At 38.4% G+C, this 121896-nt stretch overlaps 2 protein-coding genes across 7 annotated transcripts; one reads left to right on the forward strand and one right to left on the reverse strand.

The window, feature by feature from the left end:
- Positions 1–6003: 6003 nt before the first annotated feature.
- On the forward strand, positions 6004–60794 carry THOC1 (THO complex 1). 4 transcript variants are annotated; one of them, XM_030925780.1, is made up of 22 exons: positions 6011–6092; positions 8540–8613; positions 8707–8767; positions 9963–10029; positions 13326–13367; positions 13782–13900; positions 14352–14400; positions 14811–14906; positions 20008–20090; positions 21725–21798; positions 27019–27127; positions 28481–28612; positions 47674–47774; positions 49170–49236; positions 49434–49484; positions 49579–49649; positions 50344–50460; positions 51031–51096; positions 56060–56143; positions 58688–58835; positions 59808–59883; positions 60393–60793. In XM_030925780.1, the coding sequence occupies exons 7-22, from the start codon at positions 14391–14393 to the stop codon at positions 60686–60688; spliced, it is 1581 nt and encodes a 526-aa protein (XP_030781640.1). In that variant the 5' UTR covers positions 6011–6092; positions 8540–8613; positions 8707–8767; positions 9963–10029; positions 13326–13367; positions 13782–13900; positions 14352–14390; the 3' UTR covers positions 60689–60793. The 4 variants fall into 4 exon arrangements, with proteins under 4 accessions (XP_010353193.1, XP_030781639.1, XP_030781640.1 ...); XM_010354891.2 differs by lacking the exon at positions 13326–13367 and having other exon boundaries at positions 6004–6092; positions 50365–50460; positions 60393–60794; XM_030925779.1 differs by lacking the exon at positions 13326–13367 and having other exon boundaries at positions 6004–6092.
- Positions 59922–117358, reverse strand: USP14 (ubiquitin specific peptidase 14). 3 transcript variants are annotated; one of them, XM_010354892.2, is made up of 17 exons: positions 117024–117358; positions 112299–112444; positions 108773–108805; positions 96347–96451; positions 95063–95166; positions 81916–81974; positions 77917–78047; positions 77044–77124; positions 76605–76690; positions 75384–75498; positions 71791–71856; positions 71546–71638; positions 70307–70435; positions 65464–65524; positions 64691–64798; positions 63884–64061; positions 59922–60416 (listed from the first exon to the last, which is right to left on the reverse strand). In XM_010354892.2, the coding sequence occupies exons 1-16, from the start codon at positions 117037–117039 to the stop codon at positions 63913–63915; spliced, it is 1482 nt and encodes a 493-aa protein (XP_010353194.1). In that variant the 5' UTR covers positions 117040–117358; the 3' UTR covers positions 59922–60416; positions 63884–63912. The 3 variants fall into 3 exon arrangements, with proteins under 3 accessions (XP_010353194.1, XP_030781641.1, XP_030781642.1); XM_030925781.1 differs by lacking the exon at positions 59922–60416 and having other exon boundaries at positions 60685–64061; XM_030925782.1 differs by lacking the exons at positions 59922–60416; positions 96347–96451 and having other exon boundaries at positions 60685–64061; positions 117024–117278.
- Between the last annotated feature and the right edge of the window lie 4538 nt (positions 117359–121896).

Genomic DNA, 121896 nt, shown 5'->3' on the forward strand with positions numbered 1-121896 from the left:
GTATAAGCCACCATTCTGGGCTAACATGAATATAAGACTGAACCGTTAGGCACGGGTGATTTATAAACAGATTTGAACACAGAGTTAATTAGGTCTTGAAAGCCATTTGGAACCACTGAAGGATTTTCAGTTGGGGAATGGATTGATCAGGTTTATTTTCATTAGGGAAGACATTAAACTACAATGCAGTGAGCTAAACACTGTGGGAAAGATATTTGAATCAAAATGCTATTTTTTTTTTTTTTTTTTTTTTTTTTTTTTGAGACAGAGTCTCGCTCTGTTACCCAGGTGGAGTGCAGTGGCACGATCTCGGCTCACTGGAACCTCCGCCTCCCAGGTTCAAGAGACTTTCCTGCCTCAGCCTCCCGAGTAGCTGGGACTACAGGTGCGTGCCACTAAGCCCGGCTAGTTTCTGTGTTTTTAGTAGAGTTGGGGTTTTGCCACGTTGGCCAGGCTGGTCTCGAACTCCCGACCTAGGGTTTTCCATCCACCTTGGCCTCCCAAAGTGCTGGGTTTATAGGCATGAGCCACCGCACCTGGCCTCAAAATGCTATCTTAAACTCCCAGTGTATAATTTGTTGCCATCAATGCTGAAAATCTAGTGTAGGTCTGGTGCTAACTTCAAAACAGGAAACTATTCATTTCTTTCCACTTTTTCACCAAGTGGGTGGAATCTGGTGTTGGGTCAAAAAAAGTGTAGTGGAAAGTCTAACCAGAACCAAGTGGCAGATCTCTCTTCCAGCCCTGAGGGCAAAGTGCTTCATTTTCCTCTTGGAGGTATTAATAAAATAATACATGCTAAAGGTCACAAAACCTTGTGAAATGATCACAGTTTAGTAATTCCCCCTGATGCAGATCTGTACCACTTATTTTCTAAACAGCTGTTAGAAAAGAAACAAAGTCCAGATGAGCCTTCCTGACATCTGCAGTAGAGAGATGCTGAGTGACTCGAAACTAATGAAAATGAAGTATGGTATTCTAACACAACAGTGGCTGTGACAGCAACTTCCTTAAAATTTCCATTGACTAAGATAGTTGAAGGTCAGTGTCAGAATCCACTCCAGCAACTAATACATCTAAATACAAAAAGTTTGTGTGTGTCTCTGTTTTCCCACCATACTACTTTGAAGGAGATATTTCCATGCAAATACTGTCCTCGTGTGGTTGGAACCAGTTACTTCAAAGAAGATATTCCAGTGGAATTGAAAATAATTTGTGTTACTATGGAAAGAGACAAAGTAAGTTAAATTATCATATTGTAATGGGTAAAAAAAGGGGGTTCATCTCCACAATGATTTTTCCTTGGTAATCCCCAAAACTTTCTCTCTTTCTTTTGTGGCTTTCTCATTAAAATCAATTTTGCTGATTTCATTCCTGTTGAAAATTATGAAAGCATAAAACACAATCACTGCAACCAGTGAAAGAGACTTGTTTGTTCTTTCATTTTCACTGCCGGACACACTTATCAAATGAGTATTTTAAAATTTATTCATCGATTCATTGATTGACACTTGGCATTTCCAATTCTGTGGCATTGTCAATGATACTGCAATAAACATTTTTCTGTGTCTCTGTGTATACACAGTTGTACATGTGTAAGAAATCCTCTTGTGTTCAGACCTAGAAAATTCAGGGTGGAAGGGTATTACATCTTCAGCCTTACTAGAATGTGAGATTCTTCCCCAAAATGGTTGTACCAAATTACATTTCCATCAGCTGGGTACACTCGCCCAACTTCCTCACTCACATTCATCATGTTTTTTAACTTGTGTCAATCTGCGAGATGAGAAAACGATGTCTTAGTGTTGTTTTATGCATTTCCCTGATTACTTGTGAGGGGTTAAGCAGTTTTTCATGTTTTCTCTTTTCTATCAATTTCCTGTTTGTGTCTTTTGCCATTTTAACTGGGTTATTTGCCATTTTCTTACCGATTTGTAAAAGTTTTTAATATATTGTAGACACTAATTACTAGTTATATAAGCTGCAAATATCTTCTACCACTCTAAGTCTCATCTTTCACTTTTATTATGTGTTTTGATAGGTTAATGTTAATTTCAATGTAGCCAAAATTATCAGTCTTTTCCTTTTTGGTTGATTTTTTTTGTATCTTGTGAAATCTCTCCCTACTCCAAGATAATTAAGATATATTCTAAACAATTTAGTTTTGCATTTCATACTTCGTCTTTAATCCACTTGGAATTTTTTTGTATGATACAAGGGATCAAATTTTATTTTATTTTATTTTATTTGTTTCGAGATGGAGTTTCACTCTTGTCAGCTGGGCTCGAGTGCAGTGCCGCCATCTTGGCTCTCTGCAACCTCTGCCTCCCGGGTTCAAGCGATTCTCCTGTCTCCGCCTCTGGAGTAGCTGGGATTACAGGTGCCCGCCACCACGCCCAGCTAATTTTTGTATTTCTAGTAGAGATGGGGTTTCACCATGTTAGCCAGGCTGGTCTCGAACTCCTGGCCTCAACGATATCCCGTTTCCCTATTTTTTTTTTTTTTTTTTTTTTTTGAGGCGGAGTCTCGCTCTGTCGCCCAGGCTGGAGTGCAGTGGCCGGATCTCAGCTCACTGCAAGCTCCGCCTCCCGGATTTAAGCCATTCTCCTGCCTCAGCCTCCCGAGTAGCTGGGACTACAGGCGCCCGCCACCTCGCCCGGCTAGTTTTTGTATTTTTTAGTAGAGACGAGGTTTCACCGTGTTAGCCAGGATGGTCTCGATCTCCTGACCTCGTGATCCGCCTGTCTCGGCCTCCCAAAGTGCTGGGATTACAGGCTTGAGCCACCGCGCCCGGCCCGGTTTCCCTACTGACTGCTTTACAATGGGATACAATGAAACATAGGTAAAGTTTCTATATATGTGTGGGTCCGTTTAGGGGTTCCCTGTTCTCTTCCTTTAGTTTGTCTATCCCTAAACCATTACTATGGCATCTAAATTGCTATAGCTAAGAAATTTACATTAAGTAGGGCAAGTTTTAATTTTGATGAAGTCCAATATACCAACTGTTTTTCTTTTACAGTAAATGAACTCTGTGTTATATCTAAGAAATCTTTGCCTAACAGGTGTTCACGAAGGCATGCTATTTTCTCTCCTGAAGCATCAGTTTTAGCTTTCATATGAATGTGTATAATTGAATAAAAAAACAAAGTAATTTTTGGATATGACAAAAGTTAGGGTCGAGGTTCATTTTTTTCCCCCATGTGAATATTCAGTTCCTCCAGCACCATTTACAGGCATACCTCAGAGACATTGAGGGTTCAGATCCAGACCACCACAATAAAGTGAATGTTGCAATAAAGCAAGCCATACCAATGTTTTGGTTTCCCAGTGCACATCTAAAATTTATGTTTATACTATACTGCAGTCTATTTAGTATGCAATAGCATTAAGTCTTAAAAATCAATGTACATACCTTAATTTAAAAATGCTTTATGCCAGGCACAGTGGCTCACACCTATAATCCCAGCACTTTGGGAGTCCGAGGCCAGTAGATCGCTTAAGTCCAGGAGTTTAAGACCAGCCTGGGCGACATGGTGAGACCCTGTCTCTTCAAAAAACAAAAAAATTAGCTGGGTGTGGTGGCTCACACCTGTGGTCCAAGCTACTCAGGAGGCTGAGGTGGGAGGATCACTTGAGCCTAGGAGGCAGAGGTTGCAGCGAGCCGAAATCACACTACTGTACTCCAGCCTGGGTGACACAGCAAGGCCCTGCCTCAAAAATAAAAACCAAAAACCAAAAAAACTTTATTGCTAAAAAAATACAGTCATCATCTTTTGCTGGTGGACAGTCTTGTCTTTTTTTTTTTTTTTTTTTTTTTTTTGCAGATGGAGTCTCACTTCTTCACTCAGACTGGAGTGCAATGGCGCAATCTTGGCTCACTGCAATCTCCACCTCCCGGGTTCAAGCAGTTCTCCTGCCTCAGCCTCCCCAGTAACTGGGATTACAGGCATATGCCACCACGCGCGGCTAATTTTGGTGTTTTTAGTAGAGAAGGGGTTTCACCCTGTTGGCCAGGCTGGTCTCGAACTCCTGACCTCAAGTGATCCACTCGCCTTGGCCTCCCAAATTGCTGGGATTACAGGGATGCGCCACTGTGCCCAGCTGAGAGTTGTCTTAATGTTGATGGTGCTGATTGACCAGGGTAGTGGTTGCTGAAGGCTGGGGGAGCTGTGGCAATTTCTTAAGACAGCAATGAAGTTTACATCAATTGACTCTTCTTGTCACAAATGGTTTCACTGTAGCAGGTGATGCTATTTGATAGTATTTTACTCACAGTAGAACTTTCAAAGTTAGAGTCAGTCCTCTCATAAACCCTGCTGTCCACTGCTTTACCAACTAAGTGTATGTAGTATTCTAAATTCTTCATTGCGATTCAATGTTTTCAACAATGTTCACAGCAACTTCACCAGGAAGAGTCCATCTCAAGAAATCACTTTCTTTGCTGATCCATGAGAAGCAACGCCTCATCCACTCAAGTTTGATTATGAGATTGCAGCAATTCAGTCATATCTTCAGGATCCTCTTCTAATTCTAGTTCTCTCGCTATTTCCACTACATTTGCAATGACTGCCTCCACTGAAGTCTTAACCCCTCAAAGTCATCCATGAGAGGTGGGATGTAATTCTTCCAAATTCCTATTAATGTTGATATTTTGACCTCCTGCAATGAATCACAAATATTCTTTTAAAAATTTTTTTATTTTTGTATTTGTAGTGATGGAGTCCCGCTATATTGCCCAGGTTGGTCTCGAACTCCTGGGCTCAAGTGGTCCTTCTGCCTCAGCCTCCCAAGTAGCTGGGATTACAGGTGCGCGCCACCACGCCCGGCTAATTTTTGTAATTTTTTAGTAGAGACAGGGTTTCACCATGTTTGCCAGACCTCAGGTGATCCACCTGCTTCGGCCTCCCAAAGTGCTGGGATTACTTACAGCTGTGAGCCACTGCGCCCGGCCTCTATTTTGTGTGGCCAGTCAGCTATTTCCTCTAAATCACGAAAGGGGGAGGGTATAACCAGGTCCGTCTGACCTCCCATCCCGTTATGTCTGGGCACTCGGTTGCTAAGATTTTTCTAGTGTCTCCTTGGCCAAAAGGGGGTCTTTCAGTTGTTGGAGGGCTTAGGATTTTAAATTTACAGACTTCGAAGAAGGGAACAAGATACACGTGTAAGGGAATAAGAGGAAGTTACCCCGAGTCTGAGTCAGTGCTTCCTTTTCCACCGTGTAACTCCAACTTAAGAGTTACTGCCACTCGGCTTTTATTGGCTACGTCTCTCCTGGGAAGGGAGGCAAGGGACGAAATGGCGAGGGAGACATGGTTTTTGCTAGGGAAGCCTCGGCCCAGGACGCAGCGCCACCCGTTTTCCAATTAGCGCCGGGAACTGCATTCCTCCTAGGTCTCTTTCAGTAGAGACCTTTTAATAATAAATACTACTTGCATTTCTTTACAATTCACACTTGCGGTCATTATTTCAGTCGAGCTTTTCAACAACTCTGTGAGATAGGTATTATTTCTATTTCTGAGAAGAGACAGCAGTGCCCTTGAGCCACAGGGCTCATACATCGGAACCTATCACCACTCCGAATCTTAATCTCTCGGGATGACCGCAGACCGGCGGCCCAGGACCACTGCTCCAGCCGTTTCCCCAGATAATCCACCTGCCTTGGGTTATCTTTTCGCGCGGCCCAGTTAGCCGCAACCAGCCGCCATTTACCCGCTTCCCCCAAACCAGGAAAACCACAGAAACTGCAGGTGCGCGGCCAGTCTCTTCCACGCCCGGGAGCGCAGAGCTCACAGACCTAGGCCGCCCAAGTCCCCTCACCCCAAGGGCTACCCAAGAACCCTGACTAGGCTGTTTGGCTGACTCAGGCGCCCAACGCCCACCCGAACTCAGTCGCCAGGGAAATTCCCCACTACAAGCTAGCCCGCCCGCTCTTCACAGGCCGCTCTAGCCGGGCTCAGAGAGACGGCAGTCTCGTTGCTCCCGGCTTGACGTCATCGGCAAGCGCCGCAGCGCAGTGGCGGACACGCGCAGCCGAGAAGATGTCTCCGACGCCGCCGCTCTTCAGTTTGCCCGAAGCGCGGACGCGGTTTACGGTGAGCTGTAGGCGGGAGGGTGCAGGCCTGACCCGGCGCTATGCTTTGCCCTCTTCTCCCTGAAATTACTCGAATTTTGCCCTGGGGCAAAGCGAGACAGAGGTGTGTCCGCCTCAGCGTCCGCTCCGGGCCCCGTCGGGGACCGAGGGGTAGGGAAAGACGCACTACCCGCCTCTTCTTTGCGGGCTGGGCTGTCAGCCTCCGCCCTCCCGCCAGCGGGTCCCCGAACTCCGCGTGCTGGGCGCGTCGGCTCCGCGCTTGGAGTGCCCACATGCAGACTACTTCTGGTCGGGTCTATCCCCTCAGCTCGTTTAGTGGGGCAGGTGTCTCGAGAAGGGGAAGGGGAGCTGCTGAAGGGGGAGGGTGGGAGTGGTTTCAGTCCAAAGACCTGGCTCCCGCCCCAGGCTTCTGAGCTGCCAAGTGCTTGTTCCCGCCGTCTCTTCACCACCCCTTAACCCACCGTGTCTCCTCCTAAGAGATCGATGAGGAGGTCCTAAGCGGGAAAACGCAGATCACCTTGGGAAGGGTAACCAGATGCTATTTTATTCTTGCTCAATGTGGAAGGGTGGTTTTGAGCATTTGGTAAACCCTTGACAGAGCACTTTCTCGTTTAACTATTAGAGTAACACTGTGAATTAGGCTAAGTTGGTTATTCCTGGTACAGGTGATAGAAGCTGACATCCCCAAAAAACTTGTGACTTCACTCGTTTTTCTGACTTTAGACACTCTATTGCTTTTATGCTCGTCACTCTATTATTTTTATGACGATGCTCGTCACGGCATCGTAAGTATGAAGAACACTTTTAAGTTGCCTGACTCTGTTAGTCTCTAGCGTTTGCACCAACATTTCAAGGCATTCAACTACTTGGGTATTCAGCTGTGGTTAGGTAGTTATAGGGATGCCAGGATGAAAATTCTGTGAAAGAAAAATTCATCCTTTGTAGTAAGTAGTTTTCTTGTTTGTGTTTGTGTATATATATATATATGTATATACACACACACTTTTTTTAATGGGTTATATTTTGTGTATGTCATCATAATCGTTTTCCTTGTGTGCATTTTGCTGCAATCTCTGGTGCTTTGAAAGCCTGCTAAGAGTAACTGTTAGGACTATCCAAGACCATATTAGCTGCCGGGCGCGGTGGCTCACGCCTGTAAATCCAGTACTTTGGGAGGCAGAGGCGGGCAGATCACCTGAGGTCAGGAGTTCAAGGCCAGCCTGGCCAACATGGCGAAACCTTGTCTCTACTAAAAATACAAAAATTAGCCAGGCGTGGTGGTAGGCGCCTGTAATCCCATCTACTTGGGAGTCTGAGGCAGGAGAATCGCTTGAACCCAGACAGCGGAGGTTGCAGTGAGCCAAGATCATGCCAGTGAACAATACCTGGACAACAGAGGGAGACTCCATCTCAAAAAAACAAACAAAAAAATTCGTATTAGCCCTGAAAAGGACCATTAAATTGGAGATCATCTAGTTCAGTGTTTCTCAAGCTTCTTGTGAAATGCAGATTCTGGCTCAGTAGGTCTGGAAGGGGGCCTGAGATTCTGCATTTCTACCAGCTTCCTAGATGATGCCACTACAGCTGCTGCTAGTAGTAAAAATCTACAACAACCCTCTTATTTAACTGGTGATGAAAATGAAGCACAAAGAGATAAAGGGACAGGCCCCAAATTACTCAGCCTGTTAGTGGCAGAGCAAGGAATGGACACATTTTGGATAAATGTAATTCCTGTGAGGTAATAAGATGCCTTTCTAAGTGTATGTGAGTGTTCATAGAATGAATGCCTTTTGCAGTATTTTTGTCTTTAAGTTATGATTGCTTTAAGACAATCTGCAGATTGTCAGCATGGTTTTATTGAGTGCTGCATATCGGGGACTGAACAAGATACCTAGAGGAGGCAAGACCTGACCTGGGTGTGGAAGAATGGGTAGAATTTGGATGAGCAGGTAGGAAGAGCAACATGAATGTGTGAAGACACTAGAATGAGTTTGATAGAAAATGATGAAAAATGACTAGACTTGAGTGCAAAGTATATATTGGGGAGTACTGGGAATTAAGGTTGGGTAAATTGAGTGGGGTAACATTACCAAGGCCCTTGAGGAAGCTATGAAGCTTCAAAACTAAAACGTGCAAATAAGGAGCCATTTAGAGATTTTTTTTTTTAAAGCACAATACTGTCATGAATGTGATATTTAAAGAGACAGTAGGAGGGAAAACCTAGAATGAAAAAGTCCAGCAAGGAAGCTCTTGCCAAATTTAAAGTGTTGAGTATCCATATCATTAAGTAGCATTGGAATAAGGATTACTGAGAGAATGACTGATAGGTAATTTTTCCCAGGTATAAGCATTTTTTAGTTAGAAAGATACACTATCAATGAATGATATATGTTTCAGCAAATAATAAGCAGAATCTTTACAAGTATTTGCCACTTTAATTTTTTTCAGAAGTCTACCAGAGAGGCCTTGAACAACAAAAACATCAAGCCATTATTAAGTACCTTCAGCCAGGTACCTGGCAGGTAAGGCATTGATATCTATGAAAAATACTTGCCTGAATCTTTATACATACCCTGAGCTGTTTGAAAAATGAGGATGTCTTTTGTTTTTAATAGTGAAAATGAAAAAAAATGTACCCTTGACCAAGCTTTCAGAGGTGTTCTAGAAGAAGAAATTGTAAGTATGTTTTTCCATTGTTAAAATTTTGCTGACAAATTAATAAACAATGTTATTTAAAAATTACTTTTTTTCTTAGAATGGATATTTAAACATCTTTTTTTAGAGTAAGATTTCTGCTTTGTGAAAGTTGACTTGACAGTATACAAGTTCTGTAAGGATTTTGATAGCACTAGGTACATTTTCAGGGTTTGGTTTAATAAATGACAAGAGCCCTGTCCAAGTGAGATAAGAAAAATTGACATGAGGTCTTAGGAAGAACTAGAGGTGAAGGTGGGCTCTCTCACTTTCCCATGTAAACAGTGACATATCCTGTAGTGGCATGAAAGGTCTAGTCCAAGAATATTTAGCTTAGGAGCTGGGATTCCATTCCCTCATTTTCCTCTGGCATCCTCCTCATCAGTAAACTTACATAAATAACTAAGGGCTCTCCAACTTCACTAGAGAAGTTTCAGACCATGAAAAATCTGAATTTATTTACCAATAATGGGGCACCTGAATGAAAGGAAAAGTTTCAACAGTTTATTCTTGGTCAAGCAAAGGTTGAGTCCCCAAAAGCTATATTCCCTTCTCTTGGCCATAATACAGTATCCCTTTCTCTCAGACAATTCTGATTCAAAAATGATTCTTTCCTTTTCTTCCATTGGAAGGCATTGGGCAAGTTATTTTCCTTTTCTGTGCTTCAGTTTCTTTTGAAAGAGGGGAAATACCGTTCTTTCAGTGTTGTTGTATGTGAAACAGCACTTAATGAACGCTCAGTTAATGCTGGTTATTTTAATTTTATAGAACCTAAGCACTGCCTTCCTTCTGTTAAGACCACCCCTCAGACACATGGGTGTATTAGTAGTTAATTCCCCTAGCCCTGCCTTTGCCCTGTGCCACTGGCTGAGTTTTGGCTTCAGCACTTCTGTCCTTGATTAGCTTATAGCCTTCATCTTACTAATATAACCATTTTCCTGAGACCATTGGATTTTGAGTGAGTCACCTACCTGTTACTTGACATACTTCTACAACTACTGATTCTATATGTTACTGTTAAATTTTTGTAACTTCATATTAGAAAATATTTTCTATAAGAAATATTGTATTCCGTATTTGTGATAGTCAATATAATATCAGAGCACATGTGTTTACTATTACCAAGTTTCGTCTGAACTCTTGCCCCTAAATTAAATTGTTTCTCCTCTGTTGGTAGATAAATCATTCATCATGTGAAAACGTTTTAGCTATTATTTCTCTTGCTATTGGGGGAGTAACTGAAGGTAAGTATGGTTCTGTTTTGTTTTGTTTTGTTTAAAGTGGTCTTGGACGTGACATGCTTTATTTAAAACGTCTTCTCCCCATACTTCTCCACATCTGATTTGGTTTATTCTTCAAGTTCTACCTGACTCCCAGCTTTGCCAAGAAGTCCCAATTGAATTAGTTCACTCTTATTTCTCATCTCTATTATGCAGTGCACATTTTGGCACTTTCTTTGTTCTCCAGTTGTTTTGTTCATTCAGTAAATTTTTATTGAGCATCTACTATGTGCCTGGTACTGAGCTAGGACCTGGAGATTCAATGGTGAATAAAACATTCCCCTGCTTATGTGGAGCTAATGGAAGAAACAGATGTATGCATGCCTTACTTTGGTGTAAGTACTATGGTCGAAGTGGGAATGAAGTATAGTTAGAGGGAATAGAGCCAACATGTCTCTCTAAACTTCAGTCTAAAGGAATCAGGAGAGATTTTAGAAAAGAACATGAGAACTAGAATATGAGGTATGAAGAATTTGTTAGACATACTAAGAAGGGAGTAGCTAGAGAATTGTGTAGAGCAGGAGGAGGAGAGGACAGTGAGAATGATGAGGAAAGAAGCTGGTTAGGTCCATTTATAAAGGGCATTGGGTGCCGTACTAAAGAGCAGCTGCAGATGAATGATTCCATTTGAAGTGACTGCTGGCAGGAAAACTGGGCAGGGGCCTGTTAAAATGGCTGTATGCGATAGCTTTAGAAGACTAGGTAAACAATGCACATAGTACACAGTGCCTAACACGTAATGGGAGCTCATTAAATACTTGCAGAAAGAAGAAATAAAAAATTAATTTATCAGCATTCTTCTTTAACGATTTGGTTAAAATACTTATTTGATTAATTCAAATAATGTATGTGAAAACTCCTTTTTAATCTATAAAGCATTATTCACATTATGTATTATTCTGATGCTTCTATAAAAACTGCCACACACCTCCCAGTATAGGGGCAAACTATTTTGTGAACTTAAGTTCATAAATTCACATTGTTAAACTTTTTTTTTTTTTTTTTTTTTTGAGACGGAGTCTCGCTCTGTCGCCCGGGCTGGAGTGCAGTGGCCGGATCTCAGCTCACTACAAGCTCCACCTCCCGGGTTCACGCCATTCTCCTGCCTCAGCTTCCCGAGTAGCTGGGACTACAAGCGCCCGCCACGTCGCCCGGCTAGTTTTTTGTATTTTTTAGTAGAGACGGGGTTTCACAGTGTTAGCCAGGATGGTCTCGATCTCCTGACCTCATGATCCGCCCGTCTCGGCCTCCCAAAGTGCTGGGATTACAGGCTTGAGCCACCGCGCCCGGCCCTAAACTTTTAAGTTTAATGATTAAGCTTTAATGATTAAGCTGCCTAATCATTCATTCATTCATTAGGCATAGTTAGGTAAGTTCCACAATGTAATGTTCCTTGTCTGGTTTCCGTCAATTTTCAATGTGACCTTAGTTCATTGATTAACTTTATACATTACTCTTGTACAGCTGGTGATGTTTTTAATGAAGAAGCTGTACAAAGTCTAGTCTATACTTGGAACTTTTGAGAAGGATAAGGACTTAAGAGCTTAAACTGTAAAGGCATAAATGCATTTTTATTTTAGGGAGAAGTTTTCTTTTTGAGACAGATTATAATTGTTTGCTTATGTGACATGTTTTTAAATTATCCATAAATATATTTTGTTAAATTCAATTTGGCCGATATTTATTGAGCTTCTATTCGGTGTGAGACACTGCTGGTTAAAGCGTACGAAAATGCCTAACCTTAAAAAGCTCATAGTCTACATTCAAAGGTGACTGGTTAGGATGTGCCAAATGCTACAGTATATTTATGTAGAGTGTGCTTCAAAAGCATAGATGAAGTAGCCTCCTTCAAGATATCAGAGTTAGTTAGATGAGCAGATATTCACTGTATGCTTAGAAAGATGGAGTTGAAATTTACTGTGTGGTAAAGAGGAGGAAGATTATTTACACAGAAAACAACATTGTAAACAAAACCATGGACGGATGAACATGTCATGGTGTTTGGGAGCTGCGGAGTGGGAACTAGGGAGGGATGTCTGTGGCCCACGTAAGGTAAGGAGAGAGATTTGTGTGGAAGCTGGGACAGGTTGTGAAAGCTCTTGGGGGAATCACACTGTAACCCAATGGTTCCCAGACTTGCTGGCTCATCAGAACCACCAGTGAATCTATTTTTAGATGAGATTCCCAAACCTTGCTTAGTTCTACTGACTCAGAATTTTGGTAGTAGAATCTAGAAAAAGTTCTCTAATTACTAAATGTGAGTTAACTTATTCCAGGCTATACTGCAGCTAAGGGCAGAGAGTATGCTTCTCAAATCTCCTGGATGTGCAGAGTATATAATAACATTGAATCTAAGTTTTGTTCGGGACTTTCGAGGTCACCTAGTCCCGTCTCGTCTCTGGCCTAGACCGCTTCCCTGCTGTAACATCCCTGATGGGTGGTCATTCAGCCTCTGCTGAATCATGCTCATTAGTGGAGCTCACTGTTTGAGTCCTGTTAGACAAGTGTGGTTATTGGTGTGTTCCCTTGTATTGAGTTGAAATCTGCTGTTTTATTCCACCACTGCTTTTCGGCAATATCCCTCACATCACATTCCAGATATGATCTTACTAGTGCAGAGTACAGCTGGAAAGATTTCTTCCTTTTTCTGGACATAGTGTATTAATGCACTGTTTTGGACTTAGATCACCCTAGATATTTTTCCCCATATACCATGCCTAGGTGACTACTTTTCTTAAACACTTATGAGTGTTAGTAAGTACCCATTGCCTTAAAATGGAAGGATGAGTAGGGATATAAAAGTATTTCTAGGTAGTCTGAATAGACTAAGTAGACCTTTTCTTAAGAAAATCTTAATTTTGTTGTTCTTTAAACAGTAACTTTCTACTTTTCCATTCTTTCCCCTGAAACAATACTGTTATTTTAAATGTTAAATCATGGTTAATATCAAACCTTGTTATTTTTTGAAGAGATAATCTTTTCAAATCACAAAGACAATTTAGCAACACTACAAAACATTTGGAAATGAGAAAAAGGGAAAACCGTACTCATAATTCCTCTACTTTTAAAAACCATTCATCTGGTATAATGGTTTTAGTTTCTATAGTCTTTTAAGAATTTTTTTATTGTCATAATCATATGTACATACAATTTTGAATCCTGCCTTTTTCACTTAGCATTATATCATAAGCATTTTTCCAAGTTATTATGGTCGTTATAACCATCGTTTTTAATTGGCTGCATTATATTCTTTTGAATAGCTTAGTGGTGAAGAAAACAGACTGTGGAGCCAGACTGCCTGGGTTCGTATCCCAGCTCTACCACTTACTGGCTCTGTGATCTTGGGCAAGTTATTTAACCTCTCTGTGTCTCAGTTTTCCCATTCTATACAATGCAAATAATGATATGCTCTACTTCATAGGGTTATAAGGATTAAATGTGTTAGTATATGTAAAGTACTTAGTGTGCCTGACATATAGTAAATGCTCTAGATCTTGTCAAGAATTATTGTCATCATTACTGAGTGCACATATCAAAAATTACTTAAATATGTCCTGTTTGGGGACTTGTAGGTTGCTTCCACTTGTTGTCCTTTTTAAACCTTGTTATGAGTAACAAAGGGTACCTTATAAGATACTCTTCAGTATTATTTTTCATAGGCTGTTTTACTCTACAGTTTTTTTAAACTTTTAAATTGGCTTGTGCTCCACTTGAAGGTATTTGTACCGCATCTACACCTTTTGTATTGTTGGGAGATGTTTTGGATTGTCTTCCTTTGGATCAGTGTGACACAATATTCACTTTTGTGGAAAAAAATGTTGCTACTTGGAAATCAGTAAGTGCCTTAGTTTCTTTTCCTGCTAACTTTGTATTTCTGTAGATTCAGAGTTCTGAGGGTAGATTTAAAAAAAGAAATTATATGTAGTTTTGCTGATCGCCAACAAGTTTGTGCCTATGACAGAATTACATACTGTTCTCTTGGGAGAGCCAAGTAAAAACCATGTGTGGAGAAAAACTTGAAATACAAAGTTTGATTTGAGTAATAAAAACTAACTTGAAAATTCACACTTTCACATATTAAAAACAGTTAGTATCATGTTTTCTTATCTTATATCTGAAAATATTTTCATTTCATTGAAAATGTTATTTGCTTAAAAAAAGTGAAAGTGGCATAGTAGATTCTCAGTGCATGTTAGTGTTCTTTAATATTTTACTTCCTGCAACTTATTATTGAAGAATGTGTAACAAGTTCAGAAGAAGAGTGATAATTTCCATCTTAATTTCAGAATACATTCTATTCTGCTGGGAAAAATTACTTACTACGTATGTGCAATGGTAAGTAATTGAGTGATTAAATGATTGCTTTTTAAAATGTAAATATGCCCAGAAAAACACGTGGTTGAATTAAATACCAGTGATAACATTTTAAAAATAGATTAGGTATCTGTATTTTTAACTAACAATCTGATGTATTAGAACTCATTCACTTTAAGCTGTTTCTGTTCTGGCCATAAACTTAATGAAAGTCAGAAACACATAGTAAAGTTTGTCTTTTTCATGTCATGTTGAACTTGTTTTGTTCCTAATTTCTAGTACTTTTTTGTGGCAGTGGTTTCTGCCCCCATTTTAAGAACTACTGCTTTAGGAAAATACTCTTGACAAACTGGTTTAGAAACTTTTAGGTATGGTTGTAATAAACATAGAATTATCTTTTTTGTGTAACGTTCATTTTCATGTATCGTTAGATCTCCTAAGAAGATTGTCTAAATCCCAGAATACAGTCTTCTGTGGACGGATTCAGCTCTTTTTGGCCAGGCTTTTCCCACTGTCTGAGAAATCAGGTAAGCTTTTATGCATTAAATGAGTTTTCTGCAGGAAAATCTTTTCCAGTTTTTAATAGATTAAAATCTGTCATGATACTGAGAAAAATGGTTCTAAAAAGTTGAAAAACATCATAGAAATTGTCACTTTATTTTCTTTTACTTATAAATAGTTATAGCAGTCCTAGTATATAATGCAGGTAATCTTGAAACAAAGTCATGGATTCTTTTAAGTTCAAAGCTTATTAATGTACAGTTGAATCACACTGAAACATGTAGATATAAACCGTCAAATCTGTATTTCATAATGTATGCCTATTTTTGTGTTTCCATTTTCTCTCTCAGTCACGACTATTTAGCTATATAGACCTCCTTTCATTTATCTTTTTTAACAGATTTTTATTGTGAAATGACGCTTATATAGAAAAGTACATAAAGCAAATAATAATGAAACAAATACTGTATAACCACTATCTAGCTCGTGAAATGGGACATTGCTTATTCTCCAGAGCCTTCCCCCTCCCCAGTCGGTTCAGATAGGCGAGATTTTAGTATCTCATTGCTTCAGTTCTGTTTTTCTTAATATTGGGCTAATATACCACCTATTTTACATGTTGTTAGGATTAAATGAATTAAAACACGTGAAGAGCTTACAGTAATGCCTGCATGTAGAAAGACCTGTAATATATGTTAGCAATGGTTTATGTGCTTCGTCATTCTATGTCTGTGTTGTTTTCTTTCATACTTATGTGGTCAAGGTTAATATAGATTTACCACTTCTTGTATTTCTGGCTTTCCATCTGTGATCATTTTCCCTTTTAGACTTTTCTTCAGTTCAGGTCTGTGTTTTACCTAAAAATCGTTACTTCTCCTTTATTTTTTTTCCCCTTCTTTCTTACAAACTCCTGTTAATATTGATATTTTGACCTCCTCCCAATAGATATAAGATTCTAGATTGGTACTAGATATAGGATTTCATCTGATGAGAAATAATCTTTACTTTGTCTTCTGTTGCCCATTGTTCTATTGACAAGTCAGATGTCAGTCTCACTTCTTGAAGATAATCGAGATTTTTTTCTCTGCACTTAAGATTTTTTCCCCCTTTGGTTTTCTCTGGTTTTACTATGATGTATCTATGTGTAAATTTCTTTTTATCTGTCCTGCTTAGGATTGTGGACATCTCGAATGTATGGATTGGGTTCTTTCATCTAATTTGTAAAAATTTAGCCATTATCTCTTCAAGTATTGTGTATGCCTCTTTATCTTTTTCTTTTTCTGGAACTTCAATCAAACATCCATTATACCTTCTCACTGTATCCTCTGTTTTTTACTCCTTATATTTTTTTCATCTGTTTGTCTCTCTCTACCTGATTCTGAATAATTTCTTAAGAATTGTTTTTTTAGTTTTCTAAACTTGGTAAGCATTGTTACTTTATTGTCTGTATCTGATAATGCCAGTACCTTGAGTAAGTCTTGGTGAGTCTGTTTCTCCTGTCTGTTTTAACTGTTTCTCACTCATGGTATCTTGCCTCTTTGTGTGTCTGGTTATCATTGGCCGTTACATTTGAGATGTGCTCATTGCTACTGGAGTATCACTACTTCTGGGCGCTCTCAGAGACCAGAGGTAGGAAAGACATATGTGTATACTAAACATACTCATCTGTATTTGTTTCTGTATCTGTCAGTATATATTTTACATGAACAACAGCAAAAAATATGAGATTCTACTGATACCTCTGAGTTGAATCCACCACCAATAGATCTGTTTATTAACCTCTTTCTCTAACAGTAAGAAACTTGGCTCTCATTAACTATAATGTATTTACTTATTTGTTATACACTATCACTTTTTCATTGATTTACATTTGTGCTTCAACAGAATGATAAATTATTCTACATTGCGTTCTGTGGAATTGTTCTGGAATAGTCATGAATAATAGGGATCAACTCTATTATAATGTATATAGAATTCTGTGTACAGACATACCTTGGGTTTTGTTCCAGACCACCACAATAAAGTGAATATTACAATAAAGCAAAACACATTTTTTGATTTCCCAGTGCATATAAAAGTTATGTTTACACTATGCTGTAATCGATTAAGTATGCAAGAGCATCTAAAAAAAATGTATATACTGTACTTTTAAAATACTGCTAAAGTCGGGCGCGGTGGCTCAAGCCTGTAATCCCAGCACTTTGGGAGGCTGAGACGGGCGGATCACGAGGTCAGGAGATCGAGACCATCCTGGCTAACCTGGTGAAACCCCGTCTTTACTAAAAAATACAAAAAACTAGCCGGGCCTGGTGGCGGGCGCCTGTAGTCCCAGCTACTCGGGAGGCTGAGGCAGGAGAATGGCGTAAATCTGGGAGGCGGAGTTTGCAGTGAGCTGAGATCTGGCCACTGCACTCCAGCCTGGGTGACAGAGCGAGACTCCGTCTCAAAAATAAATAAATAAATAAAATAAAATAAAATGCTGCTAAAAACTGCTAATGACCACCAAAGCCTTTTGCAAGTTGTCATCTTTTTGCTGGTGGAGGTTCTTACCTTGATGTTGATGGCTGCTGACTTACCCAGGGTGGTGGTTGCTAAAGGTTGGGGTGGCTATGACAATGTCTTAAAATAACACAGTGAAGTTTGCCACATCAATTTACTCTTCCTTTCATGAAAGATTTCTCTGTAGCTCATGACGCTGTTTGGTAGCGTCTTATCCACAGTAGAACTTTGAAAGTTGGGGTCAGTCCTCTCAAACCCTGCCGCTGCTTTATCAACTAAGTGTATGTAATATTCTAAACTCTGTCTCAGAAAAAAATAAAAAATAAGCCGAGAATGCACCATTGCACTCCAGCCTGGGCAACAGTAGTGAAACTCCGTCTCAGAAATAAAATAAATCCTTTGTTGTCATTCAGCAGTGTTCACAGCATCTTCACCAGGAGTAGAATTCATCTTGAGAAACCACTTTCTTTGCTCATTCATAAGAAGCAGCTCCTTATCTGTTTCAAGTCTGATCATGAGATTGCAGCAACTCTGTCATATCTTCAGGCTCCACTTCTAATTATAGTTCTCTTGCTGTTGCCACCACATCTGCAGTTACTTCCTCCACTGAAGTCTTGAACCCCTCAAAGTCATCTATGAGGGTTGGAATCAGCCTCTTCCAAACTCCTGTTAATGTGAATATTTTTACCTCCTTTCATGAATCACAAGTGTTCTTTATGGCATCTAGATTTGTAGGTCCTTTCCGGAAGGGTTCCATTTACTTTGCTCAGATTCATAAAAAAATCACTATGGTAGCTATAGCCTCATGAAATGTATTTCTTAGATAACAGGACTTAAAAGTTGAAATAACCCTTTGATTCATTGGCTGCAAAATGGATAATGTATTAGCAGGCATGAAAACAACATTAATTTCCTTGTGCATCTCCATCAAAGCTCTTGGGTGACCAGGTGCATTGTGAATAAGCAATAATATTGTGAAAGGAAATCTTTTTTTCTGAGCAGTAAGTCTCAACAGTGGCCTTAAAATGTTCAGTAAACCATGCTATAAACAGATGTGCTGTCATCAGGGTTTGTCTTTTTATGGATGGAGACTAAGGCAGAGTAGATTTAGCATAATTCTCAGGAGCCCCAGGATTTTCAGAATGGTAAATGAACATTGGCTTCAACTTAAAGTCACCAGCTGCGTTAGCCCCTAACAAGAGAGTCAGCCTGTTCCTTGAAGGCAAGCAGTGACTTCTCTCTAGCTATGAAAGTCCTAGACGGCATCTTCCAATATCATAATGTTACATCTGCATTGAAAAATCTGTTAAGTGTAGACACCTTCATCAATGTTCTTAGCTAGATCTTCTGATAACTTACTGCAGCTTCTCCATTCGTAGTTGCTGCTTCACCTTGTACTGTTACGTTACAGAGAGGGCTTTTTTCTTTAAACCTCTTAAACCAACCTCTGCTGGCTTCATACTTTTCTTCTGTGGTGTCCTCACCTCTCAGCCTTCATAGAATTGAAGAGAGTTAAAGCTTTTCTCTGGCTGGTTTGCTTGTGTATCCAGACCAGGCAGCCTTTCTCTGTATCAGCAGTAAGGCTGTTTTGCTTTCTTATCATTCATGTGTTCACTGGAGTAGCACTTTTAACTTCCCTCAAGAACTTTATCTTTGCATTCACAACTTGGCTGTTGTGTGGCACAAGAGAAATTTCAGCCTATCTTGGCTTTTGACATGCTTTAATTACTAAGCTTAATCATTTCTAGGTTTTTATTTAAAGTGAGAGATGTGAGACTCTTCCCTTTACTTGACACTTAGAGTCCATTGTAGGGTTATTAGTTGGCCTAAATTCAATACTGTCTTGTCTCAGGGAATAAGGAGACCCAAGGAGAGAGAGTCATGGGAACGGGTGGTCAGTGAAGCAGTCAGAACACACACAGCATTTATTGATTAAATTTGCTATCTTACCAGCTTGGGCAACATGGCGAAAACCCGTCTCTACTAAAAATACAAAAAAATTTACCCAAGCATGGTGGTGCTTGCCTGTAGTCCCAGCTACTCTGGAGGCTGAAGTGGGAGAATCATCTGAGCTTGGGAAGCTGAGCCTGCAGTGAGCCATGATCATGCCACTGCACTGCAGCCTGGGTGACAGGAGTGAGTTGCTGTCTAAAAAAGAAAAAAAAAAAGTTTACTGTCTTAGATGGGTGCAGTTTGTGGCAAAAAACAAATCTGTGGCGAAAAACAATGACAGTGCTAACCTCAAAGATCACTGATCACAGATCATCGTAACAGATATGATAATAAAAAGTTTGAAATATTGTGAGAATTACCAAAATGTGACAGAGGAAGTGAGCATATGCTGTTGGAAAAATGGTGCCGATAGACTTGCACGATGCAGGGTTGCCATTCAATTTATTTAAAAAACAAGAAACTGTGAAGAGCAGCAAAACAAGGTATGCCCATACTCCAAAGGTACTTTTAAGAAATGAAGTTTTGAAAGGATTTGAAAATCAAATGTGTTCATTTTGACTGCTCTTTAATTATGGATTTAGCATTTTGTAGTTTTGATTATGACACAAGTTACATTCATACGTAAGTTTAGGTGTCACTGGACTTGCTTTGAATCTTCTTTGTTTTTTTTACTAGGTCTTAACTTACAGAGTCAGTTTAATCTGGAAAATGTCACTGTTTTCAATACCAATGAGCAGGAAAGCACCCTGGGTCAGAAGGTGAGGCTGATTTGAAACTTTCTCAGATAACTGCAGGTTTGTTATTAAGATAACTTATGTGGGGCCAGGCACAGTGGCTCACACTTGTAATCCCAGCACTTTGGGAGGCTGAGATGGGCAGATCACTTGAGCATAGGATTCAAGACCAGCTTGGGCAACATGGCAAATCCCCATTCCTACAAAAAAAAGTACAATTAGCAGAGCATACCTGAGAGGCTGAGGTGGGAGAATCACCTGAGCCCAGGGAGGTCAAGCTGCAGTGAGCCTTGATCATTCCACTATACTCCAGCCTGGGTGACAGAGGGAGGCCCTGCCTCAAAAAAAAAAAAAAAAAAAAAAAAATCATGTAAACGAGCCTATAAGTCAGCAAAAATTTAAAAACTTTTGACTTTATTTCCAACTTACAGAAATAATGTTTTGTATGTAAAAAATTCAAGCAGTGTTTAAAATAGAAAGTACAGTTATTCTGTAATCCAAGGTAGACCATGGTAGATTATGGCATAGCTTTCTATTAAAGTGCATTAACAAAGTAGCTGTACTTTCTGTTTTGATAGTGTTAATCATAAGGTAGATTATAGAATAGATGTACTTTCTGTTTTAAACATTGGGTTATTTTTTGCAGAATATGTATTTTTTCTATAAATTTTTATTATTTCTATAACCACTCATAGCATTCTGTGTCTCACCATACCAGGACTTTTTGGGTATATGTACAAACATATTGTTTTTCTCCAAAATGAGGTCATTCATACTATTCTGAAATTCACTTTCTTCCTTTAAGATTTAGATTTATCTTAGTTTTTAAATGGCCCTTGGTAAATGGATATATCAGAGTGGATATATCACATTTCTCTGCCTGTGGGCATTTAGATTATGTCTGATAGTGGAAAAAAAAGTTACAGTGTCCAGGTAGTGTATAATATTGCATCAGTCTGCATCATCTACATCAATTATGCAGATGTCTTTTTAGGATAAATTCCAGTAAATAAAATTACTGGGTTAAAATATATGCATATTTCATATTTCAATAGCTATTTCCTGATTACTTCTCAAAGAGGTTATACCAGTTTATACAGCCACCAGTGGCACATGGAGAATGCCTGCCCTTTTTCCCCACAGCCTCACCCCAACAGTGTGAATTATCAATTTTTAAAAAATAATGGCTTAATTGATGTATATATTTGAAAAATACGTCTTCTTAGTTTTAATTACATTTTCTTGATCATTATTGGTGTTAAGGAACTTATTATATGTTGATTGGAATTTATTTTTCTTCTGTGAATTACCTATTCATGCTATTTGCTCATTTTATTGTTGAACTGTCTTTGTGCATTTCCAAAACATTTAGGCCTTTATTCCAGAGGGAATCTATTGATTATGTTTAGAAATGCAAATTTGAAACTTTCTACTGTCTTCATGATTGTGTTATATCATTGTCATACTGTTCTTGAGTTCTTCTGTCCGTCAGGTAAAATTATGATTGCCTTACAGATTAACTATAGGTCTAGATAGTTAGTGACTAGACTTCTCTAACTGGGGGTTGCCTAGGAATATGTAGCTGACCTATTATTCTAGTATTTTTCTCCTGTCTGATGACTGCTTCATGACAGGCTATACATTTTTTTTCAATGTAGCACACTGAAGATAGAGAAGAAGGAATGGATGTAGAAGAAGGTGAAATGGGAGATGAGGAAGCTCCAACAACGTGGTGAGTTTTCAGAGCTTAAGCTTTTTGACTTACAGAGATAATCTCTTAATTTATTGAGTATCCTCTCTGGAGTGAGGATATAGGCAAGGAGGAAAGAAATTATAAGAAATTTCTTTCATTTGTAATTTTCATGTATATTACTTAAAATAATAAATCCTAAATCACTAATGGGCTTTATCCGCTGGTTTCTATATTAAGTACAGACAGTTCATTGTTTGTATAGCCTACCCTATGCATAATCCCAGCATTTGAAAAGCCAACCACAGGCAACCGTGGGAGCTCCTCCCCTTAGTCCCTTCTATTAAACTTGTGGACCCAGTGCCTGTGTGTACTGGGCCAACTTTTAATGAAATAAGCAGGTTAAGAAGCCTTTCCTCCTTCTCTCCCCTTGCTCTTAAAACTGTTTCTTATCTCCTCCTCTATAGCCCTGTGCTTTCTTTCCAGAAGCAATCCTCAGTGGCATAGATGGGTTCTAGAAACTGCAACATTAAGTGAAACGATGTATGATGAAACCAATTTTCCCATAGGCTAATAAACAAAAGTTAGGTTCCTATGGCCTATTTCTAATCACAAAAACAATCACCAATCTCCTAGATAAAGATGAAAATGCTTCTGTTATTAAACATTGAATAAATGTGAACTATGCATGCATTTGAGAAAGATTAATAAAAACAAGTAAGATAATTATTTGCCTAGTTATTCCAGTTTAAGGTTGCGGGTGACCAGAGCCTGTGACAGCAACTCAGAGCTCAGGGCGGAACCAACCCTGTATAGGATGCCATCCGCTCACGGTGTGTATACCCACACACCCACACTCACTCATCCTGGAACCATTTAGACATGCCAGTTATTTTCATGTACACCTCTTTGGAATGGAGGAGGGAGTCTGACTACCTAGAGAAAACCCACACAGACATAGGGAGAATATACAAACTTCACATAGACCGTGGCCCCAGCCAGGAATCCATTTTTTTTTCCCCTCATAAACGTTACAATAAAACAATATTGAAGGAAACATCATTATTTGAAGACCTGCCATAATTTCTTCCTAGCGCTGGCTTAGAAGCAATAAGCAAGAGAAAAGAGAAGGTATTAAGGAAAATTTTCCTTCACTGGCACTCTTCCAGGTGTCTGAGGTGATGAGAGTCACTAGTTATAATTGAAAGAATTTCCATTACTGTCTAGAAGATCAAGATGGGATTCCTGTATCTGCCCTATATTTCTGGCATCCCAGATTTCAAATTCAAACACATCTCCAGAAGAAATATTAGAAGTGGTGTGGCTCCAAGCTTAACTCCAATACTTCCTAGTCATGTTTCAACATCTTTAAAATGTAGTAATGCCACCTACACTCTACAGGTAAGAGGATTAAATAAGACGATGATCAGAAATAGTCTATTAAGGCACTAATTGTTTATATGTAGTGGTAAGTGTAGAGCACTTAGAATATTGTCTATTCAGTGTCTAGTAGCTATTATTTGTTATCGTTATTTTTTTTTTAGAGACATATTTATTCATTATGCATGGATGGAATAGGCTTTAGGGTCTGGCCTGAGCAACATCAGGGCTCTGGGGCAAGTTAGTAGGCTACAAGATAATGAGTCACCTGAAGTGTAAACGGCCCCAAAGACACTGACCAATGCAGTTTTGTCTACTTAGATTTTGCCTAAGACTGTATAGACAGTTCATCCCTATTGGTTATGTTTGTAAATCACTTAAATAAGACTTAACACTCAGCTGCCTCTCTCTGTCACAGTCACTAATGTTGAATAGAAGGAGAAAATATATGAGGAATTACTTTGTAAACAGCAGATGGCCTTAGGCACTGTAATTTACAAAGCGGAACACATTACCCATGTACCTACAATATGAAGTCCATTCAGATTTGGCTGAAATACACCAGTAAACATTTTGTTAAGAAATTTCAGGCCGGGCGCGGTGGCTCAAGCCTGTAATCCCAGCACTTTGGGAGGCCGAGACGGGTGGATCACGAGGTCAGGAGATCAAGACCATCCTGGCTAACACGGTGAAACCCCGTCTTTACTAAAAATACAAAAACTAGCCGGGCGAGGTGGTGGGCGCCTGTAGTCCCAGCTACTCGGGAGGCTGAGGCAGGAGAATGGCTTAAACCCGGGAGGCGGAGCTTGCAGTGAGCTGAGATCTGGCCACTGCACTCCAGTCCGGGCGACAGAGCGAGACTCCGCCTCAAAAAAAAAAAAAAAAAAAAAAGAAATTTCAATGTGTAACATCCTATAAAATAGCTCAACATTTTAAAAACTGTATCGGCCGGGCGCGGTGGCTCAAGCCTGTAATCCCAGCACTTTGGGAGGCCGAGACGGGCGGATCACGAGGTCAGGAGATCGAGACCATCCTGGCTAACATGGTGAAACCCCGTCTCTACTAAAAATACAAAAAACTAGCCGGGCGACCTGGGGGGGCGCCTGTAGTCCCAGCTACTCGGGAGGCTGAGGCAGGAGAATGGGCGTGAACCCGGGAGGCGGAGCTTGCAGTGAGCTGAGATCTGGCCACTGCACTCCAGTCCGGGCGACAGAGCGAGACTCCGCCTCAAAAAAAAAAAAAAAAAAAAGAAATTTCAATGTGTAACATCCTATAAAATAGCTCAACATTTTAAAAACTGTATCAAGTTTTCCAGAGTATTTTGGTTAAAATAGTTACAGGACATTCTATTTTACATAGTAATTGGGTCTCTGATTTGTTATTATTTGCAAATACAATAAATGGTTACATTTGCTTTGTGTGGATAAACAGAAAATTCAAAAGTTTCTGTGGAGTGGTGAAGGTGGAAGGCAAATTGCAAGTGGGTTGAAGAGTAAATGGGAAGGTAATGAAGTGGTGACATGGAGTATAGACAACTCTGAAGAATTTTATTCAGCTGTGAAGGAAAAGAGCAAGGGATAGCATCTAAGGAGAGGAGAGTTTAAATTTTTAAAAATATATTAATGCCTCAACTATAAAAACTGCCTAACAGTAATATTTAACACAACTTCAAAATTTATTCTGTAAGACACCTCAGATACCCACCAAGCCAATTAAAGATAAAAGGGAAGAGATCAAAAGCCTTTACAGGTAGGAGATGGTAATTAGCAACTTGGAATAACATTGTTGTTGGTATCAAGCATTAAATTAGATGTGAAGTTCTTATCAATTGAGACAAAAGGGACATATAATGGTTGCGTGATTCTCATTCTCTGTTAGAGCTAGCCCCATTTTTAAGAGACAAACTTTCCTGGTACTACATTTCAAGAGGTATTTATTATATTCAATCTTACATGTTGTAACTGAGTAACATTTTGTTAGTGTGTGTGTGTGCACATGCACTTCAAAAACATTCTTTATCAAATATGGAACTATACAAATATTGGTTCTTGTTCTTTCATGGATGTAAATAATTTATATAGTGCTGTTTCTTTTCTCTATTTAACGTTTTAGGTAATGTTCTTTTTGTGGCTTTTTGTTCTGTTTTGTTTTGTTTTGTCTTTGGTTTGTTTTTTGAGACGGAGTCTTGCTCTGTCACCCAGGCTGGAGTGCAGTGCCGCAGTCTCAGCTCACTGCAAGCTCTACCTCCTGGGTTCAAGTGATTCTTCTGCCTCAGCCTCCTGAGAAGCTGGGATTACAGGCATGCACCACCACGCCTGGGTAGTTTTTGTATTTTCAGTAAAGGTGGGGTTTCATCATATTGATCAGACTGGTCTCAAACTCCTGACCTTGTGATCTGCCTGCCTCAGCCTCCCAAAGCACTGGGATTATAGGCATGAACCACCACACCCAGGCTGTGGCTTTTTTGTAAAAACCCAATTCATAGAAAACCCAGAGGTATAATCTTATTGTTGTAAATCAGTTAAGCTGCTTTAATTATAGAGAGAGGTTAATGTGCAGATCATTGTGTTCCTACTTTCAGAGTTGTTACTAGGGAAAAGTTTAGGAAGAGTGAAAGTAAACCTACCCATTAGATTCTTTCAGATACTACTAATTCTTGGTGAAAGCTTTGGCAAGAACTGGATTTAGATTTTGGTTAGTTAAAAGTTGTCAGTGTTCTTCACTGTTGATTTTCACGTGCCTCACATACTAGCCATTTATCAGATATTAGCTGTTTTAAAAATTAAAAGAATAGGCTGCGCAGTGGCTCACGCCTGTAATCCCAGCACTTTGGGAGGCTGAGGTGGGCGGGTCACGAAGTCAGGAGCTTGAGACCATCCTGGCTAACACGATGAAACCCTGTCTCTACTAAAAATACAAAAAATCAGCTGGGCGTGGTGGCGGGCACCTGTAGTCCCAGCTACTCAGGAGGCTGAGGCAGGAGAATCATTTTGAACCTGGGAGGCAGAGCTTGCAGTGAGCCGAGATCACAAACCTGCCCTCTACTCCAGCCTGGGTGACAGAGCGAGACTCCTTTAAAAAAATAAATAAATAAAATAAAATAAAAGAGTATGTATTGACACTGTAGATGTGTGACATATCATGATTAGAAGTTGAATTAGTAGTGCCATAATAAAGTCACTAGAGAAAGGGCTTATTTTTGTGATGCTAACTTGATATGTACCATATATGTTTATCTCATACTAATGCTTCTTAGGATATAATATTATTAGTTAGTGACTTTTAACATAGATTCAGATTAACATCGGTTTAAACAACATAAAAGTTGATTTTTTCCCCCTCATATCGAAGTCTAGAAGCAGGCAGTCCAAGGCTGGTAAGGGAGCGCTGCTCAGTGAGATTGCCTAGACCCAGGTTTCTTCTACCTTCTTCTTCCATCATCTCTTGGTGTTTGCTCTTTTTCCTGTAGTGCAAGGTGGCTCACTCTCACATCTGCATTCTAGCCAGCAGGAAGAGGAAAAGGCCAGTGATAAAATATGGCCCAAAAGTTGCACATATGAATTCTACTCCCAACTGATTGGCCAGAATTTAATCACATGATCATACTAGCAGCAAGATTGGTTGGGAAACATAATCTTTAATTCTGAATAACCATGTGTCCTACCAGAATTCAGGGCTCCACCAGTGTAGATAAAGAGAGTCTATTGGGGTCTGTGAGTTCCCTAAAATGATTTGTAAAAGTTTATATAAGTATTTGTGAATGTGTACTTTTCTGATAACTTTCATTAGCTTCTGAAAATGGTTTGTGACCAAAGCTAAGAATATTTAGATATTTGTAAAAGAATTTAAATGATTTATTTAATGTAACATTTATTTTATTAGCTCTATTCCAATTGATTACAACCTGTATCGAAAATTCTGGTCACTTCAGGATTACTTCAGGAATCCTGTGCAATGCTATGAGAAGATTTCATGGAAAACTTTTCTCAAGGTGAGTTGCCAGTGATAGACTCTCAGAAGCCTAGTATTTTATAGCCAGTGATAGAGCTAAAACTTACTCTTGTCTAACATACTTTTCACTATTTTATTCTACCTCTTACATTTTTATACCAATTTCATAACAAGCTAAATTATAAATTAATATTTAAACCGCTATTATTTTCAAGTAGTGTATAAGAATCGGATATTTAAAAGTCATTACAGCCTTGCTTTTTTGGAATATAATGAGTGTTATCAACATCAATTGATGATATTTTGCAGAATATATTCTATCTTTGTACAAAATTATTTTAGCTGTCTTGTTGAAACAGAAGTCCTCAAGTCATGGCCCTGGGCCAGATCTGACCTACTGCTTGAAACAAAGGTTTATTGGAATACTACCATGACCATCCACTTACCTGTGGCTGTTTTTGCGATATTATGGCACAGCTGAGTAGTTGCAACTGAGACTATAAAGGCCACAAAGCCTGAAATACTTACCCTCTGGTCCTTTATGGAAGAAGTTTGCCAATCCTGTTTTAGAATAATTTTTATATTTTTCTTGGCTACTTAAAAATCAGTTGTCCTTTTTTGCTGTAATCAAAATATAAGTAGGTAGTTCTCAAAGTAGCGTGGTGTGTGTTATGTTATTTTTAATAGTTTTTGTTTTATATGCAAAGTTTTGTGGGGGCAGCACCATCCAAATTCAGATTAAGTGGTTAGTGAGAAATAATCTGGAATTGTCTTCTAACTGGACAGAATTTGATGGAATTTATTTGCTCAATCTTTAGCACAAGAAATACGTAAGAGTTTCTACAGGTAGTTAAACAATTTCACTGGTAAATTCCTATACACTCTTAAAAGTGTTCCCTTTTCTGTTTGTCCCTTACACAAACTTCTTAAATCATATTTCTTTTTTTTTTGGAGACGGAGCCTCTCAGGTTCAAGGGATCCTTTAGCCTCAGTCTCCCGAGTAGCTGGGACTACAGGTGCCCGCCACCATCCCGGCTAATTTTTGTATTTTTAGTTGAGACAGGGTTTCACCATGTTGGCCAGGCTGGTCTCAAACTCCTGATCTCAAGTTACCCACCCACCTCAGCCTCCCAAAGTGCTGGGATTACAGGCATGAGCCACTGAGACTGGCCAAGAAATCACATTTCTTTAGGAGTAGGGAACTTGTTCCTACTTTTACAACAAGTGAAATATCCACAATAGTTTTTATTCCCATAATTTTTATTGTTAGTGTGCCTTACAATATACAATATACATACATGATTGAGAGTAAATTCTAGACATTTTGATGCAGGAAAGCACTAAACAAATTTGGGTAACAATGTCGAATACAACTAATATTTTTATTTTGCAGTATTCTGAAGAAGTTTTAGCTGTTTTTAAGAGTTACAAATTAGATGATACTCAGGCCTCAAGAAAAAAGATGGAAGAATTGAAAACAGGAGGAGAGCATGTATATTTTGCAAAATTTTTAACAAGTGAAAAGGTATAAGTTTTTCTTTCTCACTAAGCATAATGAGAAATGGTCTTGTTTTATTTCTGTTTAGCTGACAGCCTTTCTAACTTAAATTGAATAGAAATGTTTCCTATTTTTACTTTGGGTTAAAGCTGATTAATGTTACTTTGAAAGTCCCATTTCTTCCTTTCACAAGTAGGACTAATTTGATTTCAAAGGTGAAAGTAGTTCTACATTAAGTCTGTTTTGTAGACTAATTTTGGAATAAATGCAGTTTAATTACTTTTATGTCTATATATTTTAAACTTCAGGATTTAATTTGTATATGAAAATAATATTTCATAATTATTAGGTACAAGTAAGGGGTTTAAAAGTTCCTTGTTAATCTTATTTATACATTTTAAAAAGTAAATTTTGTTCAAATATAATGCTACAAGATTATGTAAAGTTTCTAGTCAAGATGGCACATTGAGTTTATGTTTCGACTCACTCCCTTTGCTCCAAACACATAGCAATGACGGGTAAAATATAAACGAGAAAACAAAAGAGACAAGGCTGGGCTTCCACAAACAAGATAAATATCTTCATGGACCAGAAATGCCAAGTAGTGAGCAAAACTGCAGCCTGGGCCTGCTGGACTCTCTACCAAGGCAGGTGGTGGTATCCAGGAATTTGGCTACAAGTAACAGAGACTAAATGTGCACCATGTGAGACAAGGGGCCAGAGCCAGTTTCGCTTCTTGAAGCCAAGGACTAGGGTGGAACTTTTATCCACTTTTGGAAAGAAACTAAGAAAAAATATTGCCAGTCTTCTGCCAAGGGCTATGGTTTTATAGGAAGTTGTGAGCCTAGGGATAACAAAGACAGCTTTGTGTCCATCTGCTTGCTCAGTGACCAGATATGTGATATGCTAAGTATACTTACGAAACAGCTGCTCTAAGAAGTCATCATAAGACTTCTAGACTTTTGGACTCAGGGGCCCTGGTAGAAGCAGATGCAAAACTGCTAGAAAGGGAAGGATGTACACAGAGAGGGAGGGGAAAGGAAGTAAACAAACATCCCAAAAGAAAAGGCTCCGGTTCAAAACTCTGATAAATTAAAATTCCAAAATCTATAAATCTAATGCTAAGAAGGATCACCAGCAAAATCAACTATTGGGATAGACATATATTTATTCCAGATGAAATATATAGCCTGACCAAGATTTCATATATGTTTTGGATACTCAAAAAGATAATTGATGAGATAACTAATCCATTGAAAAGGAACAAGAAATCATGAAACAGAAGCAGGCTGAAATGAAGTAGGACAGTCAATACAACTATTCGGGAGTCTTGGAAATGAAAAATATAATCATTGAAACCAAAACTCAGCACACAGAATTAAACTATACAGTGGACATAGATGAACAAAGACCTAGTGAACTGAAGAAGGTGATGAGAACTTCATCCAGCAAGCAGCACGGTTTTTTTTTTTTTTTCTTTTTTAAGTGAAGGAGCAGTTAAAAGCCATGATGAATAGATTGGGAATTTCCAACATCTGTCTAGTAGGATTTCCAAAGAAGAAAATGGAGGGAATGGTAGAGAAACTGGATTGCAAAGAATTGAAGGAAATCTCAAATCCTCAGCTGAAAAGTATGCCACAACTGCCAAGCAGGATAAAGAAAGATAAATCTACACTTCAGTACCTCATGCCATAACTGTGGGCATTCAGAGAAAACCTAAAAGCCACTAAGGGATAAGAAAGACAGATATACCGGGAAGGCACAGCGGTTTGACTGTTAGCAGATTTCTAACAGATATCAACCATTAATACCAGAAGACAGTAGAGAAAAATTAAAGTGCTGAAAGAAAAATGACATTGAATCTAGAATTTTATACCAAGTTAAATACACCCAAGACTGTCGATGAAAGAAAGACATTTTTGTTTAGAGACCAGGATAACTTACCACTCAGTGACCTTCATTTTGAAAAAAGCTACTCAAGGATGTTCTTCAGGAGGAAGGAAATTGAACCCATAAGAATGGAGTGGGATACAGAAGGCAACGGTGAGCACAAAAATTGAAAAATATGACAGTAAATTTACTATTGACTATAAACACAAAAAAGTCATGAATGATTTAAAATTTTTTTAATTAAAAAGTTTTATTAACGTGGAACTTAACTAGATGACAGTAATAATATGGAAGGGGAAAGCAGAGATGTTTAGTGAGTAATTTAAAATTATGGCAGTCCTTGTAATCTTCAGGCATAGGAAAGGAATACTGAATATTCCTTTTCATGTATATTAAAAAGGTAACCACCAAAAGAAAACCAACTTGTTGCTCTCAAAGAGCAGAGATCAAAGGGAGGCAGGGAGGAACCTAGACTACTTTATAAATCTGACAAATGGCAGAAAGGGAAGGAAAAAGGAAGAGAAAGGAGGGGAGAAATATGTCAGTAATAACAAGTATAAACTGATTTAATTTACCTAATATACCTAATAAGACTTTATCAGATTGGATTTTTAAAACTCCAGCTATATTTGTTAATTTAAATGAAACAAATATAGAAACCTTTTGGTTGACTAAAGAATTCAAAAGTTTTATTCTACCTTATGTGGAAGAGGAGAGGAAAATCCCAAAGCTCTTCTTGCTTAACAGAGAAACTTCCCAAGGTTATCTACTTTTTAGAATGCAGAGGTGTCAGTTTAATATTATCAGGGCAAAAAAGTTACAAAATAAAACAACCAGTAAGACTTATATACTTTTAAGACTTACAGGTCCACATTTCTCAGGACATGACAGCTATTTCAAAAATCTGGATGTCTTAATAGAATTTTTTTTTTTTTTGAGACGGAGTTTCGCTCTGTCGCCCAGGCTGGAGTGCAATGGCACGGTCTTGGCTCACTGCAACCTCTGCCACCTGGGTTCAAGTAATTCTCCTGCCTCCGCCTCCCGAACAAATAGCATTTCTAAAGACATTGTAATAATGAAAACAGCAGGATTAAACATTTTCAGTGAAATCTCCACACGGGAATATGGGATTGATGCTTTTATATCATTCTCCATTCACTTTATCACACTTGGCTTTCTAATAGTATCTCTCCTTTTATGAATCTTTGTAAACTTGCTTTCACCAGCAGTTAGAACATGAACTTTCAGGATTAAGCTCTGAAATTTCATTAATTAATACCACGAGGAAGGTAAAAGCAGCTTTGAGAAGCTTAAAACTTACCATAGGAATAAGAAAAAGGCACAAAATAGTACCAGAGAGAATGTGAGACATGTAATGTTTTGCATTTTCATTTCCCTTTGTTGCCCCTTGAGCAACAACTTTATCTTAAATTTACAGTCCTCCTTGTACATTCTTCATATTTTTTGGTGTATTTTTAGTGTTTACTACTTAATATACAAGTGAAAATATTTGTAATACATTACCTATATCATGAAAAATATGCAACATTTTGTAAGCTTTACTGCTGCACTGAAAGAAGCCTTCCAGCATCTCTATACCTTACGTGGTATACTAGGATTCCTAAAAAGGCCTTCACACCTAAATATACACCAGTTTTGGGCCTGATGTTACTTTCAACTTCTGATATAGATTTGGTAAGTCATGGGAAAGGTCTGGATTTTTCAGGGATACAGGTGCTGTATTCCTTGCCAGTAAGAGCTAGCTAAAGTGAAATCTAAAGCTATGATTATTTGGAGCATAATTCTATAGCCTATCATTTCATTGGTGAACAGGTTTAGAAAAGTGCTTATTATTACAAGGTTAGATCTTTCATCTCTGTAATAGAGCCTGTGACCCATCCAATGGGAATATTATTATCCAGAACCATTGTGTTTTGTTACATGAATCTGGTCAGACTTTTCCTTAGGGATAGTCCGGAAATAATACTTGGCAAGTTTGATATAAAGTTTTTTTTTGTTTTTTAGACACTTTTTTTTTTGGCCCACTGCAACTTCTACATCCTGGGTTCAAGCAATTATTGTGCCTCAGCCTCCCGAGTAGCTGGGATTACAGGCGCCCAACACCACGCCTGGCCAATTTTTGTATTTTTTAATAGAGACAGGTTTTTTTGCCATGTTGGCCAGGCTGGTCTCGAACTCCCAACCTCAGGTGATCTGCCTGCCTCAGCCTTCCAAAGTGCAGGGATTACAGGCGTGAGCCACTACGCCCAGCCAGATGATATAAACTTTATAGTTGGAGATAGGCCAGTCATGTGGCAACTACAGGTAGGCAGAGGTTCTATAAATAAAATGAGTGTCTTTGTAAATTATCGTATCTTCCTTCTTAAAGACAGAAGTTTCCCCTAGAAACAAAGTGCCACATTTTTGTGCTACCTGGAGTGTGATTGTAAATACTAATGCCCAACAGTATAGTTCCCTTGTTAGCAGAGCGAAATAATCCAGGGATACTACTTGCTAAATGTAGTGCTGAGATACCTGGGTTGTTTAATTTTTAATGGAGTGGAAAAGTATCTGTTCTTTAAGGTTAGTTCAAGGTCATACTCAGAAATTTTAAGGGAGAATTTTACTTCTAATTGTTCAACTTATACCAAATAAAAGGCACTGGTATTATAGGGATTCCTCCCTCCGTACTATGTAGCATGTAAAAGCGGAACAACATTTCAAAACATTTAAGTACCATGAGTATTACCATGATGGTTAAAAGAATATATTTTTGGATCTCTTAAGTTCTCACAGAAAAGTGTATAACAACACTAACTAGATACAGGCTTTAGGGTTACCCAGTCCTTTAGAATAATATGCTTCTCGCTTTCCATCTGAGACTCAATGACCAGAATGATCAGATGGAATACTCAGTGGCTAGCAGTTACCAGGGTGAGGTTACCCACAGTCATGTACTGTTGACCCTAGGGTGGTCATTAGGCCATTCTTTTTCATGGAGAAAAGAAAATTCACAATTTTGCTTGGTCTCTGCATTGCGTGAAGAGGCCTCTAGTTAGGACTTTTGGTCATTTTTTTAAAAAAAGTTCCTGGCAGTAAGAAACTATCCATACCGTCATTCTGCCTTAAATGTTTTGTAGTTTTTATGTCCATTTGAGAGGTTGAATCTTTATGTAGTAGAGGCTAAGATAGGTCTCTTATAAGATATACTATAGCTTAGTTAGGAGCAAATGAAGGCAGAAGCAAGGCCCTCCTGTTAACAAGTGGGCAGGCTAACCACTATCCTACAATTTTTTTTTAATCTCATTAGTTGTTTTTGGTACGGGAGGCTTTTAGATAGCTCTGGAACAGGGCTGCACAGCAGGCGGTGAGTGGTGGGCAAGCAAGCGAAGCTTCATCTGTATGTACAACTGCTCTCCATCACTTATATTACCACCTGAGCTCCGCTTCCTATCAGATGAGCAGCAGCATTAGATTCTCATAGTAACATGAACCCTATTGTAAACTGATCATGAGGGATCTAGGTTGTGTGCTCCTTAGGAGAATCTAATGCCCAATGATCTGTCACTGTCTTTCATCACCCCCAGATGGGACCTTCTAGTTGCAGGAAAGCAAGCTCAGGGCTCCCACTGATTCTACATTATGGTGAGCTGTATATGTATTTCATTATGTATTACAATATAATAATAATAGAAATGAAGTGCACAATAAATGTAATGCACTTGAATCATCCCGAAACCATTCCCTCTACCCCATAACCCCTGATCTGTGGAAAAATTGTCTTCCATGGAATCAGTCCCTGGTGCCAAAAAGGTTGGGGATCACTGCTTTAGAAGTCTTTTGCTGACAGTCTTGTCAGTCTTAGCATATGCTTTCACTCATCCTGTAAAGATAAATACTATAGATAAAACCTTTTCATATGATTGACATTTTTTAGTATAAATAAAATTGACTTTTAATGGTCCTCAGGGCGGAAGGCAGGAACTACCCTCTGTTTTGACATTTTTGAACTCGGTGGTCCTGACAAATAGAACAGCTCTTTAAATATCATTGAGCATATTAGAAAACTTAGAGTATACTCGGCCATTGTTATTTTTAGAATAACCTCTGTGTGTGAGTCAAGCCATGGTTATACAAGCAAGATAAGAAAGTAAAGTGATTGATGCTACCAAGTAGCAGCCCTCTAGGAAAGACTAAAGGCAGTTAGGGTGCAGGTGGTGTACTGCAAAGTAGGCTCTGAATTTGGAGCCTAATCTTGAAGAGAGGCAAAGGCTGAAAGGCTTAGCAGAGGAGACTAGTTATTTGATAAGATAAAGAGCAGAGAGAAAATAAGAAGCCGCCCAACCTTCTTATTAGCCAAAGTAATAGAAATTAATACTGACTATAACAGAAAGACCATTACAAATTTTAGGTCCTCTAGAAATGAGAACTCTTATTATGTTTACCACAGTGTATAGTCATGATTACACAAAAGCATAATGAAGTTATATTTATAAATGTTAATAGACCTTTGAAAAGAAAATGTTCTCTGATGCGGACAATAATTTTGGACTCCTGGACATACTCTATAGAGGGCAAAAAAATATTACCTGGTTATAAATGGACTTCATACCCAGAGGAAAAAAAAAAATTTCTGTGAGTTAATCAGGCTCCCTCCTCTATTATATACAAGTGTTTATTAGTTTTCAATATACTTTTATATGCATGTTGTAATAGATCAGTGTTTAATAACAGTATTATTTAAAACTTTAAAATTAGTTTTTAAAACAGTTCTATCAAGCATGTTTAATATGTAAACATTAACTGATTTATTTCATCCTGAGTGTTACGAAGAGCAAACATGTTAAGGTACGGTCAGAGATACATAGGTTTAAAAACATATGAATCAGGCCAGGCACAATGGCTCATGCCTGTGTCCCAGCACTTTGGGAGGCCGAGGCAGGCAGATCACTTAAGGTCAGGCGTTTGAGACCCGCCTGGCCAACATAGCGATACTCTGTCTCTACTAAAAATACAAAAAATTAGCCGGGTGTGGTGGCAGGTGCCTATAATCCCAGCTACTTGGGAGGCTGAGGTAGGAGAATCGCTTAAACCCAGGAGGCAGAGGTTGCAGTGAGCTGAGATCACACCATTGCACTCCAGCCTGGGCAACAGAGCGAGACTCTGTCTCAAAAAAATAAAATAAATAAAAGAATCATATGTTAGGGACTTTTATGTTTTCTGTGTCTGAATTTTAATTTTTTGTAGAAATGTTTTCAATACTCTGTAATCCTATAGAGTATTAAAACTTTACCAGATAGCGTAAGAATATTCTGTAAATTCATATAATTTTCAGTATTGTCTGAGATTTATGAAAACCAACACCAGTATAGACACTGGCTGTTTAATCATAGCTTGATTTAGTTGTTCACCCATGTTTATGTGTAAATAATCCTAAGTATTAATAATACAGGTAACAAGAAAATAACCTATATTAGAAAGTTTAATTTTAGCCTTTTAAAGGCAGAAAAATCTTATGTTTATTAAAATTCTGTATTTGTATCTTTTTTCTACCTTGTGGTTTAATCAAAGAAAAGTCATAAAGTCATCTTTTAGACTGAAAACTTTCAAACAGTACTAATGTAAAACATTACAGAGTTTGTTTTACATTAACTATGAGTATTAAGGAAAATGAAATTTAAATCTTTGGTATTTATTTTATTGAGGAATACCATAGCCTTCTAAGTCTACCTCACAGTACAGTCATGCACCCCATAATGGCACCACATAATGACCATATAATTGGTCAGCAGTGGACCCCATGTACAACAGTGGTTCTGTAAGATTATAGATTATAATACTGTATTTTTACTTTGCCTTTTCTATGTTTAGATACACAAATCCTTAACCATTGTGTTATAGTTGCCTACAGTATTCAGTGCAGTAACATGCTCTACAGGTTCGTAGCCGAGGAGCCATAGGCTGTACCATATAACCTAGGTGTATAGTAGGCAATACTATTGTTAAGTACACTCTATGATGTTCACACAGGGGGGAAATTGCCTAATGACACCTTTCTTAGACTGTATCCCTGTAGGTAAGTGACACATTGCTGTATTAGTACAGAAAGTTGCTTAAAACTTTTTGAGACTGTGTCGGGTTACTTTTTTACTAAATAAAAGGATTGAGAATTGATAGGTCCTGCCTTCAATGGGCATCTCCTTTTATCTTATAACTCAGCAGGGACGCTGAGAGGTCTTTAAACTAAAATTAGATTTTTCATTTTTTTAAGAACTTTTTTTTGAAAGACACTTTGAAAAGAATTATTACAAAGTAGAGCTGGGCGCAGTGGCTCACGCCTGCAATCCCAGCACTTTGGGAGGCCAAGGCAGGCAAATCACTTGAAGTCAGGAGTTTGAGACCAGCCTGGCCAACATGGTGAAACCCCAACTCCACAAAATACAAAAATTAGCCGGGTATGGTGGTGCATGCCTGTAATCCCAGCTACCCTAGAGGCTGAGGCAGGGGAATCCATTGAACCTGGGAGGCGGAGGTTGTGGTGAGCTGAGATCCCACCACTGCACTCCAGCCTGGGCAACAGAGTGAGACTCCATCTCAAAAAAAAAAAAAAAGAAGGAATGCTATTTAAATTTATAATGTAGTTGTTTTTATACAATTGTTTATCCATTCTTTTCTAAGAAACCAAATGTTTTCTATTTCAATTGAATAAGCTATATGGAAGGTACTATTCCAGGTAGAAAACTATTTTACAATTTAGTCCTCTAGACCCTAATTTAATATCTGACACATTTGTGAAAATTAAAAGTTTAAATTGTTTAAAAGTTTAAAAAGTTTAAATTTAAAGTTTAAAGTTAAATATTTGTAAACATACTAAGTGTGGAACCTGTATTTTTTTTTCCTAATCTGGGGAGAAAATGGGTATATTCAAAACATGTGGAGTTTAGGCTTGATTTCTTAATTGTCTGGGCAGATTTTAACACCTCGTCCAGGATTATGTAAGCACTTAGTGGTGCCTTTCAGCAATTTAAAAAGGAAATCCAGTATGTAAAGCTGGGTGTGGTGGCTCATGCCTATAATCCCAGCACTTTGAGAGGTCGAGGTGAGTGGATCACTTGAGGCCAGGAGTTTGAGATCAGCCTGGAGGACATAGTGAAACCCCATCTCTACTAAAAATACAAAATTTAGCTGGGCGTGGTGGTGCGCACCTATAGTCCCAGCTACTCAGAAGGCTGAGGCAGGAGAATTGCTTGAATCCTGGAGGCAGAGGTTGTAGTGAGCCACGATTGTGCCACTGCACGCCAGCCTGGGTGACAGAGCAAGACTCTGTCTCAAAAAAAAAAAAAAAAAATTCCAGTACCTGAGAGATTTAGTACTTTTCCAGAAATCTCTCAAGACACACAATCTGATCAGAAGTGTATACTGTAGAAACTGTATAGCTGTGTTCTTTTCATAGACTCAATACTTTTTCGAGAAATATGCAACTCCTGCAGTCATGCTACAGAAAGACTACCCTATTGCCCACTCTCTGACACACAATTCATATGGGTTTTCACGTAAAAGAAAAAAAAGAGCCTAACACTCAGTCAACAGGAAAAATTATTAAATTAGGCCAACTAGAGGTCATACAAAAGCACTTTTAAGGAGTGAAAACATTCTGAACTAACTCAAGGTTAGTAGTAGTGATCCTTTTGTGTACTCTTCCTCACTGGGGGCTCAAGAGCAAAACAAATTCACATTTACACAGATGCTCTGAGTTTCCCATGCACCAAATTGCCATTGGTATATTTGTCTTCTGGGGGCACCAGTTTCCTTTTAATGAGGTTTGCGTCTCAGAATCTTATCCTTTCCTAGTTACGCAAAGCCAAGTTCCGTAATTCCATGATTTTCACAAGGAAGAAAGCAGACCCAAGAGCTTAAAACTTATGTGGAAAAGAAAAGAAGACAAGAAAAATTTAATAAATGGAAGATGGAGCAGTTTGTATCCACAAGGGATATATACCTAAAACAAAACTCATGATTGAAATACTAGGATGGAAAGAAACATACCAGGCTAATACCAACAAAAAGAAAATTACATAAATAACAAATAAAATAGAATTTAAGGGGAAAAGTATAAATAGGACAAGGAACACTACATAATAAAGGAATGAACCACCAAGAAGGTGTCATGAACTTATGTATATTTCACAATATACCCTCAAAATATATTAAGCAAAAACTTACAAAGTTATGAGAAGTTGGCCCACAATTACAGTATATATTTTTAACTGCTTCTGATGGATCAGGTTGACTAAAGATTAGTTAAGTATATGGAAAATTTGAATAATGACAGTAATAAGCTTGATGTAGTACAGAATAAATAGAAGCAATATATTTATTTTTGTGTATACATGGAACATTCACAAAATTTGACCATGTACTAGGTCACAAATTCTCAGCAAATTTCAAAGATTATACATGAACACATTCTCTGGCCACATTTCTGTGTCATCAAATTAGAATTCTAAAATTAAAGCTGCAAAAAGGACAGCTTAAAAAGAGGCAAATATATGAAAACATAAAAATGCATTTCCCAGGAATTAAGGAAGAAATCATAATGGAAATTCCAAATTTGTAATAAATGTATATCAAATTTGTAATTATAGGAAGAATTATATGTCAGAAGTGTGGGTTACAAATAAAGGGAGATGTAAAGGCACCGTTAAAGCTTCATATGCATTAATGGAAAAAATGTCAAGAAGGAGTGACAAATTGAGCATTCAACTCAAGAAGTTAGAAAAAGTACAAAATAAACCTCAAGAAAATGGAAGTAATAATAATAGCACAACTTAATGAAATAAGAGAAACTATGAAATATATCAGCAAAACTGAAAGTTGTTTCTTTGAAAAGAAAATGTTAGAAATCCAGAGCCTGTGCAAGGAAAATGAAAAGATACCAGCAAACAATATTAACAGTAAAAATTGACATAATTAGAGATATTTGAAATGATTAAGAGGATATTATGAACAATTTCTACAAATAAATTTTGAAGCCTAATGGGAATTCTTTAGAAAAATTTAATGACCAAAATAGACTCTCAAAAAAAAAATAAATAGAAAACTAAATAGATGAACAACCATTAAAGAAATACCAGCCAGAATGACACTTTTTCAATGACATCAGGCCCAGAGGTTTTTCAGGCACATCTTATCAACACTTCAAAGAATAAATAATTTCTACCATAAATGAAAATTTTCAGAAGTTAGAAAAAGAGAAGCCCCCCAGTTCATTATGTAAGATTATAACTTAAAATCCCAATAAGGACAGAACAAGGAAAAACGTGTATATATATTCACCTCACATATAAATAGAATGTTTTCTATTTATAGAAATGTTTTATAAACTCACAAATGAAGTAGTTTTTTTAAAAAAAAAAATAGAGACATATGGTTTATCCTAGGAATGTAAGTATGGTTCATCAGAAAGATGAATATAATGCCAGATGAACAACAGATTGGCTGGGCATATTGGCTCACGCCTGTAATCCCAGCACTTTGGGAGGCCAAGGCCGGAGGATTGCTTGAGCCCAGGAGTTCAAGACCAGCCTGGGCAACACAGCAAGACCATGTCTGAAAAAAAAAAAAAAAAAAAGATTAAAGATTTTTAAGATCTGTGTGATCATCTCAGAAGTCAAGAAAATTCAATAAAATCTAATATTCAATACAAAAAGTAGAAAGGAATGTTCTCTGAGTTGATAAAAGGACTGATTTTAAAAACCCTATTGCAAATATCATACACAATTATGAAACTTTAAAAAGTATTCCCATTAAATCCAAAAAGAAGACATGGATGGACACTAACCATATTTCTGTTCAACACCGTACTGGAGGATCTAACCATTCCAATAAGAGAAAAAAACAAGGAATAAGAATTGTAAGTATTGGAAAGAAAAGAGTAAACTATCCCCGTTTGAAGACAATATAATTGTCTGCAGAGAAAGATCCAAGAGAACCAAGAAACTATTAGAACTAATGAAACTTCAGCAACATTGCAAGAGAAACATCAATAGTGTTCTTATAAACTAGTAATCAATTACATGTTATTCAGAATAGCAGTGAAAGCTCTTCAGTACCTAGGCGTAGTCTTCATAGAGAAACGTTACAAAAATGGAGCAGCATTACTACATTTATAGATACAGACCCAGTGCCCCTTCTCCCCAGATTTATTGATTCAGCGTATTTTGAATCAGTATCCAAATGGATTTTTAAGTTATACGCAAAGGAATATGAATTGTTTTATTATAAAGACCAAATGGGTTTTTTCATGGGAACTCAAAAAGTTAGTATTAATGTTTCTATGGAAAAGCAGAGAGCCAAGAGTAAGAAAAATATGAAGAAAGCAGGAACACTTGCCCTGTCAGATATTGAGACCTATACAGCAATAGTAGTTAGGACAGGTAATTATTAGTACCAGTATACAGAAGAAGAAAACTAAAACAATAGAAAGTCCGAATTGTAGAAAAGGTTAATATACAAAAAAGATTCCATTATAAACTAGCGAGGAAAGGATGAATTATTTGTGTTTTTTTTTTTTTTTTTTTTGAGAGTTTAGCTCTTGTTGCCCAAGTGAGTGCAATGGCGCGATCTCAGCTCATTGCAACCGCCACCTCCTGGGTTTAAGCGATTCTCTTGCCTCAGCCTCCCGAGTAACTGGGATTACAGGCATGTGCCACCACGCCTGGGTAATTTTATATTTTTAGTAGAGATGAGGTTTCTCCATGTTGGCCAGGCTGGTCTCAAACTCCCAACCTCAGGTGATCTGCCCAGCTCAGCCTCCCAAAGTGCTGGGGTTACAGGCATGAGCCACCAGGCCCAGCCTATTCTTAATAAATGTTGCTTGGACAGTTCATTATCCATATGGAAAAATTAAAATCAGTCTGTACCTCAGTACAGTCAATTCCAGGTTAATTGACAGTATGAATGAGAAAAGCAAGACTTTTAAACATTTAGAAGAAAATGTGAAATATGTAAATTTGGAGTAGGGAGAAATTTCTTGAGCTACAAAAAGCACAAATTGTGAGGGAAAAATATCAATTTAATATTTAAGATTTAATATTAAGATGTAAAAGTCTTGAATAGTAAAAGATACCATAGGCAAAGTAAAAAGACAAGGCACAGACTAGGAGATTATTTGCCACCTACATAACCAGGAAAGATTAGTATTCAGAATATTCCATTGATAAAAGACAACCAGATGGAAAACTGAAAAGATGATAAGAACAAGTAATTTAAAGCTGTAGAAAACTGAATAGTGAATGAGCTTACAAAAGTTGCTAAGCCTCTCTAGTGCAAATAAAATGATGAGATAACCATTTCACACTTAGCAACCTGGCCAAAATTGAAAAGCCTAACAATCATAGTATTGGCAGAGATGTGGGAAAATGAGAACTTTTATACACTGTTGAAATATAAATTGAATCAACCACTTTGCAGAATACTTTTGTAAAAACTAGTGAAGTTAAAATTTGTTCCTAAATATGGCCCCCTACATAGGACTCACGTACACAAGGAAATCTCTAAGAAGATTCACTGTACCATTGTTTGTAAATGATGTATTTGTAAATGAAAGTTTAGAAACAGTGTCAGTGTTCACAAGCAGAAGACTGGGTGATAAGATAATTTTATGTGATAGTTCTATAAAGCACTGAAAATGGATTAATTATAGCAGGGGTTGGCAAATCTGGCCTATCATCTGTTTTTGTAGATAATTTTTATTGGGCCAGTTGCAGTGACTGTAATCCTAGCACTTTGGGAGGCCAAGGCAGGAGGATTGCTTGAAACCAGGAGTTTGAGACCAGCCTGAGCAACAAAGTGATACCCCCATCTCTACAAAAAAAATTACAATGAGCTGACCGTGGTGGCATATGCCTGTAGTCCTAGCTACAGGGGAGGCTGAGGCAGGAGAATCGCTTCAGCCCAGGAGGTCAAGGCTGCAGTGAGCCATATTCGTGCTCCTGCATTCCAACCTGGGTAACAGAGTCAGACCCTATCTCAGAAAACAATAAAAAAGAATAATAATTTTTATTGGAACACAGCCACCCTCATTCATTTAGATTGTCTCTGACTGCTTTTGCTCTGTAACAGCAGAGATAAATAGTTGTGACAGATATATATAGTCCATAAAGCCTAAAATAGTTTCTGGCTAGTCCTTAAAAGATTTGCCAATCCCTGAACTAGAGCAACATTTATAAAGATGGGTAAATTTCAAACATAGTGTTGTATGAAAATAGCAAATTGCACAATAGCACATATTGTATAGAGTTTGAAACAATGCAAAGTACATCTATATATTATTTATAGATGTTTACATATGTAGTAATATGAAATGTGTATAAAAATCCTAACCGTGAAATACATGGTAGTGGTTACCATCGTAGAGGGAGGGAGGGAAATAGGAGTAGGAAGGTTATAGAGGGAGCTTCAACAGTGTCTATGATACTCTGTTTCTTTAACAGATGTGTAACAAGTAAAAATGTTAGGATTTTATATGTGACTGGGTAGTGGGTACATGAACATTGTATTATTTAACTATACCTTTTTGAACATTTAAAATATTTCATAATTTAAAAATTGGATAATTTGATCTCACCTGATGTGTTATGAGAATTGGTAAGATTTTAATGAGAATGTTCTGAATATTTTGTTTTCTAGCACACATTTTTTAAGTATTTTGTGTTAAATTGATAGAAATGGAAGATTTCATACACTTTAATTTTACCCAGGAATATTATTTATATGTAAAACTGGTTGACAGAAAGGCATGTAAGGATGACTAAAATGAAAAGCATGAGACTTTTTAGGTTTAGAATATCGGGAAAACTGAGGCCTGAGCTAAGATGTGCCATAAAAACTAAGGACAGTAGCCTTGTCCAGTGATGTATGCCTGTAGTTCCAGCTGTTTAGGAGACCAGGGTGGGAAGATCACTTGGGCCCAGGAGTTCAAGTTCAGCCTGGGCAACATAGCAAGACCCTTCTGTACTAAATACATCCATACATACATACAGCTAAGGATAATAAAAGCCCTTTGCTCAAGATACACAGACATTTACAAAGAAACATTTGGGCCAGGCATGATGGCCTACACCCGTGATCCCAGCACTTTGTAAAGCTGAGGCTGAAGGATTGCTTGAAGCCAGAAGTTCAAAACAGCCTGGGCAACAAAGTGTGACTCTGTCTCTACAAAAAATTTAAAAGAAAAAAATTAGCTGGGCATTGTGGCATACGCCTGTTGTCCTAGCTACTCAGGAGGCTGAGGCGAGAGAATTGCTTGAGCCCCCGAGTTCAAGGCTGCAGTGAGCTGTGATGGTGCCATTGCACTCCAGCCTGAGAAACAGAGTGAGACCCTATTTCTAAAAGTAATAATAATGAAATGTTTGACCCATGACATAGTGTAAATGGTATAATTTTTTAAATAACCAAAGAAAAATGGAACTAGATAGTATATATTATGAAAGAAAGGGTACAATTGAGTGCATTAGTTTCACTGTCAGTTCTGTCACTAGCTATGTGACCTTGCCTAGGTAGTTTTAACTTTTCTGGACCTAGTTTCCTTAAGTATAATGTGAAGCAGTTAGCTTGAATCTCATTAGACCTTTCCACCCCTGATTCAGTGGTTTGTTGACTCCTATTTTCAATCCATTGTTTCTATCAAGAAAAATCTTTCAACATAAAAAAATAAAATGAACAGCTAGTAAGCATCACCTAGCCACTTTGGTTCGTCTCTTTAAGCCAGGGGTTCATATCTCTACTCCAGATGTATTGAACTCTGAACTCTGTACTTTGGTCCTTCAAATAGACCAGTCTCTTATTTGGGTCCCCTCTTTTCTCCCCCGTCCCCCAACCCCCACTCTCCATCTTTAGGTTTGTTCCTTATTGAGAGTTTAGATGCTGCTTTCTCCAGGAAGCCTTCCTAGAGTTGCTTGGTCAAATGGGTGGATGTTGGAGCCTCTCATTGAATTAGTCAACACTGAAGAACAGCTTTTGTGGAGAAAATTGATGTTTTACTTTGTTTGTGAAATCCGATCAAGTGTCAGTTGAACATTCAAGTAGAGATGTGTAATAGGTTGTTGAGTATACAAATCTGGAGATTAGGAACAAGATCTAGGTTGAGAGTATAGTTGTAGGAGTTATCAGTTTATAAATGGTAATTCAAACTGTAGAGTATATGAAATGAGCTAGAGGGGAGAGTGTAGATTGAGAAGAGAAGAAAATATTGAATCAAATCCTGAAGAAAACCCATGTTTAAGGGAGAATGAAGGGATGAGAGGAGAAGACTGAAGAGTAACCCGTGAGTTTAGAGAAAAACTAGAAAAGCAGGGCACTCATGGAAGCCAAGCGTATCAAGTAGGATGAGGACAATAAAGAGTGTTCACAGGATTTAACAACAAATAAGTCACTGGTGATCTTGACAAAACACTTCTCCTGCCCCGAGACCAAGTTTTGCTCTGTTGCCCAGGCTGGAGTGCAGTGGCATGGTCTCGGCTCACTGCAACCTCCGCCTCTCAGGTTTAAGCTATTCTCCTGCCTCAGCCTCCAGAGTAGCTGGAATTACAGGGTGTGTACCACCACGCCCAACTTTTTTTTTTTTTTTTTTTTAAATAGAGACGGGTTTCACCATGTTGGCCAGGCTGGTCTCGAACTTCTGACCTCGTTATCCGCCCGCCTCAGCCTCCCAAAGTGCTGGGGTTACAGGCATGAGCCCCCACGCCCAACCGACAAAAACACTTTCAATGGATTAGTGGATGAGGCGGTCAGATGATAGCAGGTTGAGGGGCTGATTGGCAACAGTGCCTGTAGTCAGTTATTTTAAGAAGCTTTGCTATTAAAGGGTGAGGTGAGAATGTGGGAGATCTTTGAGGGAGGTTATATAATGCTTATGGAAAGGAGCTTGGAAAGAAGCAGGGCAGTTAGTTGATGGAACTCAGTTATTAGGGATATTGGGATTCCAGATGGAAGGTAATCCAGATAGAATACCTTTAGTCATGAAGGAGTTGTGACAGAAGGAAATGAGGTAAACAAAGGTGTGGGTGCAGCTGACTTGTCATTTTGGGGCCAAGAAATGAAATGCTTTCCAATTTAATGAATTTTTCTCCTCATTGAAGGCAAAAGTAGTTATCTACTGAAAGTCAAGAGGGGTGGTAAAGTAGTATTTTTGCTAAGTGAAAAGGGTTTGAAATCATTACTGTGAAGAATAGGAGAGAGAATGACCTTGAACAATAAAGAGAGACTGCTGACTAAAAACAGATGTTTAAGGTGGAGACCACATACCAGTGGTGCATAGCTGTGTAATTTGGTATACTCACTCAGGCACCTCACTTTCAGCCGAGATTGGAAGCCTGAGAGTTGGTATAGAGAAGGTGACAGTTGGTTTATTCAAGGTTGCTGTTTGCTCACTAGATGTGACAGAAAAAATATGGGACAAGTGTGTTGAGGAAGTTGGCAAGAAAATGGCCTAAGAGATTAACCATGAAGTCTAGACCAGGAGTTGGCAGATTATAGCCTACAGGCCAAATCTGGCCCACCACCCGTGTTGGTTGTTTTTGGTGGTTTTGGGTTTTTTTTTTTTTCTCTCTTACATTTTAGATGTTTAAATACCTACATAATATCCATACTATGCCTCTTAGCCCACATAACCTATTAATAAAAATATTTACTATTTCACACTTCAGGAAAAGGTTTGCTGACCCCTTATCTAGACTAAAATAGGATTGGACTAACAGGTAGAGTCAAGGGCCTTAAAGTCTCAGTAAGATCCAAATATTAGGTATATTGGAAGCACCTGAGGGAAGGATAGAGGTGGTGAGATAGGATTGTAAGTTAAAGACTTCAGATCTGGGGAAGCTGTGAGTGACCCCACGTCTAGCTGTGGCCACAGTAGTGGGTAGCTGGAGCAGAGGTGGGCCTGTCCGTGGAGTTGATGGCAAGGAACTAACAGCCTGAGTGGAGAGTCAAGTTGCCCAGGGGCTGGAGGAAGGGAAGGCTGATGGCCAGCCATTCACATTTCCAGTTTGGGATAGGAGAGTTAATATAAATAACAATCATATATATTCAGTCCTTAAAAGTGAGGGAAACCTGACCGGAAGGCTGATCATTAGTTTTTTTTTTTTTTTTTTTTTTTTTTTTAAGACCTGAAGCCACGGTGTGGAAGGGGTTGCTAGTGAATAAGGAGGCTTGTGTGTGTTCGGTGGCCTTAGTAAATGGTACCAAACCATGTAAAGCACAGCCACCAGAACTTGGGACATTGAACCAAAACCAATCTCTGACGCTTCCAGCTGCCTTACTGGTGATTCATTTAGGAGAACGTGGCTTTCCTTTGTTACTGTAGTTTTTGAAAGCAGTACTAGCATGAGCTTGTGGTTACAGACTTCACCTTTCCTTCAGTGCTCCATGCACATAATCAGAATGACTTTCCTTTGTCACCCGCAAGTTATTCTTACAGCTGGATGGCAGGGTCGTTGAAGAAGAACTTCCTCATAAATCACCTTCAAGTCCTTTCTAATCCAGATTCTGTGATAATACAAGTATGATGCAGTTTCCACTAAAAGCTAAAAACACAAAGCCCATCTAATCAGAGATGATTTTCACCTCTAATTTCTTAAGTAATACCTCTGTTGCAGGCACTTACAGGGCTGCAAAAATGAGTGGTACCCGTTGATATTGTGCTGTTATCCATATCTTCTTTAGCCAGTATTTCTTCATGTGTGGGAAAGTAGTAACCTCAGTTTTACTTTTTACTTTTTTTTTTTTTTTTTTAATTTAGAGTCTTGCTGTGTTGCTCAGGCTAATCTCGAACTCCTGGGTTAAGTGATCCTCCTTCTCAGCTTCCTGAGTAGCTGGGACTATAGGCTTGTGCCACCATGCCCAGTTTACTTGTTTATATTTCTGCCTTGTATTATCCTCATGTCAGGACCACAGATAGAGCATTGTTATCCACCAACATGAATGTGTCATGGCATCAAACAGTCAAGAAGTCTAAGTGAAACCTTGACTGGACCGTCTGTGGGCTTGTGCGGTAATGCCTCACATGCAGTGAACGCTCAACAAATGTTTTTTAAATTGAATTGGAATCTTCCATTTCTATAGTAGCACATTTTGTACCTTTAGGCAAAACTTGATTTTAATGTGTTGTTTTCGTATGTGTTTGCTTGTTTCTTGAGTAGCTGATGGATTTACAACTGAGTGACAGTAACTTTCGTCGACACATCCTGTTGCAGTATCTCATTTTATTCCAATATCTCAAGGGGCAGGTCAAATTCAAAAGGTAAGATAATATGGGTAGTAAATAATTTGTAAACAGTAGCCAAGAAAAAAAGGACTTGCTTATGATTTTTCTTTTGTATTGTGTCCATTTCATGTTAAGGTTGTATCCCCAAAACACATGTATTGCAGCTGATATATTGAAGGCTTTTAGATATTAGGATTAAGGAAAAGATGTTAAATATATCTTGTCAGTGTGAGTTTTTCCTGCCCCAACTCCAGGGCTTACCAGGAGTTGTCGTCTTTATTGGCAGGTGGAGGTCTCTGCTCCAGACTTTCATCATTCCCTTCTCACCTCCCTCAGACCTCCTCCAAAGCGGATTTGTAGACTAAGCCAGTAATACATATCTCACAAGGTGTGGAGCTGTGTAGGACATTCATGCTAAAAGATGCAAAGAAAATATTTAAGCAGAAAGGAGTTCATTTCTTTGGGGTTTCACAAAACCTTATTAGGCTCTCTACTGTCTATCTAAATCCCTCCATCCATTTCCTCCTGTCCTGTCCATAACTGAAGGTGGAGCCCACTGCTACTTAACGGTATTTGTGTTAAGGACACTGAGCAATGCAGTATTGGTTGTATAATGACTTTACTACCTGCTGGGTTTGAATCCCAGGGTCGTCATTTGCTGGCTGCAGTGCAGCTCTTTCAGACTTGTCATTTTAAGGTAGTAGCACGTGGTAAACACCAAAAAAATGTAATTTCTTATCCTTCTATTTTCGAGGTTTGGTATAGCATTGTAGGAAGATCAGGGACTTTGGAGTGAGACGTAGGTTTGAATTAAAGCTTTATGGCCTTGGGCAAATCATTGAGCCACTGTAGTCTGTGTTTAATATGTACATGTACTTGTTCCAAGAATTCAGTAAATAATGTATGTAAAGTGTTCAGATCCTAGCCATCAATATTTATTGGATGTCTTTAAATCACCTAGTGCATTATGAGAGTTCAGTTAGTGGCGGCTATTAACAGTTTGGGTTTGCCTGTTGCCTTTTCTAGAGTTTGGGTGTTTTTATTCGTTGTATTTTGAATGAACCTTAAAGGAATGCAGCATACCATACTGAATGTGCATCATGTATACAAATATTTTAATATCAAATCAGAGGTTTTCGTTTCACACTCAAGCTTATTTTAGGAAACATTTATTGCTCTGTTCATAGTGAATCTGATTAATTGAATGTTTTATTCCCTGCATATGTTTTTATGTCTTTAGTACCAACCCTCTTAAGGAAGAAGTGCAAGAATTTTCTCTTATATTCCTCTCATTTGTGACTGTTCTTATCTTGGTAATTTTTGACACTATCCACAGTATAGTTACATGTTACATGCCTTGTGTTTTTTAAAGCTTAAAATTGGATATGCATTGCTCTAACTCAAGCATGCTTTCATTGCTTTGTTCCCTAGTTCAAACTATGTTTTAACTGATGAACAATCACTTTGGATTGAAGATACTACAAAATCAGTTTATCAAGTAAGTTCAACACGCAACAAACCCATGATTGAAAAAATGGAAATTTAGGATTTTCTTTGTTTCAGCCCCAAATAGGAAAATAAGGATAAAGTTAAGCTCAGGTACAAGACCACAAACACTCCTTGGTTCTCTGCCTACAAACCACTCCTATGATGCAGAAAGTTGTTGAAAGCTTAGTATATTCTTTCTAATCACAGCTACTATCTGAAAACCCCCCCGATGGAGAAAGATTTTCAAAGATGGTAGAGGTATGTGTTTTTTATGTTTATATCCTCTTCTTAGCACGAAATAGAATTTCAGAGGATTCCATTAACCAAAATGTAATCTCTCTGTTTTTCCCAGCATATATTAAACACTGAAGAAAACTGGAACTCATGGAAAAATGAAGGTTGCCCAAGTTTTGTGAAAGAAAGGTAAATACATACTCATCACAAGAACGATGAGAAAAGCTTTTGAAAATATGCTCCGATACAACTATAGCATGTAAAGATACATGTATATATTTCATATAAAAAATGTAAGGTGAACTGTTAAGAGTACAACCACTTTGATTTACCTCTGTATTTTTTTACCTCATAAATTTATTGTCATTAAATTCCTGGAACAAACATCTATATTATTGAGAAGAATACTGTATATCTACTCCATGTAATTTACCCTATAATGTGGCATTTTTGTCTTATATCTGATAATTGTTCTATCATAATATGAAGTTTTCGTTTTTCTTTTTTTTTTTTTTTTTTTTTTTTTGAGATGGAGTCTCACTCTGTCACTCAGGCTGGAATCCAGTGGCGCGATCTCGGCTTACTGCAGCCTCCGCCTCTTGGGTTCAAGCGATTCTCATGTGTCAGCCTCCCGAGTTGCTGGGATTACAGGCACCTACCACCATGTCTGGCTAATTTTTGTATTTTTGTAGAGACAGGGTTTCACCATGTTGGCCAGGCTGGTCTCGAACTCCTCCTCAGCCCGTCAAAGTGCTGGGATTACAGGCATGAACCACCATGCCCAGCCAGTTTTCATCTTTTTTAAGAGGAAAACAATAACTAAATTTTATTTTACATTAAACATTCTTCTATTTCTGCTATCCATTTGTAATTCAAAAAATAGTGTATGTTTTTTTCACCACAGAACATCAGATACCAAACCTACGAGAATAATTCGGAAGAGAACAGCACCCGAGGACTTCCTAGGGAAAGGACCCAGCAAAAAAATTCTGATGGGAAAGTAGGTGAACTTGTCTTCATGTGGAATGTTCTTATTTTTATATTTTGAAGATGTTACTATAAGAACTCTCCATCCAAAATATAATATGAATTTGTGTTTGGTACACACATAGACAGCCAAAGCAAACCGCACTCTCTATACTGCCCATTGTGTAGGTTCATGCACCAGATAAAACCTTCATTTTGTCTCCAGTTTCCAAAATCTGTGTCTCTCGGCTGTGCCGTTTTTTCCGTTTCAGACAGTAGGATTGTTTAGATTGATGAAGCTCGCTTCTAATTGTTGCAAGGTACCATAATCCTTGAGTTCTCTTACCTTCCAGTTAATTAATCACTGCTTTAGATTGTGCTTGAATATTTTTAGAAAAAACTAAAGATTATGTAATTATCATTAGTCATAATTATAATTAATGATTATATGTTCATATAGAGAATAATTTTAGGTATTTTAAATACCAAAAATTATTGAGAAAAGTAAAACTCATACTATCAACATCCCCAAATCTATTCAGTTTCAAGGCACATAAGGATAGTGTCCATAAAAAACGTATTTATTTCTGTGTCTATTTTGTAGTGAGGAGTTAACAAGGCTTTGGAATCTTTGTCCTGATAACATGGAAGCCTGTAAATCAGAGACAAGGTAAGTTGAACATTTTTCAAATGAAGTGTTGCTTTTATCAGGTGTTGAGTAGAATGGAGCCTTTTCTCAGCTGTGATCAGAGCTCAAACGAAATTTAAAAGTTTATTGTGGTTGACTTTTGGCACAGCAGAGTATAACTTCCCACCATAAAACTCCTCGAAGTGCTGATAAAATAATTTTAGAAATCACAAAAAAATAAAGATTCACAAAAGGAATCAAAACTACAAACAGAAGAGTAAGCCTATGAACAGAATATGGTTCAAGGGCAGCAGTACAAATGATTCCCAGCTTTGAGAACCAGGGAACTTGGGTTTTGTTTTTTGTTTTTTGTTTTTTTTGAGACGGAGTCTCACTCTCTCGCCCAGGCTGGAGTGCAGTGGCGTGATCTCGGCTCACTTCAAGCTCCGCCTCCTGGGTTCACGCCACTCTCCTGCCTCAGCCTCCCGAGTAGCTGGGACTACAGGCTCCTGCCACCACGCCCAGCTAATTTTTTGTATTTTTAGTAGAGATAGGGTTTCACCATGTTATCCAGGATGGTCTTGATCTCCTGACCTTGTGATCTGCCTGCCTTGGCCTCCCAGAGTGCTTGGATTACAGGCGTGAGCCACCACACCCAGCCGAACTTGGGTTTTAATAGGCACAAAAGGACAGAAAGGCCTTAGGCCTGCATGAATTTGTGAGCAAGTTTCCCCTGAACAAAGCTGAAATTGTTGAAGCACTACACATCTGTAAAAGAAGGGCAGGGTGGGGATATGCTCCCTGGCACAGGAAACAAGCTTATCGGTTTTTACCAACACGTAGGTTACAGGAAAAAGTATTCCCTGAGAAATTGTCCCGTAAGTCTGCTCTCTTGCAGTCTTACAGTTTAAATTTTTCCTACCAGCAATGTAAAGGAACCCTCAAGCTAAGACAGTGAACTAGAAAGTCCCATGCTGGCAATAAAAATCTTTCTGAAGGTCACCCCTTCAACCCAAACTAAACAAGATTCCCACACATAAAAATCTAAAGATTATATTCACAAGGTTGTTAAAAAAAATAAAACCCAAAGATAAGTTCACCATCCAAACTTACAAAACTTTCAGGGAGATAGTCCACCATGAGCAAGATTGGCAAACAGAACAAGCAACAGAAGTTGGCCACTTTAGATAATAAAACCATAAAATAAAGGCTGTAAAATAAGTATATTTCCAAAAATTAAGACAAAATAAGGAATTGAAAACACAGGAATATGACACTATCAAAAAGGACTAGGCAGACTTGAAAAACAAGTAATACTTCTAGAAACGAGAAAATATAGTCACTGAACTTGCAAAATGGCCAGGTTTAATAGCAGTCTAGACATAGGTAAAGTAAGAATTAATGGGTTAATTAATGATTGAGAAATCACCCAGAAAGCAATACAGAAGGAGCAGAGTTAGAAACGATGACTTAATGATAGTTGAGGAGGTCCAGCAAACATCTAATGGCAGAAAGAAATAATAGCGAATGGGAAAGAGGCAATAATTGAGTTAATTATTAAGAATAGGCATTAATTCATAGGTTCAAGAAGAATAATAGTTAAGGAGGATAAACCAAACAAATCCATATCTCTGTACATGATAATAAAGTCACCAGAGAGAAAACACAACCTACAGAGGAGCGCAGGTAAACTAACAGTTGGCTTCAAGAATAACCAAAGAAATCAGAAGACAGTGGGATGCGTGTTTGAAAATGTCTTTCACATTCTCTGTTATTTCTTCTGCCATTAGATGTTTGCTGGGCCTCCTCAACTATTATTAACTCATTGTTTCCAACTCTTGCTCCTTCTGTATTGCTTTCTGGGTGATTTCTTAATCATTAATCCATTAATTCTTGCTTTTCCTGTGTCTAGTCTGCTATTAAACCTGCCCATTTTGTAAATTCAATGAGTATATTTTCTCATTTCTAGAAGTATTACTTGCTTTTTCAACATTTCAACTCAGAAATTCTGTAACAAGTTGAACAGTTGTGGTTAATTGAGTGATTGACTAAAACTATGAGAAATGATCAACAGTCCCTAGTGAAAAAGCTGTCTTAAGGACACTGAACCCAGAAAGAAGTCAACTGCAGAAAGGATTACTGTGTAGACACTTTGGTAAACATGAAGAAATCTGAATACATCTTATCAAGAATTCATTGTATAAAATAGTAATTATTATTTAGGGTTATTTTAAAAGGTAAACTTGCTAAAAGTGACATGTAAGACAAGAAGGGGTAGTCAGAATTAAAGAATGTTACGGTTCAGTCAAACATGCTTGTAAAGTATGTGAAAGAAATGGAATATGTAATTTTTAAATAAATTGAGGGGTAAAAAAGGTAAATACAGAAAATTTAAGCAAGTAAATAGAAAGTAGGAGAGGAGAAGAAAAGCTCAGAAAACACAACAGAAAGTACAAAACAGTATGGTTAAATTCAAATATAAATGGAAATGGACTTTCTGGCTCAAAGACAGAAATTGGTGTTATATTTTAAAGATCCATCGGCCAGGCGCGGTGGCTCACACCTGTAATCCCAGCACTTTGGGAGGCCTAGGCAGGCAGATGACGAGGTCAGGAGATCGAGACCATCCTGGCTAACACGGTGAAACCCTGTCTCTACTAAAAATACAAAAAATTAGTTGGGCATGGTGGTGGGCACCTGTAGTCCCAGCTACTTGGGAGGCTGAGGCAGAAGAATGGTGTGAACCCAGAAGGCGGAGCTTGCAGTGAGCCGAGATTGCGCCACTGCACTGAAGCCTGGGCAACAGAGTGAGACTCCATCTCAAAAAAAAAAAAAAAAAAAGATCTATCTAATCCATCTATATGTGTATAAGAAATATACCTTAAAAATAAAGATATGGAAGGGTTGAAACTGAAAGAACTTTTAAAAGATGTAAATTTTAAAAGGCATAGTTATATTGAGATCAGGCAGAAAAGACTGAAAAGCAGACAGCATTGTTAAAAAATAAAGGCAATCATTGCATAAAGATAAAAGGAAAAAAATAGAAATACACACATTTTAAACTTTATTTTCTAAGAATGTGTTCTCAAAAATTTGACAAAATTAGAATGAGAAGTTGACCCAGGTCAGTTTTCACCATCCACCACCCAGAAAACCTACCATCTGGTAGGATTTTGACAGACCTTTCTCAGAATTTAATAAATTTTGGTGGAAAAAACTTAGTGTAATACATTTAGAATTTAACAAAATAATTAACAGGCTTGGTCTTACAGAAACCACAATTTTGTAAATTATATATGAATAACAAAAGCAAAAATACTTAAAACTCCTTTAAACACACTTCTAAATACTCCTTGAATCAAAGAATAAATCATAATGGAAATTAGAAAATGTAGAACTAAATGACAGTGAAAACACGACATATTCAGACTTTGAGATCTAACTCAGTAGAACACAGAAGAGAAATATATAGCCTTAAGTGTTTACACTTTCAAAAAGAATGAAATCTAAAAACCAAGCTAAGTAAGAGTCTAACATTGAGAGTCATTCAGAAGAAAAGTAAACTTACAGAAGTAGAAAGTAAAAGATTGGAAATCAGCAAAATTAGCCAACAAACAATGGAGAAGATCAACAAAATCAAAAGATTTTTTAAGACCAAGAAAAATAGATAAAATTCTAGCACAATTGATAAATTAGATTCCTACCAAATCTATGAGAGTAAATCAATCCAGTAGAAAAATGGACAAAGGAAGAGCCAGATTCAGAAGTAGAAACCTTAATAAACCTCTGAGAAGATGCTGAACTTCACTAGTAACTGGAAGTACAGTTAAAAACTACACCGGGCAGTTTCACAGCTAAGAGATTCAGTAATTTAAAAATACCCAGATTCTGTAAGAATTATGGATAAAAATAATTTGCCAGTGCTGCTGGTGGGAGTCTGATGGCACAACCACTCTATCTGAATGTTAAAGATGTCTGTGCCCTGCTAGTAGGTGTGTTGATCAGAATAGTGTTTTTAAAAACTAAGTTTGAGAATCATTGGTGGTTTGTAAAGTCAGTTTAGTAATTTAAACTAGCATTTTTAAAATAAAATAGGAAATGTACTTTTGTGACACATTAGCTTTACTTATATCTGTGGTACATATACTTGCATATATGTGTGTACTGGGTTGCAATGTAAAATGAATTTCTTACTGTGGGTTGCAGTGGAAGTTTGAAGTCCCTGTGCCTAAAGAAATTTGTTCATCTACAGGGAGACAGGTGCAAGAATGTCCGTTTAACATTGTCAGAGCAAAGAGTGGGAAGACAAATATCTCTGGATAGGACATGGATAACTTGTGGCATGTTCATAAAATGGAATCTAGTATCTATAGCATTAGGAAACGAATGGATATTGGGATAGTTTTTTTTTTAGAGAGCCCATTTTCCTAGTTTTATTCTAGAAGATGTATTCTAATCCTGAGATCTCATTTCTTTGCTTGACCCTGTATAAAAATTTTATTTCTAAAAACAAATTCAAGAAAGATGCATTTTAAAAATCAACAGTGCTACCATGGTAACAATTTAAATAAGAGCTAAAGGTTAAACCCTTGAAATCATATTATGGTCTGATTCTTAGCTTTGGTTTAATTCTGGTTTAAAGAAAAAATAATTCATGGATGGGGACGTTATGTAAAAGTTTATTTGCTGGTAAAATTCAAATGCTATAAAATCCCCTGGCTGCCCTCTTTGAATAGCAACATAATCATATATTATGGTGTGTAATTAAAGCATACAATATATGTAGTAAGTACTACATAATATTGTTTAGTATTAGACTATCCCCTCTTTATTGTCCTTTCTGAATTTAGTTTTGAGGGTTTTAGTTCCTTAAAAGTCTGGAGTTCCCAAGTAATCAAAACTGTAACTAAAAGTATGGGGCCATTAGAATCTTGTCTTGCCACCACTTTATGAGTATTTATTATTAAGAATATGTGATCCTCACTAGTTATTTTATACTGCTCAGGGAATACATGCCCACTTTGGAGGAATTCTTTGAAGAAGCCATTGAACAGGCAGACCCTGAAAATATGGTTGAAAACGAATATAAGTAAGTAATGTTTCTCATGAGCTCATTTTAATTTTATTCAATTTGTTTTTTCCTTAGGAATTGTGTGTATACTAGAAAGCTTATTAAGAGAGGCAGTGGATAGAGTAGTGCTTTTTCTCTTAGGTGAGTTCCTGTTAGGACACATCCTGATTTCAAGGAGTATTCCTGTTAACTCAGCGTGACTTGGAGTCACCCTTGTTTCAAAATATAAAAAAAAAAAAAAACTCCCCCGACCCCAATTTCTCTCCAACTATTAGTTCTTTTCTCTCTACCCTTCAAAGCACAGTATCTCACAGCAGCTCTTAACCTATCCTGTTCCCTTGGATAATGTTTTGTTCTCTTGGCGTCCATGAGAATCCAAATCCATGGTTCTTCTGTTTGCCCTTTGCCCTCGCTGCCCACTCCACCTCACATTCCATTTCAGCCTCCTCATCCTCTGCCTAACTCAAATTTTGGAGTAACATCAGGACTCAGTCTTAGCCTCTTTATCTAGAACCTTCTGGGTGACACCACAGTGTCATGGCTTTAAATAGGAATTGAAGAGTAGTGGTTTAAAGGCGAGAGGCCTCTTGTCAGAATGCATAGGTTCCGATCCCCTCTACCACTTACTTACTAGACGATGAAGGCTAATTTAATAATTGAACCGCCATCCTCCCTTTCCTCATCTGTTAAATAGTAACAGTACCCATTTCACAGGGTTATTCTGAGGATTAAATAAGACAATTCACTTTCAACCATACAGGGCATGTAGTTAGCACTCAATATTTGTTACTAGTGTGACCCTGTGGCCAGAGTTGTTAATTACTGTGACCTCTTAACTATTTTCTCTAGCAGTGGTCAGTGCTCCATGTATCAGCTAGTGATCTTTGAAATAATTGTCCAAGTCTAATCTGCTTAAAATCTTCCAGTGAGTGCCTGTTCCAGAGTCTTTCCCAGGGTCTAAAAAACCTCCTTGGTCTGGCTTATACTCTCCTGTGTAGCCATGCCTTCCCTCTGCTTTAACCACAGCAGGCCTGTTGCTCTTCACTTCAAACGTCTTTCCCTTTCCCGTCAGGACCTTCACACTTCACTGTCTCACTTGCTTGAACCACTTTTCCCCCAAGGTTCCCATGGCTTTAAGTCCCCCTGGAAGCTCTTCCCCTCCCTGGTCTCCTCTTTTGCATTCTCGTGGTTTTTATTTCATGGCACTCACCACCTTCTCATTTCTCGTTTTCCTCATCCTTATGAAATTATCTTATACCTTGTGTGTTTATCACTAGCGATGCCTACCAACACATTCTGCATTACTGTGCCTCAGGTACTCTCCACAGCTACTGAGCGCCTGGCTCAAGTGTTTGTCAATTGAAAGAATATTAATTTATCACTGTTACGTAAGACTAGGTGGACTCATTCCTAAAGTAATAGTTCAAATTATTATCTCCAAAGAGGGTTTTATGGAGAATAAGAAAAATGATATGTATAATTGACAGTGAATTTTGAACATGCCTAAAATAATCAAATTGTTTAAACAGAGATATGTCAGAGAGGAAGGCTCTTAACTGTTCAGGCAAAGCCTCACAGCAGGTGTTGCCTTGGGAAGAGTCCCCAATGTCTAGGGGTAGTTTTTGTTAAGTCTTCAGTGGTACCTGCACATCCTAAAGGTAACACACGCTCATTTATAAGAGATGACCAAATAAACCAAATTGCTATTCTTAGGGGAGGGAGAGACTTCCAATCCAAAACTCTTAAATGGAATAAATTGGTGGTTTGGTTTCTTCTGCAGCATTGCGTGTTTCTGGAGCATTATCTTTAGAATTTCTCTGCAGTGGCCGGGCACGGTGGCTCAAGCCTGTAATCCCAGCACTTTGGGAGGCCGAGACGGGCGGATCACGAGGTCAGGAGATCGAGACCATCCTGGCTAACACAGTGAAACCCCGTCGCTACTAAAAAATACAAAAAACTAGCCGGGCGTGGTGGCGGGCGCCTGTAGTCCCAGCTACTCGGGAGGCTGAGGCAGGAGAATGGCGTAAACCCGGGAGGCGGAGCGTGCAGTGAGCTGAGATCCGGCCACTGCACTCCAGCCTGGGCAACAGAGCAAGACTCCGTCTCAAAAAAAAAAAAAAAAAAATTTCTCTGCAGTTTCTGTTTCTCACCTGATTGTATACCACCTTGATCATTGTTATACCTCATTAGGGAACAGTTCATGGATTCCGAATAGCCAGATGGATGATTCCTGTTGTATACATACTGCATCTAGCTAGTACTGCACACACTTGTTGACTTGTTAAACAAAATGTACAGAAACTTTGAAACAATGTGTTTGCTGCATATGAGCCTGCCTCTTCAGACATTGTTGGTTCCTGTTATTAGTTATACGTGCATCTGTTAGTTTGTTATTATCAGTGGACAACATACCGAAAAGTTCTTTAGGAGTAAGATTCGAATGAAAAGAATGGTACTTTGAGCTATTTACCTTAAATATAGAACTGCACATGGCAGAACTAAGCAGAAGGGAATACAGAAATACAAAACTATAAATTACAAGCCTGACATCTCTTTTTATAGGGCTGTGAACAATTCAAATTATGGTTGGAGAGCCCTGAGACTATTAGCACGGAGAAGCCCTCACTTCTTCCAGCCAACCAACCAGCAGTTTAAAAGTTTACCAGAATATCTTGAAAACATGGTAATAAAGCTAGCCAAGGAATTACCGGTAAGTACCATAGATCAACTTTTCATGCCCTTTAGTTGATATCATCTTTAAAATTGCTATCACTTTGTGAGCAAAACCTGACTTAATCATGTGAAAAACCAGTGATCCACAAGCTCCCATGTTTTAGAATGAGGGAAAAACACACTGGAATATACATTTACAGGAAATACATGAGTTGATAACGAAGTAACTGGTAATTTTCTGTACAGCATGTAATTTAAGGTTCAACAGGACCGGGCGCGGTGGCTCACGCCTGTAATCCTGGCACTTTGGGAGGCCTAGGCAGGTGGATCATGAGGTCAGGAGATTGAGACCATCCTGGCCAACATGGTGAAACCCCGTCTCTACTAAAATATAAAAAATTAGCCAGGCGTGGTGGCATGTGCCTGTAGTCCCAGCTGCTGAAGAGGCTGAGGCAAGGGAATTGCTTGAACCCAGGAGGCGGAGGTTGCAGTGAGCCAAGATTGTGCCACTGCACTCCAGCCTGGCGACAGAGCAAGACTCCGTCTCAAGAAAGTATGTAAAATTCATGGTACTTTAGGTAAACTGTTATGCACCTATACACACAGACATGAATTTTTTCCTGTTTGCCAGTGCAGTATATTGTCTTTTATCAAAGGTAAAAGATAAGAATCAGAAACTTTTAAGGACACTTGTTGCTGGCTTCCTTGAGGCCGTCTTTACTAAACCCTGGGTATTTGCAAGTCCTGGAACTGTGCTTTTTACTGCCTTCCTGCTTCCCAGATTGGGAGTGGGGAGTCTTTCCAACTCTGGGGTCTTACCAAGTTCACTCCTTCTGCATGTGAAGACAGTCCCACTTAGGATCCTTATCTGACACTGTCTAATGCTCTCGGGGTGAGGTTCTGGCACCCTGTACTTGGAATCTCACAACCATCCTTATCTAAACAAAGTACTTGTTACCTTACTTCAGAGGCTGGCATTCTTTCAAACATTCTTCTTTCTCATTTTTAGCCTCCTTCTGAAGAAATAAAAACAGGTGAGGATGAAGATGAGGAAGATAATGATGCTTTACTGAAGGAAAATGAAAGTAAGAATTTAATTTTCTTGGTTATTTAACAAAATTGCAGAATATTGGGGTTCTTTGTTGATAGGTACATTATTTAATTTGATCAACTTCTCAACTTCTCCCATTTTATCTCAACTGTTTCTGACTTACAGTGAGGAATTTAAAACATTGCTTAATAATAACTTTAAACATACATTTTATGCAATAAAATTGAGGAGTAATGATACTTTAAAAGGGAAGGAAAATACATTTGAAGGTGACCCATACCTTTGTTAATTATTGGTTATTGGAAGGGGAGCAGTTCATTTCAGGGAAAGCCTACATAATTATAAGAGGTAACAGCTTTAGCTTTGATTATTGACCATGCTTATTAAGAGTGGTATTCAACTTATGGAGAAAATAAAAAATAATTGTTTGCTTTTAAAATAAAGTCTACTAAAGGTGGTTAATAAAACTCATTGGCCCCACAGCTTTCCATTTCTGTTGTATACTTAGAATTGCACATAATTTATATTCTCTTCGTTTTCTAGGTCCTGATGTTCGGCGAGACAAACCTGTAACAGGAGAACAAATAGAGGTATTTGCCAACAAGCTGGGTGAACAATGGAAGATTCTGGCTCCCTACTTGGAAATGAAAGACTCAGAAATTAGGCAGATTGAGTGTGACAGTGAAGACATGAAGATGAGAGCTAAGCAGCTCCTGGTTGCCTGGCAAGATCAAGAGGGAGTTCATGCAACACCTGAGAATCTGATTAATGCACTGAATAAGTCTGGATTAAGTGACCTTGCAGAAAGTCTAACTAATGACAATGAGACAAATAGTTAGCTTCTTTTTTTTCTTTTTATTAAAACTGTGATAGATTTTGTTACCAAGCAGCATTTGATAAGAGGTCCACTGGTTTTGGTAAACAATAAACATTTTTATAACAATTGTTGTACAGTCGGCTGGTGCTCTAAGAACAATAGAACACATATTGGCTCGAACCAGAGTTTGGGGAGGTTGGGAGGAGGGTGGGTTGAGATAATGACCTACACGAAGTGACCCTCACAAAATCTATTTTTGTTAAGTAGATGTATTTATAATGAAGTTAATAAGCACTATTTAGGGATATGTTGTTTCCTATACCAAATTAGTTTCCTGTGTGCTGTTAGTAGTTAAAAAATTTAGCTATCCTGGAATCCCAGAATACCACTTTCTGAAACCATATGACTGCTCTGTTCTTATTCGTGCTTTCAAGCAGAGGAGCAACAAATGATGGTTTGTTCTGCCTGCCACGAGTCTTGATCGTTAAAATTGTACTGGCACCCAGCTGCGCTCACTCGTAAGTGTCTATGGCTCCAGCTACATTATAACAGCAAAGCTGCAACACTTAATAGCCTGCAAAGCCTGAAATAATTTACTATCTTGTCCATTACAGAAAATGTTTGCCAACTTTGAAAGAAATGAAGTCTGAAACCTCACTTTTCCTTCTAGCCTTACAAAAATTGCCTGACCTCTCAAGACTTTCAATCACTTCAGGGATTGTTGTGACATTCAAATGAGAGGTATGTGAAAGCACCCTATACACAGCAAAGCACTAAGAGTAGTAGCAGAAGACAGTACCACTGCCTTTTTCTGTTCCCACAGAAGCATTTCCCTTTAGGGCTCTAAGATGAGGTCATCATTGTTTTTAATCCTGAAGAAGGGCTACTGAGTGCAGATTATTCTGTAAATGCGCTTACTTGGGCCTAACTTCTAGCTAGTCAAGCAGTGACCTAGCACAGCTCTAATGTTGAGATGGCCTCGGTGTGAGTGGCACAGCATATAAGGCACATTCAGGAATCAAGACTTTTTTTTTTTGCCTATTCTCCCTTCTCAAAGACCTTACAGGCAAGGCTGAATTCTAAAATAGCCTTATTAGTTTAAAACGACACTGGGATAACTCCCATTTCTACTTGAAAAAATTCTTTGGAATAATGCTTTTGTAGATCAAATAAAATGAAATCAAACTTTTTATAGTAAGGAATTACAATTTTTAAAATTCTAATATATTCCATACAAGGCTTATATACTTTGCTCTAAACCTAGCTCACCTGGTCTAGTAGCTACAGCATCTAGTAGCTACAGTCAGAAAATCTAAATTCTAATTGTTAAATTCATGTCCTCAATAAAATTGTTCTGACCGAATGAGATAATGAATAAAAAAGACTGCAAAGTTACAAGCATCATACAAATATACATGAATCATTATAATTCTTATGGTCTCCTCCTCCCCATTGTATTCTTAATCCCCTCCACGAAGTAGAAAGTATTGATTGCCAAGTCAAAAAGTTTAGGTGAGGAAGCTATTTACAAATAAGTTTCCCTGCAATGCTTATTTTATCCCCCCTAGTGTTCACAGATTACATCACATCAGAAATGAAAGTAAAATGGCTGTTATTTTCTATTTTTAATAGTTATCAGTGTTGTGCTCTGCAGAGCATTCAAACAACATACACAAAGATATGAGATGGTATGATAATCCCCAAACTTTATTATAAATAACTCAAAATCAGAGCCAAACTGGCTGGTATTCTATGCTTTATCCTTTCCCTAGCAATCAGTCAAGGGTCCTGGAACAAAGATGAGTAACTAATGTATTAAAATGTAAGAAGCCCATCATATTGAAATACCTCATATGCTTGGTATTTTCTACTATCACCTTAAAATCACTAAAATTCTGAAATAGACTTTTTTTTTTTTTTTTTTTTTTGAGAGAGTCTCTCTGTCACGCAGGCTGCAGTGCAGTGGTGTGATCTCAGCTCACTGCAACTTCTGCCTTCCGGGTTCAAGCAATTCTCCGACCTCAGCCTCCCAAGTAGCTGGGATTACAGGTATGCACCACCATGCCCGGCTAATTTTTGTATTATTAGTAGAGACAGGGTTTCACCATGTGGCCAGGCTGGTCTCAATCTCAGCCTCGAGTGATTCACCTGCCTTGGCCTCCCAAAGTGCTGGGATTATAGGCGTGAGCCACCACGCCCAGCCGAGGTTTGGGGAATTAGGAAATACAAACACCAACTGAGCCAAGGAACAAATCTGACTGATAACATCACTGCATTTGGCATCCAAAGAAATCCATTACTTTTACAACTTTGTATTATTTCTTTGTAAAATACAGGCAGGCAAAGAAGATAAATATTTTCAAATGGATGCTTGACAGCACAGTGTTAATAACCATCTTCAGAAACTGTACAGTATTAAACATATCTGAATCTTCAGCCAAGCTCCAATACTCAGAAGACAAAAGACTTGAGGTCAAAAGCTATTAATCCCCCTTTTTTATTATTATTAAATGTCCTCATTTTCTAAAAGTAAGCAACCAGAGCTTGTCAACATTTTCTTAAGATTATTACAAAGCCATTCCAAAGTTAAATGTACAATCCACAGTACATCAGAGAGAGACACAGTAATAAATGTATAATCAAATGTACTATTACTGATCACAATTTATTTTAAAGTCATGAAAAGCCTGCAACAGGCTGGACAAATACTTGATTGTGCCCATGTTTCCATGGGATGGACAGCAGCACTGAGTTACACAATGAGAGCAAAACTTCCTTTTCCACCTTCCCGGAAAAATGTTTGTTAGATAAGGCAAAGGATGGGTGGCTACAGAATGGCGGTTTGAACCATGCAAGAACAACAAATAATAGGTAATAGGTGTGCAATAAACATCTGACTGCTGAATCTTGGGTGAAAAAGGCAGCAAGAAAAATGACCACAGGAAGAAATGGTTGAAAGGCATTTCAACTCAGAATTTTTTAAAATAATGCAAGAAATAATAAGCTTTTAAAAAATGTCTTTCTGCCACCCTTATATAGGGCAGCACAATCCAAAGATAATTTTCTCTTTTCTGTAATTTTTTAGGTTGATGCACAGAGTGGTCTGCTTCTGTCCTCTTTTGTTCCAAACGAGGGGAAACAGATAAAACCACCTATGTGTCTTCCTCTAAAGCTCTGGATTACAGAAATGATCAACAAATAACATTTATTTTCATACCTAAGCATAAATAGCTAAAATGAAGACTACTATTCACTTTCCTCTTCCATTATTTCAACTCTGCGAGGCCCATAGAGTAGAACGTAAGCAATATGCCAGTCTCCACCACCAGAAAGCCGTAAGATATCTTCTGGTGTTACGATGCTGACTTTGTCATCATCAAACTTAATCCATTCATCTAAACAACAGGGAGAAGATGAATTAATGTTATGCAGGATTCTTCTCAGAGTTCCACTGCCAAAAAGGTATAGAGTCATCGGAGGCACAGCAGTGCTCCACTGGCCACACCAACAGTCCTCCAAATGCGGCCCAGTGACCACACAGGCTTAAGGGCACTGCAGGGGTTCCACCAGGTTACAACTACTTCAATGACACCACTACAGCACTGCTTGCCTTTTCCACCCGCATTCTCTCAAGTGTGCTCTGGAATTTTCCAGAGGCTACATAATGTATGATAATGCAACAGACTGAATGCAAACACTAACAGGAGAACCCAGCTGCCTCCTATTTAAGCCAGACAACAGAAAGACATAAAAATGTAAATCAGTACCATTTCTCACTCATTTTGTTTTTACATTAATACGTAATGGGCTTATTACTATCAATCATTTTTAAAACTAATTTTTTAAATTTCTCACTTTTAATTTCTAATACAGTAAATATTAAGAGGCAAACCTCATAAACCAAAGCTCTTTGGGGCTTCAAGAATGTGAAGTGGTTCTGAGACCCAAAGTTTGAAAACCACTGCTATAAAATAAACGAACTGTTAAAATAATACTGAACAGTTGAAAAAAGAATACTCTTTACCTTGTTTCCTTTTCACCCATGATACATAATGACCTGAAGAACTAGACCTTCCCTGGTGTGTTAGTACTGCTTGTAAGTCATAGTATCCACAATTATTGGAGCCAATATCTAAAAAAAAGATGTAAATCCATTAATATTAGACAACGAATAGACATGTGCCTTCTCAAGCTAAGTAACAATCAATAATAACTCTAAAGTTCACATTAGGAAAGTATTATATTATCAGAATCCAATAAGATACTACTGTCCAAATCCCAGCACTTTAGGAGGCTGAGGCGGGCAGATCACAAGATCAGAAGATCGATACCATCCTGGCTAACATGGTAAAACTCCGTCTCTACTAAAAATACAAAAAATTAGCCAGGCTTGGTGGCGGGCGCCTGTAGTCCCAGCTACTTGGGAGTCTGAGACAGAGGAGAATGGCGTGAATCTGGGAGGCGGAGCTTACAGTGAGCCGAGATCATTAGACTGCACTCCAGCCTGGGCAACAGAGCAAGACTCCATCTCAAAAAAAAAAAAAAAAAAAAAAAAACCAAAAATATTATTGTCCAATCATAGTTAAGGCTTCATGATTGATGTTTTAAGAAGTAACTTACTCATAGAACTGTATGCCAACAAGAGTAAATTTACTATATGTCATATTAAGGTAAATTGTTCAAGAAACCTGACATTTTGTTTGAAAAGGACATTACAATGAGTAAATATGGGGTAAGACATAAATTTTACCTTAAAAAGACACACAGACAATAATTCAAAATGAAAATGTTACTTACCATCAGCAAAAGAAAAGGGTTCATACTTAACTTCTTTCTGGGGACTACTCTTTTTGTCACTCTGAGGAGAAAAAAAATGTTTAACTTTAAATCATGATTTTGGAAATAAAATTTGAATTCTCTGTAAGTGTTCAGTTTCATAAATATTTATTGTCTACAGTGCAAAGCACAGAGACAAAATAGTCTACCTTTCAAATTACTAAAACGATATAACTACAGTTAAAACTGTAAACCCAGCAGTCCTACACTTTAACAATATAAAATCTTGTTACAGTACAGTAGCAGACACCCTGAACATGATGACCAATTTTAAACCACTAAAGTGAGAGCATACCAGTGAATACAGCAGTATAGTTCAACAGTGCTCTAGGGCAGAAAAGGAAAACCCAGTTTCTCAATGTTACCAAAATCCTATCAAACCACAGCAGTGGGGGGAAAAAACTACCTCTGTAACAAGAGAAGTTAAATTCCTGCAGTTTGTATTAAACCACCTGAGCCCTGTCCACTTGTCACGCCAGCACAAATAAACAAATATTTTTCAGCAAAGCCTTACCTATATTAAAGAGGCATGATTTAAATTAGACAAGGACTCTTAGTAGGAACTCACTGCTTCAAGTCATTTTAGCAAGGAACATGAGAAAAATTTATCTAGGTATACAGCACAAAGTTCTTTAAAACTATAATGGTAATGAAGACAATGCCAGCAGCTTACAGGTAGCTGTGATGGCAAGAAGTCAAAGGATTCCACAACAAAAAATGGCAACTAGGTTTATCACATCTTTTTTATATAGAGAATGAAAACACCTACAGCAACCATTGAAAAAACTATACAAAGAAGCACATTTAAAAACATTGTAACACAGGATACTAAAACACAGTTCAAGTAACCCACAGGAAGACACACACACAAAAAAAAAAACATCAAAAAAGCAGAATTAAACCCTAACATGTCAACAATTGCACTAAATGTAAATAGTCTATACCTAAATCACATTTAAATTTAATATAATTTAGGCCAGGTACAGTGGCTCACGCTGAGGCGGGCGGATCACTTGAGGTCAGGAACTCAAGACCAGCCTGGCCAACATGATGAAACCCTGTGTCTAATAAAAATACAAAAATTAGCCAGGCATGGTGGCAGTCGCCTGTAATCTCAGCTACCCAGGAGGCTGAGGCACGAGAATTGCTTGAACCCAGGAGGCAGAGGTTGCAGTGAGCCGAGATCGTACCTATGCACTCCAGCCTGGGCGACTGAGCAAGACTCAGTCTCAAATAAATAAATAAATGTGATAGAATTTAAATCAAGGAAGTGTGCCCTCTCTCCACAATGGCATCAAACTAGAATCAACAGAAACATAACAGGAAAATTACTTAGGCCCTTCTAAATAATCCATGGTCAAAGAGCAAATCTCAAGAGAAATTTTTAAAAATACAAGGAACAGAATGAAAATGAAAATAATATACATCAAAATTCATAGGATATAGTGAAACCACTGCTGAAAGGGAAATTTATATCACAAGGCAAGCAGAATAAAGGAAATAAGAGTAGAAATCAATACAATTAAAAACAGAAAATAGAGAAAAATCCATGAAACAAAGCCAATTCTTTGACGAGATCAATAAAATTAATAATCCTCAAGCAAGGGGGACAAACACAAATTAAAAATATCAGCAATGAAACGGGATGGATCTCACTAAACACCCTACAGACATCAAAAGGGTAATAAATAAATACTAGAAACAACTCTACATGCAAATTTGATAAGCTTATGAAATGGATCAATTCTGGGAAAACAAATTACAGAAATAAATACAATATAAAATAGATCATTTGAATAGCCCTGTATCTATGAAGGAAATTAAATTTGAAATGTAAAAACTCCTGAAAATGTGCTTGCCTATGTTTAGGCAATAGAAAAAATAAAAACAAAAATAAAATAAAATAAACAAATAAAAGCTCCTGAAAGTAAAATCTCTAAGCATAGATTGTTCCACCAATTCTATCAAATGATCACCAATTCTATCAAATGTTTAAAAAAAAATTAACACCAATTCTACATAATCTCTTCAAAACACTAATGGATAAAAACAGCTAATAAATTCAGTAAAGTCAAGGATTTAAGATCCATATACAAAAATTCATTTTATTTCTATACGCTAGCTTTACTAGCCACTCTAGACAATGAAATTAAGAAAGGAATGCCATTTACAAAAGCATCAAAAAGAATAAACTATTTAGGAATAAAGTTAACCAAAAAAGTCCAAGGCTTGTACACTGAAAACTAAAAAACATTATGAAAAAAAATTAAAGACCTAAATGAATAGAAAGACACATGAAGTTTACGGATTGTAAGACTTAATACTTTTTATTTTTTGAGACAGTCTTACTCGATCATCCAGACTAGAATGCAGTGGCGCCATTTTGGCTCACCACGACCTCTGTTTCCCATGCTCAAGTGATCCTCCCGCCTTAGCCTTCTGAACAGCTGGGACTACAGGCACACGCCACCAAGCCTGGCTAATTTTTTATTTTTTGTAGAGACGGGGTTCCGCCATGTTGCCAGGCTGGTCTCAAACTCCTGGGCTCAAGCAATCTGCCCACCTTGGCCTCCCAAAGTGCTGAGATTCATCTTAATACTATTAAGATGGTAATACTTTTTAATTGATCCACAGATTCAATGTAATCCCCGTCAATCTTTTTTGAAGAAATGGATAAGCTGATCCTAAAATATACATGGAAATGCAAGGGACTTAGAATAGCTAAAATAACTTTCAAAAAGAAGAACAAAAGTGAAGGTTGATACTTCACAATTTCAAGCCTTATTAGAAAACTACAGTAATCAAGACAGTCTGGTATGAGCATTAGAACAGACATATAGAGCAATGGAATAAAATTAATAGTCTAGAAATACAATCATACATACAGATGGTCAAATTAATCTCTATAAAGGTTCCAAGACCATCTGATAGGCACAAGAACAGTCTTCTTAAAAAATGGTGCTGAGACAACCAGATATTCACATGCGAAAGAATGAATCTGAACCCACACCTGACACTATATAAAAAGTTAACCCTCAATGGATCAAAGACCTAAATGGAAGAACTCAAACCACAGAACTCTGAGAAAAAAACATACATATCAATCTCTGAGGCCTTGGACTAGGCAACTTTTTTTTTTTTTTGAGATGGAGTCTCGCTTTGTCGCCCAGATTGGAGTGCAGTGGCTCACAACCTCTGCCTCCCAGGTTCAACTGATTCTAGGGAAGTGCAAAGGAAAACACAGTATCACTATAAACCTATCCAATGGCTGAAATGAAAAACAGTGACAACACCAAATGCTGGTGAGAATGCAGAGAAAGTGAATCAGTCACACCTTGCTGGTGGAAATGTGAAATGGTACAGCCACTCTAGAAAATATTTGGCAGTTTCTTGAAAAACTAAACATGCAACTACCATGCAATCTAACAACTGCATTCCTAGGCATTCATTCCAGAGAAATGGAACTTATGTTTACATTAAAACCTGTACACAAATGTTTACAGCAGGTTTATTCATCACAGACAAAAACTAGAAACAATCCAGGTGTTCTTCAACAGGTGAATGGTGAAGCCGATTGTGGTAAACTCAAACCAGGGAATATTGATGAGCAATGAAATGAAAGGAGTGACTGACATGCATAACACCCTGGAAGAATCTGCAGAGAATTATGCTGAATGAGAAAGGTTATATTAAAGAGTTGAAGAGTTTTTATTTCGTTTGTGCTTTTTTTTTTAGAAACAGGGTCTTGCTTTGTTACGCAGGTTGGAGTACTGTGGCACAATCATGGTTCATTACAGCATTTAACTCTTGGCCTAAAGCAATCCTCTCATCTCAGCCTCCCAAGTAGCTAGGACTACCTGTGTATGCCACCACATCCAGCTGATTTCTTTTAATTTTCATATTTTGTAGAGACAGGGTTTCACTATGTTGCCCAGGATAGTCTCGAACTCCTGGCCTAAAGTGATCCTCCTGCCTCAGATTCCCAAAGTCCTGGGATTACTAGTGCTAGCCACCATGCCTGGCCAACTTTCTTGAAACGACAAAATTATAGAAATGAACGGGTTGGTAGTTGTCAGGAATTAAGGGTAGGGCAGAAGAAAAGTGGCCCTGTGGCAATTACGCAAGATCTTTGTGGTGATGGAAATGTACTGTATTTTGATTGTATCAAGGTCAACACTAGGTAAGGTTTTATGTGAAGTACTTTGAGGAGGTAAGTATAAAAGGAATATGAGCTACAGATTATGGGGGGAAAGAAAATATTAAGCTTATTCTACCACAAAGGACTCATTTACTCTAAGTAGAGTTCCTGTTTCTCATGCTAAAATACACCTAAAGGCCACTCTGGGAGGCCTTTAGGCAGGCAGATCGCCTGAGCTCAGGAGTTCAAGACCAGCCTGAGCAACATGGCAAAACCCTGTCTCTATCAAAAATACAAAAAATTAGCTGGGCATGGTGGCGCATGCCTTGGTCCCAGCTACTTGGGAGGGTGAGGTGGGAGGATCATTTCAGCCTGGGAGGTTGAGACTGCAGTGAACCTGGGTGACAAAGGGAGACACTGTCTCAAAAAAAAAAAAAAAAAAAAAGGAAAATAAAACAAAACACACGTAAAACTTTAAAGACCTGCACCAATATATGGAGGATGTGTATACCTACTAATTGTAATACAGATTCATCCATTTTTATTAATACTATACAAAGTATAGTTCTGAAGAAAAATGAAGCAGGAAAAAAAAAAGAGAGTAATTGCTGAGCACTGATGGGAGATTAAGATACTAAGATTAGAAAGTCAGCAGTAAGAACCTACTGTATTTGGCTGCTGATTCACTTTTTTATCTTCTAGATCCTTGAATTTGGATCGAAAAGACACCATTTTCTCCTGAAGTTCTGGTGTACACAGTTCATACATATCCAACATAAGAGGAAATTTAACATCCTATATACAAACAAAAAACATGTGTAAACACATTTATAAAGATACTTAACGTATCATACATCTGAAGTAATGCTTTCATAATTCAAATACAGTTGAAAATAAAAATCTGTGAAAATCACTTGGAAATCTGCAGTTGAAAACCTCTTAAGAATGCCTATTTTCAAGAATGATCTGGTTCTAACTTTTTTAAGGTGAGAAATTTTCAAAACATGTTTTTCCATTAAATACTCTAACCCACAAAACTAACCACAGAGGAAGTACCAAAATTTACCTGAAAGAAGAAACATCTCAGAAATATTAGACAAGCTGCTGTGAAAATAACGGATCTCCCAAACTGGAATAAACTTATTTTTTTTTTTTTTTTAGTTTGAAATACAACTTTACATAGAAATAATAGTGATATAGTTCAATAGCTTATAGTAGTATATATTTGAAGTATACAACACGAGATACTTAAACTACATTTAACCTTCTCATACAATGCTAAGTATATTGGAAAATATACTAAGAATTTAAGCTCAAAAGGCTAAAATGATAGGCCCCTCCTGGGACTCTATGGAGATGTAGCAGAACTACAACTCAACAAAAACAGTTGGATTCTGAGGCTGGATCCTAAATCAAGGGATTACAATTTAAGTACTCTTTGGGCACCAATGATTTAACTTTCTTCTTTCACCTGAAAGAAAGGAACCACCTAGAATATAGTGCAGAGTGTTATCACTCCCTACCTCACGCCCTTCTCCAAGCTACTGAATCAGTATCCCTGAAGCTGAGGATGTGGTCTAGGGCACTATTTCTGCGTAGTGCACGAGAGTCATCAGAATTATATGTGAATCTTTTGAAAAATATAATATCCTAGGCCCCACCAAAGACTGACCCAGATGTTTGGGGGTGAGGGAGAAGCCAGGCATGTGTACAATTAAAAATAAAAATAAATAAATCATTCTAATATACGTTCTTAGTTAAGAATCACCTGTCTAATATTAATATCTCCCCTAAATATTTCAAAGAAAGCCTAACTATTCCTAAAGGAATAATGAAAGCAATTGTAAGTTAGCAATTACCTTCAAAGAATTACATTTCTTATACAAAGTAAAGTTCATTACTAACCTTAAGAACTTTGGCATTCACAGATTCCTTCTCTTTATAAAAAAATCGAACCATCTGAATGGTCAAGTAAGCAGGTAGCCGGCTGATCTTGGACTAAGGAGAGAAAATGGAAAGAAATCCCATTACATCAAAATACCATACAAGTTTTAATTCTTTGGTGGTAAAAATTAAGACTGGATAAAATTAATTAACTGGAAATATTTCAATGAAGTGGAATTTGGCTTTGAAAGGAATGCATAACTTACAGATTTGATATACAAGGCATTTCTTTGCAATGTTGGAGACTGTTTGGTGATTTCTTCCTGAAGTCGCTAAAAAAGAACATAACAGAAGACCAAACATTAGTTTAAAAAATTTCTGCAATATAGAATCACACCACTAAGCCTTTTAAAAACTAGCACTACTTAATAGGCAATATACAGTGTATCAGTGGGTTTATATCACTGAGACACAATATGATGACAATATGGGAAGACTTCCAGATACTGTGCAATTCTTACAAGGCATCAAATAATTTACGCTGTTGTGGACTCCTCCAAGTGTAAATACTGTTTGATGTTTTTTAGTTATGCCCCAAATGATGCTTAGATTCAGAGAATTTTATATTGTATTTTATATAATAAAGCTCTGTCATTCCTGTTTATTATCAGAATATTCACCCTAGAGGAAAATGAAGAGAACCCAGGAAACTCTTGTTCTTTACATTTTATGCATAAAAGCTAGTAAGCACCGATCAATTATTGTTAAATTTGAAAAAAGTCATAAAACAGAAACCCTCTGTTAACCTAACAGATGTGGGAAAGCCTTTAGCTACTGCACATATCTTAACCAGCATGATCACCTTTCCACTTCTTACAGCCTGTGTAACAATGGAAATGGTATTTATCCCTCTGGGCATCATTTGGAAAACGTGGTAGTGGTAATCTATGTTATAGTGCTATTGTTAGAACTACAGTCAGCACATGTAGAAAACCTGGTAAAATATTTGGCATATACTCTACATTTAACAGTCACTACTATTTCTAATGTTATAGAAAAAATTAGCACTATTTATGTGCTCTGCTTTAAGAAAATAAAGAAAAAAGAAATTAGAATTAAAATAACCTACTGGTAATGTTTAAGCATGTTATACTTGTATAATAATTTTTTAACATCTGATTTTTAAAAATTACTAATCACATTACAAAAGGGATCACTGTGGAGTAAGTAGCTTTTTAAGTTTATTCAGCAGCAAAGCAGTACAGAAACAAAGCCAAATTACTCAAGAATTATCAGAACAAAAGATAAAACATCTTAAAAGTTATAAAGGAAATAAATACATTTTAGGAATATATGTTTTTCAAGAAAGTATATCTGGTGAAATCTTAATATTATCACCAATCCACTATCATCTAGATCTTCTGGGTATGTTCGGTTTTCCTATACTTTTACAAAATTGTGAAGAAAATACCATCCCGGAGAGTCCCTCCCAAAGCACTCCACTTCACACTCTCCGATGAACACTGAGACTTCATTTGCTGCTAAATCCTGAAACTTGCACAGGATGCCTTACGTGGTTTGACTCCTGGGGGTTAAGTAGTTTTGTGTTTTTAAATGAATTTCTCTTAACAGTCACCATGTTCTTATCCACACTGCCTCAAAACTCTCCCCTCAGTATCATAAGACAGAACATGACTCACTCTCTCTTCTTCTTATGTCCATTTACCAACCCTTCGCCTGCCAACTTTACCCCAAACTGTAGACGACAGCCCCCCGACAACAAATCATCTTGTTTATCAACATCATCCAGGTCCCGCTTCAGTGTTTATCAACCCAACCCCTCTGCCCAAACTAGGCGTCTGCACAGAGGACCTATTCCAATGCCTCATCATTTTTCACTGACTTTTCTTCCTTCAAGACTTCTGGTTAGAGGAGACAGAAAAGAGGATCAACCAAAATCTTTAAAAATTCTGCCCTCCAGGCCCTTCTTCAAATATCTAGATGTTGCAACGGCTCTTTTATTCATGATTTATTTTTCATACAACTGTTTTTAGGAAGAAGCTAACTTAAATTAAAATAAACAATCCTGGCCGGGCAGTGGCTCACGCCTGTAATCCCAGCACTTTGGGAGGCCGAGGCGGGCGGATCATGAGGTCAGGAGATTGAGACCATCCAGGCTAACATGGTGAAACCCTGTCTCTACTAAAAATACCAAAAATCAGCCAGGCGTGGTGGCACGCACCTGTAGTCCCAGCTACTTGGGAGGCTGAAGCAGGAGAATCTCTTGAACCTGGGAGTCAGAGGTTGCAGTGAGCGAGACTGCATCACTGTACTCCAGCCTGGGTGACAGAGAGACTCCGTCTCAAAAAAAAAAAAAGAAAAAGAAAAAAAAAAGAAATAAAATAATCCTAATTATCAGAGATTTTAAAAGTGGAATCACATGAACTGCAATTTGAAAACTATTAAAAAGACAGCACTTCAAATGGGGAGATCCTTCAAGAGATATACATATCCCCAAAGCATACCAAATTAGTAAGTCAGCAAGCAAAACCGTATGTTTTATCCATGGGCTTAAAAGCAGAGTGGAAGCCAAGATTTTATGTGAGTCTGCATTCTTTAGTATGGCACTGGAAAAGCAGCACTAACTGAATAACGAAAGCAGCAAGTTCTAGTTCTGGCTCTGCCAAAAGCCAATTAGGTTATTTAAATTCCAGGGCCTCAACTGCAAGACAGTGCAATGGCAGAACAACTACATGCCCTGATTTGCACAAAAAAATCCCAGTTTATACTGCATAATTACTAACATACCCTCATTCACTCTCCACCAAAGTGTCCTAGTTTAGACAATACATTATATGATCACCCTTAATGGTTAAGAGCACAAACCCACAAACAACCCTATAGTTACTCTCATTTTCATGTAAGAAAACAGAAGCTTAGATTAAGTAATTTTCCTTAAAGTTAATAGTTCAACTAAGTTATAGGGCCCATGAAAACAACTAACTCTAAGAAAAAATTAAATCTTAGTTCAACAAACATTTCTTGAGTGCTTTAAAATAAAGCAAGGTACAGCACAAAGCACTAGGTGCTTCTTCAGTGTGAAGCAGGAACATCCAGTGATTAAAAAGTGAGATGTCCCAATATTTGTTAGCATATGCAACCATGTTAACAATGCTTTTGTCTATGAAATGAAACGCTAGTTGAAGTTTGTTTGATTTCTGACTACACAGTTGATTTTCGTAGTGACAGTAATTATGTTCTACAAAGTCACCACAAGCACTGAATCAGTGAATACTGAACCACTGCTCCTAGGGGAAATACAGGATTAGATTCCCGCCAACCTTTGATCACAAGATTTTCATCAACCAATCAATACATAACCTTGTTTTATGTGTGTTTCTGTTTAAAGACACCTTATTTCACATACTGTGTTGATTAAATAACATTGAACTCAGAGCTAACAGCACAACTCAGGCCCAACTGAAGCTTCTCTAACATGTGTATTTTCTCAGTAAGGCACATCACAGCATTCCCACACTTAGAAACACTAGACAGCACTCAGTCCTATGCTTGGCGGGTCATCTTAAACAGTGAAATAACCAATAAAAAGCAGAAATTAAAAAAACAAAACAAAACAGCGCTAACATTCCTGCTAAAATGATATTTGTTTACCAAGCTGAAACAAGAAGGCCAAGTACTTGTTTGACCTCAGATGAGACTGTATGCATCGGGCAACTCAAAATGCATGTTGCTCTGCACATGTCTACAAATGACCATTAAAGCCCAGCGAATAATGACTTTGGCTTACTTGCGAACATGGAATTCACAAACAACAAGGATGGACTGTGATTGTCCTTACCAATTTAAGTCCTGTAAAAAGATACTTGACTTCCTGATTGATAAAACAGCTAAGCTGAAGTTGATTTTCCTTTCCTTTGGTGACTTCTTCTTCTTCAGATTCTGTACATTTCATGCTTTGTAAACTAAGATAAGGAATATGCCAACGGGTATTCAATTTGTTATATACTCTTGAATATAATACATTATCCTAATTCCATTAAAATTAATAGTATCATTCATTGGCATTTAAAACATTTTAGTCTCCCAATAAAGATTCATTTCAACATACTTAAGAATGTTCATTTGGCTACCAACAATTCTATAAACAACAATGAGTAATAAATGTGTATTAAAAGATAAACTGCAATAAACTCTAAACTATAAACTGCTATTTAGTGTGGTCTTGTAACGGTCTTAGAAGCCCAAAAGTACATAAACATAATTTTTTTCTAAGATTTTCTAACCATGACCTAGAAAACAGTACTTTCCTGATTCATGTTTTATTAACTGGTTCAATCTCATGTATATAGTTGATACACACCATTTTATACAATTAAAAAATCTTTATTTTAAAAGTTATTATTAACAGTCACCTTGTCATATAAGAAATTAATTCTTTATAAGGTGAATGAAAATGCGGTAGACTCTGCTAAAGATGTTCTTAGGAAAAAATAATAAATATCCTTCAAGAAATAAATTTAAAATAATTATATTAATCAAAACATAATGAATAATCCTATTATCCTTCAAGGTCACTCCAATAGGTATACTTTTCCAAATTCCTAATTTCCATTATTGTATTTTTTTAGGCATAAAAATCTCTGGGCTGGGCGCAGTGGCTCACACCTGGAGGCCAAGGCGGGTAGATTACCTGAAGTCAGGAGTTCCATACTGGCCTGGCCAAGAGGCTGAAACCCCCTCTCTACTAAAAATACAAAAAATTAACTGGGCGTGGTGGCATGCGCCTGTAATCCCAGCTACTTGGGAGGCTGAGGCAGAATTGTTTGAACCCGTGAGGCAGAGGTTGCAGTGAGCCAAGATCACACCATAGTACTCCAGCCTGGGCAACAAGAGCGAAACTCCGTCTCAAAAACGAACAAACAAACAAAAAAAAAAACAAAAAAAAAAAACCTCTGAAGAATTTTTCTTCCACCCACCACCAATCAATCAGCCAATGATGCTATTTATGTCAATTCTAATAAGTTAGATAGTCTGTACAAATCTTGGCTCATAAGGATACGTAGTTTCAAACTCAACACCGAAGAACTGATCGATTAAACTTTTCTTTTTAGAAGGTGTCGCTGCGGATGCAGATGAAGAGTCTGTCTGCAAAAAATTAAAATAAAAATTCCAACTTTATATAAATATTAATGTATATTTTCTTCCACACAATCCAGTTTAGTGACACATATTTAAGTTTTTAAAATGTAGTCCCTTAATGTAAAATCCTTCAAAAAACACTACCAAAAATCACCAATGAATTAAGTTTAATAAATAATACATTAAATGTAAATGTCGTATGCAAGCTTCCAAATTCTGACTACAGATTGAGCATCTAAAGTATTTAAATACACATCTACCCATTAAGATGAACTTATTTTAAGCCTTTGAGGGGAAAAAAATAAAAAAAAGAATCAAGATATAATGAAAGTCTATAATCACAAATATATTTCAATTACCTCTTTAACAGAATCATCCTCTATGGCTTCCAATTTCTGTTGCAATACTCGCATCATTTGTATCCAACATTCATTAGCATCCTGTAATGTAAAAAAAGACAAAGTAAGTAATCCTGGCAGTGAATGATCTACAAAATTCTTCCAAAATAATCGCTGTCTCCTAGGCAAGAAAATGGTTTCCTTCTTTAAAAATATTAAGCCAAATAAGAGATATGATCTTCCAAAAAATAATTCTAGAATAGCTTATTCATTTAACAGACATCTGCTGAGCTCCAATTTGTGCTAAACACTGTACTAGATACTCAGCATAATAGCAGTGAAAATATAAAAAGCGAAAAAAAAGCAGGATGGAAACAGTAAGTGATCAGGGGAAGGGAAGTATGCTATTTCAATAAGGTCATCAGGGAAAGCCTGAGGCTTTGGTCTTGGAGCCACGAGATCTGAAGGAGGTGAGGGAGCTGGTCTTGCACTTGTCTGACAGCCAAAGGAACAAGAGCAAAGGCCCTGTAGGAAGAGGGCACTTGAAGGGTTTAAGCAACTGGCAGAGTGGTAGTGATGAACTCAGAAAAAGCCAGGGGCTAGAGGATTTAGGACTGCGGTAGAAATCACTAGGGAGTACTGAACAAGGGGCCAACATAATCCTATCTTCATTTTAAAAAGGACACTGTGGGCTGTGTAGAGAAACTGCAAAGGGGCAAAGGCAGAAGCCAGATGATCAGTTAAGACTACTGTGAAGTTCCAGGCAAGAGACAGCTGTGGCATGAACTAGAGAAGACGGATGTTTCTATTTCGAACTATGTTCCAATAAGTATGGTAAATGTAGGAAAGCTAAGTTTCACATTTACAGAATGAAAAATGCCTTGCCCTATTTACCTGTTGAAGATACTGTCCTTGTTCACCCTTCTCGGCAAACTGCGGGAAAGCCATGTGCAAAAACTGCAGTAGAATAATGGGTGGAATACTGGAAGAAGTTTTATCCATGGAATCAAACAAATCTCTAAGGGCTTCAAGACAAAGCAAACATTGCCTTAGTAAAATAGTCACATACTTAATACATGCAACTGTAAATTAATTTTAATTAATACAAACAAAAACCTACTTAAATTTTTTTTTTTTTTTGAGACAGAGTCTAGCTCTATTCCCCAGGCTGGAGTGCAGTGGCACGATCTCGGCTCACTGCAACCTCCACCTTCTGGGTTCACGCAATTCTCCTGCCTCAGCTTCCCGAGTGGCTGGGATTACAGGAGCATGCCACCATGCCTGGCTAATTTTTGCATTTTTTTTTAGTAGAGACAGGGTTTCACCATGTTGGCCAGGCTGGTCTCAAACTCCTGACCTTGTGATCTGCCCACCTCAGCCTGGGATTACAAGTGTGAGCCACCACACCCAGCTGCTTAAATATTTTTAAGTGTATCTACTCTGACAATTGTTGGACTCTCAATAAGAAAAAAAGAAATCATTTTTAAATCTTTTTTTTTTTTTTTTTTTTTGAGACGAAGTCTCGCTCTGTCGCCCGGGCTGGAGTGCAATGGCCGGATCTCAGCTCACTGCAAGCTCCGCCTCCCGGGTTTACACCATTCTCCTGCCTCAGCCTCCCGAGTAGCTGGGACTACAGGCGCCCGCCACCTCGCCCGGCTAGTTTTTTGTATTCTTTAGTAGAGACGGGGTTTCACCGTGTTAGCCAGGATGGTCTCGATCTCCTGACCTTGTGATTCGCCCGTCTCGGCCTCCCAAAGTGCTGGGATTACAGGCTTAAGCCACCGTGCCCGGCCCATTTTCAAATCTTAAAGAACTCACCAGAAGACCTTACAAAGCAATCACTAGCTGTAAACAACTTCTGAGCCCTGCCTCTCTCTTTCTTCTTGCCAGCCTTTGTCTTCCCAAACAAAGCAGGGTGTTTTAATTCAGTACAAAGAACACATAACCTCTGTGTAGGGACCAAACAGGCATAATGTAATCGTTCTGCTACTCTGCCAAGATCAGGATAGCAGGTCACCTCTCCCCATTTACCTCCCTTTAAATCTACAGTTGGTTCTCATCTACTCAACTCCTGGAGATTTAAATCTGGGTCCTTAAACAGCTGACTCTACTGGACAGCTAAGAACCAAAACTACTAATAATTTACCTTCTTCAGAAAACCTTCTTTCCATTTCACCCCTCTCAGCAGCATGAATCTCACAGTTATGGACTAGTCTGTTCTCTTGGAGTTCGAACTATTTCTCCTCTGCTGACTTCCTAGTGATCATACCTTGCTCTGCTTCTTGTACAGCAAAACTCTTCCTCTAGCTTACTTCAACGTGTATGTTTTATTAATACCCAAGATGTGAAATGTCACCTATCATTATTATACAGACTGAACCCACCAAATACCACAGCATCTCAGCACAAAGCAGGGGCTCAAAAAAATGTTACTGAATAACAAAACTGAACACAATGTTTTAAAAATATTTTTGGAGGGAAGGCTGAAATTTAGGCATCACTACCAAGCCAATTTTTTTTTAAATAAAAGCCTACATTTTAATAATACTTTATATACTACTCAAAAAAAAAAACAGATGATTTAAGATCTAGTATATACCATCAACAGAGCATCTCAAAAGTATTTCATTAGTTTGAAAGAAAAAGGTCAAGAAGAAATGTAGATTAAAAGAGACTAGTAAAACATAACAACTAAATGCAATGTGGGATCTTAAATTGAATCCTGAAGCAGGAAAAGAAAAACTTTTTTTAATGGACAATACTGGGACAGCTGGCAAAATCTGAATAAAGACTTATTTTAGAGTACTGTGTGAAACTCCCAAATTCTAAAAAAAAAGTTTGTTTTTTGAGACAGTGTCTCGGTCTGTTGCCCAGGTTGAAGTGCAGTAGCACAATCTCAGCTCACTGTAATCTCCGCCTCCCAGGTTCAAGTTATTCTTGTGCCTCAGCCTCCTGAGTAGCTGGGATTACAGACATGCACCAACACACCCGGCTAATTTTTGTATTTTTAGTAGAGATGGGGTTTCACCATGTTGGCCAGCCTGGTCTCAAACCCCTGGCTTTAAGTCATCTGCCCGCCTCAGCCTCCCAAAGTGCTGGGATTATAGGCATGAGCCACAGCACCCAGCCCAGATTCTGAAAATTAAGAATTATCTTGTGGTTATGAATGTCCTTATTGTTAGGAAATACATACTGAAGTATTCAGGAATAAAACACCTGATGTCTGGCACCTTATTCTAAAATGGTTCAGAAAAAAATTACATGCATAACGGAAAAATGAGAAACCAAATGTGATTAAAAGTTAGTAACTGGTGAATTCTTACAACTTTTCTGTAAATTTAAATGTATTTCAAAACAAGAAGTTAAAAATCAAGAAGCAAAAATGTAAAGAACAGTATTTTTCTTTGCACCAATACTATTAGCTGCATATATGATGCTGGAGAAGCTGCTGAAATTCTAAATTATTCTAAGATACATAAGCTGTCAAATGAAGTAGATATAAACGACCACACTTTCTCACTAAAAACTTCAACAAGTAAGTCTACTTTAGGAAAAAAGATTAGAGTAAAATCTCTCTAACTGCAAATGACACAAAAGAAACCTGTTTATAATATCAAAAATCAATGGTTGACAACAATAAGATTACACTTCATACTTCTTGGACGGCTACAATCACAAAGACATATAATACTAAGTGCTGGTAAGGACACGGAGAAATCAGAACCCTTATACCCTTCCGGGGGAAATGTAAAACGGTGCAGCTCCTTTGGAAAATTCTGGCAGTTCCTCAAAAGGTTAAATACAGTAACCATATGACCCAGCAATTAATTCCACTCCTAGATACATACCAAAGAGAAATGAAAGCATTTGTCCACACCAAGACTTGTACACGAATGTCAGGAGTATTTGTAATAGTCGAAAAGTAGAAACAACCCAAATATCCACCAATGATAAATGGATAAATGATATGTGGCATGTCCATACAAGGCACTCTTATTTAGCAATAAAAAAGAATGAAGTACTGATACATGCCACAATGTAGATGAATTCTGAAAACATTATACAAAGTGAAAGACACCAGTCACAAGAGACTACATATTATCTGATTCCATTTAGTACAAAAGTCCAGAGTAGGCAAATCTAGAGAGAAAGAACACACAGATAAATGTTTGGGTAGGGCTAGAAATGGGAAAGGAGGTGACTGCTAGATGTTATGAAGTTGCTTTATGGAATGATAATGTTATAAAGTTAACATTTTAGTAAAATTTACACAACTCTGTGGATAAACTAAAAAACAATGAATTATACACTTAAAATGGGCAGATTTTATGATATGTACACTATATCAATAAAGCCATTAGAGAGAGAGTTAAAAAAAAAAAAAAAAAAGGCATGGCTGTAAAACCCTATTGACCTAACCCAAAGGTTTACCAATATTAAAATGTCCAAAATTACGTGAGGGGTATATTCTCTTATGCAACGAAGAAACCAGTTATTTCTATCCTTTAAGATTACTATGTCTCCTCATACACATCACTTCTTTACACCGATACTCACTAAGACCCTCTTTTATAATGATACATTGATTGTGATAAAACCCGTCGCTGGCTCAACCCAGTCAACCCCAAAGATATATTACACAAATCAAATCTGAAGCCAAAATTATAATTTAACCCAAAAAATCCAAAGATTATTTTTCACAAAAGACAGACATCACTGATTTATAATCTGGATGATAAAATAAGTACCAAGTTGTTTAACTTAAGTATAATGTACACTCCAAGCTTAATGAGGTGATGTTTTACAAAAGACATTCTGGAAACTGCAAAGGATTTTGAGTGAAAAATAAAATGTCTTACTCCTATTAAAAAGTAGTATATTTAGTATACAAACCTGCAGTAATATACTGCGCTGAAGCCATTTCCCCTGAAGCTCTTAAGGCACCTGCATACCTAGGAACATTAAAGCAGAGTTAAATAATAGAATTCAATTCATTCTAACACTCAAATGGGAAGCAACCAGTTAAAAGGAGTTATTACGACGCCCTCAACTGCAAGTCCCACAGAGTTGTTCCCACCTTTCCTTTTCTTCTCTCCTGGTCTTGCATTATATGGAGGAAAAAAGGAATGCTGAAAAGGGAATTTAGATGGAGCCTACTTTAAGCTCTTTCCCTTTGTCAAACACATATAAAACAAACATTTTATTTTATTTTTTATTTTTTGAGACAGAGTTTTGCTCTTGTTGCCCAGGTTGGAGTGCAATGGCAAGATCTCGACTCACTGCAACCTCTACCTCTTGGGTTCAAGCAGTTCTCCTGCCTCAGCCTCCCGAGTAGCTTGGATTACAGGCGTCCACCATTATGCCCAGCTAATTTTTTTATTTCTAGCAGAGACAGGGTTTCACCATGTTGGCCAGGTAGTCTCGAACTCCTGACCTCAGGTGATCCACCCACCTCGGCCTCCCAAAGTGCTGGGATTACAGGCATGAGACACTGCACCCGGCTAAAACAAGCATTTTCTCAAAGTACTGTGAAACAAAACTATCCATTAATTACAAAGAAAATAAAATAACACAATCTCTGAAATAACTTGGAAATAAGCATTAGATCAAAAACATTCAGCATTAGCTTACTGTGTATCATTAAATAGGTCACTTAAAGTTTTAGGTCAGTTTGCTCATCTGTAAACTGAGGAGCTTCTATTAAATGATTTCTAAATTCACTTTCAGCTTTATGATCCTCACTTAATTTACAACAGTACAACAAACTGGCCATGCAAAGGAAATATTCAAACTGCAGTCATTACTCACACAACGTCTTATGACAAAAGCTCAGAAATTATCATTCAGTTAATATCAAACACTGAAGTAGGAGGGAGACTGCATATGCACTATGATTAAACTATGTGTGCATACTATACACCCATTAGAGTGATTAAAATTAAAATTAAAAAAACTAGTATCATCCAATATTGGCAAGAATGTGGAGCAATCAGAATTACTGATCTAGTCAACAGTAATATGAATGGATCTCCAAGCTAGATACTGAGTGAAACAAGCCAGAACAAAAGAAAAGCACAACCTGTTGGATTCCATTTATTTTACGTTTCAGAATGTGCAAACTAATATGAAATCAGTAGTTTCTGGAAGTGGGTGGAGAGGATAAGGATTAACTGAGAAAAGGCACACACAAGAAATTTTCTGAGATGATAGAAATGTTCTATACTTTGATAGGCAAATGGATTACAGAGAATTTGCATTTGTCAAAACTGATCAAACCAAACACTTAAGATATATGCGTTTCACTAGATGGGAATTATATCTCAATTTAAAAAGCAAAACCTCTATACTTAGGTAGTATGAAAGAAATCACAGAAAGCATTGTGTTAAATTGTATTCAACTGAAGGGTTTTGTTTTTCCCTTTTTCATTTGTTTGCATCTTTCAGAAACTGCTGTGACTAAACTTTCTTAATTTTTCAATACACAATAATTCACAATAATGCCTGAATTATGTGTGTTCATTTTTAAAAACCTGAAAATCATTAAATTTCCCTGTTAAGACATTTTAGCAACTTCTTGAAAGGCATTTTTGAAATTAAAATGAAGTACTAACATAGCAGACATATCCCAGAGCATCACTTGGGAATGTAATTAGCTATATAATTGCTGCTGTTACTGAATTTTACTTCTTGTTACAGGGTAACATGAATATGTAACTATTTCTACATTTATGGCAAAGATAACTAATGAATTACCAACCTTTGTTTGTAACTAAGAAAAGGAAAGTCATATGTAATTTAATATCCAAAAAACACTTCCCATATTAGAGCAATAAAATGTAATTCCTAATTATTGTAAAACCATCTATTAAGCCAAGTAACATTAACATTGAAGTTTATAAAGAAAAACTTAGAAAAAGAGAAACTGACAGAAATACTGAGAGGTTTTACAGTCAAAAGTACTGAGAATCTTTCCTTATCTCTGTCAAGTCGATATATAAAAAGTAATGATATAAAAAATCTGAACATAATAAAATTAACTTAATGTCTATTATACTTTGACACCTACAAAGAGAGGACATTTTGACTTTTCTAGTCCCCATAAAATATTCAATCATACATCAGATCAAAAAGACAAACTCAGATTTCCAAAATAGGCCAAATCCTTACCCATGGTGAAATAAAATACATTTATAACATATGCTTTCATACATGTGTTTCTAAATCCACTGGCTAAATAACTTGGCTTAAACTGTTGGGGGTGGATGTGGAACAAATGAAAAGCACATATAATGCTAATGAAAATACAAATTGGTACCTCCGTTTATGAAACTGGCTGGCAAAGCATATCAAAACTGAATATATACATCCCTTTATGACCCAGCAGTTTCACTCATATACATTTTGTGCATATGCATACATACTCATATACACCCAACAGAAACAAATGCATGTGCCCAAAAATGTACTAGAATATTCAGAGCGTATTTTTTCATAATCACCAAAAACTGAACATAAACCAATATTTATCGACAGAAGAATGGATAACAAATTGGTAGTACAGCACACAATGGAATACTGTACAGCATGAATAGAAATGACCCACCAATACACAGAACATGGACACACTAAACATCACGAGCCAGACCCATTAGCCAGTCATCAGCCAGACAAATGGGCCCAGTTTGTACATTCTGTTCACAAAGAGTTCAAAATTGGTAAACTGATCTATGAGATTAGAAGTCAGGATAGTATTTCCAATTTGGGAGACATAAACAGTGGTAGTGATTAAGATCTGTGAGGGGATTTTTAGAGTGCTGGAAGGGTTCTGCCTTTATTTTGGGTACATGGATATGTTCACCCTGGGACAATTCATTGAGCTGTACACTTACAATTTGTATACTTTCTGCATGTTATAATTCAATAATCAAAAATAAATGGGCCAGGTGCGGTGGCTCATGCCTGTAATCCCAGCACTTGGGAGGCTGAGGCAGGTAGATCACGAGGTCAAGAGATCGAGACCATCCTGGCCAACATGATGAAACCCTGTCTCTAATAAAAATACAAAAACTAGCTGGGCGTTGTGACACGTGCCTGTAGTAGTCCCAGCTACTCATGCGGCTGAGGCAGGAGAATCACCTGAACCCAGGAGGTGGAGGTTGCAGTGAGCCGAGATCGTGCCACTGCACTCTGGCCTGGAGGTAGAATGAGACTGCCTCAAAAAAACAAAAAACAAAAAACAAAAACTGGGCTAAAAGGAAAAGATAACAGACTTTCTAGTGGTTTTTGTTAACATTTGAACAGCCTCATCTAACAAATAGAGAACAAGCAAAATCTCAGAACTAAATGTTTTCATTACTACACAAGAGTAAGTAAACAATCCAAATATGAAACTTTAAGTTAGAAAATAGACAATAAAACAAGCCTAAGGTAAACAGAAATAAAAAAAAGATAATACAAAAAGTAGGATGAATCAGACAAATCAAAAAATTGAATGAACAAATCTAATAGCCAATTCTTTGAAAGCTAAAATACAAATCTCTAGCAAGATAACACAAAGGGAGGAAAATACAAATAAAACAAATAAGAAATAAAAATACAAAAACAAAAAAAAATACAGGTCCAATGGTAGAATAACTCTTAAGCTGAAATAATTTAAAGACAGGACAATTTTGTAGGAAAATATAAATTACCAAAACTAACTTTAGAAGAGAATAAGTACATTTAAAATACCCCAAAGGCCAAGCACGGTGACTCACGCCTGTAATCTCAGCCCTTTGGGAGGCCAAGGCCGGGGGATCACCTGAGGTCAGGGGTTTGAGACCATCCTGGCCAACATGGTGAAACTACATCTCTACTAAAAATACAAAAAATTAGCTGGGCGTAGTGGCGGATGCCTGTAATCCTAGCTGCTTGGGAGGTTGAGGCAGGAGAACCGCTTGAACCCGGGAGGTGGAGGTTGCAGTGAGCCGAGATCATGCCACTGCACTCCAGCCTAGGCGACAGAGTAAGACTCTGTCTCAAAATAAAATAAAATAAAATAAAATACCCCAAAAAGGCTGAGCGCAGCCAATTTCCTGGGCAAGTCTTTCAGCAGCAGATCAGTCCTATAAAAATATGAAAGAAAACAAAAGTTCCAGGAAAAGACGGACACAGAACTAGCATAACTCTAACACCAAACCCTCACAAATTTAAAAAAAAAAAAAAAAAAAAACAGCCAGAGGGAGACAGAATGCTATACATCAGTCTTAGTAACAAATGACCCCAAACATCCTTTTAAAATGTTCCAGCAAATTAAATTCAGCACTATATACTGAAAGAATATGAACACATCAGGAATATAGTCTATTAGGCTAACTATTAACCTAATGTATCACAAATAGATCCAGTGAGAAAAATCTTAGAACTAGGTCAACAAACAACATTTGACAATTTTAACATATATTTCTTATTTTTAAAACATCTCCAGTAAACAAATGATGGAGGGATACTTTCTTAACATTCTTAAGAATATTTCCACCAAACCTGAGGGCAGGACAAGAAGAAACAAGAAAAAAAGAGTATTTCCACCACACGCAAGGTCAATGTTTAACCCTAAAACACAACAATCTTATTAAAATCAAAAACAAGAGAATTCCACAACCATCTACTATTTAACACTATGTTAAAAGTTCTAGCTAGTGAAGCACGAAAGAAACACGAAATAAACTGCCTGAAACAGACAATACTAACCTGAGTAATGGACCTGATTACCTATTTAGAAAATCCAAATATTAATAGAAAATAGGTCTTATTTCCTCATAAATATAAAAATATAAATAAATCATAATCATAAGTATCATCATAAATAAAATGTGTTTTCAGGGTAAATAAATGTGTTTTCAAGGTAAATAAAAAGTATAGTAAAATTTTCATAGAATATAAGGACTATTTCAGTATTAGGGGAAAGTACACCTTGGAACCATGGAAATCTGATATTTGAAATTAGTATGCCTGATTTCTTCCCGTCAGCTAGCAGGGACAATAACAAAATGATCAAGAGAAAATTCATCTAACAGTACAAAATACAAAAATTCAAAACAGCTGGAAATAAAACACGTGAAAAAAATCCATCTTACTGAAAGTCAAACAAGATCTGAAACAATGGGGAGAGAGCCTATATTCCTGGATGGGAAGGCTAAATATTGCAAAAATGTCCATTTATCTGAAACTTATGGTTTTGGATAAACATTATGGTCAAAATCCCAAAGGTTGACACTCCCACTATATATCCATTTACAGGGAGAAAGGCGTATTGAACAACATGACCATGAAGTTCAAAGAGATACAAAATATGGATCAAACTATCCAGTAATACACTGAAAGTAAGAAGGATGCATTACTATACACCAGATGGTTAAAATGGCATAATACAAACACATATAAAAAATCAGATCTCAATAAATAAACCCAATTAGAAAATCTAGGACCAGGTCTCAAAAATATTTAATAATAATACATATGATAAAAGATCAATATGTATCAATATACTATAAATGGTAACTGGAGAAAAAAAGAGAAACCTAGATTTTTACCTTGTAAGAGAAACATATGTCACCAATAAACTCACCAGTAAAAAGTAGTTCAATCTTACCAGTAATCAAAAAATATTTATCATTATAATATTTTACTTTGATGAATATGTACAGAATGTAACATTCATATTTTTCTACCTTTTGGGATAACAATTGCCAGTATCTAAAAGGTCAAACTATCCACTCTAATTTATTAACCCACCAACTCCATTTCCAGAAATTGATCCAAAGAATCCTATGCATCAAGATGTACTGCAGAACTGTTAATATGTAAGCATAAAAACAAAGACGTGAGCACAAATTTAAGACTGTTCGAATTGGTTATAAAAAACACATAAACTGCTACACATACGTTTAAAGAAAAAACCCAAGTATAACACAAATCTTCATCCCTTTCTCTTTTATTTTGAGACTGAAGTCTCACTCTGTCGCCCAGGCTGGAGTGCAGTGGTGCGATCTCAGCTCACTGCAGCCTCTGCCTCCTGGGTTCAAGCAACTCTCCTGCCTCAGCCTCCCCCTCTCAAGCAGCTGGGATTATAGGTGCCCACCACCAAACCTGGCTAATTTTTGCATTTTTAACAGAGATTGGGTTTCACCATGTTAGCCAAGCTGGTCTTGAACTCCTGACCTTCAATGATCTGCCCGCCTCAGCCTCCCAAAGTGCTAGGATTACAAGCATGAGACACTGCTCCCGGCCCATCTCTTTCTTTTTTTTTAAGAGACAGGGTCTCATTGCATTGCCCAGGCTGGAGTGCAGTGGCATCATCATAGCTCACCGTAGTTGCAAACTCCTGGGCTAAAGCATTCCTTCCAGCTCAGCCTCATGAGTAGCTGCAACTACAGGTACACACCACCACACTCAGCTATTTCTTTTTTATTGCAGAGATGCAGGTCTCACTATGTTGCCCAGGCTGGTCTTAAACTTCTGGCCTCAAGCTATAGATTCAGCCTCCCAAAGCACTGGGATCACAGGCATGAGCCATCACATCCAGCCCAGGGCATATCTTCAATCTGTATGAATTAAATGTATGATGCATTTTCATCATATCCTGACCTAAGGGCTGAGAAGATGGCGAAGAAAAAGTGAGTATCAACTATGTAGACTTTTCTGTTATTTAAAATTTTTTTGTCAAGAACAAGTGGAAATCAATTACTTAGAAGGAAGATTTGTGTGCCAGATGTGGTGGCTCACACCTATAATCCCAATATTTTGGCAAACCGAGCTGGGAGGATTGATTGAGGCCAGGAGCTTGAAACCAGCCTGAGCAACATAGCCATCTCTTGTCTCTACTTTAAAAAAAAAAAAAAAAAATCAGCTGGACATAGTGGTGCACGCCTGAGGTCCCAGCTACTCAGGAAACCAAGTCAGGAGGATCCCTGAACCCAAGAGGTCAAGGCTGCAGTGATCTGTGATCGTGCCACTCCAGAGCCTGGGCAACAGATCAAGGGCCTGCCTCAAGAAATAAAAAATAATTTAAGGCCGGGCGCGGTGGCTAAAGCCTGTAATCCCAGCACTTTGGGAGGCCGAGACGGGCGGATCACGAGGTCAGGAGATCCAGACCATCCTGGCTAACATGGTGAAACCCCGTCTCTACTAAAAATACAAAAAACTAGCCGAGCGACGTGGCGGGCGCCTGTAGTCCCAGCTACTTGGGAGGCTGAGGCAGGAGAATGGCGTGAACCCGGGAGGTGGAGGTTGCAGTGAGCTGAGATCCGGCCACTGCACTCCAGCCTGGGCGGCAGAGCAAGACTCCGTCTCAAAAAAAAAAAAAAAAAAAAAAAAAAAAAAAAAAAAAAAAAAAAAATAATTTAAAAAGTTTTAAAATTTTAAATGAAGATATGCCCTCAACAAGCTAAAAAGAAGAAAATAATTTTTAGTAGTATAAGCAATCCCATACACAATTTCACACAATGAACATATCCCCTAGACAGCTGTGAGATGAAATATGGGGCTTTTCTGTTCCCTCCGAGTGTCTCAGTTCTTGCATGCCTCTCACTGAACTGAATGAGACTCTAGAGTTTAAAGATAAATATTTTCAGCCAGGCACAGTGGCTCACGCCTGTAAATCCAGCACTTTGGGAGGCTGAGGCAGGCAGATGACTTGTGAGGAGTTTGAAACCAGCCTGGACAATATAGTGAAACCCATCTCTACTAAAAATGCAAAAATTAGGCATGGTGGCACACACCTGTAATTCCAGCTACTTGGGAGGCTGAGACAGAAGAATTGCTCAAGTCTGGGAGGCGGAGGCTGCAGTGAGCTGAGATCACACCACTGCACCGCAGCCTGGGTGAGAGAGTGAGACTCTGTCTCAAAAATAAATAAATAAAAAATAAGGGGGAAAAAAAAAAGATGACACTGGGTACGCTGTGTATATTGAGAGGTGGGGCTTGCTAGTCTCCAATACAACAGATACGGCAATGTGATACTGTCTTTTGAGGAGTAATTTATAGAATTTTGGGATGATTTTTTATAACATATAGTTTTCACTCTAGGTTCTAAACTGAGAACCTAACTCCAGGAGTATGATGAGATTCCACTGTTGGGCGGCATTAAGCAAGCCATTTCAAACCTTGTTTTTACCTGTGGCTACAGTTCTTGGTCCTTACTGCCTCTTAAGCTAATCCAGTCTATTTCTCTTGAATACACTTTCCTTCTACTCTCCATCATTATACATCCCACTTATTTATTATTTTATTTTATTTTATTTTACTTTATTGTATTTTATTTATTTTATTTTTTGAGACAGGGCCTCACTCTATTGCCCAGCCTGGAGTGCAGTGGCAAGCTGATGGCTCACTGCAGCCTCAACCTCCCGGGCTCAAGCAATCTCCCACCTCAGCCTCTGAGTAGCTGACTTACAGGCACACACCACCTCACCTGGCTAATTTTTGTTTTGGTTGTTTGTTTGTTTTGTAGACATGGGGTTTTGCCATGTTGCCCAGGCTAGTCTCAAACTCCTAAGCTCAAGTGAGACACCTGCCTCAGCCTCCCAAAGTACTGGGATTACAGGCAAGAGTCATCGCACTCGGGACTCATACCTCCTAACTCTATAGAACCTGCCAAAGACAAGTTCTGCTAAGTATTTGTGAGGATGATCTTCCTCATCTCCAGCTGTGAAACACCTTTCATGGAATGTTTTTCTGTTCTTTCATTCTTGTTGTTATCAGTTAGTGCCATTTTTCCAAAGACATACTACCATCCATGACATCTTGTATCAGTTAGTTTACTAAAGTGCACTCTCTTGAGAAAATTTAGAATTCAAAAACTACTTCTTTTGTTTGGCATCAGAGGTTGCTGTACAAAAAATAATAATAATAATAATACTAAAAATAAAAACCAAAAAGCAAAAAAAGTAACTTTCACTTTTTATTTTTTTAAAAATAAGAAAAAAACAAAAAAAATGTTTCTTTTGGTTTCAGGAAAATAGAACCACACAGGATGAAATCTCCCCTGCTTATAAAGAACTCTTTCCAAAACATAAAAGGGCACTCTCCCAGGAAGAGGCTAAAAGGCATCCAAGAAGAAAATAGTAAAGAGGAAATCTTGGAAGTGAGCCAAGGCTATCTCCACCAGCCACTCCCAAGGGTGCTAGCCAGAAAGCTACCCCAGCAAACTACCTATTCAGATAATTTGCAACTGAGACTTAAGGAAGAGAATATGATGGCATGATATGAGTACACAACCTTCAAACAAATGAGGGAAGAACAACCCTTACATCCAAAAAGAACAGAGTTAAAAGGCCAAACAAGGAAAAAAAAAAAAAAAAAAACTTTAAATAAAAATACTTCAGAGCCTCAGAAAAATAAAAGCAGGATTTAGATCCAAAAATTAAGAATAAGGAGTTAAAGCCGGGTGTGGTGGCTCAAGCCTGTAATCCCAGCACTTTGGGAGGCCGAGACGGGTGGATCACGAGGTCAGGAGATCGAGACCATCCTGGCTAACATGGTGAAACCCCATCTCTACTAAAAATACAAAAAAACTAGCCGGGCGTGGTGGTGGGCGCCTGTAGTCCCAGCTACTCTGGAGGCTGAGGCAGGAGAATGGCGTGAACCCGGGAGGCAGAGCTTGCAGTGAGCCGAGATCGCACCACTGCACTCCAGCCTGGGCGACACAACGAGACTCCGTCTCAAAAAAAAAAAAAAAAAAGAATAAGGAGTTACAAAAAAGAACAGAAGGTCATGATAAATAAGCAATGAAACAAAGCAGATGCATGAATCAGTAAAATGTAAGACAAAACTGAGGCATTTTCCCAGAGCACATCACATAAAAATTATAAAAATTTAAAACATGAAGAAAAGTTAGAAGACTAAAAAACAGATCTAGAAATTTTAATCTGTATAAGAAACCAGGTAGAGGAGAAGCAGTATCTAAAGAAATAATGACCAAGAAATGTCCTCGAGTTTGGGACAAGAGTCCTCAGACTAAAAGTGCTTACTGAGTACTAAATAAGATAAATAAAACCCACACTCTCACATTCTTGGAACACTGGGGGAAAGAAAAAAAAAAGAGAAAACCCTAAAAGCTACTAACAGAAAAGAATAAAAATCAAGACTGATATCAGATCTCTCATCAGTAAGCACGGACACACAAAAATAGTGGAGAAATAACTACCAGTCACTGAGGAAAAATGGCTTTGACCTAGACTCTTGCCCCAAGCAGTATTATCATCTAAGGATAAGAGGAAAGGGTAAAATAAATCAGTATTTTGGGATATATATAAAAGACACAGTAAGATTCACTAGGCAATTTTTAAAGCAAAATTAAAAACTGTATTAAAGAACAAAATAATAATCTTAGCTACCTAGAATTCAGAGGATAATTTGAATGTCAGTACTCTGCTTAAAATTTTCCAATGGCTTCTCTTCATCCACAACACAAAGTCCACACTTCTTAAAAATGACTTCAAGACTTCTGGCTGGCCCCTGCTAATCTCCCATCTAGCACCTTTTCTACATCCATTCTTCTCCAGGCAGTTGCACTGAGTATGCTGCAGTCTCCTGCCTCCAGACGCTTGCTTAAATACTATTTCCTCCAGTCCACTCTCACACTTCCCTAACCTCTCATCCAGGCTGGGATAACACCTAACTGTTTAAATACCAGTTACTCTAAGCAGTCTTCCCAAACTATCCTTAGATACCCCTTATGAACCCCCTTAGATGTTCTCATAGCAGCCTACATTTCCCATCAAAGCAGTTCTGAAACAGTACTTGTTTACTTGATAGTCTTTCTCTATTAGACTGCAGGTGCCTTGAAGACAGATACTGTGTCTTGCTCACTGATAATACATCAGCTGTAATCTATGCAGTTTCTCATAAATACCTGACAACTATTCACTTCAGAGAAATGTAGAAAACCTTTAAAGTCACTCTTTCAGATTTCTGCACAGTCCTTCTCTCCCTTCTCTTCTGCTTAGTTCTATCACAACATTTCACAAGAGACTGAGGGAAAAAACAAACATCAATATTCATAAAGCTGTCTAGAATCCAAATTGTAGTTCAGAATTCTATCATAAGGAACTGACAATTTATGTATCAAGACAGTTGTATAAATTCAGTCAGAATTAAGTTACATATTTTTTAAGTTTCATTTATACTCACTGGAAGAAAGGACCCTTATTTGTAGACTATTTCACAGGTTCTCGAAACATTTGTAATTAATTCTTTACTCTTTTCCTTTCATACGATGGTATAAAAACAAAATGTTCTTTCTTTTTTGAAACCAGTACTGACTGACATAAGGATAGACATATATATAAATGGAAAAGAATCAAGGGTCCAGAAATGAACCTATACATTATGATCAACTGACTTTCAAAAAAGGTGCTAAAACAATTCAGTGGGGAAACAACAGCCTTCAACAAATGATGCTGGAAGAACTGGATATACACATGCAAAAGAATAGGCAAATACCTCCCTCCCTCCCACCCATACATAAAAACCGCAGGCCTCAATAGAAGAGCTAAAAGTATATTAACTCTTGAAAAACAACAAAGAAGTAAGTTTTTGTAACCTAGAATTAGACAGTGGCTTCTTACATATGAAACCAAAAGCATATGTGACAAAAGAAAAAATTAAAATTAAGATTAAACTACATCAAAATTAAAAAACATGTGCACTACAAACGTATCATGAAGAAAAGTAAAAAGACACTGCATACAACAGACTTAGGAAAAAAAATAAATTTTTAAAAAACAAAGTAAAATGACAGCTTATAGTATAGAAGAAAAGATTTGCAAATTATCCATTGGGAAAAGAACTTGTATATATGTAAAAACACATTGAATTTTTAAAAAGACAACCCACTTAAAACACAGGCAAAAGATTTAAACAGACATTTCTCCAAAGAAGATATACAAATGGCCAATAAGCACATGAAAAGATGCCCAACATCATTAGTCACTAAAAAAAAAGTGCGGCCGGGCGCGGTGGCTCAAGCCTGTAATCCCAGCACTTTGGGAGGCCGAGACGGGCGGATCACGAGGTCAGGAGATCGAGACCATCCTGGCTAACATGGTGAAACCCCGTCTCTACTAAAAAAATACAAAAAACTAGCCGGGCGAGGTGGCGGGCGCCTGTAGTCCCAGCTACTCGGGAGGCTGAGGCAGGAGAATGGCGTAAACCCGGGAGGCGGAGCTTGCAGTGAGCTGAGATCCGGCCACTGCACTCCAGCCCGGGCGACAGAGCAAGACTCCGTCTCAAAAAAAAAAAAAAAAAAAAAAAAGTGCATGACAACCACAATGAGATACCGCACTTCACACCGCTAGATGGCTTAATCAAAGACAGAAAATATTGACAATCTTCTCACATTGCTGGTGAGAATGTAAAACAGTACTGTCGCTTTGGAAAATCATTGTGGCAGTTCCTCAAAATGTTAAACGTAGTTACTGTTATGAAAACGTTCATCTACACAAAAAACATCAACGTTCACAGCAGTATTACTTATAACAGCCAAAAAGGAGACACAATCCAAATTTCCATCAACAAAATGAATGGATAAATAAAATGTGATATATACATAAAATGAAGTATTATTCAGCCATAAAATAGGAATGCAGTATTATATATGCTATAACGTGAATGAACCACGGAAACATGCTAAATGAAAGAAGTCAGTCACAAAAAAACCACATATTCTATGATTCAATTTATATGAAATGCCCAGAATAAGCAAATCTATGACAGAAAGTAGATTAATGTTTGGCTAGGGCTAGAGGTGGGTGAAAGGGTATAACTAGTGACTGCCAGTGAGTATGACACTTCTTTTGGAGGAGGCGGAAAATGTCCTAAAATTGATTGTGGTGATGGTTGCACAAACTTGTGAATACTGTAAAAATCATTAAACATTTTAAAATGGTGAATTGTATTAGAAATTAATTATATCTCATTAAGGTGCTAAAGAAAACAAAACAAAACAATACTACTCACCCAAATGTGAACATCCCTTACCCAAAAAAGACTGCAGTCTTACCTTTTAAGGGCATCTTTGAGTTCAGGCACAGAACGAATACACTGAACTGTGGCATTCATGTAACAAGTGTTACCAAGGTTTGTCAATCCACATGGTAACTCCATCTAGTTTAAAAAAAAAAAAAGGATTAAATCATTAAACCATTTTTACAAAATGACATGACATATATAAATCACTAAAATTCTCATTTTGAATCAAGTACCATTTACTAGCTTCTACCAATTTATATTCTGCCTTCACTCTAAAGAAACAGTTTTATTTCCCCCCCAAAAAAATGTTTACTTGGATCATGCTGGCCATATTATGTTTTAGTTTCCTTCTTAAAAATAAGAGAATAATCATACCAGTCTTGCCTTCTTGGCAGGTTTATCAGGAGAAAAGAAGAGGCAAAACATGCATAGAAACACTTCAAAACAAAAAGCAAAATAATAGGTTGGGTACAGTGGCTCATGCCTGTAATCCCAGCACTTTGGAAGGCTGAGGTGGAAGGATAGCTTGAGGTCAGAAGTTCAAGGTCATCCTAGGCAACACAGCAAGACCCTGTCTCTACCAAAAAAAAAAAAATTTTTTTTTTTACATTTGCTGGGCATGGTGGTGCACGCCTACAATTTTCACTACTCAGGAGGCTGAGGTAGGAGGATCACTTGAGCCCAGGAAGTTGAGGTTACAGTGAGCTACGATCATACCACTGCACAACAGCCAGGGTGACAGAGCAAGACTCCATCTCAAGGGAAAAAAAAAAAAAAAAAAAAAAAAACAAGAAAATGAATGAATGGCACTAAATAAACGCAAGGTGTTAAAAAAAAATTTGACACATGTGTTGGCCAGTTTCTAAACTGATTTTGCATTTAAATTCAGGGTAAAATGTATATATTTTCCACATGAAGGATTTAAAAAATTTAAATATCCCAGCATTTAAACTACTCTTTGACCCTGTTTTCTCATAAATAGTAAACACTTATATAGTACTATCTGCCAGAAACATATTTATTACAGATATTAGCTAAATATATATAAGTTAAGCCTAAATAAATTCACTTGGAAGTCTGAAAACCAGTAGTAAGGTGTACAATACAAAAAAAAAAACCCTAACTGTGCATTATTTAACCACAGGACTCCCTTAATCTAATTAAAAATAATAAAACTCTTATTTACAGATAAAAACATCCATCTTGGTATTAATGATTAAGTCTTCAAGACATTTAGATACTACTTTCTGAAAGACACTGTAATAATGGTCCTTCAAAAAGTAGTATCAAACATATAAAATCTGGCGTGTCTTACAGCAGATGCTAACTGTTCTTCTGTCATGTCTTCTACGAAGACAGTTTTGGCTGAGGGTTCTTCTGGAAGAGCATCTGCTGACCCCATCATTAGTAGAGTCATTCCCTGTTTTTAAAAAAAGTTATTTCATGAAAATCCTTAAAAGTTGGTAATGTTTATGTCAAACAAAAGAAGCCAGGCACAAAAGAACACATATTACATAATTCTATTTGCCAAAAAAAGTAAATCTACAGAAAGTAGATTAGTTGTTGCCTAGGACTGGAGGTGGGAAGAGGGAGTGGCTTTAAATGGTACAAGTTTCTTTCTGGGGTAATAGAAATGTTCTAAAATTAGATTGTGGTGAAGGCTGCACAACTCTGTAAATACACTACTAAAAAATCACTGCATTGTTTAAAACAAGTAAAAAGCCCTGGGGTGGCTGTTTGAGGCCAAGGCAAAGGTGTAAAGAAACTTTTTAGTGATGAAACTTCTAAATCGTGATTGTGGTGGTGGTTACATGACAATACAGAATTGCCCAAAGTCATCAAACTGTACATCAAACACAGGTGAATTTTACTCTATATAAATTGTACCTGAATAAAGCTGAAGGAAAAAACAAATATTGCCATAAAAACACCTAATAATGTTTAGAATATTGTAGCAGAGGGAATTTTTCAAATGATTATTAACATTTAGTGGCATCACCTCTCCCCATAACAAACTAACAACTAATAAAATTCAGACCAGGCATAGTGGCTCATGCCTGTAATCCTAGCACTTTGGGAGGCCGAGGCTGGTGGATGGTTTGAGTCCCGTTCAAGACTAGCCTGGGCAACATGGTGAAACCCCATCTCTACAAAAAATACCAATATTAGCTGGGTATAGCGGTGCATGCCTGTAATCCCAGCTACTTGGGGGCTAAGGTGGGAGGATCACTGGAGCCTGGGAGGTTGAGGCTGCGGTGAGCTGTGATCTCACCACTTGCATTCCAGCCTAGGTGACAGAGTGAGACCGTCTCAAAAAACAAAACAAACAAACAAACACTAATAAAATTCTTTCTGTGAGTGTCTATTGTGTAACTGTAGTGATTGTTTCCATTTAAAAACAAATATTTTTAGAGCATTAAATTCTCCATTACTGAAAAATATCAAACCAAATAGAGTAAATTTGTCCAAAATATCCAATTATATAATTCTACACATTAACCTAAGTAAATACTTTTATTGAATACATATGCAAACACTCCATACAATCAATAGAAGGACAAGGAAGACACTGTCATTGTAAAGCTCATAATCTTAAAATATGAACAACACCTTACTCGCTTACTCAATATCTTAACTGGAAGGCATGAACACATGAGACAAAGAAAAAGGTAGGACCAGAAGTGGAGGTTTTAAAAAAAAAAAAAAAAAAAAAGGAGGGAAAAATGATAGCCAGAAGACTAAAAATATCCAGATGATAATTAAAATTAGGAAATTAGTAAGGCCAACAAATTCAGTTAAGAATACCTACAATTAAATCTAAAGACCTTTATTCTATCACCTTTTATTTCTACATAGACATCTTATAAGATCATTGCAAAGCAGTAAAGCAGTACTAAGCCATCACTACAGAATTTTTTTTTTTTTTTAGAGACAGGGACTCACTCTGTCACCCAGGCAGGAATGCAGTGGCACAATTACAGGTCACTGTAGCCTCAAACTTCTGGCCTCAAGTGATCCCCCCATCTCCCAAAGTGCTGGGATTGCAGGTATAAGCCACCCTACCAGGCCAAGAATCTTTTTCCAAAGACAACTGTCTCAGGAGCCAACTATTTAAAGAATATACTAGCAATAACCAGTTGGAAAACACAATAGAAGAAATGCCAACATATATCTAAGAATAAACATAACAAGAAAAATGTAATACTTTAATAAGAGAATAAAGCTTTACTTAAGGATAGAAAAAAAGAACCTAAATAAATTGAAAGACATGACAAGTTCTGTACTTGAAAAATTACTATAAAAATGCAATTAGTTATATAAACTTAATGAAATTCCTTTACAAAACCTTGCAAAATGATTCATTCATGCAGCAAATTTATACCCATGATAATAGCTAAGAAATTTCTGAAAAAGAATAGACTAAAACAATGCCCTTAAAAATTACTGGGAAAAGGGATTATATAACAAAAAACATTGAGAAAAACTGTATAATTCAGAAAAAACATACTATCAGCTCTCCACTTCATACCATACCACAACCATAATGAATTAAAAGCAAAGATTTAAATGTAAAAAAATTAATATTCATAAATAATGCAAGTGAATTCAAAAACTCATGCATTGTTGGAAGATTTTCTAAAATTGACATAAATATTAAAAAGATTGATGTAACTATAAAAATGTCTATAAAACATTTGAAAACAATAAACTAGGGGAAAAACTACACCATATATACTAAGCACTCAAAAAAGAAAATCTGTAAGAAAAAGCAAATACATATGACAAAAATGGGCAAAAGAGATTTAAAAAAAAAAAAGCTTAAAATTAAAGAACTAGGTAAGCTACCTTAAGCTAGAAAAAGTAAAAATAGGCTGGGCGTGGTGGCTCACGCCTGTAATCCCAGCACTTTGGGAGGCCGAGACGGGTGGATCACGAGGTCAGGAGATCGAGACCATCCTGGCTAACATGGTGAAACCCCATCCCTACTAAAAATAGAAAAAATTAGCCGGGCATGGTGGCGGGCACCTGTAGTCCCAGCTACTTGTGAGGCTGAGGCAGGAGAATCACGTAAACCCAGGAGGCGGAGCTTGTAGTGAGCCAAGATTGAGCCATTGCACTCCAGTCTGGGTGACAGAGCGAGACCCTGTCTCAAAAAAAGAAAAGGTACACCTGCAGTCCAAGGTAATCGGAAGGCTAAGATGGGAAGACTACTTAGCAGCTCAAGGCCAGCCTAAGCAACATAGCAAGATCCCATTTCTAAAACAAACAAGAAAAGTCACTACCATTTGCCTGGGTTTCAGCATTTCATTCAACAAAATATGATTATATAAAAATTCAAAATTAAAATTTCAAAATTAAAAAAAAATTAAAACCAAAGTAGAAAGAAAGCAAAGAGAAAAAATTAGCAAAGTGAAAATATTAACAAAGTAATAAACGAACAGGCTAAAGATTTTTTTTTGGTGGGGAAACAATCAATGAAAGTGATAAAACTCTGGCTTGATGATAAAGGAAACAGACAAATCATAATTTGCCCATACTAGAGAGGAAAACGGCACTACACAATCTAAAATTAAAGGATAATAACATTAGAGTATGACAATCAATTCAACAACTTAAATGAACCAATTCCTTCAAAAATACTGATTATCAAGCTGATATGAAAGAAAATATAATAAAAATAGTCCCACATTTATCAAAGACGCTAAATTCTTTTTTTTTTTTTTTTTTTTTTTGAGACGGAGTCTCGCTCTGTCGCCTGGGCTGGAGTGCAGTGGCCAGATCTCAGCTCACTGCAAGCTCCGCCTCCCGGGTTGACGCCATTCTCCTGCCTCAGCCGCCCGAGTAGCTGGGACTACAGATGCCGCCACCTCGCCCGGCTAGTTTTTTGTATTTTTTAGTAGATACGGGGTTTCACCGTGTTAGCCAGGATGGTCTCGATCTCCTGACCTCGTGATCCGCCCGTCTCGGCCTCCCAAAGTGCTGGGATTACAGGCTTGAGCCACCGTGCCCGACCCAAAGACGCTAAATTCTTAAAGTCTTCCTACAAAGAAAACTCCAAACCCAGATGAAGTCTAGTGAACTAGCCTTCACAAGAGAATTTTAGTGAATCTAGGCTTCACTAGAGAATTTTAGGCAACACTTAAAGAAAAAATACCGCGGTGGAGTGGCAGCAGAAATAAAAAAGAAAAAATACAAACTCATAAAAGAGGGGACGCTTCCTAACTCATTGTATAAGACCAACATTACATTGATAGCAAAACCAGTTTAAAAAAGAACACAAGAAAACTATAAACCATTATCTCTTAAGAAAAGAGACACTAAAAACTTTAATAAAAGATAAGCAAATAGAATCTAGCAATATGTAATGTACAAGTGGGGTTTATCCCAATAATATAAGTTCTGTTTAATACTCAGAAGTCAGTGTAGTTTACACTAATGGATTAAATGACAGGAAGAAATGATATAGAAAAGGCATTTAACAAAATGACAAAATTCAACTTCCATTCATGACAAAACCTCTCAGGAAACTAGAAACAGAGTTCCTGAACCTGATGATGAGCATCTATAAACTACCTCCAGCCACGAATGGAGGCTTTTCCCCTAAGGTCAGGAAAAAGGCAATGATGTCCACTATCAACCACTTCTACTCAGCACTGTTTAAAGTCTTAAGCATTGCAATAAAGAAAAAAAGAGAAACAAAATGCACAAAGATTAAAAAGGAAGAAATAAAATTGCCCTTATTTGAAGACGACATGTATACCTACAATATCCTAAGAAATTAATACATGAAATAAAGTCACAGCATATAAAGTCAATTATAAAAATTAACTTTATTTTTATATACTAGCAAGCAATTGGAAAATGACATTTCAAAAATACCACAGCTGGGTGCAGTGGCCCACATTTGTAATCCCAGCACTTTGGAGGCCAAGGCAGGAGGATTACTTGAGGCTAGGAGTTCGAGACCAGCCTGGTCAACATGGCAAAACCCCATCTCTACTAAAAACACAAAAATTAGCCTGGCATAATGGCACAATCCTGTAGTCCCAGCTACTCAGGAGGCTGAGACACGAGAACTGCTTGAACCTGGGGAGGCAGAGGCTACAGTGAGCCATGATCATGTCACTGCACTTCAGCCTGGGCAACAGAGTAGGACTCTGTCTCAAAAACAAAAACAAAAACTTAGCCAAGCACAATGGCGCATGCCTGTAGTCCCAGTTACTCAGGAGGGTGAGGTGGGAGGACCCCTTGAGCCCAAGAATTCAAGGTCACAGTGAGCTATGAGCCACTGCACTCCAGCCCATGCGACAAAGCAAGACCTCGTCTTAAAAAAAAAAAAAGTACCACTTATGATAACATTAAAAACCACGAAATAAGCCAGATGCAGTGGCTTACGCCTATAATCCCAGCACTTGTGGAGGCTGAGGCGGGCGGATCAGGAGTTTGAGACCAGCCTGGCCAACATGGCGAAACCCAGTCTCTACTAAAAATACAAAAATTAGTCAGGCGTGGTGGTGGGTGCCTGTAATCCCAGCTACTCAGGAAGCTAAGGAAAGAGAATCACTTGAACCCAGGAGGCGGAGTCTGCAGTGAGCTGAGATCACGCCACTGCCCTCCAGCCTGGGCGTCAGAGCGAGACTGTCTCAAAACAAAACAAAACAAAAAAACCATGAAATACTTAACAATATGTGAAACAAAATATGTGTAAGTCCCAACATTGAACATTGTTGTGAGAAATGTTAAGATCTAAATAAAGGAAAGGTTTACCATGTTTGTGAATTAGAAGACTCAATACTGAGATGTCCCAGACTGACATACACATTCAATGCAATTCCAATAAAAATCACAGCAGGCTCTTATGGAGAAAATGACAAGCTGAATCTAAAAATATGCAATAGACATACAAAGATCCCAGAATAGCCAACATAACTTTAAAAAAGAAAAACAACTGGAAAACTTAGACAACCTGATTTCAAGGCCTGAAGAATCAAAACAGCAGGGAGTGGGTACTGGTGTAAAGGTACATATAAAAATCAATGGAAGAAAACAGAATCCAGAAATAAACCCGTATGTTTATGGTCAACTGATTTTCAACAAAGGTACTGAGGAAGAACGGAAAAGAATAGTCTTTTCAACAAATGTTGCTCACTAAACTAAATATTCATGTGAAAAAATGACCTCAACCATTGCTTAACAGCAAACACAAGAATTTACTCAAAACAGACAATAGGTCAGGTGCGGTGGCTCACACTTCTAATCTCAGCACTTTGGGAGGCTGAGGCGGGCGGACCACCTGAGGTCGGGAGTTCGAGACCAGCCTGACCAACATGGAGAAACCCCATCTCTACTAAAAAAAAAATACAAACAATTAGCTGGGTGTGATGGTGCACACCTGTAATCCCAGCTACTCGGGAGGCTGAGGCAGGAAAATTGCTTGAACCTGGGAGGCAGAGGTTGCAGTGAGCCGAGATAACGCCATTGCACTCCAGCCTGGGCAACAAGTCTCCAAAAAAAAAAAAAAAAAACAGACAATATAAGCCGGGCATGGTGGCTCACTCCTGTAATCCCAGCACTTTGGGAGGCCGAGGTGGGCAGATCACGAGGTCAGGAGTTCAAGACCACCCTGGCTAACACGGTGAAACCCCATCTCTACTAAAACTACAAAAAATTAGCCAGGTGTGGTGGCGGGCGCCTGTAGTCCCAGCTACTTGGGAGGCTGAGGCAGGAGAATGGCGTGAACCAGGAGGCGGAGCTTGCAGTGAGCCGAGATCGTGCCACCGCACTCCAGCCTGGGCAACAGAGCGAGACTCCATCTCAAAAACAAAAAAAAAGACATCTAAATGTAACAGCTAAAACTTATTAAGTTTTAAAATAAAACAGGAAAAAAAATCTTGTAAACTTGACACAGGCAAAGATTTCTTACAACATAGTTCAAATCACTAAAAAATGTGATAAACTGACTTTGATAAAATTACCTTTTATCCAACAAAACAGTATTACATAAATTAAAACACAGGGATACCTTGATATTGCAGTTTGGGTTCCAGAGCATGAGAAAGCAAATCTCACAATAAAGCAAGTCACACAAAAATTTTTCCCCAGTGAATACAAACGTCATGTTTATATCAGTCTGTAAAGTATGCAAAAGCATTATATCTAAAAAAGAATGCACACATCTTAATTTTAAAATAATTTATTGCTTAAAAAAAAAAGCTGACAATCATCTGAGCCTTCAGTTAATCATCTCCTTGCAGGGCGGGGGGTCTTGTTTCCAAGTTGATGGCTACTGCCTGATGACAGCACTGGTTCCTGAATCCTGGGTAATTGCCTAAAATGAGACAATAAAACCTGCCACACTGACTTCCTTCATGAAAGAGTTCTCTGTAGCCTGAGGTGCTGTTTAACAGCATTTTATCCACAGTAGGACTTCTTTCAAAACTGGAGTCAATCCTCTCAATTCCTCCTGCTGCTTTATCAAGTAAGCCCGTGTAATATTTTAAATCCTTTGTTGTCATTTCAACAACATTCACAGCTTCTTCACGAGGAGTGGAGTCTATCTCAATAAATTACTTTCTTTGCACATCCATAAGTTACCTCCTCAACTGTTCAAGTTGTATCATGAGATTGTGGCAATTCAGTCACAATTTCAAGCTCCATTTTTTTATTCTTGTTTTTTAGACACAGGGGTCTTGCTCTGTCACTCAGATTGGAGTGTAGTGTCACAATCATAGATCACTGTAACCTCAAACTCCTAAGCTTCAGCGATCCTACTGCCTCGGTCTCCAGAGTAGTTAGGACTACAGCTATATACCATCATGCCCAACTAATTTTATTTTTTGTAAAGACAGGGTCTCACTGTGTTGCCCAGGCTGGTCTCGAACTCCCAGCCTGAAGCTCTCCTCCTATCCCAGACTCCCAAAGTGCTGGGATTATAGGAGTGAGCCACCGTGCCTGGTCACTTGTAATTCTAGTTTTCTTCCTATTTCTACCACATGGGCAATTATATCCTCAACTCAAGTTTTGAACTCCTCAAAGTCACCCACAAGGGTTAGAATCAGCTTCTTTCAAACTCCTGGTAATACTGACATTTTAACTTCCTTCCATGAATGTTCCTAATGGCATCAAGAATGGTGAATCCTTTCCAGAAAGTTTTTGATTTTGCCCAGATTCATGGAGAAATAACTTTATAGGGAAACTTTAGCCTTACAAAATGTATCTCTTAAATAATAAGATTTGAAAGTAGAAATTACTCCCTGATCCATGGGCTGCAGAATAGTTGCTGCGTTAGCAGACATGAAAACAACATTCATCTCATTTATCTCTCTCAAAGCTCTTGAGTGACTAGATGCATTGTCAATGAGCACTAATATTTTGAAAGGAATCTTTCTGAGCAGTAAGTCTCAATGGTGACCTTAAAATATTCACTACTCCATACTGTAAACAGATGTACTGGCATCTGGGCTTTGTTGTTGCATATACAGAGCATAAGCAGAGTAGATTTAGCATCATTCTTAAGAGATCCATGGTTTGTGGAATGGTAAATGAGCATTGGCTTCAACTTAAAGTCACCAGCTGCATGAGACTCTAACAAGACAGTCAGGCTGGCCTTTGAACCCAGGCACTGACTTCTCTTCTCTAGCTATGAAAGGCTTAGGCGGCATCTTTTTCCAATATCAGGCTGTTGCATCCACATTGAAAATCTGTTGTCTAGTGTAGCCACCTTCATCAGCAATCTTAGCTAGATCTTCTGGATGACTTACTGGAGCTTCTCCATCAGCACTTACTGCTTCACCTTGCATTTTTATGTTACAGAGATTGCTTCTTTCTTTAAACCTCGTGAACCAACTTCTGCTAGCTTCAAATTATATATCATATATATATACACATATATATATACACACACACATTTTTTTTTTTTAAGTTTCTGGGTACATGTCCAGGATGTGCAGGTTACACAGGTAAACATGTGTCATAGCGGTTTGCCGTACCTATCAACCCATCACCTAGGTATTAAGCCCAGCATGCATTAGCTATTTATCCTGATGCTCTCCCCACATCCCACTGCCTGACAGGCCCCAGTGTGTGCTGTTCTCCTCCCTGTGTCCATGTATTCTCATCGTTCAGCTCCCAATGATAAGTGACAACATATGGTGTTCAGTTTTCTGTTCCTGTGTTAGTCTGATGAGGATAATGTAGCTTCCTCACCTCTCTCAGCCTTCACAGAATTAAAGAGAATTAGGGTCTTCCTCTGGTTAGGCTTTGACTTAAGGAAATGTGGCTAGTTTGATCTTCTATCCACACCACTTAAACGTTCTTCACATCAGCAATAACGCTGCTTTGCTTTATCACTTGTGTGTTCATTGCAGTAACACTTCAAGAACTTTATCTTTTAAATTATAAATTTCCTTTGAAAACTGGACCTTTGTATTCACAACTCCGTTAACTGGTGCAAAATGCCTAGCTTTTGGCCTATCCTGGCTTTACACAGGCCTTCCTCTCTAAGCTTAATCATTTCTAGCTTTCTGTGGAAAGTAAGAAACATGAAACTCTTCCTTTCTCTTGAATACTTGGAGGCCATTATAGGGTTATTAACTGGCCTAATTTCAATACTGTCTTGTCTCAGGGAATAGTGAAGCCTGAGGAGAGGGAAGAGGAAATTGTGGGTCGGTGAGGCTGTCAGAACACACATTTACCAATTAAGTTTGCCGTCTTACAGGTGTGATTCATGACACCCCAAAACAATTACAAAAGTAACATCAAAGATCAACATACTTGACGTGAGAGTAATGAAAATGTTTCAAATATTGCAAGAATCACCAAAATGTGACAAAGAGACATGAAGTGAACATAGGCTGCTGGAAAAATGATGCCTAAAAACTTGCTCGATGCAAGGTGGCCACAAACCTTCAATCTATAAAAATCACAATTATCTGTGAAGCACAAAGAATAAGGTGTGCCTTTATATGAAACTCTGGGGTCAATCATAATATTTAAGAGAGCAAAAGGATAACAAAACCAAGAAATCTGAGAACTGCACATCCCAGAAATGCAAGGTTTAAGTTAAAAATCAATGAGAATAACCACATTACCAAAAGAAAAAAAAATCACACAATCATTTTAACAAACAGAAAAAGCACTTAACAAAATTTAACAGTCTTTCATAATTTTAAGTTGTAGTGAATTAGAATAAGACAAGATGTCTACTCATTTTGTTCCCTTTTTTTTTTTTTTTGAGGTGGAGTCTCGCTCTGTTGCCCAGGCTGGAGTGCAGTGGTGTGATCTCAGCTGACTGCAACCTCTGCCTCCTGAGGCCAAGCAATTCTCCTACCTCAGCCTCCCAACTAGCTGAGACTATAGGCGCGCACCATGACGCTCGGCTAATTTTTGTATTTTTAGTAGAGACGGGGTTTCACCATGTTGGCCAGCCTGGTCTCGGACTCCTGACCTTAAGTGATCCACCCTCCTTGGCCTCCCAAGGTGCTGAGATTACAGGCTTGAGCTACCACACCCAGCCAAGATGTCCACTCTCATCACTTTTTTTTTTTTTGAGATGGAGTCTCGCTCTGTTGCCCAGGCTGGAGTGCAGTGGCACAATCTCGGCTCACTGCAAGCTCCGCCTCCTGGTTCACGCCATTCTCCTGCCTCAGCCTCCTGAGTAGCTGGGACTACAGGCACCTGCCACCACGGCTGGCTAATTGTTTTGTATTTTTTTTTAGTAGAGACAGGTTTTCACCGTGTTAGCCAGGATGGTCTCGATCTCCTGACCTCGTGATCCACCCACCTCGGCCTCCCAAAGTGCTGGGATTACAGGCATGAGCCACCGCCCTCAGCCACTCTTATCACTTTCTATTAACACTGTATTAGAAATCCTATCAAAAAGTAGGACAAAGCCTGGCACAGAGATCAAGGCACGCGGATCACTTGAGGTCAGAAGTTCAAGACCAGCCTGGCCAACATGGCGAAACCAAAATACAAAAATTAGCCGGGCGTGGTGGTAGGCGTCTGTAATCCCAGCAACTCGGAAGGCTGAGGCAGGAGAATCACACGAACTGAGGGAGGCAGATAATGCAGTGAGCCAAGATCACACCACTGCACCTCAGCCTGGGCGACAAAGCAAGACTTTGTCTCAAAAAAAATAAATAAAAGAAGTCATCTATTTATCAATTGTATGTCAATAAAATTTAAGAAAACCGAAAGTCATGAATATTGAAAAGGGAGAAGTAAAACTGTCATTATTTGCAGATAACATGTTTACGTACACAGAAAACCCAATGGAATCTTCCCAAAACACAACTGGAATGAGTAAGTGAACTGCTTACAAGAACCCAGAATGAAAACAAACTTAGAAAAATCAATTGTATTTTGGCCAGGCGCAGTGGCTCACGCCTGTAATCCTAGCACTTTGGGAGGCCAAGGTGGGCGGATCACCTGAGGTCACGAGTTTGAGACCAGCCTGGCCAACATGGTGAAACTCCATCTCTACTAAAAATACAAAAATTAGCCGGGCATGGTGGTGGGTGCCTGTAATCCCAGCTGAGGCAGGAGAATTGCTTTAACCCGGGAGGCAGAGGTTGCAGTGAGCCGAGATCACGCCATTGCACTCCAGCCTGGGCAACAAGAGTGAGACTCTGTCTCAAAAGGAAACAAAAAGGAAAAATCAATTGTATTTTTACATTCTAGCCATGAACGCTGGAAACAATTCTTTAATATCATTTTAAGCAGTGAACAAATGTTAAGTTCCAATAATTTAAGAGAAGTCATGCAAGGGCTGGGCACAGTGACTCACACCTGTTAATCCCAGCACTCTTGGAGGCCAAGGCAGGAAGATCACTTGAGCCCTGGAGTGTAAGACCAGCCTGGGAAACATAGTGACACCCCCATCTCTACAAAAAACAATTAAAATTAATTAATTAACTGGGCATGGTAACACACACCTGTGGTCCCAGCTACTCAGAAGGTTGAGATGGAAGGAATGCTTGAGCCTGGGAGTTTGAAGCTGCAGCAAGCCATGACCATGCCACTGTGCTCCAGCATACGTAACAGTGAGGCCCTGTCCCCCCCGCAAAAAAAAAAACACTCATGCAAAATCTCTATTTAAAAACTACAACACTGCTAAGAGAAAACAGAGACCCAAACAAATAAGGAAGTACATCATATTCAAAGATTTTAATACGCAATATTGTTAAGATGTTTATTCTCCCCAAATTGAGCTACAGATTCAATGTAATCTCAAACAAAATCTCAAAGAGGAGAAAGCTGCAGAGCATAAGAACGTATACTACCTTACTTCAAGACTCTTTTTTTTTTGGAGACAGTCTCGCTCCGTTGCCAGGCTGGAGTGCAGTGGCGTGATCTCGGCTCACTGCAATCTCCGCCTCCCAAGTTCAAGCGATTCTCCTGCCTCCTGCCTCATCCTCCCGAGTAGCTAGGATTACAGGTGTGCATCACCACACCCAGCCAATTTTTTTTTCAAGACTTTTATTATAAAGCTTTAGTAATCAAAACCATTTGGTACTAGTGTAACTCTAATCTACTAGATCAATGAAACAAAAACCAAAAATAAACCTGTAACTAGTTTTCAAGAAAGAGCCCAACACAAGTCAATGGGAAAAGGCAAGTATTTTCAACAGATAGTGCTGGAACAACTGGATATACATGTGAAAAAAAGTCATCTGGAATATATTTTGGCATCATAATGAGGTTACTGCATTATAATAAATATTCATAAGATAATACTTACATTTTTTATTTTGATGTTTCCCCAATCATCATCCTGTTTCAAAGACAAACAAAAGACATTTAACCACTTCTGTACAAGCAGAACATAATCTAATAATCAATTTATTTTAATCTACTTCAAAACAGAATAAAATTTATCCTGTATGCAGATTTCATTTAAAATTACAACAATAAAAAAAATTTTTTTTTGGCCAGGCACGGTGGCTCACACCTGTAATCCCAGTACTTTGGGAGGCCAAGGCAGGCGGATCACCTGTGGTCATGAGTTCGAAACCAGCCTGACCAATATAGAGAAACTCCATCTCTACTAAAAATACAAAAAGTAGCTGGGCATGGTGGTGCACACCTGTAATTCCAGCTACTCGGGAGGCTGAGGCAAGATAACTGCTTGAACCCAGGAGGCAGAGCTTACAGTGAGCCGAGATCTCACCACTGCACTCCAGCCTGGGCAACAGAGCAAGGCTCCATCTCAAAAAAAAATTTTTTCTTTAAACACAAGCGGTCCTAAAGCCAGGGTTTCAAATAATTTGCTTCAACTGCATAAGGTAACACAATATAAAAGGCAGTAACCTTTACAGCATCAAATACTAAAAAACACATAAGTATAAAAAACATACTTTGAGCAAGTACTAAAATACAGTTGACTAATGACAGATGATAGATCCTATTTTTTGGGTGTTTGGAACCAGCAGAGCTAATAAATAACTAGCTTAATCGGCAAGAATGAAGAGTTAATGTAATTAAGGTGACTATAATTTATCATCAAAACCAGGAGACTCAGAAGAATACAAATGCTAGAATAAACCAGACTACCCAGGGCAAACTAAATCTTACTAATATTTGCATAACCACAAATGTTTCTCAAGTGCTAAATTTCACATCTATAAAGCAATTAAATACTTTCCCTTCAATATGTTGAATAAAGATCAATATATTTTTTTAAATGCATGATTAGTCCAGAGTAATATTTTAAATTACTGCAGCTAGGCCTTTCCCCTCATAGGATAAAGTCGATTCCATATTACTCCCTTTTATAGAAGGTATTGGGTATTCAATATGCTTGTCTACCCTGCATTGGTGCCACTAATTATATCCTCTATCTGCTTTAAAATGGAACAGTAACTTCCTACAGGCCCTTCTCAATTTAAGGACTATGACTGCTAAAGGTAACGAATGATAACTATAAATGCCCTCTAAGATCACTTACCTAAGGTCACACAAAGCTGGGAATGGAACACAGATCTGCTTGATTTATAAATCATAAGCTCATTTGGTGCCTTACTATGTTACTTAAACCTCTTTGACATTCATTTATAAAATTTCCTCATTTATAAGATACGGATAACATATAGTTGACAATAAAAGAAAATATAATAAAAGCCTGACACAGAAAAAGTACTCAATAAATGGTAACTATTAGCAGTCACAGTTTCATTTAATTTGCATGCTTCTATAACTCCTGACAACATACCACTAGTACAGTGGTCAGCACGATTTAGGCTATGAAGTTCACTAAAGGCCAAAGGTTCATACTGTACCTTCAGAGGTAAACAAAGTTATTTTCCTCCAACATGTGTTTTACTGCCCTGAGGGGGTAGCCATTCTTTATCTTTAAAGTTAACTATAGATCTTTAGCATTTTATCTAACCCTTGAAGAAAGTATTTTTTAAAACTATACTTATATTATTAAAAACAACAGAGGCCGGGTGTGGTGGCTCACGCCTGTAATCCCAGCACTTTGGGAGGTGCGAGGTGGGCAGATCACTTGAGGTAAGGAGACCATCACCAACATGGTGAAACACTGTCTCTACCAAAAATACAAACATTAGCCAGGAGTGGTGGCGGTGACCTGTAATCCCAGCTATTCGGGAGACTGAGGCAGGACAATCACTTGAGCCCAGGAGGTGGTGGTTGTAATGAGTTGAGATGGCGCCACTGCACTCCAGCACCTGAGTGACAGAGGGAGACTCCATCTCAAAAATAATAATAATAATAATAATAATAATAATAATAATAATAATAGATATCTTCTTGTCTTTTCTTCAGTCCTTCATCAGTGATGCTGGCAAGGATGGATTCTTAACTGTGGTAACTGTAATCATTCCAAAGGAAGTAAAGAAAAAAATTAGGTTTATTCTCTTTTTAAACAGAATTTTTTTCCTCCCATCTCCAGGTAGGAGTTAGGTAACAATTACTGTTACGAAAAAAGGGGACCAGGTGCGGTGACTCACGCCTGTAATCCCAGCACTCTGGGAGGCCGAGGTGGACAGATCACTTGAGGTCAGGAGTTCAAGACCAGACTGGCCAACATGGTGAAACCCTATCTCTACTAAAAATACAAAAATTAGCCAGGCATGGTGGTGGACACCTGTAATCCCAGCTACTCAGGAGGCTGAGGCATGAGAATCACTTGAACCCAGGAGGCAGAGGTTGCAGTGAGCCAAGACAGCGCCACTGCACTCCAGCATGGGCAACAGAGCAAGACTCGTCTCAAAAAAAAAGAAAAAGAAAAAAAGAAAAAAACGGCTCTTCATTAATGGGTAGGATGCAATAAAGGCCAAAAAAAAAAAAAAGACGAACACTTTTCCAGAACCACGGCTTTGGTAAAAATGCTGAAGTGCTTTGAATTTCAACATACAAATGCATGTACAAAATTACATTCTGTAATAGTTTTTTTAAGAAAACAAACCTATCTGTATTGTTCCATATGTTTAAGCTGAGATAAAATTTTCCAACCTCATCATGGAAAATTACTAAGGAAATATTAATTGATTTCATTTTAGTCTAAACAAAATAAAACTAATACTTTTAATACATCCTCATAGGAAAAGAAATTCACACAATACAGATAACTGTAAAGTGTTCCACTCTTCTGACCCACAGAGGTATCTGGTAATACAATACATTTTAAAATAAAATTTAAATGATGCTTTTAGAACAAAGTCATGTCCTTTGCAGCAACATGGATGGAGCTGGAGATCATTACCTGTTAGTTCCTTAGTAAACTAATGCAGGAACAGAAAAGCAAACCGCATGTTCTAATTTTAAGTGGGAGCTAAATAATGAGAACACATAGACACACAGAGAGGAACAACAGACACTGGAGCTTACTTGAGGGGTGGAGAGTGGGAGGAGGAAGAGGATCTTAAAAAAAAAAAAACAACTACCTGTCAGGTACTATGCTTAGTACCCGGGTGATGAAATCTGTATATCAAAACCCTGCAACACAGGTTTACCTATATAACAAACCTGCACATGTATCTCAGAACCTAAAAGTTAAAAATAAATAAAAGTAAAAAGAGTTTTAAAAGGATGTTTTTATAATACAGTATAGTGTTGTGAAACGGCTACCATGTTTCTCCCTTACTCTAACATGCATAAGACAGTTTAAACCCCATAGATGACATATTCTCATCATATAAAAAAGCACTTCAAATGCTACATTAAAATTAAATACATTTTCCAGTGTTATTTTTCAAAAAGTATACAATAATAGTAACGTGATGAAAATTTGGACTATATTTTACCTTTAGAGTTCCTCCTTTCACCATAACTTTCTGTCTGGCAGGCTGGACTCCAGTCAATGCAAACAGCTGAGCCTTGAACACCATTGGAGGTTCATCAGTATTCAATTCTACACCTTCAAATTTCTCCTTTCCCCATTTTACAGTAACTGCAAACAAAATCACAATTTTTTAAATTAAAAAATAAAAAGAAAAGAATTACAGACCCTTAGAAGATCACCAATTAGGCAGTTATCAAGAGTCAAAGTATGTCATTCATCTTTCTATGCCCATAATGTCTACCTAATCAAGAGCAGCATGCATGCAGTAGGTGCTGAATAAAATTTCACTGGATCAAACCTAACTTCTCATTTCATAGTTAAAGAAACTGAGACTTCAGCAGGCTGGGAGTGGTGGCTCACGCCTGTAATCCCAGTACTTTGGGAGGCTGAGGCAGGCAGATCACAAGGTCAGGAGTTCGAGACCAGCCTGTCTCTAATAAAAATACAAAAATTAGCCGGGCATGGTGGCAGGTGCCTGTAATCCCAGCTACTCAGGAGGCTGAGGCAGGAGAATCGCTTGAACCCAGGAGGCGGAGGTTGCAGTGAGCCAAGATCGCGCCACTGCACTCCAGCCTGGGCGACAGGGCGAGACTCCAGCTCCAAAAAAAAAAAAAAAAGAAACTGAGACTTCAGAGAAGTAGATTGATTTGCTAATGTCAAAAAAATTGGTTAATAAACTCCCAAGTCTTCTGAATCCTACTCCAACAATAAGATTATATCGAAACATTTCCCAAAATGATGTTTTGCAGCCCCCACAATGTGTTGAATTGAAGAATCATTCATATCAGCACACAGCATTGGAAAAGAAGAGAGAGAAAAAGGTTAGATAGTTTAAGAGAAGAAAAAAAATCCTGAGAGAATAAAGCACATCTAGAACAACTTAAGGAATACAGATTCTGAGTCATAAGAAATGTGGGAGAATTGAAAAGCGTCATTTCTGGACAAGAGGTGCTCGATTAAGAAAAAATCCAAAGACATATCTAAAGCATTTAAAAATATATAGAAATCCCACTTCACAGCCATTAGAATGGCTATTCTTTTTAAAATTTAATAGAAAGTAACAAGTGTTAGCAAAGATGTGGAGAAACTGGAACACTTGTACACTTCTGGTGGGAATAAAAGTAAACATAGAATTACCATATCATCCAGCAATTTCATTTCTGGGTATACCCTGAAGATCGGAAAGCAAGGACTCAAACAGATACTTGTACACCCATGTCTACAGCAGCCATTATTCACAACAGCCAAAAAAGTGGGAGCAACTCAAGTGTCCATCAACAGATTAATGGACAAAGAAAATGTGGTATATACATACAATGCAATATTATTCAACCTTAAAAAGGAAAGAAACTCTTACACATGCTACAACATGGATGATTCCGGTTATATGAGATACCTAAAGTGGTCAAATGCATACACACAAAAAGAGAATGGTGTTTGCCAGAGGATGTGGATGAAGGTAATAGTTGTAAAACAGTGTGAATATACTTAATGTTATAGAACTGTACATGTAAAAACCATTAAAATGGTAAACTTTATTACATATATTTTACCAAAATAAAAAATTTCAATCAGCCTCATAACATAGCTAACTTTTGAAATATATTTTTTAAAACCCAAAGATATATATTGGTTCCACTGAAAACTTTATAACTTTTCAAAAATAAGAATCTCACAACTGTTAACTGCTTTCTAACTCCTGAAATCAGAATTTGAAAACCTCATCCAGACACCAAATCCCAATTCTATCATCAGTTCAATGAATATGTTGAGCATTCAGTTAATGACAAGCCCGGTACAAAACATTGGGAAGGCTCTCCATAAACTTACAGCCTAATAGGGCGGGGGGGGGGGGGGGGGGAGTAATTAACAATATAAGTATTATAAAGGCTACAGCAACAAAGTGGAATGCTTCATAAATGAGGAAAGATTCCCTGGATGAAGTATTAACTTCTGAGTTATCACTATCATTTTGAATCTCAAAGAAAAGATTAAGTGTTAGAGACTAGGAGAGAACAGAAGTATTCCCAGAAAAGAAGGAAAACATTCCACAGCAATAAAGCAACATGGTATGTTCTAAGATGTAAGTAATTAATTACCAGAGAAAAGGGAAAGCAGCAGTAGATGAAACTGGAAGCTGACTAAGGATCAAGTTATGGAAGATAAGTCATCCTAAAACACCCATAAAGAGACCAGGCACGGTGGCTCATGCCTGTAATCCCAGCACTTTTGGAGGCTGAGGCGAGTGGATCACCTGAGGTCAGGGGTTCGAGACCAGCCTGGCCAATACGGTGAAACCTTGTTTCTACTAAAAATACAAAAATTAGCTAGGCATGGTGGCAGGCACCTGTAATTCCAGCTACTCGCGAGGCTGAGGCAGGAGAATCGCTTGAAACCAGGAGGTGGAGGTTGCAGCGAGCCAAGATTGCGCCATTGCACTCCACACTGGGCAACAAGAGCAAAACTCAGTCTCAAACAATAAAAAAATAAATAAAACAAAACACATAAAAGCTTTATATTGTAGGCAATGTGTAATTCCTGAAAGGCTGTCATAAAGGCCACTTTGGTCTGTTTTTTGTCTTGCAGAAGCAGAGAAATCGGGCTTGAAGAGGGCACACTGTAATCACCGAAATAAACTAGAAGCATATTACAATAGTACAAGCTAAAGATGCTACAGGATTAAACCAAAACAGTACTAGAAATAAAGGAGAGGAAACTACCTGAAATTTACTGCACTATTGCCATGAGCAAGTTACTTAAAACTTTTTGCTTATGCTTACAAGAGGAATTACACCAGTATCACAGGATTATGTTGAAGATTAAAACAAAGCAATATATACAAAACCCTAACTCTGTAAGAGGCACAGGTGTGTGTTTATTTTTAGAGACGGGGGTCTTGCTCTGTCACCCAGGCTGGAGTGCAGTGGCGTGATCACAGATCACAGCACCCTCTAACTCCTTGGCTCAAGTGATCCTCCCAACTCAGCTTCCCGAGTAGCTGGGATTAAAGGCACACACCATGGCCCCTGGTTTTAATTTTTAATTGCACTTATCCTTAACCATTTAATAATTTAGATATGTAATTTTTTTTCTTTTCTCGAGATGCAGTTTCGCTTTTTTTCACCCAGGCTGAAGTGCAATGGTGTGATCTTGGCTCACTACAACCTCCGCCTCACGGTTTCAAGCGATTCTCCTGCCTCAGCCTCTGAAGTAGCTGGGATTACAGGCGCCCGCCACCACTCCCGGCTAATTTTTGTATTTTTAGTAGAGACGGGGTTTCAACATGTTGGCCAGGCTGGTCTCGAACTCCTGACTTCAAGTGATCCGCCCGCCTCGGGCCTCCCAAAGAGCTGGGATTACAGGCGTGAGCCACTGCGCCAAGCCTACATACTTAATTTTCTACTAAATCTTATGAAATAGTACTTAAAATGTTCTCTCCATTTTAATATAGAGCTTTTTGCTGACCCTCAAAATACAGATTATCGATATGGAGAGGTCAAAGGAAGGAACCTTTCCCTCATTTGAGGGATGAGGAAAAGATCTGATTAAATATTTAAGATAAAGCTCAAATTTTAAAGAAGAAACTTTGGTCAGCGCTGGCATTTTTTGAGGAAACATAGGGGTTTTATGTGTGTGAACCTACTGGTGTGTTTAAGTATTAGAATATTTCAAGAGTCATTCTACTGTTGTTATGGCTTTAGAAAGGGGTTGGGCAATCATTAAGAAGTCGATTCAAGATTCTAGACCATCAAGAATCCACCTTGAGATCAAACAATACTCTTATTCGTATCATGCTTTGTAAATGCTGAATCTTCAATTAAGGAACTGTGACAGAATAAATAGGGATGGTCAATGAATCACACATCTACAGCCAACTGGAGACACCACACATATTTTAGGTGCCATTTTGAATAAGGCTAGGGAGCAGCAAGGTCCATTCTCTAAGTAAAAGTGATCCCTGGCCAGTACCTTGGACTGTCAGCAAGCAAAAAACACAAGCCCTTGTCAAATGCCAACCAAGAAATGACACCCCGGGGATACGTGTATTCATCTACTTCTGAAAGCTCACACCATGTTTCGGATAGAGAAATCCAATGCAACGTCTGATGAAACGAAAACGAAGCAAAAAGGTTTACAATCTGCCTCGGGACAAAACTAAAACTGGTACCAAAGGGGCGGTCGAACAAAGGCAAGGGACAAGAGAAGGGCGAAGGGCGACGAAGGGCGGCGAACGCCGCTTGGCAACCCCAAGAAGGATGAAGGCTCACCTTCCATCCCGGGTCCCTCCTTCCCTCCCGTTCTTCCCCGCTCCCTTCCACGGCGACCACTGAGAAGCCCAAAGGAATCGCCCTGCACCTCCAGCCTGGTGCCCAGCGCCTCAGGACACACCCTCACTTTCACCGCACACCAGAGCAGCGTCAGAAACTATTCTGCAGCGTCACGACTTTGAGAGGCTTCCCCATCTCCACTCCCCCCATCCATCGGCGAACGGCGCTCCCCTGCCACGCAGGGCTCCAACCCAGCCCGGAGAGGGGTAGGTGCCAGGGTTGTCTCCGCACCGCCGGCCCCGCGCACCCCACCCCGACCCCTCCCGGCCCATGCCCGGCGCCCGCCAGTGCAGGCCAGGCCTACGCGGAGGCCTAGCGCCGGCCCAGTGTGCTGCGCGCTAGGCCAGGACGGGGCTCACCGGAGTAGAGCGGCATGGCGGGGCGCGGCGGGGCGCGGCGGAAGGCGGCGGCGCAGGAGGGCTGGGCCTGACAAGGGCGGCGAAGAGACAGAGACCAGAAGCAGCTGCGGCGGCGTCCGACGCGGAGGCGCGGTGGCGGCGGCTTCGGTGCGACGAGAGTCTCATTCAAACCGGCCACTGGCGATGACGCAGCAACACGCAGCACACCCGTGCAGCCCCGGAGCGACTGCAGGGAGGAGATAGGGCGGCAGGGCCAGGGCGGGGCCTGGAGGTGGCGAGAGGAGGGAGGAGGGGGAAGGCGGTGGAGGGGTGGCGGGAAGGAAGGAGCCAGCAAGGGAGGGACGGGCTCTGGGCCCCAGTCACAGCAGCAGGTGCGCGCCTGCGCACTGCCGCCCACCGCCCTGCGCCCACTGGCCACGTGGTCTTGGCGCGGCCCAGCCCTGCGGCAGATGAACTGGGAACTTGGTATCCCACTTGCTGTCTGAGGCTGAGGCGGGAGAATCGCTTGAGCCCAGGAGGTCGAGGCTGCAGTGAGCTGTGATCGTGCCACTGCACTCCAGCCTGGGCGACAGAGTGAGACCCTGCCTCAAAATAAAATAAATAAAATTAGTGGTTGTAAAGTCAGAGGTGTTTTGAATCCCATACTAGCTAGCTGTATGATGTCTGCAAACCTCAGTTTTCTTGTTATTCACCCACACCTCATTTTACTGCGGTTTTTTTTTTTTTTTAAATAAATTGAAGGCTCGTGGCAACCCTGGGTTAGCAAGTCTATCAGTTCTTTTTTTCTGACAGCATGTACTCACTTTGTGTCTCTGTGTCACATTTTGATAATTCTCACAACATTTTGAATTTTTTTTTTTTATTTTTTTATTTTTTTTTTTTTTTTTTTGAGACGGAGTCTCGCTCTGTCGCCCAGGCTGGAGTGCAGTGGCCGGATCTCAGCTCACTGCAAGCTCCGCCTCCCGGGTTCACGCCATTCTCCTGCCTCAGCCTCCCGAGTAGCTGGGACTACAGGCGCCCGCCACCTCGCCCGGCTAGTTTTTTGTATTTTTAGTAGAGACGGGGTTTCACCATGTTAGCCAGGATGGTCTTGATCTCCTGACCTCGTGATCCGCCCGTCTCGGCCTCCCAAAGTGCTGGGATTACAGGCTTGAGCCACCGCGCCCGGCCTATTTTGAACTTTTTAAATACTATTATATCTGTTCCAGTGGTCTATGATTAGGGATCTTTGATGTTACATAGTAACATCAGATTGTTTTGGGGTGCTACTAACCACCCCCATGTAAAACAGCAAACTCCAATGTTTTGTGTATTCTGACTGCTCTGGCAACAAGTCATTTCCCACAAGGGATCAAGGCTTGAGTTGAGGACACAACTGCAGATGTGGTGGAAATAGCAAGAGAACTAGAATTAGAAGTGGAGCCCGCAGATGTGACTGAGTTGCTGCAATCTCAAGACAAAGCTTTAATGAGCAAGGAGTTGCTTCTTATGGATCAGCAAAGAAAGTGGTTTCTTGAAATGGAAACTACTCCTGGTGAAGATGCTGTGAACACTGTTGATTGACAACAAAGGATTTAGAATAGTCCATAAACTACGGAACTGTTGATAAAACAGAAGCAGGGTTTGACAGGATTGACTCTAATTTTGAAATAAATTCAAATCTGAAAGTTCTTCTGTGGGTAAAATGCTAAACAGCACTGCATGTCACAGGGAAAACTCATGAAAGGAAGAGTTAATCCATGTGGCAGATTTCATTGTTGTCTCATTTTAAGAAATTGCCACAGCTACCCCAAACTTTAGCATCCACCACTCTGATCAGTCAGCAACCATTAACATTAAGGCAAGACCCTCTACCAGCAAAAAGATGACAATTCACTGACAGCTCAGATGATCCTTAGCATTTTTTAGCAGTAAAGTTTTGTTTGTTTGTTTGTTTGTTTTGAGACAGGGTCTCACTCTGTCACCCAGGCTGGAGTGCAGTGGCACAGTTACGGCTCACTGCAGCCTCAACCTCCCAGCTCAAGCTATCCTCTCACCTCAACCTCCTGAGTAGCTGGGACTACAGGCCTGCGCCACCACACATGGCTAAATTTTTTTGTATTTTTGTAAAGACGGGATTTCGCCATGTTGACCTGGCTGGTGTTGAACTCCTGGTCTCAAGCAATCTGCCCACCTAGGCCCTCCAAAGTGCTGGGATTTCAGGCATGAGCAACTGTACCCAGCCTTGACACTAAATAGACTGCAGTATAGTAGAAACATAACTTTTATATGCACTGGGAAACCAAAAACTTTGTGTGACTCACTTTATTACAATATTAGCAATATTGCAGTGGTCTGGAACTAAACTAGCAACATCTTCAAGTTGTGCATGTAAAATGGAGAAAATGGCATAATATCTACATCACAGAATTGTTATGAGGACTAAATAAGATTATGTATAGAAGATTCTTAGCACAGTGCATTGCACATGGTTGCAATAAATGATACCTATTTTATATTACACAGTAAAACTTCAAAGGGATTTTGCAGGGTATGCTAGAATAGCAGGCTATGGATAGCTTTATTTTCTATTTTTTAATGTTCAGTAATATATTTCTATGACATATATATTTAAAAATGTATTTCATAGATTGGCTGGGCACCATGGCTTATGCCTGTCATCCCAGCACTTTGGGAGGCCGAGGCAGGTGGATCATTTGAGTTCAGGAGTTCCAGACCAGCCTGGGCAATGACATGAGACCCCCATTTCTACAAAAAATTGAAAACTTAGCCAGGCATGGTGGTGCACACCTGCAGTCCCAGCTATTCGGGAGGCTGTGATGAGATGGGAGGGTGGCTTGAACCTGGGAGGCAGAGGTTCCAGTAGCCAAGATTGCATCACTACACTCCAGCCTGGGTGACAGAGCAAGACTCTATCTCAGAAAAAAATAAATAAAAATGTATAGATCATCTGTGGAAAAATGTGTGCTGCCCTTTGTTGAAGTTGACAGTAAAGGAGGCCTAAAGATTGAAAGATTCAGAGGCAAATCATCATCCTCTCTACTACACTCACATTGCAACTCGTGCTTTTTTTTTTTTTTTTTTTTTTTTTTTTTGCTTTTTCTTTTTCTTTTTGAGACAGAGTGTTGCTGTGTCGCCCAAGCTGGAGTATAGTGAGCAATCATGGCTCACTGCAACCTCCGCCTCCTAGGCTCAAGCGATCCTCAAGCCTTAGTCTCCCAAGGAGCAGGGATTACAGGCGTGTGCCACCATGCCTGACTAATTTTTGTGTTTTCAGTAGAGATGGGGTTTCCGCCATGTGGACCAGGCTGGTCTCAAACTCCTGGCCTCAAGCGATCCGCTCACCTTGGCCTCGCAAACTCCTGGAATTACAGGCATGAGCCACCATGTCCGGCCAGCTTTTTCTTTAGTAACTCATCACACTTCTGTTCTTTTAATGTCTGTATTCCCCCAAGTACACTATAAACAGGAATTGTGGCTATCTGGTAGGCACTCAGGAATTACCTGATGCTGTGAGAACTGGATGTGAAAGTTACCTATCTGAAGTTTATTCATTCTGTAGATGACCAGGGAATCTTGTAGACCAAGTTTTGGTCCCTTTGGTACCATTAGCTTCTTCCAGCCTCTTTTAAAATCTACAGACCTAAACTTAAGACAGATGGGGGCAGAGTGAGGAGGTGGAACCATGCTAGCAACTGAAAGGAAGCATAAAAAGAAATTTGCACAGCTGGCCTTCCTAGACGTCAGAGAGAGTTGTAGATGACAGCAACCTCATCGCCATGACACACATTGCTAAGCCCTGCCCTCCATGTGTTTAATGGATGGGATTTTCTTCTTAAGGTTGACTTCTTTAAATAATGAATAAATTGGTAAGATCTTAATCTGCATGTTTATACATAAATAAGTTCTATAAAAAATGACCAAATATCAGAAATGTTTTCACTTGGTGAATTACCTACAATTTATTGCTTAGAATGCACCCTCCCTCCTCATCTGGCCATGGGAAATCCTGTCCAACTTTAAAGTTTCCGTTTAATGCTTTTTTACATAAACTGAAAGCCTTCTTGTACAATCACCCCTTCGTGTCAAATAGTATTATGTTTTATTATGGCTGTTTTAGTTTCCCATGAGCGCTGTAATTAATTATCACAAGCCTAGTGACTTAAAACAATGTAAGTTTATTGTAAGTTTATGATCTTACAGTTCGGGTGGTCAGAAGTCTGAGTCTTGTCTTAACATTAAGGTGTTGGCAGGACTGCATTCCTCCTAGAGGCTCTGAGGGTGAATTCTTTTTTTTTTTTTTTTTTCCCAGACAGAGTCTCACTTTTTTGCCCAGACTGGAGTGCAGTGGCATCATCTCAGCTTACTGCAGTCTCCGCCTCCTGGGTTCAAGCAATTCTCGTGCCTCAGCCTCCCAACTAGCTGGGATTACGGGCACAGACCACCACGCTGGCTAATTTTTGTATTTTTAGTAGAGACAGGGTTTTGCCATGTTGGCCAGGCTGCTCTCAAACTCCTGACCTCAGGTGATCCGCCGGCCTCAGCGTCCCAAAGTGCTGGGATTATAGGATTGAGCCACCACACCCAGCCTCTGAGGGTAGATCTGTTCCTTACTCTTTCCAGATTCTATATACTGTCCACATTCCTTGACTCCTGGCTCCATTCCAGCCACAGCATCACTCCAACCCCTGCTTGAGTGGTCACAGCGCCTGCTCTGACTCTGACCTCTGCCTTCCTTTTAGAAGGTCCCTTGTGATTACATTAGCCCCAGCTGAATAATTCCAGATACTATTTTCATTTTAAGATCCTTAATCACATCATCCAGTCCCTTCTGGACGGCAACCAACATATTCATAGGTTCAGGAGATTAACA

This window comes from Rhinopithecus roxellana, chromosome 21 (assembly GCF_007565055.1).
Source record: "Rhinopithecus roxellana isolate Shanxi Qingling chromosome 21, ASM756505v1, whole genome shotgun sequence".
Classification (NCBI taxonomy): domain Eukaryota; kingdom Metazoa; phylum Chordata; class Mammalia; order Primates; family Cercopithecidae; genus Rhinopithecus; species Rhinopithecus roxellana.

Excerpts from the sequence above, each read along its gene's own strand:
- THOC1 (XM_030925779.1), top strand. The coding sequence starts at position 6,039 with ATGTCTCCGACGCCGCCGCTCTTCAGTTTGCCCGAAGCGCGGACGCGG. Across the intron at positions 27,128-28,480 it reads CATGGAAAACTTTTCTCAAG|TATTCTGAAGAAGTTTTAGC; the intron begins GTGAGTTGCCAG and ends TTTATTTTGCAG. Across the intron at positions 49,237-49,433 it reads CTACAAAATCAGTTTATCAA|CTACTATCTGAAAACCCCCC; the intron begins GTAAGTTCAACA and ends TTCTAATCACAG.
- USP14 (XM_010354892.2), bottom strand. Across the intron at positions 81,975-95,062 it reads CTCAAAGATGCCCTTAAAAG|GTATGCAGGTGCCTTAAGAG; the intron begins GTAAGACTGCAG and ends TAATGTTCCTAG. Across the intron at positions 64,062-64,690 it reads ATGGGTGAAAAGGAAACAAG|ATGAATGGATTAAGTTTGAT; the intron begins GTAAAGAGTATT and ends CCTGTTGTTTAG.